This window comes from Ochotona curzoniae, unplaced genomic scaffold (genome assembly GCF_017591425.1).
Source record: "Ochotona curzoniae isolate NIBS_2020 unplaced genomic scaffold, NIBS_Ocur_1.0 scaffold_4701, whole genome shotgun sequence".
NCBI lineage: Eukaryota > Metazoa > Chordata > Mammalia > Lagomorpha > Ochotonidae > Ochotona > Ochotona curzoniae.
In genome coordinates, this window is record NW_024467122.1 from 27,560,360 (window position 1) to 27,704,538 (window position 144,179).

General features: G+C 40.6%; 1 protein-coding gene and 1 non-coding gene across 3 annotated transcripts; one reads left to right on the plus strand and one right to left on the minus strand.

Moving 5' to 3' along the window:
• The first annotated feature begins 2,091 nt into the window (after positions 1–2,091).
• Positions 2,092–58,311, plus strand: SEC23A (SEC23 homolog A, COPII coat complex component). Of its 2 annotated transcripts, none has more exons than XM_040968915.1 (20): positions 2,092–2,198; positions 7,391–7,632; positions 7,814–7,871; positions 8,054–8,140; positions 10,179–10,415; positions 11,252–11,331; positions 12,912–13,056; positions 15,204–15,362; positions 16,932–17,047; positions 26,423–26,546; positions 27,406–27,486; positions 29,280–29,369; positions 30,508–30,614; positions 33,393–33,546; positions 39,045–39,122; positions 44,222–44,383; positions 46,675–46,761; positions 49,514–49,669; positions 52,252–52,317; positions 56,921–58,311. In XM_040968915.1, exons 2-20 carry the CDS (start codon positions 7,412–7,414, stop codon positions 57,008–57,010), a joined length of 2,298 nt encoding a protein of 765 aa, XP_040824849.1. In that variant the 5' UTR covers positions 2,092–2,198; positions 7,391–7,411; the 3' UTR covers positions 57,011–58,311. The 2 variants fall into 2 exon arrangements, with proteins under 2 accessions (XP_040824849.1, XP_040824850.1); XM_040968916.1 differs by lacking the exon at positions 2,092–2,198 and adding an exon at positions 6,103–6,184.
• A 33,122-nt stretch (positions 58,312–91,433) lies between these two features.
• Positions 91,434–91,540, minus strand: LOC121149693. The gene has a single exon (XR_005882827.1). It is a non-coding gene; the product is annotated as a small nucleolar RNA SNORA26 (small nucleolar RNA).
• Between the last annotated feature and the right edge of the window lie 52,639 nt (positions 91,541–144,179).

Genomic DNA, 144,179 nt, shown 5'->3' on the forward strand with positions numbered 1-144,179 from the left:
AGAGGAGAGGCTGGGAGTAGAACAGGTGCCAAAATGGGATGTGGGTGGTGCAAAGGTGGAGGATTAGCCTACTATGCCATTATGCTGGCCCCTTGAATTATGCTTTTTAGGTTTTCACGTTTGTTCATGAATGTTAAAGGAATAGTATTTAAAACAAAAGACAAGACAAAACTTACAGGCCTGGAGTGTTAGCCTAGTGGCTAAAGTCCTCGCCTTGCATGTGTGCTGGTTTTTGTTCCTCCTGCTCCACTTCTCATCCAGCTCCCTGCATGTGACCTGGGAAAGCCGTCAAGGACAGCCCAAAGTCTTAGGATCCTGTACCTGCATGGGAAACCCCAAAGAATCTCCTGGCTTCAGAGTGGCTCAGCTCCACCCATTGTGGCCACTTGGGGGAGTGAATCAGTGGATGGAAGATCTTTCTCTCTTTTTTAGATTTCTTAGAGCTATAAATAAAGGTGCCCTTTTGAGAATCATGAAATGCATGAAATTACTGATGTGTTATAATTTATTCTTGGTGCTCAATGTCCACATGGATTTCGTCATCTGTGTAGCTATGGTCTGAATGTTTGGGTCATCCACATTCACATGTTGAAATCTTGACCCACAAGGTGATGGAGTTAGGCACTAGGGCTTTGGAAAGTGTTAGGTCACCAGAGCGAAGCCCAGGGTTCATGCTGTGGTACAGGTTGTTAAGCCACTGCCTACACTGCTAGCATCCCACGTAAGAGTGCCAGTTTGATCTCTGATCCGGCTCATGCTAATGTGCCAGGAAGGCAGCAGAAGATGGCCCAAGTACTTGGTCTTTTGCTATCCCTGGGAGAGGCCAAGATAGGCTTTCAGGCTGTTGGCTTTGGCCTGGCCCGGCACAAGCTATTGTTGCCATTGGGAGTATAAACCAGCAGGGGGAAACTCTGACTCCTCTCTTACTCTGCTTGTCAAATAGATAAATGAAGCTTTAAAACAAACAAGGGCAGAACTTTCACGCATTGGATTAGTGTCCGCAGAAAGCAGCCTTGCAGCCTGAGACGACAGTGGGAAAACTGCAGTTAGGAATCAGAAGGTATCAGTCACAGGTAGCAAGCTTGGATCTCCCATTTTTGTGGCTGTCTCATTTTTGCTTCACCCTTTGCTTGGAATGAGAAGTTAGCAATCGTGTGGAAATTACTCGGCTCAAGATTGAATTGTGTGTGTGTGGGTGGGGGATTGGGTGAGGGGTATGGAAATGGGATGGCAGACACGGATGTAGGAAAACAGACTGCTGAGACTTTATTAATAGTATGTAAATTCTTCCAGGCAGGGGATTCTGGCCCGTTTTGCTTACATCACATCACCAGCATCTCAACCGTGTCTGGCACATTTGTCCAGCCGAAGCGAAAGAACAAACTTCTCACTTTGTTCTTGCAGAGATGTGGCTTACGGTTCCAGGCAATACTGGGGCCCCCTAGAAGAGGGTGCCCTAGAGGACTCCTCCATTTCTCTCAGCAGCTGAGGAGGAGTCCACGTGACAATGGAAGAAATTCTCCATCCATCCAGAAATCCGCAAGGAGTGGGGTCCACCGTGGCTCTGGAGAGAGCGGAAAAGCCACCGCCCAGCCACCGCCCAGCCACCTCCCAGGTCGCCCCGTTCCCCGGCGCCTTCCACGACACTCTCCGCCTCTGTACTTCCTGTGGTGTCCGCCCGCCCTATTCAGGGCCCTCCTTCGGGCCGCCCCGCCCCTCCTTCCTCCACGCCTTCTGCCTCAGTGCCACGCCCCTCCTGCCTTCACACCCGCCCATCCTTCCCTCCACAGCCCTCCCCTTCCGCCACCACGCCCCGCCTTCCTGCCTTCACGCCCCGCCCTCTGCCCTCCACGCCCCGCCCCTTCTCCCAATTCACGTCCCGTCCTTCCTCCCTCCACGTCCCGCCCTCTTTCCCACACGCCCCGCCCATCTGCGCCCCGCCCCCTCTGCCTCCCCTCCCGCCCCTCCTTCCTCCTCCACGCCCCGCCCCCTCCCCTCGCGCCCCGCCCCGCTCCCTCCCCTTGACGTGGCAGAGGCGGCACCAGCCATGTTGGCCAGGCCGAGGTCCTCGCTGAGGCCGGGGGCGGGGCGGTGTCTACCTTGACTGCGCTGCTAAGGCTGCTCCAGCTCGGCGGAGAGGGCTGATTTTGTGTGGCTGAGGCTGCGCCCGGCGTGGAACTCGGAGGAAGGGTAGCGTGGTAAGCACCGACCTCGGGGTTACCTCCTCTCTGGGGGCTCGCAGGGTTCGGCAGGCATCCGGTGGGCCGCCGTCGGCGGCAGGCTAGGGGCTTGGGGGTCCCCAGTCGGGCTCTCGGTACCGGCAGCGCACGAAGCGCCCCGGAGGCTGCGGTCCGGCGCGGTGGGTGCCCTCGAGCCCCGATCCTGTCACCCACCACCTGAGTAGCTGTTCCTGGGCTTGGGGGCACGGCCCCCACCCAGCTCCCATGGATTAGGTGGGAAAGGTGGGAGTGGGGGGAAAATGGCAGTTCGAGCATCCCGCCCCACACCCATCCGCCGCGTTCCGGTCCACCCGCCTTCCTCGCTTCAACCCATCCTAACTCCTGGGCATGGAGGCTTCTTTCATTCCTCCCTGATCTGAGGTGTCCTAGACTTTGAACCGAGGGAACTTCGTCACCCATCATGCGGCCCTGGTAGTTACAGGCGTGAAGGAGGAGAGTGCCAGGTGCAGGGAATGCCTTGGGCCTTGGTTACAAATAGAGTACGGTTTTCAGACAGGACCAGCCTTAGCCCGTTGGGCTTTTATTTTACCCGTAATGTTTTCCCTAAGGAAAAGGCAGAGCAAATCTACAAGGAATCACCGGATTGGGGGGTATTGGATTAACTCTTCGGTACAGTTTTTCAGCCTCTGAGCCTCCAAAAGCCACGGATCATTTGCCAAAAGTTAATTTGCTTTCACAAAAAGTATTAGATTTCAATGTAAAAGCGTTGAATCTTCCTCTCTCCAGTAGGGTAATTAACAGTGTTTCCAGGTGTCCACCCATTTTTAATTGACTCAGAATTTTAGAGTCGGGTGGTCTACCCCAAAACTCCCATTTTCTTGATGAGTAGAGTGAAAATCAGAGTGGTTCAGCGGGCCAAGATCAAGCAGCTGGTGTTCAGAAGTCATTGAGGACTTCACAGCTGAGAAGTGGAAGAAATACGATTGACTAGAAGTTATATTTGATGGGAAGGGATCAACATTTTACTTGAAAATTTATATTTCCCACTTTATGTATAAAAGGGCTGAAGTTGTGCTATTGAAAAGCTCAAATGGAGAAAGAGAAAATAATAATGTGTATGTTTGATATACTATGTTGAAATGACAGTATTTTCAGTTCTACCCCCCAAAATTACTAAAAACTTTCCTACTGTCTAGGAAAAAATGGGAAAAAAAGATGACTGCTTTGTGTTTTCTGTTACTTTTTCCTTTTACACACACACACACACACACACACACAAATTGTAGTATGTTAAGTCTGCATTCTAATTTGGCGTGTGAGTAATGTTTGGTTTTAATATTTTTATGGGGACATGTTATTAAGAGTGAGTGCTTGTCAAATAATGTCATTTTATAAAATGCTACTTTGTAAAAGAACTTTTGCCAATTAGTGACTTTAAGACTGTGCAATTTCTACCTTTTAAGATTGTAGAATTCCTACCTTGAAAAGGTGGGGGAAGTCAGGGAAGTGTTTTTCATGGCCTCCTGCTTGGATCTGTTAAGACGAAACAAGTAGGAGTTTCAGCAAGAATTTGGGAATGTAAGAAATCTGTATGTGACTTGGTAAATATCATCTTAGAGTAGAGAGAGAAGAATGTGAAAGGAAGAGAAGTGTGTTTAAATATCACTCAGGGGATGTTTAGAGTATCTTAATAAAAAAGTAACTCTCTGTTAACCTGTTGCAGAAGTTCAGCTTGGCCCTTGCCTGTGTGTTGGTGTCTTTCTGCCAGGACTCTCAGGGCTTTTCCCTAAGGCAGTGGTTCTAAGGACCCGGTTTGCTCTTAAACACTGTTGAGAACCCCAGGAAAAATGCTAACCCGATTGAAGCTAGGCCACGTTTCATAGGTACTTCTGCAGTATGTTCTTTTACGTTGTTTAGATTGAATTGTGTGAAGGAAACCTGACCTCATATAGATCAGTAGCTTTTTTTTTTTTCCTGATAATTGTGCATATTCTTTTTTGGTACTGCACTGAAACTCAGTAATTTTAAATAGGAACTTAAAGGTTAATTGCAGTGTGGAATCTGAAACCTCACAAGTAACATTCTGTACTTTGTTACATGAAGAGCGTCTACTTTGATAGGCTCATCTGCTCCTGCCTGTTGCTGTATCGTGAATTATCTGTTTGAGAGATGTTGCTTCATTGAATGATATGTAATTTTCAAATGGGGACATGTTTTATAATGCAGTATGTATTTTAACTGCAATTAATAAATAACCACTAATATCAGGGAAAATTTAATATTAGGAAAGCTGTCAAGCTTTTGGTGGTAAATACAAATTTTCAGAAATTTTTAATATTTGCTTAGAAGCTCAAATTTGTTAATGGTGAAAGGTGTAGGCTTTCCGTGAAGTAAAATGACATACTCATTTTGTCCATTTTTGAGAAAATTGTCTGCCAAACACCTAAGTACTAGTAATGTACTGCCCTTGGAGAATGGAGAAAATAGTCAAAGTTGTGAGTTGTGTTGTGTTTCAGTTAAGCAGTTATGATTGGTGTGAGATGTTTTAGTGGTTATCTTAATGCTTTTTGGAGCTGCATTTTAGATGCTTTGTAAGTTATAGGGACAATCAGTAGTAAATGGAACATTTTGTTTCACATGTTCTATAGAAGTGATAGAAGGATCTCATAGTCCTAGAATTTTTATTGTATCTGTAACAAAGAAATTGTATCTAAAAACAGGATTTTTCTTGCTAAGGAGCTTGTTTTTTCTATTTTAACTCCCTTCTCACTGTTGTAGGCTTTTTTTTTTTTTTGTTAAAATTCGTTATCATTCAACAAGCATTTTTTTTAAATATTTATTTTATTTTATTGGAAAGGCAGATATACAGAGAGGAGGAGAGACAGGAAGATCTTTTGTCCGATGAATCACTGCCCAAGTGACTGCAATGGCCATTGTACTGATCTGAAGCCAGGAGCCAGGATCTTCCTCCAGGTCTCCCACATGGGTGCAGGGTCCCAAGGCTTTGGGCTGTCCTTGACTGCTTTGCTGCGCCACAAGCAGGGAGCTGGATGGGAAGTGGAGTTGTTGGGACTAGAACCAGCGCCCCTATGGGATCCTGGCACATTTCAAGGTGAGGACCTTAGTCGCCAGGGCACCGTGCTGGGCCCAACAAGCATTTTTTTCAATTGAAAAATCATACCATAATTTTCAAAGCCATCTCTCATATATATATACATACATATATAATATATACACACATATATATATTTTAAAGATTTTATTTATTTATTGGAAAGTCAGATATACAGAGAGGAGGAGAGACAGAGAGGAAGATCTTCCGTCCTGTGATTCACTCCCCAAGTGAGTGCCACAGCCGATGATATGCCGATCCAAAACCAGGATACAGGAGCCTCTTCCGGGTCTCCCACGCGGGTGCAGGGTCCCAAAGCTTTGGGCCATCCTCAACTGCTTTCCCAGGCCACAAGCAGGGAGCTGGATGGGCAGTGGAGCTGCTGGGATTAGAACTGGTGCCCATATGGGATCTCGGTGGGTTCAAGGTGAGGACTTTAGCTGCTGGGCCACGCTGCCGGGCCACGCCGCTGGGCCCCTCTCCTATGTATTTTTAAAGACATACTTTTTTCTAAGCAAGTTTTGGCTTATGATCTTCAGCTTTTAATACCTTTGGAAAAGTTCACAATCTCTTTTAATTAGTATAAAATTAATTGTCCTCAAGATTTGGGCATTATAGAGGGAAATGGTGTTTTTTTTGACCTTTGTTTTTTTATTTGTTTTAAAGACGAGAAAATTCTTTACTGTTTAAAATACTAAAATTGTTAAACTTCACTTTTGGTAATTTGATTTAGCAAAATTCATTTGAAAATTTTCCTAAAATTAGAATAGTTTTATCAAGTGTGTATTTTTCAACTACCTCTGTTTCTCTTGCATTTCAGAATTAATTTCTTGCTGCACCGTTGTTGTTCTTAGCAACTTGAACACCTATGCTGGTTCTCTGGAGATCTGAGGTTCATAATTCTGTTCTTTGAGTTTGATATCCTTCATTTCTGCTACAAAACACTTGAACCAGTTTTCCACAACTTTAAGTTCTCCAGCTTCCTTCAGTGACTAAGCACTGTGGTAGTAGTTTGCGAGCATGAGCTAGAACTGTTGCCTAGAGAGGAAGCTGGCATCCTAGGTTGGCAATTAGAGAGTGACCGGATAGAGACGTCTCTTGATGTCAGTCCCTCCCCAGAGCACAGCTCTTTGCCATTGTAGTAAATTTAAATTACTATGTTAAATGTTCCTGCAAGTTATAATGTTAAAAATATTCTAAAAAGCTGCCATTATGGTACAGCTGGTTAAGCTGCCACTTGTGATGCCAGCATCCCATATCAGAATGTGATTGAAGTTCCAGCTGCTCTACTTGTAATCCGCTCTGTGTGAATGTGCTGGGAAAAGTAGTAGAATATGGCCCAAGTAGCTGGGCTCATGACACTGGTGTGGGAAACCAGTGTGGAATTTCTGGCTCCTGGCTTCAGCCTGATCCGGCCTTAGCCACTGTGCTATTTTGGGAGTGAGCCAGTAATGGGGGCTCTCTTTCTGTCTATCCCTGTATCTTTCAAATGAATAAAATATTAAAAAAATTCTGAATTAATTTTCTGAAAAAATTGAATGAAATATGGATCATTGGAAAATGACTTACCAAAGATTTTATTTATTATGCCACAAAAATTTAGTGTTGGTACAGTAAAAAATTACCTGCCTGCTATGATTTAATATAATTTGGCCCCCAAACTGATGGCAGGTTTTGAACTCCGAAGTTATAAGTTTGAGAGAGTAGAAACAATTGTATCCTCTCCTTTCCTTCCCTTTCCTTTCCTCCCCTCCCCAAATGGCTACAATAATTAGTTCTGGGCCAGGCTGAAGCCAGAGCCAGGAGCCAGGAGCTCCATTTGGATCTCCCAGTTGGGTGCAGGAGTCCAGGGAATTGGGCACTCTGTTGCTTTCCCAGGCACTTTAGGGAGTTGGATCAAAATGGAATAGCTCGGACTTGAACCTGTACCCAAAGAGGATACTGACATTGCAGGTGGTAGCTTTACCTGCTGCACCACAACACAGACTTGAGATGACTCCTGATGTATTCATTTAACTGAATATGAGGAAAATATAGTTGATTTTGAATCACCTTACGAGGTTCCCAGATTTAAAAATATGTTTCAATTTTGTTACAGAAATAAGAATCAAGTTCCACAATGACAACCTACTTAGAATTCATCCAGCAAAATGAAGAACGAGATGGAGTCCGATTTAGTTGGAATGTTTGGCCATCAAGTCGATTGGAAGCTACAAGAATGGTGGTTCCGGTTGCAGCCCTGTTTACACCACTGAAAGAGAGACCTGATTTACCACCTATTCAATATGAACCTGTTCTTTGTAGTAGGACCACTTGCCGTGCAGTTTTGAATCCTTTATGGTAATTAAATATGTGGGAAAAACCAAGGAGGCATTATGATTCAAAAATTTATGTTCTTTCTTGTTTATATAAAAGTCCCTTTGTTTTGTAGTTATTTTGTAGATCCAAAGAGCTGTAAATTTTAATATCATTCTATTTATACCGAATTGAAATGTGTATGTCTTTTCTTTTCTTAAAATAGCCAAGTGGATTATCGAGCAAAACTATGGGCTTGCAACTTTTGTTATCAAAGAAATCAGGTATGACTAGTCCTATTGCACATGTCAATGCTACAAAATAGTTTTCAAAAGGAACAAAATACTTTTCATATAATCAGAATACCCATTTTTTAGTAACTGAATTAGAAACACGTTTTCAGTTTAAAAAATTTTATTTTAGATGAATAATTTGTTAATTTTTGTCTTTTTTTTTTTCTTTGTAGTTTCCACCTACTTATGCTGGTATATCTGAAATGAATCAGCCTGCTGAACTTTTACCTCAGTTTTCTAGCATTGAATATGTAGTTCTGGTAAGCAAATAAGAGCAAACATTTAGAAAATTTTAAATATCTGGTGGTTTATTTTGTACCAAAATAATTGTTGAGTTGATTAAAATACATGATCACACATCGAATTGATGGAACATTTCAAACATTTAAACTGTTGGGGTCAATTTGAACCATGTGGCTTCTCTGTTATAGTTATTTGGTGGATAACTAGACACTGGTTAATGTGGTGCTGTTTTCTAGCCTGAGTGGATTAGTTAACGATTAAGTATCAGTCTTGGTCTGTAGTTGGAAGATCATTTGACAAATACTTAATCACTGATGCTGAAGTCTATTGATGTGTCTAAGTAATCAAAATATTTTTGTATTATTTCTTATTGGGAAAATAACCTTCATTTTTTACCACCTTCACATACTTGTGTATATATTTGAGTATGCAAGTAATATAACTTTTTTGAATGTTGTAAGGAAAGCAGAATTGCTATTCCTTGGAGTAAGTCAGTAATTTTAACAGACCTGGCTAGTTTCTGGGTCTCTGAAAGTTCAGGTCCAGTTTAAAAAATTTTACGGGGCCTGGCGGCGCGGCCTAGCAGCTAAGTCCTCACCTTGAATGCTCCGGGATCCCATATGGGTGCCGATTCTAATCCCAGCAGCTCCACTTCCCATCCAGCTCCTTGCTTGTGGCCTGGGAAGGCAGTCAAGGATAGCCCAAAGCTTTGGGACCCTGCACCCGCTTGGGATACCCGGAAGAGTTTCCTGGATCCCGGCTTCGGATCGGCATAGTATCGGCTGTTGCGGTCACTTGGGGAGTGAATCTTCGGACGGAAGATCTTTCTCTCTGTATATCTGACTTTCCAATAAATAAGTAAATCTTTAAAAAATATATATTTTTTTACGAAAATTACCTCAGTTTGTGATTAAACTTTATAAATGTTTTATTTAAAAGTAACAAGTGTTTGCTGTAAGAAATAAAACCTTATGTAATGAAATGAAATGGAGAATCAAAATCCCCTCTATAACTGTACTTACACATAATTTTTTAGAAAGATTTATTTATTTGAAAGTCAGACTTAAAGAGATCTTCTATCCATAGGCTTACTTCCCAGATGGCTGCAACAGCCAGCGCTGGTCTGGTGGCTAAAGCCAGGAGCCAGAACTTTCTTTGGGGTTGTCCACGTGAATGGTAGAGGCCCACGCACTTGGACTGTCTTCTAGGACTTTTCCCATGCCATCAGCAGGGAATTGAATTAAAAGTATAGCAACCAGGCCTGGCACAATAGTGTAGTGGCAGCTCAATCCTTGCCTTGAGTGTGCTGGGATTCCGTCCAGTTTCTTACTTGTGGCCTGGGACCCTGCAGCCATGTGGGAGATTTGGAGGAAGCTCCTAGGCTCTAGCTTTGGATCAGCTCAGCTCTGGCTGTTGTGACCACTTGGGGAATGAACCAGTGGACTGAAGATCTTTCTCTCTGGGTCTTCTTTTCTCTGTAAATCTACCTTTCCAATAAAAATAAAGAAGTCTCAAAAAAGAAAAAGAAAGTGTAGCAACCAGAACATGAAATGATTCCCATGTTGTTGTCATTGGTGGTGACTTCCCGTGCTATGCCATAACATTGGCCCCATGTTATTTTTTTAAAAAATATATTTTAAAAATATTTATTATTTATTTGAAATGCAGATTTACAGAGAAAGGGAGGGAAATACAGGGAGGTCTTCTGTTTGTTGATTCACCCCCCAAGTGGCTGCTGCAGCTGTAGGTTGGGCTGGTCTAGTGCCAGGAGTCAGAAGCTTCTTCTGGGTCTTTCATGCAGGTGCAGGGTCCCAAGGCTCTGGGCTGTCCTCTGCTGTTTTCCCACTACCCCCAGTGATTTTCAACTTGATTTTCCACTCAGTCTTGGATATCGCTGCATAACAGCTTACGTAACCTATGTTACATGTGAAATGACTCTATTAGGATTCTGTTGTATGCATTATTTAATTCATCTTCTATTGACTGTCTTATATATTGTGCTGGTATGCTACTACCTTTTGAATCACTTATTTTTCTTATTTAATTTTTTTAAAGCGTGGTCCTCAGATGCCTTTGATATTCCTCTATGTGGTTGACACTTGCATGGAAGATGAAGATTTACAAGCTCTAAAAGAGTCCATGCAGATGTCGTTAAGTCTTTTACCACCTACAGCTTTGGTTGGACTAATTACTTTTGGGAGAATGGTTCAGGTTCATGAACTGGGTTGTGAAGGCATTTCAAAAAGCTATGTCTTCAGAGGAACAAAAGATCTATCTGCCAAACAACTGCAGGTGAGCAACAAGAATGTGCTTTTCAGCTTGTGAGAATCACTGTATGTATGTTTATAGATGCTTTCTGGATAAATATTAGTACAACTTTTTTTTTATATGAGTGACTAACTGTATAACAGCAAAAACTAAATTGAGCGTTTCAGTCATTTTCTTTCATGTGCTTAATGTCACTATCCTATAGCTTGAAGAACATTTATTTTTAACTATCTTTAAAATTGGAAGTGAAACTGAAGATAAGATTTGAAGAACTTACGGAATAGTCATGTTGAATACTAAGAGGGAGAAGGCACAGAATATTAATTTTTGTTTCTTGACATTCCATTAAGGAACTAAAAACTTACTTTTATCTTGAGAGGAGGGAGCGAACCTGAGAGCTGTAGTTTCCATATCCTCAGGTTCAGTGCTTAAATGGCAACAACAGTTGGGGGCTGGGTCAAGCTGAAGCCAGGAGCTAGGAACCCTATCTAAGTCCCCTGTGTGAGTAGCCGGAACTCAGTGACTTGAGCTGTCAGTGCTGCCTCCAGGGGTAGGTATTAACCGGAGCTGGAGCTGGCTGTCGACCCATGTCCCTGATATGGAGTGTGAGTGTCTCACTTGCATCTTAAGCACCCTTAGTAATAAATATTTCTGAGCTCGTGTCTTTGTCCATGCAACCGTTATGCTTTGGTTTCTTTTGATGACTATGTCGCTTTAATGTCCCTGCTGTCCTGATTGTCTTCCCAGATGGACTGTTTGCTCTCTGAGGAGAGAGACTTTATATTCTTTATTTTTGTTAGTGTCTGGCACAGTACTTTGCACATGTTTGACAGAAGATAACACAACTATTGCCTTCGCAGGAAATGTTGGGGCTCTCTAAAGTGCCAGTCACTCAAGCAACACGTGGTGCTCAGGTGCAGCAGCCGCCTCCTTCTAATAGGTAATAATTTAGTTTGGCAAACAATTATAATTTGGATTTTATAATTCATGTAGGTATTTTAAGCATCTCATACCCCTAACTTAGCCATGGTCAATAATATTATAATATTGATCAATATTTTTAGGAATATAATTGTATCAATATACTTTTTGAAGAATTGCGGTAGATTGATGTTACTGAAATGGTGTGCTTTTCATTATTATATAAGGAGTTACTGAAGTTCTTTAGTTTTTTTTTTTTTAAAGATTTATTTGTTTTTTACTGGAAAGGCAGATATACAGGGAGGAAAAGAGACAGAGAGGAAGATCTTCCATCCGATGATTCACTCCCCAAGTGAGCGCAACGGCCAATGCTATGCCGATCCGAAGCTGGGATCCAGGAACCTCTTCCGGGTATCCCACGCGGGTGCAGGGTCCCAAGGCTTTGGGCCATCCTTGGCTGCTTTCCCAGGCCACAAGCAGGGAGCTGGATGGGAAGTGGAGCTGCCGGGATTAGAACTGGCGCCCATATGGGATCTCGGTGGGTTCAAGGCAAGGACTTTAGCCACTAGGCCATGCTGCCGGGCCCAAGTGTTTTAGTTTTGACATACTCTTGCTTTTCTATTTACAAGTTAAGAACAGAAACTTAATTTTTGTGATTTGAGGAAAGCTAAGCAAGAAAAAGGTTTCATTTTGTCTTCTTAACCTTAGTGGTAGTGTTTCTTCCTAAGGTTATTTATAATTATTATTTTCAATATGAGAGGGAAAGAAAGACCTCTCATGTGCAAGTTCACTCTCCAAATCCCCTGTAACTGGCCTGAGCTAAGGCAGGAGCCAGGAGCCAGGAGTTAAGAGCCATGAGCCAGGAGCCAGGAGCCAGAGCCGGGAGCCAGGAGCCAGAGCCAGGAGCCAGGAGCCGGGAGCCAGGAGCCAGGAGCCAGAAGCCAGAGCCGGGAGCCAGGAGCCAGAGCCGGGAGCCAGGAGCCAGAGCCAGGAGCCAGAGCCAGGAGCAGGGAGTGCAATCCATCTCCCACGTAGGAGCCCAGCTGCTGGAGCTCTCACCTCCAGGATCTGCACTGGCAGTAACTGGAGTCTGGAGTCTGGACCTGGGAATTGAACCCAGGCACTGAATTGTGGGATGTGGGTCTCTTAATCACTAGGGTAAATGCTCACTCCCTTTCTTTAAGGTTTCTAATCAGAGGTGGTGTTAGTAAAATTGTGTTCCTGTATCTTCTCATATTTATTTCAATAACCTCAAAACCTATTAGCTTAGTAAATGAACTATGAAACCCTGAAGTAATATTTGATTTGTTTCTTTTATAGCAGTTGTATTCAAAGTGTGGTTCTTGAATGAGTGGCACCACCTGGTAGCTTGTTTAGAATTCAAATTCCCAGACTTACTTAACAAAACAAACTCTAGGCCTGGGACCCAGCAATCATTGCTAAACCCTTCAGTTGATTCCAAACCCCTGAAAGTTTGAGAACTGATTTGTAGTACGTTCAATTTTTTTTTCTATTTTTTTAGGAAAGTGAGCCATTTGTTTTTTGTACTCACACCCACAAACAATTATAAATGACCTTTGATTTAATTTTAATTTTCAGATTCCTACAGCCAGTACAGAAAATAGACATGAATCTCACAGATCTTCTGGGAGAACTTCAGCGGGATCCTTGGCCTGTGCCACAGGGAAAGAGACCCTTGCGTTCTTCTGGAGTGGCCCTTTCCATAGCTGTGGGACTGCTAGAGGTAGTGATGGCTTTTTATGGAATCTGAAGGTATCTGTGTGTGTGGTTGGAAGTCTAAAGTTACAGAGATAAAACCCCCCAAAATACCTTGTCATACTGTTTCCTTTTCTTCAACAGTCAACATGAAGATATTTTGTTTATCTCGGGGGTGTGGACACTTTTTTCTCCTAAGCTAATCAAGCAGCTTTTACCTGGATATCCTGCAGTTCAATACATGTTAAGGGCTCAGTTCAATAAGATTGTCTGCCAGTTCATATGCCAGTTGCAAATAGCATGTTGCCACCTACCTGCTTGTTGACTGGCTAAAAAATGGGTGATTCCATAACCCCTTCTCAAGGTCTGTTGAATTGCTAGGGTGTTTCACAGACCTTGGGGAACACACCTGGTTATTGTAAAACGTTACAAAGGATACATGCACAGCCAGATTGGGAAGAGGAATAGAGTGAGGCATGAGAAGAATGTAGAGCTTTCATTTCTTTTTTTGAGTGTATCATGCTCCAAGACCTCCGTGTTATCTTCTAGCTATCTGGAAGTTCTTAGAACCCAGACCCTTTGAATTTCTCTGGAATCTTTATTACTTAGACCTGATTGATAATATTGTTGACCATTGGTGATCAACGAATAATTTTTCTTTTCCCCTTTTTTTAGAAAATATTTATTTGAAAAGCAGAATAACAGAAAGGGAGAAACAGAGCACTTACCTGCCAGTTCACTCCTTAAATGGCCTCATTGGTCAGGACTGGGCCGGGGCAAGTCAGAAGCTTGAAACTCCATTCAGGACAATGGTGTGAGCGGCCCAAATAATTGGGCCATCTTCTGCTGCTTCCCGGTGTATTCTCCAGTAGCAAAGCAACTAGGACTGAACTAGTGTTCTCATATGAGATATGCTTTTTAAAAATTCTTTTGTCTCTCCAGTACATTCATGTTTCTGGCCTTTTAAAGAAATAAACTTAAAATTTACTTTAAATTTTACTTACTTTTGAAATTATCCTCTTTCATTTTGCTTACACATTTGGAGAAAGGGAAAGCAGGTTGGAGTGCTCAATTTTTGTAGTTTCAGCTAGGAAACAATTCATGCTTATGTTGTAAGCATAGAAAGGAAAAGTAAACAACAATAAAAAATAGAAGATGTTCTCTCTTGCTATTCTTTCTCTACTTCTCTGTGAAAGTCTTTAAGCTGGAGAAGTATGCTTGCTTATAGGGATTAGATTTATGTAGTATTTTAAAGATTTATTTATTTTTTATTACAAAGTCAAATATGCAGACAGGAGGAGAGACAGAGAGGAAGATCTTCTGTGCGATGATTCACTCCTAAGTGAGCCCCAACAGCCGGTACTGCGCCAATCCGAAGCCAGGAAACAGGAACTTATTCTGGGTCTCCCACACAGGTGCAGGATCCCAAGGCTTTGGGCCGTCCTCGACTGCTTTCCCAGGCTACAAGCAGGGAGCTGGACAGGAAGTGGATCTGCTGGGATTAGAACCAGTGCCCATTAGCATGGGATCCTGGCGCGTTCAGGGCAAGGACGTTAGCTGCTAGGCCACGCTGCCAGGCCCAATATGTAGTATTTTAAAATTACAAATGCACTGCTGCATAGAGTTGAATGTTTTTTTTTTAAAGATTTATTTTATTTTTATTGGAAAGCCAGATATACAGAGAGGAGGAGAGACAGAGAGGAAGATTTTCCTTCCAATGACTCACTTCCCAAGTGGCTGCAATGGCCGGAGCTGAGCAGATCCGAAGCCAGGATCCAGGAACTTCTTCCGGGTCTCCCACACGGGTGCAGGGTCCCAAGGCTTTGGGCCATCCTTAACTGCTCTCCCAGGCCACAAGCGGGAAGCTGGATGGGAAGTGGAGCTGCTGGGATTAGAACCAGCGCCCATATGGGATCCTGGTGTGTTCAAGGCGAGAATTTTAGCTGCTAGGTTACCATGCCAGGCCATAGAGTTGAATTTTAAAAGGAAGTTATCCAAGTCACACAACTTGTTTTTTCAATTGTCATTTTAAGCGTTTGATTATTTTATTTTGTAGAGATTATTTGCTTTTCTTTTTTCTAGAGAAAATATACCCGTTGTCATTTTAAGAGGTAGGTACCATTGTGTTTTCCATTTTACTTTAACCTTCTTTGATGAAGTACTTTGTTTCCATAGTGTACTTTTCCCAACACCGGCGCTCGCATCATGATGTTCATTGGCGGTCCTGCTACTCAGGGGCCTGGAATGGTGGTTGGAGATGAATTGAAGACACCTATAAGATCATGGCATGACATTGAAAAAGACAATGCTAAATATGTTAAAAAAGGAACTAAGGTAATTTTGATTTGTCTGCACACCTTGTTAGAAAACAGATATTCATTTAATAGGAGAGAAAAAATAACAGACACTTTTTGATAATATCAAAAAAGTCTAATAGTAATAGTCATTATTCTTAAGAGAAATATTTCTTTTTCTTTGTCAAGTTTTCTGATTTGAAATATAATTTGATATATAATTTCAAATAGTTATTTAAAGATAACCCTTGAGAGAAATTCCCATGTACCTTTTTTAATATACATGTTAGGAAATATTGTTCTGCTTTGTAGAAGTTATAGGTTTTCAGGTTTTTCATTTTCAAGAGGGAAGTCTCTAATGTTTACTTGTATACACATACGTGTAGAGTATGGATATGTTTGTAGTTTGAATAGCCCATCATGTTTTTGTGAGTTGCTTTTTATTCACCTGACTTTACTTTTTTGGGGATTTGTAAAATATATTTCACTAATGTTGATTCTTGACTCTATCAACTGTTAGATCTCTAAATCTCTCTCTGCAACTGTACTTTTCAAATAAGGGAGCACTTACAAATAGGTTATAAAGTTATAAAACTTACATATGTATTCATTTATTTGAGAGAGAGAGATTTGAAACAGAAAGCTGCTGTCTGCCAATTCTTGTTCCAAATGCTTGCAGTGGCTTGAGACTAAAGATAGGAACTTCATTCAGGTCTCCCGTGTGAATGGCAGGATCTTGATTATTGGAGCACTCACCTGCTGCCTCCCAGGGTGCGCTTTAGCAGGTAACTGAAATTGGGAGTAGAGCTAGGACACAAACCCGTGTACTGAAGTATAAAAGGGTACTTATATATCAATCAGCATCTTTTTTTTTAGATTAAATGGAAGGCTCTGTTTATTATATATATATCATATATAATAATACATGATTATATATGATATATATTTCTGTTTATTATATTTTTAATGTTAGGTTTTTTTGGAAAGGCATATTTATGGAGAGGAGAGACAGAGAAAAATATATTCCATCCACTTGTTTGCTTCCTAAATGGCCACAGTGGCCAGAGCTGATCTGAACTGAGCTGAACTGAAGCCACCTGCTTTCATTAGCAGCGATCTGTATTGGAAATTGAGCAGCTGAAACATGAACCAGTGCCCATATGGAATGCTGGCGCCTGTAGGTGGAGGATTAGTGAGTTCAGCCACTGCACTGACCCCCATAGTTGACAACTGCTAGGCTAAGTGCCCACCTTTGTTTATTTTTGGATGCTTTTGTTTCTTGAGTGTGGGTCTAGATGGGAACAAGAATTGCATTTTGCTTCCAAGTTTATATATGAGGAACCACATATTCACTATGTTTTTTCTTCAAATTTAGTTTTATATAGGGGGTTTATCTAAAATTAGTGGTATTTAATGAAAAGAATGTGAAGGTGTAGCACTTATAGAAAGTATTCTCATTTTATGAGATAAAAGCAAAAATAATTCTGAATTTTTATTGATTATTCTTCTAGTATACTTTAGGTTATTTTGACCCATTACTTGGGAGAGGATTTATAGGATTATCCTGTTTACACGTCACTTTGATGGAGTTTTAACACTTCTTTTGTAGCACTTTGAAGCACTGGCTAACCGAGCTGCTACAACTGGCCATGTTATTGACATCTACGCATGTGCGTTAGATCAGACAGGGCTCCTGGAGATGAAATGCTGTCCCAACCTTACTGGGTATGTATTTCTATTTTTCCAGCATTTGAAAGTATAGGATCAGTAATGACAGACAAACACCATTAAAGGCCGTTTAGGGAAAAAAGTCTCTGTCCTGCATCGTGACAACATCTGTTGCAGTTGGAACATTCTTTTGATAAAGCTCAGCTTTTTTTCCACAATGGCACATATTTTTGTAAAGATCATTTTGATATCCTGGTGTGATATTCTGTTCTTTTAGCAGCTTTTTTTTTTTTTTTTTTGAGATAAATGTCACATATCAGGAAACCTGTCCACTTCAAGTGTTTAGTTTGATGGCCTTTAGAATATTTAATTGGTTGCACCACTATCACTGTGTTCAGTGTGCAGCATTGGCATTACCCTGGGCATTTACACTCCCCGTCTCTCACTCCTTCATGTCTTCCCTGTCCTTGGTCACCCACAGGCAAGTACTAATTACAGTTTGTTTTGAATATTTTGTGCAAACTACTTATTTGCTGTGATTTTTTTCATGGCTTTTAGCATTGTCTTTATTTATTTATTTTTAATGAAAATATTGTGTTTTTAAGCATTGCCCATATTGTAGGGTATATTAGTGTTTCATTTTAGTTTCATTTCATTAGTGTTTGAAAAAGGATCTGATGTTATGTAATCATGTATCATTACATGGATCTATCCTGCAGTTTTTGAATCCTCAGTTGAGGACTGTTTGAATGTTTGTATTGAATGTTTCTGTGTCACTCTTTGGCCGGTATGAACAACGCTGCTCTGAACAGGATGTGTGAGTTTTTGTGTGGACATCATGTTTTTGTTTCTCTTAGAAGTTAATTTATACCTAGGAATGACTTGATGAGTCCCATTGCAAATGGCGTTTAGTGTTTTAAAGATGTGTATTTATTTATTTATTACTGGAAACTCAGATATACAGAGAGGAGTAAAGACAGAGAGGAAGATCTTCCATCTGCTGATTCGCTCCCCAAGTGGCCACAACGGCTGGAGCTGAGCTGATCCGAAGCCAGGAGCCTGGAGTTTCTTCCAGTCTCCCACACAGGTGCAGTGTCCCAAGGCTTTGGGCCATCCTCAACTGCTTTCCCAGGCCACAAGCAGGGAGCTGGATGGGAAATGAAGCTCCTGGGATACAAACTGGCGCCGAGATGGGATCCTGGCATGTACAAGGCGAAGACTTTAGCTACAAGGCTATTGCGCCAGGCCTCAATTTTTAATTTTTTTTTGAAGTAACTAGGCTTGTTTATATTTTGACTGCAATAGCAGTAGAGGATTCTCATTTCTCCACATCTTTGTTAGTACTTCTTATTGTCTTTCTTTTTGATAATAGCTATCCTAGCATGTGTGAGGTGATAAGTTACTGTACTTTTGCTTGCATTTCCCCAAAGACTAACAATATTGGACATCTTTTTTTGAGCTTATTGGTTTTTTGCATTTCTTTTTAGTAGAAATACCTATTCAAATGCTTTGTCCATTTTTAAAATTGGATTAATTATTGCTATATTGTTGTTAAACAGATTCTAGATATGTCACTTATACATGTGATTTATTAATCCTTTTATTTTCACTTTCATTGCTTGTACTGAGTTCCTGCTTTCTCTTTTGTTGTCTGAGTGTTTGGCATCTCATTTAACAAACCGTTGTCTCGACAAACAGCACAGCTGTGCTTTGCCGTTTTCTCCTAAGTGTTTCCAGTTGTGCTTGTTTGGCCGGTAGAGGGAGACAGTGATCATGCATGAGCTGGTATTCATTCCCCAATGCCCACAGTGTCCCGGCCAGGCTGGAACGAAGAGTCTGGACCTTGATCTGGATTTCCCTTGTTGGTGGCAGGAATAGGAGTACTTGAGCCATTTCCTGCTGGCTCCCAGGTGTGCATTAGCAGGAAGCTGGCAACAGAAAGTGCGGGTCAAACTTGAATCCAGGCACTGCAGAATGTGATCTGGGCATCGCCATAGCTTTTCTCGTGTGCCAGACTCTCGATAGAGTGTTTTTTACTTTTTTTACGTTTGGCTTTTATATTTTATCTACAGTTCATCTTGCCTTAATTTTTGTATATAAAATGAGAAATGCAGTCCAATTTTATTCTCTTGAATTTCTTTTTTTTTTTAAAGATTTATTTTTTACTGGAAAGGCAGATATACAGAGAGGAGGAGAGACAGAGAGGAAAATCTTCCATCCGATGATTCACTCCCCAAGTGAGCGCAATGGTCGATACTATGCCGATCTGAAGCCAGAAGCCAGGAACTTCTTCCAGGTCTCCCACACGGGTGCAGGGTCGCAAAGCTCCGGGCTGTCCTTGACTGCTTTCCCAGGCCACAAGCAGGGAGCTGGATGGGAAGTGGAGCTGCTGGGATTAGAACTGGTGCCCATTAGAATTTGATCCCGGCGTGTTCAAGGCGAGGACTTTAGCTGCTAGGCCACGCCGCCAGGCCCTCTTTTGAATTTCTATATCTAGGTGTCTCAGAATCATTATTCTAGGACTGGCATTGTGGTGTACCGGGTTAAGCCGCAGCATGCAATGCTGGCACCCTATATTAGTTTGCTATTTTGAGTTCTGGATGGAAGCAAGAGGAAATGATGTAAGCACTTTGTCTGAGATGGCCTTAGTTCTTGGGCCTCTGCCATCCATGCAGGTGGAGTCCTTGGATCCTGGCTTCAGCCTGGACCAGCCCTTGCTATTGATGGTATTTAGGAGTTGAACCAGTAGATAGAAATGTCAGCTGTCTTTTTCCATGTTTCTTTGTCTTTCCCTCTGTGCAACACTCTGCCTTTCATGGAAATAAATAAATCTTTAACCAGATGGTTTTATTTTTTGTATTGAATTGGCATGCTTATTGAAAATCAAATACAAATTTATTTTCTGAACTTAAAATTCTTTTTCATTGATCTGCGTGTCTATACATACATGGGTACTCCAGTTTGTTGATCTCTGTTCCTCTGTAGTAAGTTTTGATAAAAAAAAATTACTTCTTTAATATTGTGAATTCTTTTTCAAGATTTTTTGCTGTTCTTGATAATTTATGTTATGATATGAATAGTAGAATCAGCTTGTTCATTTTTCTGTAAAAGGCAGCTAGAATTTTATTAGGGATTTTGTTGAATCTAAAGATTTTAGGTTGGGTTACTGTTACTTGTTTTTAAAAATTGGATTCATTGTTTATTTACATTGTTATATCTAAAAAGTTTGATAAAAATAGATTTATGCATTTATTTAAAATCCATTTCTGTCAATGAACATTTATTGAATGTCCATTATGTTTAAAGTACTGACTTTTTTTAAAAGGTTATTTATTTATTTGTGTGAAAGATCTAGAAGTAAACAGAGAGAGACCTCTTTCATTGCTGGTTCATTCCCCTACTGGCTGCATTGGCCAGCGCTGCGCAGGCAGGGATCTGGGCCTCCATCTAGGTCTCCTAAGTGGATGGCGGGGCCCCAAGCAGTTGAGATATCTTTTACAGCTTTCCCAGATGCATTAGGAGGGAGCTGGATCTCAGGTGGAGCAGCTGGACCTCACATCAGCACTCCAGTGTGGGATACCAGTACTACCAGTGGCTTAACTCACTGTGCCCAATGCTGGCCCTTAAAGTACTAACTGAAATTAATAACTGGTTAACATGAATATTAACAAAACTTAAGACTCTTATCCAAAGAGTCTTCCTTTCTGTGCATCTTAGACACATGAAATAAATACTTTCAAATTAAGTATTTAAATTTCTGCAATACTTCCTATAAAGCAGAAGGAAATACATTGCAGTAATACTATTTTAAATGTATATAGAGGCCCAAGCACCTGGGCTGCTTTCCCAGGTGCATTGTCTGGGAGCTGGATTGGAGTGGAACATCTGGGTCTTGAACAGGTGTCCATAGGGATGCTGTAGTCACAGAGAGTGGCTCAATTTACTAAAGCTGCAATGCTGGTCCTTCTTGATTTTCTAAGCAATACTTGTCTGAGGGCACCAATGTTCTCATCTTGTTCAGCCAGAAAATAGTCTGTTGAAGTGGTTGAATTTTTCTTTTTCCAGAAAAGTTTGGATATTCAGGAGAGTTGCCTTCCTATTTAAGAACTTTATCCACAAGTTTTTTAATCCTCTGATAAATGTCTGTTGGCACTGTCCCCTTGCTAATCCCCTTCTGAATGACATGTAACCCTTAGCATTTTGAAGCCATTTTTGCAGTCTCAAAGTATGCTGTTAGGTTTGTGACCTGACCTGATTGTTGAGTTCCTCCAGGTCTAGTCTGCAGTCCATATGTACTCATAAGTATTTTCTTGATCACAATCTAGTCACATTGCAGAATTACCTGATATTGTTTTCACTGATAAATGCAGAGTCATCTGTCAGTCCAGAATCAATATAATATGTTTAAACAATGCAAAAATAGTAAAAATTTTAGGGTAATACTGTCTACCCTGTACTCCATAATGACTTTCTACTTCTGCTTTTCCAGCCATTATTTGAATGACTTTTGAACCTAAATGGATCTTTGTGTTTCACATCTCCTTAGTCATAAAACACGTGGTTCTCTTTTTCTTGCATGTCACCAATGAGACTTTTGACATTCACTTCATTAGTGTTCTTCATTTCTATTTTCCTTGTTTTTCAACAGCAGTTGCATTCTCCACTTTAACCAGAGACTGGAATTTTGCCTAAGTCTGTAAATGTAAAATGTGTTGCTCAGTTGCATTAATGCACATTGCAGGCTGGAATGCTAAGAGAGTGGGTCATAATCCTCTCCGAAATTAAGCTGTCCAACAGTGTGTACAGGGCCTGATGGATTTGACTGTGTACCTTTTGGAGGAGGTTGGGGCTGCAGTTTTCTTCAGGCCCTTGTCCCTCATGTTTAGTCAGTTATGCTCATGGCAGCAGCCTTCTCATCTGGGTGTATTTATTTATATATGTTTTCTTGCCTAGTTGCCATGGCTGGAATGTCAGGACATGGTTGAGTGAAAATCGTTGCCAGTTTACATCCAGGTGTTTTCATCTAAGGCGGAAGTCAATCTTTCAACATTAAATATGTTGTTAGTCGTGGGATTTACCTAGATTTGCTGATATACTTGTTGAGAAAACTAAGTCTACTAAAGGATTTGGGGTACCTGTCCTTTATTGAAATGGTTTGGACTGAAGAGAAAGGGGATTTAGGAAGATTAATAGTTCAGTTCTGAATGCATTTGGTTTGAGATATCAGCTATGTGTGAGATTTCAAGTGGGCATTTGGATTTTATAAATATACATCACATTTTCTTTATCCATTGATGTGATGATGGGACACCTTGGTTGAGTTATATTTTTGCTATTGTGAAACAGTGTTACTATAAACACGCTGTTGCAGATGTCTCTGATACAGTGTATACATGCTGTTGGGGATATACCCATAGGTGGGATTGCTTGGATCATTTGGCACATCTATTTCTAACTTTCTAAGAAATCTCTGAACTATTTTTCACAATGACTGCAGTAATTTGCATTCCTACCAACAGTCTGTGATTGTTCCTCTTTCCTTGCTAGTGTTTGTTTTCAGCTGTAAAGGTCCTTGGTAACCTTATCAACATCAGTGAAAACTGTCAGAGTAAATTGGAGAAGACGTAGGAGGAAATTGGAAGTAGCGGATATAGACCACAGTGTCTTAGGCTTTAAGATGTAGAAATAAGATGGATATATTGCTGAAATACAGATTCTGATTTAGTATGCACTGGATGAGGCTTGAAATTCTTTTTATACCAAATCCCCGGTGATGTTAGTGTTGTTGGACCAGTGACCACATGCTAAGTAGTAAGAGTATAATTAACTCTTTCATAGAGGTTTATGAATGGAGCAGAGAAATGGGGTGGTGTAAATTATCATTAATCTAAGATATAGTATTAGTTTTTTGATAGCACAGATTATTGTAGATGACATTTTTGCAAAAGTAGAGTCTGAAAGGGTCTGTGGAAAAACTATTATAATTAATGTGTAAAGTTAACAAGAGTTTTGATCAGGTTAGTACTACAGAATTCAACCATATTTTTACGTTCTAATACAAATAGAAAATGAAACAGATTTAATTGCAGCAGCATCTGAAGTAGCAAATCAAAACTTTTCAACAATATTAAAGTAAAATTACTCTTAAGTGATTGTACTTCATTAATTTTGACACTTTTGCCCATTTTAACTTGATTATATCTATTGAAAACATCTTAAAATATTTTTTAAATATAAATTTTTTTAATTTCTGAATTTGTGAGTATAATTAAAAAAAAAAATCAACTTATATGAAAGAGGGAGAAATATGGAGATCTTCCATTCGTTGGTTCTCTGCTCAACTGGCTCTAATAGCTGGGGTTGGGCCAGGCCAAAGTCAGGAGCCTAGGTGTCTGTTCAGGTCTCCCACGCAGATGGAAGCAGTTTGATCACTTGGGCTGTCTTTTTGCAGCTTTTCCAGGCATGTTAGCAGCGAGCTAAATTGCAAGTGATACAGCCAGGACTCAAGCCAGTGCTCGCTTGGGATGTTGGTGTTGTAAGTGGTGGCTTAACTGGCTGTGCTATAATGCTGGCTTTGTGTCCTTTTTATTTAAACAGAGTACAAACCCTTCCTCATGTTATGTTTTTCATGTATGTTCTGGAACTAGGGCGGTTGAAGAGCCTTACTCTATTGTGTAGGTAACAAAGTTTTGTTCATCTGGGTTCTAGTAGAGAGTTGCTTGCATTGCTTCCTTCCTGTCTTCTCTTGCTATCAAGAGTGTTTCACTGCTTGAGCGAATATCTGAGCATGTCCCACATGCGCGACTTGGGGTGGGTGGGAAACCGGGTGGGGCTTCTCCCCTCAATATCCCCCTTTACCTCAGATACATGAAGGAAACAATATGGAAATAATAGTCTTACCCCCCAAAGGAAAAAAAAAAAAACAGGGACTAAAGCAAAAAAAAAAAAAAAAAAAAGAGTGTTTCCGTGAGTAACTATACAATTATTTTTCTTTTTTTTTTTTTTAAAGATTTATTTATTTATTGGAAAGTCAGATATACAGAGAGGAGGAGAGACAGAGAGGAAGATCTTCAGTGCGATGATTCACTCCCCACGTGAGCGCAACGGCCGATGCTATGCCGATCTGAAGCCAGGATCCAGGAACTTTTTCCGGGTATCCCACACGGGTGCAGGGTCCCAAAGCTTCGGGCTGTCCTCGACTCCTTTCCCAGGCCACAAGCAGGGAGCTGGATGGGAAGTGGAGCTTCCGGGATTAGAACTGGTGCCTATATGGGATCCCGGCGCGTTCAAGGCGAGGACTTTAGCTGCTAGACCACGCTGCCGGGCTCCAATTATTTTTTTTTTACAAAAAAGTTTTACTTGTTTGAAAGAGTGACAGAAAGAGACCGGGGGAGAGAAGGAGGGAGGGATGGAAGGAGAGAGACAGATATGGATTAGTCTTACACCTGCTGGTTTGTATCAGCCAGGATTGGGCAGGCTGAATCCTGGAACCTGGAACTCCATCAGGATCTAGCACATGGGTGACAGGGACCAAATACTCAGGCCACAATCTGCTTCCTCGCAGGCTCATTATCAGGAAGCTGGATCAGAAGTGAAGCTCGGATTCCATCCCAGACTTAACGTGCTGTGCCTGAATCTTGTTTTTTGTATCACTGGAATGGGATACATTTTTTTTTTTTTTTTGGTTAATATCACAAATAGTTAAGAAACATTTCTGGGGGGTGGATTAAAGAGAAAACATGTATATAGTTTTGTTAGATATTGTTAGTGTTCCCTGTGCTGAGGTCATGTCATTAACCCCCCCCCCCACCCCGGCAACACTTGAGAAAGTGTTTTTCTGCAGCTTTGCTAACTGAATATGTTGCCAAACTGTGATTTTTTGTTAATATATTGTAGAGGAAATGATCTTTCAGAATAGTTTCAACTTATAAAATATTTTCAAAAACTTCTGTCATTTAAGATTTATGGATTTATTTGAAAGGCAGAGTTATAGAGATAGAGACATACACAAAGAGAGGTTTTTCACCTACTGGATCACTCCCCAAATGTCTGCAAGCCAGAGTGAGGACCATCTGGGTCTCTTTGTGGGTGGCAGGGGTCCAAGGACTTTGGCCAACTTCTGCTGCTGTCTCAGGGGCTTTAGCAAGGAGCTGGATTGGAAGTAGAGTATCTGGGACTCAATTTGGTGCTCACACATGGGATGTTGGCGTCATAAGTGGTATCTTTTTTTTTTTTAGATTTAAATTTTTTTTTTTTGTAATTGGAAAATCAGTTATACAGACAGAAGGAGACCCAGAAGGGAAGATTTTCCATCCAGTGATTCACTCCCCAAGCAGCTGCAACAGCAGGAGCTGAGTTGATTTGTAGCCAGGAGCCCAGAGCCTCCTGCAGGTCTCCCACACAGGTGCAGGGTCCCAGGGCTTTGGGCTGTCCTCGACTGCTTTCCCAGGTCAGAAGTAGGGAGCTGGATGAAGCAGCGCTGCCAGGATTAGAACTGGTGTCCATATGGGGTCCCAGCACGTGCATGGCCAAGATTTTAGCCACTGAGCTACCGTGCTGGGCTCCATAAGTGATAGCTTAAACTACTGTTCCACAGTGTTGGCTCCCCAAAATTTAGAGAAGATTGGTATATACTTACTGAGAAAAACTCAGCAGTACAAAAGTACATACCATGGAAATGTTTTCTTAATGTTTCTATTCTCATTCATGGGATATAACACTTGTAAGTTTAATAAGACAAGCGCACAAAGCCAATAATATGTACACATTGTTTTTAAGAATGAAGCAGGGGTCACTGTTGTGTGGTGGGTTAAGAAGCTGCCTGTGATGCTGGAATCTCATGTCACCTGTTTGAGTCCAGGCTGCTCCACATTCTATCCAGCTTGCTGACAGTGTCTCGGGAGGTATTGGGATCTCTGCACCCAAGTAGGAGACCCAAAAGGAGCTCCTGGCCCCTGGCTTTGGCATGGCTCAGCCCTGGCCTTTGCAGCCAGAAAACGAACCAATAATGAAAGAATCTATCAGTGTTTCTTCCTGTTTCTCTGTGACTCTGCCTTTGAAATAAATAAATCTTTAAGAGAATATATGCTGTGAGCTGTCAAGTGTCTTCACCAATATGGAGAACTGGACAAGGATGGGAGAAACACAGTTGTTACTTTTGTGCGTTTTTAAATTCTAGGTACTAGGTAAATATATTATCTTTTTTTAAATTAAAATCATTACTGAAGACAAATGCAAGTGTTTTAAAGATTCTCATACTCTGAGTTGAGATGGCGGGGTGAAGATTTTCTCAAAAGTATTTGAGTTTTACAAATTAATGCTAATCATATTTTGGAACCTATATTGATTGTCTTTAGAGTTAATTTGCTGCTATGCTTTTAACATGTGAACCCAGGAACTGTGCTGTACACACTGTGTGTTCTTTCCATGCAGCGGTTACATGGTAATGGGTGACTCTTTCAACACTTCCTTATTCAAACAAACTTTTCAGAGAGTCTTTACCAAGGATATGCATGGACAGTTTAAAATGGGCTTTGGTGGCACATTAGAAATAAAGGTAAGAATCAAAATTTGATATTTCTGTTAATGTTGATCAAAAGAGAAACTTTCAGACTTGACTGTAATTCTCAAATATCATTAACGAAATTCAGTATTATGCTTTAATAATAATTGTATTGATTTTGTCATCATTAAATGTACAGTAATGAGAACTCATTTGAGCATTTCTGAACAACTGTTACAAAAGTAGAATTACATAGGTAATGGCTCATTTTGCTCTTATTTCTTTCTTAGTGTTGTATATTTATTGATTTATTTTATGATACAGTTCCAAAGGCTCTGGAATATCCGTTTTTCCCTCCCCAAAATCTTACCACACTGGTTTCCCCTATATTATACAATAGTATGTGGTCTTTCATAAACAGTCATAAGTCCATCATTCTATTACTAAGTGTATTCTGATATTGTAAGTAAGGACAATGGCAGAGAGTCCAGTATCCCATTGTCGAGATATATTTAACAGTTTTATTGGAAGTTCATCTTTGATTTGGGAGTAGAGATGCATACTGCATTTTATCTTCACATCTTGATATGATTGTCTCTATTATACTGTTCCTCTGGATGACTATATGTACCTCTCTATGTGTTGATGTTGAATTATGTATAAAGGTTGCCTTAAATCAGAGAGCATGTACGATATTTGTCCTTTGAGGATTGGCTTATTTCACTGAGCATAATCATTTCTAGTTGGGAAATGAAAGATTTTATCTTACTATGGATTTTGTACTTTAGCTTATAGTATAATACATTTTAAATGTTTTAAGATGAAAAAGAATATCACATTTTCATAGAATTGTCAAGTGGACACTTGAGCTTGTCTTTAATGAAACCGAATCTACCATATTCTTACTTTACAGACGTCAAGGGAAATAAAGATTTCAGGAGCTATTGGACCCTGTGTTTCACTTAATTCTAAAGGACCATGTGTATCTGAAAATGTAAGTCTCCTACTTCTGCAAAGAATGTAGTTTGCTTCAGGTTAGAATTACAGACACCTGGCGAGCTAGCAGCCTGTGGAATTTAAACATTTAAAAAAATTACTTATTTTGAAAGTCAGAGTTACAGAGAAGGAGAGGAAAAACAAAGTGAGAGAATTTTCTATTCTTTGTTTTACTACCAAGATGGGTGCAATGGCATCTAAAGCCAGCGGCTTCATCTGGCTCTCTTGTGTGAGTGGCACAAGTCCAAACACTTCGGTCGTACTGATGCCCGGTGGGATGCTGACCTCACAGGGGGTGGTGTTACACACTACACTACAGTGTTGCCTCCACTTTCAGAATTCTTCTGTGGGCTGTTTTATTCGATTCAGTGTCCATTGCCGTATCTGTGTGTGCTTGCTGTTTTTGGTATATGCTTTCCCATCCACCTATAAATGAAACGTTTTGGACTATCATTGGTTTTCTATGTTTTATGCGCAAGTTATTTCTTGTCCCAGCGTACTTAAACAAAACCCTTCATGATTTTGAAATTTAAAGACTTATAAAAGTCATCATTTTGAATGGATTTTTGTTACCAGAATTTTCAGAATATACCTGCATTCTCTAGTTTTAAGTTTCCATTCCTTTCTCTTTATCTCATATAGTGGTTGTAGGGAGGAGCAAATAACACCAAGAGGGTCATCAGCTTTGCAGATGAAAAACAAGTATTTCATAATCACTTTGCAAAGGGAAAATTTATACCTTAAGACATTTTCTTAGAAATCACACTGCTTACAGTTCTGATTCAGAACCTGTATTGAGCCCACTTGGTGATGACTAGTGACTAAATCCTTGCTTTGTGTGCGCCAGCTGCTCTGCTTCCCGCCCAGCTCCTTGCCTGTGGTCTGGGAAAGCAGTTGAGAGTGGCCTAAAACCTTGGGACCCTGCACCCAAGTGGGAGACCTGGAAGAAGATCCTGGTATCTGGTTTCAGATTGGTTCAGCTCCGGCCATTGTGGCCACCTGGGGAGTGAACCAGCAAATGGAGGATCTTTCTCTCTGTCTCTCCTTGTTTCTGTAAATCTGTCTTTTCAATGAAAATAAATAAGTAAAAAACATATTTATATATAAAATATATGACATATTTTATATATATAAAATTTCATGTTTAAAAGAATATATTTAAAGAAAACCTGTTTTGGGGCCCGATGTGGTAGCCTAGTGATGAAAGTTTTAAAGTCCAGTCGAGGACGGCCCAAGGCCTTGGGACCTTGCACCTGTGTGGAAGACTCAGATGAGGCTCACAGATCAGTGCGACTGCTGGGGAGTGAATCATCAGGTGGAAGATCATCTTCTCTGTCTCTCCTTCTCTCTGTGTATCTGACTTTCCAATAAAAATAATCAGAAATAAATCTTTAAAAAACAAAGTTAATAAGTACATGTTTTGCTTGTTAAATCAGTATCTTTCTACAAAGATTAAATGATTGATTAAAGGATAATGTTAGTTGTAATGGTTCTATAAAGCAGCATGTGCTCCTCAAGGCAACAACTATAAAAAATTAGCATCAAGATTCTTATAAATTACTTAGAAAAAAATTGATATTTTATGATAATTATATTGTGTAACAGTTGCTTTATCTTATTTCATGTTACGTTTATGGCATTTATGAGTTTTAATATTCATTGAATTAGTTTGGCACCTGAAAAGACATTTGTTATTACTGGATTTTGTCTCTCCAACTTTCCTCTTTAACATATGGAATACTGATCAGTTGTGTCCTGTGACTTTTAACATACGACGTTGTATTTTTATAGGAAATAGGAACAGGCGGCACTTGCCAGTGGAAGGTATGCGGACTCAGCCCCACTACAACATTGGCCATATATTTTGAAGTTGTCAATCAGGTATGTTTGAGTATTAAAAAGTAAGTAGGTACTTAATTTAAGCCATGACTATTTCATATTTTTTATTGTAAGCATGCAGAGTTTATCATTTAATTTGCGTTTCTTATTTGTTATTTTCTGTTTTTCAAGAATAAACTTTTTGGTGGAAGACAAATGCCAAAGCATAGGCTGCCCAACTTTCAGTTTTAGTTTTCTTTGTTTTGTATGTATTGTAGCATAAATAAATTATTTTAAATTCTCTTCTAGCTTTGCGATCTTTTGGTTAAAAATCTGTGTCCTGGTTGTCACAGTTGTTTTGGTATATTGTGTAAATTCTTCGAGAGTCAATAGATCGCTATCAGTAAAAAAGTGAAGAAGGTACTATATTTGGAAAGATTTTCTTTTTGCTACAGGAGGAAATAATCATATTAATAACTGTAAAGTACTGACTTATTTCCCAGTAGTTACTTGATATAAAATTAGGTACAAAATATTAATAGCTACCATAAGATAAGTACAGGAGTTTTTTTTATTAATTAATTGCATTAGGAGTTTTTTTTTAACCAATTAAAATATTGAAAGTTAGTGGCTCTTTTTGACTAATAAAAATACAAATCCACAAAACTTCACACAATCAAAAATAAAACAAGAATGTCTGCAAATGTCCCAAGCAAGTTTCCCCATTGACCATTCGTCACTTCTTTGTGATAGTCTCATCATTTTATTGGTTTCTTCGTTATGTGTTTTCCACTGCTCAGCTCTTGATCATGTGCTCATCCTACTGAGTTCTTTGCTCATTTTTTCTTTTCTTTTTGATCATTTTTCCTTTATCCAATTTCAGTTGAGCTTCATTATCCTCATGTAGGCCTTTGTGAATTTTTACAAGTTCTTCCTGTTGTTTTGTTTTCCGTGGCCCTCTCAGTTATATATTAGTTGTAAATTGATTCCCCAAAAGGACTCACTCAAGTCTTCTCATCCTTTGTAATTTTTCATTGCTCTCAAATTAGTTTCTTCTGTTTTATGTGGCAAATCATGACTGCTTTGTAAGTAGTAAAGACAAGCACCTAATCGATATAGAAGCCAATGTGTTAGTGTTAGGCTATGTAGTCTTGATCTTATGTACAGCAGATCGATTAGTTTCTGCTCTGTTTTCTCACAGCATAATGCTCCAATTCCTCAAGGGGGGCGTGGTGCCATCCAATTTGTGACACAGTATCAGCATTCAAGTGGGCAGAGACGCATCCGAGTAACCACCATTGCTAGAAAGTAAGCTGTGTTTATTAGAGATTTAGTTTACTAAAACTACTAGTAACTTTTTTCATTTTCAGAATGATTTTTAATTTTTAAGGTTAAACTAATACACATGGGTAATTGGTATTAAGAATTTCACAAATAAAGAGTTTAAAAATATGGAGTGGGGTTGTTCACTGTGGTCAGAGTGAACAACCTTTAGTAGAAGTGGATGTCTTATTTTAAAACTACTAGTAACTTGTAAGAGTTTTAAATGAAACTATTCTCTAAGTGTTCTTTAGGCAGGTAATGACTAAAGTGAGTGTGCATTCATGCAAAAAACCATGTGAGGAGGAAAACTGCTCACACAACCCTCTAAAGATAATTGGAGAAATTTAAATGTGGTCTCTATTGGATGAAAATGTCATTGTTAAATATCACATTTGCTAGATAAAGTTATGTGAAACATCTTTTAAAAATTCATGGAGAATCCATTTTACAGAAAAACTGCATGAATTTCATTTCTTTTTTACATAAAAAAACTTATTATTTTTAATTTTTTTCAAATACTTTATTTTTATTGCAAAGTCAAATATACAGAGAGGAGGAGAGACAGGAAGATCTTCCATCTGATGATTTATTTCCCAAACGGCTGCAATGGCCGGTGCTGTGCTGATCCAAAATAGGAGCCTGGAGCCTCTTCCATGGCTCCCACATGGGTGCAGGATCCCAAGGCTTTGGGCCATCCTCACCTGCTTTCCCAGGACACAAGCAGGGAGCTGGATGTGAAGTGGGACCACTGGGGTTAGAACAAGTACTCTTATGGGATCCCTGCACATGCAAGGTGAGAACTTTAGTCACTGAGCTACAGTGCTGGGCCCTAAACTTAGTATTTTTAAATTGTTTTCCCGGGTCTGGCAGCGTGGCCTAATGGCTAAAGTCCTTGCCTTGAAAGCATGGGGATCCCATATGGACACCAGTTCTAGTCCCGGCAGCTCCACTTCCCATCCAGCTCCCTGCGTGTGCCCTGGGAAAGCAGTCAAGGATGGCCCAAAGCTTTGGGACCCTGCACCCGTGTGGGAAACCCGGAAGAGGTTCTTGGTTCCCAGCTTTGGATTGGCTCAGCACTTGGTCATTGCAGTCACTTGGGGAGTGAATCATCAGACGGAAGATCTTCCTCTCTGTCTTTCCTCCTCTCTGTATATCTGACTTTGTAATAAAAATAAACAATATCTTAAAAAAATTATTTTCCCATCAGCTTTTTTGAAGGTTCTTGTATAAAAGGTTATCCATTTTTTTTTTTTAAATTTGTTTGTTTTATGAGAAAGTCAGATTTACAGAGAGAAGGAGGAACAGAGAGAGATTTTCTATCCGCTGTTTCACTCCCCAAGTGGTCACAGCGGATGGAGCCCATTTGATCTGAAGCCTGGAGCTAGGAGTTTCTAGGTCTCCCATACAGGTGCAGGGTCCCAACTCTTTGGTCCATGCTCGACTACTTTCCCAGGCCACACGTAGGAATCTGGATGGGATGTGAAGCAGCTGTGATACAAACTGGCACCTATATTGGATCCTGGTGCATGTAAGGTGAGGATTTTAGTCACTAGGTTACTGTGCTTGGCCAAAAGGCTATTCTCCCATCCAAATACTAACCAGGCCCGGCCCTGCTTAGCTCCTGAGATCAGATGAGATCGGGTGCGTTCAGGGTGGTATGGCCATAGACCAAAAGGCTATTTTTAGGAGATATACACTAATATGTACATGTGACATGTATATTGACTAATGTAATGTCAGTAGCTGCAGTTTAATCTTGAAAAGCTGTGCAATGGGGCCCAGTGGCGTGACCTAGTGGCTAAAGTCCTCCCCTTGAACGTGCCAGGATCCCATATGGGCGCTGGTTCTAATCCCGGCAGCTCCACTTCCCATCCAGCTCCCTGCTTGTGGCTTGCGAGAGCAGTCGAGGACGGCCCAAAGCTGTGTGGGAGATCTGGAGGAAGTTCCTGGTTCCTGGCTCTGGATCGACATAGCACCGGCCGTTGCGCTCACTAGAGGAGTGAATCATCAGATGGAAGATCTTCTCTATCTCTCCTCCTCTCTGTATATCTGACTCTGTATATCTGATACAGGATACTTTTAGTTATGGTTTTTTTTTTTTTTTTTTGCCTTTGGTGATTAAAGACCACAAGGAGAATTTCCCTGACGTTTCATTCATTTTCCAATTTATTAAATCAGAAAAGCTTTATTTTTGTATTTTTGTTGTTATGCTTTTACACACTTGAAGAACTCAACATTTTTTAAACTTTACTGAATATTTGGGTTAAAAAATTGTTTTAATGTATTTATTTAAAAGGTAAGGAGGTTGGGAAGGAGAGAAAGAGAAAAAGAAGAAAAAGAGAGATTGAGATCTCCCATGTGCTGTTTCATTCTGCAGACACCTGCGGCAGCCTGGACTGGGCCTGTTTGAACCTGGGCTCTGGGAACTCAGGTGTAGGCCATTGAGAGAACAACCCAGCAGACTTAGGAGTGTAGCTGCTGGGACTTGAACCCAGGCACTCTGGCTTGAGATTTGAGTGTCCCAAATAATGTCCTAACTGTTGTGCCAAGTGCTTCCTCCCAATAAAATTTTGAAGTCAGATCCAGTGATTTATGTATCTAAGTGTGTTAGTCTTGAACACATGTATACTGTTAGGTAATATTGAAGTTTTAAAATATTGATGCAGCTTTTGGATTTTTTTTAATTTAAATCTGTGGTAGCCTTACTGTGATGTTGTGAGTACAGTAACTGAGCTGCTTTTCTGTACTTCGTGTTGTGTCTAGCTGGGCTGATGCTCAAACTCAGATCCAGAACATCGCTGTGTCTTTTGACCAGGAGGCAGCTGCCATTCTTATGGCCCGGCTTGCAATCTACAGAGCAGAAACGGAGGAAGGGCCAGATGTGCTCCGATGGCTGGACAGACAGCTCATTCGACTGGTAAGAAGAAAATGCTCTCTGAGTTTGTGTGCTTTCTCTTATAATAGCTTTTCAGCTGATTTTAACCATAGTTAACGGTCTATTTGAAATACCGTATGAAGGATTCCCAGTCAAGTAGCACAGTAACAAACAGAAGAATTTAGTTATCTTCCTACAAATTAGAATGGGCTTTTTCCTTAAAAGTAGAGAATGGCCATTATATAACCTGTCATTTATTTAATTTTAATTTTAAAGGAAGAGTTACAAAGAGAGAGGACAGAGACAGCTCTTCTTTCTAGTGGTTTCCTTTCCAAATGGCCACACTGACAAGGGCAAGCCGGGAGAAGCTGGGAGCCAGAAGCTTCTTCCAGGACTCCTGTGGGTACAGGGGCCCAAGTATTGTGCCATCTTCTGCTGCTTTCCCAGTGCATTAGCAAGGGAGCTGGATCAGAAGTGAACAGCTGGAACCTGAACTGGTGCCTGTGTGGGATGCTGGTACTGCAAGGTAGCTTTACCTGCTATCATATAATGCCAGTCCCCTATTATTTTTCTGTTTTGTGGGGTCTAGTGTGAATTTAATTCCATATTTAATTCTAAGTTTTTATAATTGTTTTTACTACTCTTTAATGTGTTTCTTCATTGCTGTGGTTTCAGTTTTCTATTTTCATTTTAATAGAACTATGTATGCATGTCTTTAAGAAATTTATGCATAAAAATCTTACCTGTTAAGGTAGAAAAATTTAGACAAATCTTGATCATATGGATCTAGATTACCAAAGTTTGTGCTAGCAATGCTGACTTTTTTCTAAGATTTATTTACTTTTATTGGAAAGTCAGACATACAGAGAGAGGAGGAGAGACAGACAGGAAGATATTCTGTCTGCTTGTGTACTCTGTGAGTGGCCACAACAGCCAGAGCTGAGCCAATCTGAAGCCAGGAGCCTGGAGGTTCTTCCGGGTCTCCCATGTGGGTGCAGGCTCCCAAGGCTTTGGGCCATCCTCAACTGTCTTCCCAGGTCACAAGCAGGGAGCTGGATGGGATGCGGGGCCACTGGGACATGAACCAATGCCCATGTGGAATTCTGACATGTGCAGGGCAAGGATTTGAGCCACTAGGCTACCATTGCTAGGAACGACTTACTATTATTTTTTTAATATATTGCGAACTTATTACTTATGGAAATTAGTGGATTTCACTAGGCTTAAGTTCTTGATGCTACATTTAAAAAAAATCTATTTCTTAAATGTTTGTATTTATTTCCGTCTACTTAAAGGATGGAACAACACAGAGAGAGGCAGAGGCAGTGATTGGTTGTTTGCTCTTCTATCTACTGATTGATTTCTCAATGCTCACAGTAGCCAGGGCTGGGCCAGACTGAGACCAGGAGTCCAGAATCCCTCCCACGTGAGTGACAGGTGCCCAAACACTTGAACCATCATCTGTTGCTTCCCAAGATGGATTAGCAGGAAGCTCAGTGGGAAGCCGGAGTTCAGACTGGCACTGCAGTGGCAGTTGTGGACATCCTGACAGCTTAACATGTTGTGAAGAAATACCTGTCCTGATGCTCTATTTTTTTTTAAAGATTTATTTATTTATTTGTTTTAAAAGCAGAACTATAGAGAGAAAAGGAGAGTGCCAGGGAGATAGATCTTCCATCTGCTGGTTCACTTCCTAAATGACCACAAAGACCAGGACTATGCTAGGCTGAGCCAGGACCCAGACCCAGCTTCTGGGTCTCTGTGGGTCTTTCATCTGGGTCTCCCTCTTGGGAACAGAGGTCCAGGGACCTGGGCCACCTTCTGTCGCTTTCCCAAGCACATTATCAGGAGTGTAGGTCATAAGTGGAGCAGCATACTGGTACCCATTTGGGATGCTGGTGCTTCAGGCAATGACTGTACTCTCTGTACTACAGCACTAGACCCAATGCTCCATTTTTAAGAGAAATTTTATTGAAAGTATTTACTGGAGAGGCAAAGAGACAGTGTGTGTTGCCATCTGCTGGTTCATTCTTATATTATCAGGTAGCTGTAGGAGCTAGAGTACATGTTGAATGCAGGTACTTCAATATGGGACTTCAGCATCTTAACTGTAAGGCCAAACATCTGCTGCTCAGTGTTCCAGATTTATTCGGAGAATGCTGGCTTGTTATTTCCTTTAAAGTGCTTCCTCCTTAGCTCTTCAGTTCAAACATCTTATTGAGAACACTCTACAAAGCTATCAGATTTCTCTGTATGGTTTTTAGTGTTGTTTTTTGTAAGTTCCTAAAATAGTCATTTTTTAAAGACTTTTAAATTTTTTATTGGAAAGACTGTTACAGAGACAAGGATAGAGAGAGGGAAAATTCTTCCATCTCCTAGTTTACTTTCTGGTTTAATTCTCAAATGGCCACAATAGCAAGAGCTGAGCTAAACTGAAGCTGGAAGCTAGGAGCTTCCTCTGGGTCTCCCATTTGGGTAAAAGGGATCAAGGAATTGCACCATCTTCTGCTGCTTTCCCAGGCTGTAGGCAAGAAGCTGAATGGGAGTGGAGCACCTGAGACACAAACTGTGCCCATATGGGATACCAGTGCTGCAATCAGAGTCTTAGCCTATTGCATGACACCAGCCCAAAGTCTTAAGTGAGCTAGTTTTCAACAATACATGCCATTGTATAAATGGCATGTATTTATTTATGCAAAGTGAGTATGCGTATTTCACAGTACAGATTTTTAAAAAAAGATTTATTTATTTATTTATTTTTATTGGAAAGTCAAATATACAGAGAGGTGGAGAGACAGACAGAAAGATCTTCTGTCTGTTGATTCACTCCACAGGCAGCTGTAACAGCTGGAGTTGAGCCAGTCCAAAGCCAGGAGTCTGGAATGTCTTCCATGTTTCCCACATGGGTGTAGGGTCCCAAGGTTTTGGGCCGTCCTCTACTGTTTTCCCAGGCCATAAGCAGGTAGCTGGATGGGAAACAGGATGGCCGGGATTAGAACTGTGGCCCATATGGGATCCTGGCATGTGCAAGGCGAGGACTTTGGTTGTTGGGCTACCATGCCAGGCCCCATAGTACAGATTCAGGAACAGATTTATGCTTTTTTTCTCACCCATTCTCCTTTTTTTTTTTTACAACCACATTTTTTTCCTTTTTTTTTAAGATATATTTATTTTTTGAAAGATTTACAGAAGGGGAAGAGACAGAGAGAAAGATCTTCCATCCACTTATTCCTCAAGTGGCCACAATGGCTAAGCTGAAATGGTGTGAAGCCAGGAACCCAGAACTTGTAGTCTCCTACTTGGGTGCAGGGTCCTTAGGCCTTGAGCTGTTCTTGACTGCTTTCCCAGGCCACAAACAGGGAGCTGGATGGGAAGTAGGGCAGCTGGGATATGAACTGGTGCCCATATAGCATCCAGGTGCATGCAGTGTGAGAACTTTAACCCGCTAGACTATTGTGCTGGGTCCCAATGGCATATTTCACTTTGCAATCTTGGGTTTAGCACTACTTTGGGTGAAAAATTCAGCAGATACAAAGTGGTAAAAAGCATACTGTTTTCTAGGATATAGACAAAGTCTGTAAACAATAAGCAAATCTCAAAATGTCCATCTCACTCATATAGATTACATTTTTAAAATTCTGTATAGAATTGCAGATCAGAGAAAGCATTTTTGTCCTTCTGGGACTGGCTTATTTCACTAAATGTAATGATTTCCAGTTGCATCCATTTGTTGTACAAGACAGGATTTTATTATTTTTTGTGGTTGAGTAGTATTCCATTGTGCGGAATACTACACTTTTTAATATAATTTTCCTCATCCAGTCGTGGATGGACATCTGGTTTATTCAGTCTTGACTGTTGTGAAGTGAGCTGCAATCATGAGTGTACAAATAACTCTCTTGTATGCAGAGAGCCACTTTTATAATAGCATCTGGAACTTTTTTTCATCTGTGAGATTTGTTTTATATCAGCACTTCTTTCTATAGAAAGTAGCATTGTGATAATGATAGCATATTTTTAACTAGAGATTAAACTTCTCAGACTCAACCATATGTACAAATGCCAACACAGTTCCTTCAATACAGGCCTTTTATTTCGAGATTGTAAGATAAAACATGAAGTATATTTTTTGTCCTTTGCTTGTTTAGGGCAGCAGAAAAGTTTGTTATTGCAGCAAAAAGTTTTCTTGAAGCTCACTATCAACTAGAGACCTCAGATGACACTGGTGAAACCTGCTAACTCATCACTCTGAACAGAGAAGCTGTTATTTTTCAGGTTATTACACAAAGCTCTTCAGTATCCTGTGATGGGTCATCAGTACTTTCAGCTATGGGACTGTTTTGAACTGGAACCTATTTAGTTTCTCAGATTACTGAGCAGCTGGAACTTGACAGTGCTCTAGTATGAGATGCTCGTGTGGCAGGTAGTGGCTTAGCCTGTTGAGCCACAGTGTTGGCCTCTACATGGAAATTGGTAGCAGGACACTTGGTTGCTGTCCATCGCTATGGGTGGACATGAAATATGCTGAGTTCAATTTAAGAAAAAAAATAATAAAACCTCTTAAAACGATTTGTTGCTAAAAGTCCCTGTTATATGTAAATGAAATCGGTGAAACTGTTGTTCATATTTTTCCTTTAATTGGTCAAATTAAACTGGTGTACACTTGCTGTGAAGCCTCACATGATGACAAAAAATTGTCAAAAAATAGATTAATATGTATCTAAACCTATGGATGTAGAAATGAAACCAAGGGCAGGAGCCATTAAAGAAAAATGATAAAAGTCAAATTGATAAAAATACTATAGTATTTAATGTTAACTTTTGTCATTCTAAAAATTCTTTGTTTTTTGTTAATCTGATTTATTTGTTTCTTTTTGTGTGTGTTTAGATTTACTTATGTAAGAGGAAGAATATGAAGGAGATAGCTTATGTTCAATGGTTCACTCCCTAAATGCCTACAACAGCTAAGGCTGGCCCAGGCTAAAGTCAGAAACCAGGAATTCCATCCTATTAATCCCAAGTAGGAGGCAGGAACTCAAATACTTGACCGTTCTCTCCTGTCTTTTCAAGGGTGGTTGTTAGTAGGCAGCAGGATCTGGATCTCCCAGACAGGTTGCAGGGACCAGACACTTGAGCTATCTTCTGCTTTTCTGATGACATTAGCAGGGAGCTGAGTTGCAAGTGGAATAGCTCGGAGACAAATGAGCTGATTTTCAGCTCAGACATATGGGATGCTGGTTTTGCAGGCAGCAGATTTATCAACTATGCCACAATGTGTTTTTCTTTCAGAGTCTTACAGGGCTCATTATTGAGCTTTTTTGGTCATTATCTAACAGTTTTTTATTTGCTGCAAGAGACACTTTGTTAAAAAAATTCAAACATTTTGGATTGAGTTATTGCTGCCTGTATGCAAAGTGTTGCTTCTGAAGTATAGATTTTTTGTTGCTGTTGTCATCAGTGTCTTAGTGAGTCTGGGTAGTATTCTAATTTAAGATGCTTCAGAAGGTACACATATTGATAACAATTTTTCTTATATTTAGTGTCAGAAATTTGGAGAATATCACAAAGATGATCCGGGTTCCTTCAGATTTTCAGAAACATTTTCCCTTTATCCACAGGTAAGTAGATAAAAGGTCTGTGTTCTTGTGTTGCCAGTAGTATTGGATCTTAGCTCCTCTGTGATTATTTTTGTCTTAATATTTATGCACTTCATTTGGAAAGTCAGTTTTAGAAGGAGAGGGAGAGACAGTAACAGAGAAATCTTGTCTGCTGTTCACTCCCTGAATGGCTGTAACAACCAGAGCTGGGCCAGTCCAAAGCTAGGAACCAGGAGCTTCTTCCATGTCTGCCATGTGGGTGCAGAATCCCCAGGACTCTGGCCATCCTTCACTGCTTCCCAGGCCATTAATAGGGAGGTGAATGTGAAGTGGAGTAGCTTGAACATGAACCAGTGCCCGTATAGGATGCTGGGACTATAAGCAGAGGAATAGCCTGTTAGGCCTCCATACCAGCTCATGATTTTTTTTTTTTTTAATTGGAAAGGCAAGTATACAGAGAGAAGGACATTCAGAGAGAAAGATCTTCCATCTGCTGGTTCACTCTTCAAGTGGCTGCAGCAGCTGATCCAAAGCTAGGAGCTGGGAACCTCTTCCAGGTCTCCCACATGGGTGTAGTGTCTCAAGGCTTTGGGTCATCCCAAGCCACAAGCAGGGAGCTGAATGGGAAGTGGAGCAGCCAGGATACAAACTAGTGCCATTATGGGATCCTGGTGGATATAAGGCAAGGATTTAGCCACTAGGCCATTGTGCTGGGCCCATGATGTTCATTTTTTAATACTCATTATTATTATTATTAATAGATGTTGGTTTCTCTTCTCTTGTTTTTATTTTAATTGGAAAGTCAGATTTACAGTGTAGAGGGGAGATAGAGAGGATGATCTTCTGTCCATTGATTCACTCCCCAAGTGGCCTCATGGGCCAGAGCTGTGCCGATCTGAAGCCAGGAGACTCTTCCAGGTCTCCCACGTGGGTGCAGGGTCCTAAGGCTTTGGGCTGTCCTCAACTGCCTTTCAGGTCACAAGCGGGAAGCTAAATGGGAAGCAGGGTGGTCAGGGTATGAGCTGGCACCCATATGTAATCCTAGCATGTGTTAAGGTGAGGACTTTAGCCACTAAGCTACCGTGCTGGGTTCTCATCTGATTTTTTAATATTCATTTTGTTAGGGGAATTTTAATAGCATATGCACTATCATTTAAATATTACTTATTTATTATTTCAAAGGTAGAGTGTCAGAGAGATGGAAAAACAAAAAGAATCTTTGATCTTTTGATTCAGTTCCTAAATGGCCAGAATAGCTTCCCTGGACCAGACTACAGCTGGGAGTCTGGTCCCACGTAGATTACAGGGGTACAAGTACTTGGGCCATCATCTGCTCCTTTCCCAGGAGTGTTAGCAGGGAACTGATTTAGAAGTGGAGTAGCCAGGACTTGAACTAGCATTCTGCTCGGGATGTTGGCATGGCAAGTGGCGGCTAAACCCACTGACCCCAATGCCAACCCCAGTATATGGTATTTTTATATTGAATTTGCAAACAGTTATTTATTTGTGGTAAAGAGACACTTTCAGTGGCACCCTACTGTGAGTATAGTTGGATAGAAGTCTGGGTTTCCAATTGATGTAAGTGGATCTATTATGGTGGTACAAAGAAGACTTTATCTGAAGTAATTTTAAAAAATTTTAAAAAAATTACAAAATCTCCCAGCATTCTATCATCATCTAAGCACAGTTTAATTGGGCTATCCCAGGTAAATAAAAAGAAACATTTAAATTATTTTTTGGAGCCATGGGGGCTCTCTCCATGTATCTATCCTTCAGTTTGATGATTTTTAAAGACTAGGTTTATACAGTAAGCAAGTCACAGAGGTAACATTTACTCAGCTGCAGCCAACAGAACACCTTGTACAAAGAACTTTGGGAGTGTAGAGATGTTGTGGGTCCCATTTAGAAGGAACTTCCGGTCTCCAGCATGAGATCAGAAATACAAATAACACAGGAAAGAAGCTGGAAAATGGTATGCAAGATACACAGAATTTAAAGACAGCTTAAAAGAATCCTCCCAAACAGGTGATATAATCTGTTTTTGTCAAGGAGTTGGCATTTTGCCTCAGTCTAGAAGGGTGTTACTCTTGAAATGTAGAAATTCAGCTGCTTGTTCATGGAAGCTTTATTTAAACCTTCAGCTTTCTTCTTCCTTGTGTTTTCAAAACTTTGGAACCTTTTGAAAGGCCACAAGAGTAAAGGAAATCTCCATTCTGAAAGCATTCAGCTAACATTTACCGATTAGTAGTTCTGTGAATAAATAGGAATGAAGTAGTAAGAGCTGAGTGAGTTTTTTTTTTTTTTGGTTGTTGACCTGATGCGAGCAAAGGAGAGGAGTGTCAGAGTGGCCAGTGACAGGAGAGAACTGTTGATGAATTCCAGGAAGAAGTCACATGCAGGCTCTTGGACTTGAAGATTTAAGACAAGTGACTGAGAACAGAGTGCAGTTCTTTAGTTTCAGCTGAGCCTGTGGGTTGTAGCAAAGGCTCATTGTAGCTGTTGTTTTAGTCAGCCTTCCCTCTCTTCCCCTGCCGGACCTCTGCTTTTTTGTCAGGATTTATTTACTTGAAAGGCAGTTTTACACACACACACACACACACACACACACACACACACACACACACACACAAATACATGCTGTGGTTAGAGAGATGAATTAAAGCAAATACTGATAACATTTTGGCATCAACTTCTAAATAACTTAGGTTCACACACTGTTTTTGTCACTGATTTTTCCTTCTGAGTCACCTCTGTTACTTTACTTTTTTTTTAATTGATGTAGAATTATATTTTTAGGCAGTTGAAAAATACCATTAAGATTCCTTTTTAATGCTAGGGCAGGAGGTAGACTGAGTAAGGCTGGTTCATGAACCCACTGGTAAGCATGAAACCTGGTATTGGGAGAGGTTCTGATAGAGGAGCCTGGGCAACTCCTCTGGCAGGACACAGACCTGGCAGGTAAGCGCAAGAAACATGATAGGAAACAGCCTAGAACAGGCCATGGAAAGTTACCCAATGGCATACAATTGGCAGGGGTTGGGGGAAGACCAGGCTGAATCTGTCCATGTCATCCACTGGCAAATCCAAGCACCAGAACAGTGTGGGTTGAGCCAGGTTCGGTCACAACAAAGGCTAGTGCACAATACAGAATGCCAAGGTGAGGTTGCCTGTACGGGAAGGGACCACAGTGCCCAACCAGCAAGCCTGAGAACAAGGAAGGGAAGGGGCAGAGCCGGCAGGGGAATAAGGGAGGGTTCCCTTGCTGGACAGCTACTCCCGCAGGAGAGCGTGGGCTGGGGTGGGGGTAGACCAGACTAGGCAGGGCTACAACACCCGTGAGCCTCATGTGGACTAGATCAGGGAAAAGCCAGGCTGGGCTGATTATTCCTACTGATGCAAACAAAATTAGAGTGGGTGAGGGTTGTTAGAGCTTAGCTGCAGCATCAGCTGGCAGAAGCTGGCACTGGGAAATAGTTCTGTCAAGTAAACCACAGAACTATCTGGAGGGTGCATAATCTTGGAGTGGGAGAGGCCTGGGAGGGAAATAGTGGGCTCCTCCCTCTTGGGTTACCACTCTCATGGGAGGGCATGAAAACTAGGACAGGGACTGGGGTGGAATGGGGTGTGGGTCAGACTGGACTACTGCTACACATACTGGCAAACCAGGGTAGGGGGTGGGCCTGGTGGGGGTTATTGTGGGTTGCTCCAACTAGGCTGCAGCTCCCACTGGTTTATGCGAGGACTGAGTATATGCTGGGCAGTACCAGGCTGGACTGCAACACCCATTGGTTCCAGTGGAAGTCGGAAGTGAAAGCAGAACCAACCCAGCAATTGCAACCACCAGCTGTTCGGTGTGATGGACTGTGCCAGGCCCTGTACTTGATAGTACATACAAGAATCTGGTCTGAGAACACCTCAGACAAAGTTTCTTTGGAGATCTCCCCAATCAAAATGCTGGACTCAGAACCCGAACCAAGAAAAGAGAGAAGACAGAACAGGTCAACCAACCATCTCAGCTATATCTTGGCAATGAAATATGGGGCAAACAGACTCTATGATGGACTATGTCAATCAGTGGATTCTTCAAGGACCTCATAGTGCTTGGAGTAGCAAGATTGGCAGCGATTCATAACTGTTGAAATATCGAATCCACTTGAGCAAGAACCTCAGAGCATGCCCTACATCTGGGACCTGGGGAGGGTGGGAAATTGGGTTGGCCTTCTCCCTTAATGCCCCCCTTTAAATATGAAGGAAACTATGGAAAAAGTACTAGTCTTACCCACTTTCCTGTAGCCCTTGAACCTTTTTACCCTAATTAACTATATAAAGATTGTCAAAATATTAAAAAAAAATAGAAAAAAAAGATTCCTTTTTAAAAAAGATTTTTTAAAATTTTTATTAGAAAGACAGATTTACACAGAGGAGAGGTAGAAAGACATTCCGTCCATTAGTTCACTACCCAAATGGCCACAGTAGCTAGAGCTGAGCTGAGCTGATCTGAAACCAGGAGCCTCTTGCAGGCCCCCCACACGGGTGCAGGCCCAAAGCCATTTTCCACTGCTTTCTTAGAGTACAAGCAGGGAGCTGGAATGGAAGTGGAGCAGTTGGGACACGAACCAGCACCCACATGGGATTCTGGTGCTTGCAAAGTGAGGACTTAGCCATTGTGCTGGGATCTATCTAAGATTCCTCTGTGGGGAATGCTGTTTACTGTGTTCTTATAATTTTTTAAAAAAATAGTTGTTTAAGAGAGAGATAACACTGCATTCATCCCCATATGACTGCAGTGGGTGGGGCTGAGCCAGGCAGAGGCAGGGGTCTGGAGTTTTTTTTGGGTCTGCTATGTAGGTACAGGGGCCCAAGCACTTTGGTCATCAACTGCTGCTTTTCCAGGCACATTAGGAGGCATCTGAATCAGAAGTGGTTCAGCTGGGTCTCAAATTGGTATTCACATGGGATGCTGGCTCTGCAGGCATTGGCTTCATTTGCTGAGCCACAGCACTGGCCTCATGACCTGTTTTTATTTTGTAAATAGTTGTAATATTCAGATACTTTTGTAAATAGTATACTATTGCAACATTAGAATCTGTAAAAGTGATGTCACTTGTTGTATCTTACAGTTTATGTTTCACTTAAGAAGATCTCCTTTCTTGCAAGTTTTTAACAATAGTCCTGATGAAAGTTCCTATTATCGTCACCATTTTATGCGTCAAGATCTGACACAGTCTCTGATCATGATTCAGCCTATTTTGTATGCATATTCCTTCAGTGGACCACCAGAGGTAAGAGTGCAGAGCAACAAGAACCTGATCTTGTTATTGTGATGTGCAGCTATAGGCATTTAATTAAAAGAATACCTATCTCAAGCTATTTGTGTTTTAACTGAAAATTATTTGTGCTGTATATCTTGCTAGTCTGATTCTAAACTATCCTAAAATTATATTAAGATGGAATAGAAGAGATGTTTAGATCATTTTGTCTAAATATTTGCTCAAATCTTTTACAACTTTTTATATGTAACAATTTGTAGATCCGACTATGAGTCTATAGTCTGTCACTTATTCTAGAAGTTAGTGTCTAACAGGATAAAGAGCTTTCTATATTATGTAATGTTATTTTCCTTTGGTCTTTTGAAAAAAATGAGCTACTTTTGTTTATAAAGATACATACTGAAAAGTTATTAAGGTCACTCAGTTAACATTTATGGCCTACTTATTTTGTTTTTTAAATGTTATTTATCAAGAGAAGGAAACTGACAAGACAGAGAGCATCCTCAAATGCTCATTAACATCATGGGGTAGAGGGCTGCAACTTGGAATTGGATCTCAGTCCAGGTCTCCATGGGTGGCAGGGACCTAATTAAAACTTAAGACACCTTGGATGAGCATTAGCAGGAAGCTGGGGTCTGGAGTGGGGCTGGAATTTTAACCCAGGCACTTTGATAGTACTACAGGCAGCTTAACTGTTACAGCAAATTGAGAAATGACCGTTTCTCCATTCAGTAATTATAATGGTCTGTTTTACCACTACAATGTATGTAGTGGCTATATTTGAAATGTTAAGTGTAAAGGAAAAAAAAATTATTGATCATGATCCTTTATGATGCCTCCCTCACTATTGTGTGAACTAGTGAGTAATATGTTTTATTTTGTTATTACAAGCTGTATTTATTTGAAAAGTAGAATTAGAGAAAGAGAGAGAGCGAGCTCTTTTATCCCCTTGTCCCCTCCCTAAGTGACTAGAGTGGATGAGGCTGTGCCAGGCTGAAGCCCGGAGTCCAGAGCTCAGAGCTGCTTCTGGGTTTCCCTAAGTCCATGGACCTAATTGCATTGCTTTGCTAGGTACATTAGTAGGAATCTGGGTTGAAAGTGGAGCAGCCAGGTCTTGAACCGTCCCCTTAATGGGATGCTGGCATGCTGCAATTTTTTTTGGTCAATTAGTTAAAAAAAAAATTAAATGTATTAGTCTACCAGTATATTTTTGTCTCTTAGTTGTTTAAATCTGTTTGAGTTATTTCCCCATTTTTTAGTGTAATTCATGGAAATTGTGACATCTGAAAAATGTAGAATGATGTTTAGAAGAAAATTAGAGCTGCATCATCTCTAAGGCCGGTTCCCATCAAATTCCAACTTTATTTTGTCCATGAATCCCACAAATTTTGTTTTGTTAAGGCTGTTTGGAGTTGCCTTCTTTCTCTCCTTGCTTGTGCCATCACTTCCTGTCTATTTGTATCATTCTCATCGACATAGAAACTTTTAGTAGCACTCATGCCAGTATTAAAAAAGAAAACTGACCAAAAGAAATCCTACTTTGACCCCACATTTTTTAAAATTGTCATTCTATTTCTTTGTTCCTAGTCACAGTTAAAAAGTTGCTTTGCTGTCTATCTTTTCTTACCTCGCATTCTCTTCTCAACTCTTTTATTAGACCTGTAGTGGTCCCTGTGCTAGTCAACCTGTGTTCGCCCTAACAGTATTCGGAAACAGCTCTTGTTGGGACTAGAAACATCCCACAGCTGCCTCATGAGCTCGCAGCAGCATTTCTGTAGTGGCTCTTTGCTTGAGGCCTCGGTGATGCTGCCTGCTGATTGTATTGTCACTCACTCACTGTGTCTGTCTTCCCAGTCTCCGGGTGCTAGCTTCTGTCTTTCAGACCTTGTTGGCATGCTTCAGGGCTTAATCTTTTGGTCTTCCTTATCTTTCATCTAACTCGTACTATCAAATCTCATACCTTTCTGTGAGCAATCCCCAAGTACATGTCCTCAGCTGACATCACCCTGGTTTCATGTCTTCCTGTTTGGTTCAGGCTTTCCTTATCCTAAGTCCCTCCCACGTCACTTAGTTGTGCCCCATCAGGCTTAGGAGTTATCCTTTTTTTTTTTTTCTTTGCTTATAATTGTTAGATCTTGTTAAAGAGATTACTTAGGAAATTAAATATGCTGAGATAATTAATAATAAATTATGTAGTGAATTATAAATGTACAATTTGGAAAGTTTCTTGGAAAAATCCATTATGTATCTTTAAATAGGAAATTTCTTTTTTCTTTTTTCTGTTCGGATTGTTTTTCTACTAGCCGGTTCTGCTTGATAGCAGCAGCATTCTTGCAGATCGCATTCTTCTCATGGACACATTCTTCCAGATCTTGATTTATCATGGGGAGGTAAGGTTCTAAGCTAAGCATAGTTTTGTGTGTCTCAGTCATCAAGAGCTGTTAGATGTTTGAGGAGATAGATACGTTTACCCTACTTGAACTGTGTAAACATGTGTTGAAACATCACATGATATCCCATAAATGTGTACAGTTTATGTGTTAGCTAAAAAGGAAAAGAAAACTAATAAAACTATGCATGTGTTAAGTCTTTTTACTTAGGGAGACTTCTTTTCTTCCATTGTATGGCTAGTGTTTCAGGTGTAGCAAGCTTTGAATTCCACTTCTGTAAAATATGTGTCAAGTGTAATCCTTAGTACTAAAGATTTTGGGGCTTCAATTGCAGTTGATTCAACTGTGATTATTTTGTTCACCTGTCTACACACAGTTGGACAAATGGAAATATTTATGAAGCACAGTGGGTTGTTTTGTTTATATTTATCAGAAAGGCAGATTTGCAGAGAGAAGGAGAGACAGAGAGTAAGATCTTCTGACCACCGGTTTACTTCCAAAGTTGTCACAATGGCCGGAGCTGAAGTGATTCGAAGCCAGGAGCCAAGAGTTTCTTCTGGGTCTCCCACATGGGTGCAGGGTTCCAAGGCTTCGGGCCACCCACAACTGCTTTCCCAGGTTACAAGCAAGGAGCTGGGTGGGAAGTGGAGCAGCTAGGATATGAACCGGTTCATGTATGGGATCCCAGCATGTGCAAGGCAAGGATTTAGCTGAGCCATCATGCTGGATCCATGAAGCATGGTGTTGTGAAAGTAAGAACAATGACACAGTGACATGACACTTCAGCTTAAGCCTAGAGACACTGAGAGGCTGAAAGTTGGCCTTGCTCAGCAGCAGGCTTTCCTTTTCATTCTTGTAGTCATTGTAAGTCAGTTTTAGTGGTGTGCCAAATGATCATAAAAACTTTAATAAGGCAGAGGTGAGTTAAAATGTACAGCTTCCCTTAATTGGAATGGTTCCTGATTGAAAAGAGCAGAAAATACTAGAGTAGTGTTCAGAACTCTGCTCATTCTGGCATTTATTAGTTCAGCCAGAATTTAAGTGCTTTGCTTTGTATAAAATGAATTGCACTCTTGGAGCTTTGGAAGATAAATGGTTTTTTTCACATACCTGCACTCAAATTTATATTTAGTATTCTAGTAAATTGTATAGATTTAGCTTTCCATTTGCTTTGTGAATGATCTTAGATCTTACTATAAGAGTAAATGAATTGCTCAAAATTCCCCTATAAGTAATATTTTCAGTACTTTTAAGATTTACTGACTATAATTACCTAATTATATTTAATTGATGTCAGTTTCTAATATTTTAGTGACTTTTTAAAAGGATCTATTTATTTTTATTTGAAAGGCTGAATTATAGAGGGAGAAAGAGACAGAGAAAGACAGAGATTTTCCATTTGCTGGTTCATTCCTCAAGTGGCTGCAGCAGCCAGAGCTGAGAACCAGGAGACTCTTGAAGGTCTCCCAGGTGAGTGCAAGGGCTCAAGGACTTATAGCATCCTCCACTGCTTTCCCAGGCCATAAGCAGCGAGCTGGATGAGAAGTGGAACAGCCAGGACTTTAACTGGTGCTTTATGGGATGCTGGCACTGTAGCAGAGGCTTGTCCTACTGTGCTGTGGTGTTGGCCCTTAGATTTTAAGAATAACGGCTATAATAGTGAAATGCTTGACGTTTTACTGTAATTTTATCTTCGAATTGCTTATTGCTAATGTACTTAAAAAGAAATGAGAAGGGGCCCAGCATGGTAGCCTAGTGGCTAAAGTCCTCATCTTGCATGTGCCAGGATCCCATATGGGTGCCAGTTCATGTCCTGGCTGCCTCACTTCCATTCAGGCTGCCTGCCTGTGGCCTGGGAAAGCAGTAGAGGATGGCCTAAAGCCTTGGGACCCTGCACCCTCTATTTTCTGGTTCACTCCCCAAATGGCTGTAATGGGTTGGGGTAGGCCAGGCCAAGGCCAGGAGCTATAGACTTAATCCTGGCCTCTCACATGAGTGGCAGGGCCTGAGCAATTGGGCTATGTTCCACAGATTTCCCAGCTGTGTTAGCAGGAGCTGGATGGAAATTGTAGCAGCTGGGACTTCAACCTGTGCTCTATTATGGGGTGCTGGTGGTATAACCAGTGGCTAACGTACTGAGACGCAATGCTGCCCCCATTCCTTGGTTCAATGGAGATTTACAGCTATACAGAGTGATTCAGTTACCTTAGACTGAAACCAGCTTGAAGTTCTAGGTGATTTAATTAGGTAGCTTTTACAGCCATTTGCCTTGATAAAAGAACCGTTTCAGTTCATCTCCTATATGTAAGTGACCTTTATAATGCTATTGCTGTTATTATTAAGATTTTTGTGTTTATGTGTCTTGTCAGAATGTTACTTCATTGATAAGGATGTTTTATATTGCTAATTTTGAAGCCTGAAAAATCTGTAACAAAAATCTTCTTTATATTGCTTAAAGGTAGATGGATAACTTTTATTTTTGTAAATGTTTATTTTTATTTGAAAGTCAGAGTTGCAGAGATAAGAGAAACCGATTTTCTATGCACTGGTTCACTCTGCAAATGGCCACAATGGCCAGAACTGAGGTGATCTACAACCAGGAGCCAGGAACCTCCTCTGGGTCTCTCCCATGTGAGCATAGGGGCCACATGGAATAATATTTGCTACTAATTGTGTCATTTGCAAAAAAGTCTTAAGATTTTTGGATAGGTAAGAAATGTAAAACTAATTCTTTCATTTGATTTTAAATTAGACGATAGCGCAGTGGCGGAAGTCAGGATACCAGGACATGCCGGAATATGAAAATTTCCGCCACCTTCTGCAGGCGCCAATTGATGATGCACAGGAGATTCTTCATTCTAGGTTTCCAATGCCGAGATACATTGACACTGAGCATGGGGGCAGCCAGGTGAGTAGTGTCCGTTTCTGTTTCTTTGTCAGTAGTTCTGCAGTTCAGATGTTGCTGCTGGCCTTCTCCCTTTCATTTGAGTAGAACCTCACAGTGCCAGCGGAAGGGGAAGGAGCTAGGAGAAGGGGTATGCGGCACTTGTTTTCTCATTAGCTTTGGGAGCAAAGGAATGGGGTGTTTGAATAGTTGCCTAAAGTTTTTATCACAGTCTGGATGACATTAGTTAAGCAGGAAGATGTGAAGAACCTGGGAAAAATGTAACGTACTTTTCTTAAAGCTGTTTGTTGGGTGGAAAAGAATATGGGGCTTGGAGTAATTTTTTTTTCATTTTTACTTATTTGATCATTCCAGTTTCTACAATGCAAACAGTCAGGATTGAGTTAGAAACAATATATATGCACTGTGCTCTTGAGACTTAGAATTTTAGGTTGAGTCCCTTTAACGTACGCTCTTATATGCCTCTGACCTCTCCCTGGTAATGCTTAGCAGATTTGTAGTAACTCAGTAGTTATAAGGTGTTACATGTTTGTTCCACTTGTTCCTTGAAGACAGGGACCGTGTTTTGTTTATTGCTGTATCCCTACCTCTTTGTGCAGTATTACAGCATCAGGGACTGTTATTTAGCAATGGTCACAATTGTTATTAGCGTTTTTACCATAATTACTGTATTTCTCATGAGTATACTGTACTGCTCTCATGAGTTGAAAATTTGCACAGTGCATGCCTTTTCTCATTTGATTCTGTTAAGAATTCTGCAGTAATTTCATTTTAGAGAAAATAAACTGGTTTAGGCTACAGATGGACAAGAAAATACAGTAAATGGAAAAACTGGAATTTGAATTCTGGTGTTCTGATGCCAAGGCTGGTGCTCTTGACTCTTGTGTTAATACGATTACTGAGAGTTAAAGAAGGTTTATTTAACTGCCTGCTTTCTTCTGGTATGACTTGAAAATTTATGGGTCATTCGCTCATTGTTGTCTCTACAACATGTATTAAAAATTTACTTATTTTTATTGGCAAGGCAGACTTAGAGACAGATCTTCTGTCTGTTGGTTCACTCCCCAACTGACCACAATGGCCAGAGCTGATCCAACATGAGCCAGGAGCTTCTTCTGGGTTCCCCACACCAGTGCAGGGCCCTGAAGCTTTGAGTCATTCTCGACTGTTTTCCCAGGTTACAAGCAGGGAGCTGGAAGGGAAGTGGAGCAGCCAGGACATCAACTGGTACCCATATGGGATCCTAGTGCATGCAATGAGAGGGCTTTAGAAACTAGGCTACCACGCTGGGCCCTATTATTTGTTTGTTTGTTTTTTTAAAAGATTTATTTTACCGAGAGAGAATGAGAGACAACAAGCTAAATCTTCATCTGCTGATTATCCCCTAAGTGATTTTTGTGAAAGAGCTGGACTGCTTCAAAGCCAGGAGCCAGGACTTCCTTCTGAGCCCCCACCTTGAATTTCTTCTGTAGCTTTCCCAGGCCATAAGCATAGAAGTTGATTGGAAGTAGAGCAGCTAGGACAAGGATTGGGATGTGACCCGCCAATATGGGATGCTGGTACTATAGACAGAGGATTAGGTTGTTACCCACTCTATTGGCTTCTGTTACTCTTTTGTTCTGATATATAAAGGGCTGGTACCCTGGTATAGCAGGTTAAGTCTGCCCTTACAATGCCAGCATCCTGTATGGATGCAGGTTTGAGTCCCATCTGATTCACTTTTGATCCAGCTGCTTGGTAATGTTCCTCAGGAACATCCTGAGAAGGATATGGTCTAAATCCTTGGGTCTGTGCACTCACATGGGAAATCCAGAAGAAGCTCCAGGCTCCTGTCTTCACACTGGACCAGTTCTGGCTATTGTGGCCATTTGGGAAGAAGCAGATGGCAGATATCTCAGTCTTTCCTCTCTCTGTAAATCTTTCAAATTTAAAAAAAATATTTTTAAGAAGAAAAAGAGGAGAGCAGCCAAGACTTGAACTGGCAGTCCAGTATGGAATGCTGGCATTGTGATTGTGAGTGGTAACTTAGACTACTATACCACCTTATACTTAGATTGACATAATTTTTTAAAAAAGATTCTTTTTTTTTGAAAGGCAAATGGCCACAATGGTTAGAGCTGATCTGATCTGAAGCCAGGAGCCAGGAACTTCTAGGTCTCTCCTACATGAGTACAGAGGCCCAAGGACTTGATCTATCCTTTGCTGATTTCCTAGGTCCCAAGCAGGGAGCTAGTTGGGAAGTGGAGTAGCTGGGACACAAGCTGGCATCCATATGGGATGTCAGCCCTGTAGGCAGAGGTTTATATGCTGTCATCATGCCTCCCCCAACATAACTTTTCTGTGCTGATTTTTGGATTTAATTATTTTTATTTTCTGTTATGTATTAGAAGTGAAGAATACAGTTATTATTTATATATAATAGTGGTCTGCATGTTTCAAAATTTGCCAAATCTTTTTAAAAGATGAAGTTTAAGAAAATTAATTTTACTAGCACTTGTTAGATAATGATGATAGATGTTATTTATTTATTTATATTGTCTGTATCTGTTTCTAATGGGTAATGTTATTTCTTCTTTGCTTTTAAGGCCCGTTTCCTGCTTTCAAAAGTCAATCCTTCACAGACTCATAATAATATGTATGCCTGGGGTCAGGTAAGTATAAATAGCAGGTCTTAAAAATTACCTCTTTGTGTATATATAGTTTGTCATTTAAATGAGAGCTATATTTTTTCCCTGTGTGTTTAGTAATAATTTCTACTGGAAAACTGGTGGAAACAGTAAGAGTAGAAAATAGTATTTGAGAACGCCATATACAAAAAATAATCCTTTGGAATAGACAGAATCTCTCTATTCTAAGTTTAGTATCACACACTAGAGACAAAAACAATAAAGTGACTGTGAGACGGGAAGTAGTGGTTCAGGCTTACTGTTAGTCTGCGAAATGTAAAAGGCCACAAGAAGCCTGGAGCACCCAGAACTGTGCTCAATCAGGAAGAGTCAGGAAGTCTGGACTCATAACATATTAATTTATTTTAATCTGATAGAAGTATTACCTCTTGGCTTAGCATATTGTGCAGGACTCAGTTATCATGCCTGCCTTTAAAGAACTCATAGTCTAGTATCACATGTAAGATACATACTTATGTAAAGTACAAGAGGAAATGGGAAATGTGCCTTTAGAAAGATACCAGGCATTGGTAAGTGTTAGAAGAAGAAAAGAGGTCACCTGGTGGCAGGAGGAGTGTGGTCAGAAACGAGCTCAGAAGAGAGAGGTTTTACATTATAGAGTGGGTATTTCCGTAAGTGTAAATTGCATGAAGAAGGAAGTTCTAGTTAGAGGATAGTGTGGGCTATGATAATAGAGTGAGGGCAGAGATGAATAGTAGAACATAAAACTGGAAAAGTGCTTTGTGACCAGCTTGGGGAGAATCTTGAATACCAGGTTGAAGACTTCAAAACTGAGTCTTGATTTATAAGTAGTGGAGAGTGGTCGGGAGCTTTTGGACAGAGAATGTTTTAGTCCTAGTGTAATTGATTCTTATAATTAATTGGGAACAGACTATAGACAGGAACTGTATGTGTGTAAGTAATCCAAATGAGAGGGGATGTAGACAAGATGGTAAAGAGGAATAGATTTGGAAGACACTTCAAAATTAGAATCTGTAGAACTTGATTAGAAATTATAGGAAAGTGAACTTATTGTAGGGTATAATGGCTGTACACAGAATCCAGTTTCTGATTGAATCCTGGATTACTGGGAGAGAACAGCTGTCGAATGAATGAGGTAATGATGTTTGGTTATAGAGGAGATTCTCTTTGGTCATAGGAGATACATCACAATGTATTAATGAATAATATTTCATTGTGTCTTCTACTTGCAGAAATAACACAAAAACCAGAAAATAAAGGAAAAATTGATAGAAACAGAAAGCAATGTGACAAAATGTTAAAAATGAGGAAATTTTGTTATGCTGAATGTGGGTATCATATTTCTCCTCTGACTTTTTTTTTATAGATTTGAGTTAGAATAGTTAAAAGTGAAAACAAAGTAATTGGGATATTTGAGCTTGGGTGATTAGGAAAATATGTGCAAGTAAATAGAGGTTGCAGAGAAAATGTTTGATTTTAGGCACACAAAGATTGTGATGCCATCTAGAAAATCATGTTGAGCCTCGATAGAATGGCTATATTGATTATGGCCATATTGAGTGGCTTGCTGGAAACTTGACTTTTGTGGTGGTCAGAGCGTAGATGTGAAGGTTAAACGTGACAGTCAGTGCTTGTCCAACAATGGCATGTAAAATGAGAGAAAATAGCAATGAGACAAAAGCTTGAAGAAGTGCAAGTGCTAGGAGTATTTGATAAATAGTGAGAGAGGTACAAGAGACCGAAAAGAATAGCATGTCCTACAAGGTGAGGGAAGACTTCCTAGGAGCAGGTAACAAATCCTACAGTTCTGCAGACAGGTGAAGGAACATACAGATTGGAAAAAGGTCATGAGTTTGATGACGAGGATGTCATTATGGCCTTTGACCAGCAGTTTTATAATGTATTTATTTGTTTTCAAGGAGTTATTCATTTGAATGCAGAGTTACAATAGGATAGAGAAGCAGCAGCAATAAATCAGGTTTAAGGAAATGATGCTAGATGAGAAGGAAAGGGGAAGGTAAGGGAGGGACAGTCATCATACACAGATGGGGCCAGTGAGCAGCAAGATGAGTGCAGTGCTCTGGGAAGGGAGGTTGGCCCTCCATGCCAGGAAGCGGTGTGCCGAGTCAGGGACAGTGGGTAACCAGGGTACACCAATTCTTCTTTCAAGCAGGCACTTGCTATTTTCTGCCATCTACTTATTGCCACTTTCATAGTTAAGTTTAAAAAAATGAGAGCCCACCTCATACAGACCAGATAAAACACACCTGCCTGTGCCTGTATTTCTGTACATTGAAACGGAGTTCAGTTTATGAAGTTAGTCATGGCAGTGGTGCCTGCCTTCTCCTTTTCCTGGGTTTAAATGACAGCGTATAGATGGAGCTGGTACTTACTGAGTTGTTACACGTGTCATTCTTGGCAGATAAGGATGTAAGCTGCAAGTTGATTTCTTTGCCTTTACTGCTATGTCTGTCGAGTATAACAGTAATTTATGCTTGATTTAGACATTAATACTCAGTAAATGTTGGTTATTAGTTTTTACTGATGTTAGTGGATAGAAAAGTATCTTCCTAGTGATATTTAACAAGGAAGCAGACCTATTTAGGCTTCAAAGTTTAACGATCACTCTGTGGAAATAAGGGCAAAGAGGTCAAACCAAGAGCCCTAAGATGTTTCTTGACCATAATTTTTAGAAGTTATGTTAGTATTTTGATAAGCTAAATGTGTATGTACCTAATCATAGGACAAATTAATTTAATCTTTGTTGTTACAGCTAATGTTTATATTTTTATGTGTTTTATTTATCAAAAAGAAAAAAACCTTATGTGAGGTAGATGCTATTAATTCTGTTTTTCAGAAGAGAAAATTGAGGCTTACAAGTGAAGTTACCCAAGATCAACTGGTCGAAGTCAGATTTTAACCTAGCATGTCTGGAGTCAGATCTGGATATTTCAATCTATAAGATAATTTGATATTTTGATTTTAATTTAATTTAACTTAGGATTTAATTTAACTTTAATTTAATTTAAATTAAAACCTTTGGCAGCCAAACATTTTACTAAAAATTAAAGCTTGTTATCCTCAAGTGCCAGTGACAAGTGTTATCAGTGAGTAGCCAGAAGAGGGCACCACTATCACACTGCTTTGCTTAACTGGTTGGTGGAGGCCTCTGTTGCCATAGTGCTTCAAAATTTAAAGTGACAAAGCTCGAACCTTTCTGGGTAATCCTGGATATGTTTTAAAGAGAAAATTTTAAAAATTCAGACAACCAATTACTAACTTTTGAAAAAACAATTGAATTAGGCATTAGTATTTATAATTTTAAGTGAAATGTGCAGCATATAAATTGGAAGCTTTGTATCTGTTTTGGCTTATTTAATAAGGAGCTAGGATTGGGTGATTAAAAGGGGAAAACAAATAAAATGAAAAAAAAATTAGGAGTAGTTTCAACAAGAGCCAACAATTTTCAGTGCTACAGGTCATGTTTTTTAGACTTGCACTTCTCTAATTCTGAGTCAGATGTGGAATAGAGAGAAAGGTTAAAAATAACAGGTTTTCAAAAGAAATAGTAATAAACATGTGTGTGCCTACTGTTTTGGCTGTTACTCTGCTTTATACAGTGTAAGTCATTTAATCTTCATAGTTACTATGAGATGGGTCCTGTTCTCTTTATTTTACATTTGAGGAAGCTAACACAGAAGCTGATTATATAACTCTCCAAGTCGTGGGGAGGTGTGTGTGGGTGGGCGGGGAGAAGGGACCGAGCCAGGAACTCACACAGGCAGGGGTCCCCCAGCCCCCATCTTGCTGCTGTTAATCCAGCTTGGCTGCCTTCCTTCCTTGTCAGGCCTTTCACGTTCTTGTGAATGAGCCGACATGACATCAAATTGATTTTACTTTATTCAGGGAAGGTTATGGCATGTCTGTGGCTGAACTAGAAGCTCTTCTTACTCATGTTTGCCACTGTTTTGCTGATCTCTAAAAATCATTTTTCCTGAATAGCCTTTTTTGTATTGACATTTTTTACATTTTTTTAAAAGTCTTTTTTTTTTTAATTTGAAAGAACTACGGGGGTGGGGGGTGGAGTGCTTTCATTCACAGGTTCGCTCCCCAAATGTCTGCAACGGCCGGGGCTGAGCCAGACTGAAGCCAGGAGCTGGCAGCTTCATTTGGGTCTCCCACAGAAGGGCACAGGGGCCCAAGCACCGTGGATATCCTCTAGTGTTTCCCCAAGTGCTTTAGCAGGGAGCTGGATCAGAAGTGCCTGCCAGCTATTGACTGCTTTTCTCCTAGCACCATAATACTTGCCCAGGTGTAAGGCTACCTAGACAGTTTCCTTCAGCTGGGCAGCACCCTGAGTCTGGTCTCACATGTGATGGGAGTGGTCAGTGAATCATGGAGACACTCCTGCAATTCCGGGAATTCTAAGAATTTAGAGCTTCCCTTAAGAAATAGGACAAAGACCTTGTTCTATAATGGTATAAAGATACTTAACTTAAAATGATTTCCTTGGGTATTTTAAATATTCATTTGTATGTTGTTTTTCCATCCCAAGGTATCATTGTACACTGTAACCATAACAGATATGTTTTTTGTTTTCCCCTAGGAATCTGGAGCACCTATTCTCACTGATGATGTTAGTTTACAAGTGTTCATGGATCATCTGAAGAAACTTGCTGTGTCCAGTGCCGCGTGAAAAGCTAGACATGTCTGGGACACTCTAAATGATGAAATAATATTACAATTAAAATTGTTTTAATTTTATCTGTCAAAAACAACAGATATCTTGTTAGACTTTTTTTTTTTTCCAATTAGCATGATTTGAGACAACATATGGAAAAATGTTCACATTTGTAGATGAAGCTTATATAACAAGAGTAGTAAGAACAAATTTATTTTGCTTACCACAGTATTATATCTGGTTTTGGAAATCTGAGGTCTTTATAATTCACTTATGTTTAAAAGTATACAAGGAGTCTGCCTTGTACAGCATATAGGACTGATTTATATATTGCAGACAAATCTAAAATGACACTGAATGTCATTGTTGACAATTAAAAATTTTTTTTCTTTTAGCCATAAAGAACAAAATGGGTAATAATGATAAATGTGAACATTTTTGATTATCCAGTGGATATTTTCTGTAATTTTCAGCACCTGCATATACACTTTCCTTGTACTTACTCGATTATGGCAGATTTATTTTTATGATTTGTTTAGGAATTATTTGACTTTATAATACAGTTTTCATGAAGATAATTTAATGTTTTTGGTTATTTAGAAAAACAGGTTAGAGATGAAAAGGTTTTTTTGAGTGTAGCAATCTCACAACTGACAATAAATGTGAAATTCCTTCAAAATACACAACTTAGGTGATAAAATGATGTAAGTTAGTCTTTATTTTTAATAGGGAGATTAATAATTAAGTATTTCATCAGAGTGCGTTTTAGCAAGCCTTTGCAGTAAGATGCCTGGTGTCACTACTAAAGCAAATTTTGTTTCACTGCAAGGTTTTGTAGTTTCCCCTTGTTTTACTAAGGTAAATTTTGCATTATATCCTTCAGTATTTTTAACACTGTTTTGGGAGTTTACATATTACTTTCGTTTCTGCTTTTCTTCTGTGAAATATATTCAGTTATGGTTCTCACTGAAACAGTATTACATATTGTTTGCTTACTTATATCATGTAGTGATGCTGTCATGTCTTGATGTATTCATTAGCATTATTCCCTATTACAGGTTACTTGTAGTGAACATGCTTATATCACTAAGGCAGGAAATGATCTGACAATGAAATTCACTTGTTGAGTACTGCAGATAAAGGGGGCACTATGATATATGCTAGAAAGACACTTTGGATGATTGTACTTGCATGAACAATCATGATAAAGTCATAAATAGTTTATATGTTATATTCAGTTAGCTTAAATACATTGCTTTGTTCAGTTTTACTTGAATTGTACTATGCTAGGCCTAAATGCCAACAAAATATACTTTGGTTTTGCTAATTTTGAAATCTAGGAAAATCCTAAGAAGCCCAGTGTAAAATTATAGCATTTAAAATCTGTTTGTGGGGGGTTAGCGTTGCATAGCAGTGGATTATGTCACTGCTTGCAATACCAGCATCCCGTTTGGGTGCAGGTTCGAGTCCTGGTTACTTCAGTTCCTACCCATTCCCTGCTAATGCAGCTGGGGAAGCAGCAGAAGATGGCCCAAGGGCTTGGACACTGCCATGTATGTGGAAGACCCAGATGGAGGTCCTGACTTCTGGCTTCTGTCTGTCCCCGTCTCTGTTGTTGCAAACATTTGCGAGTGAACTAGCAGATGGAAGATATCTCTGTCTCTGTAATTCTGCCTTTCAAATAAATTTTTAAAAAAAATCTGCTAGTGGATTACAGTTTTGTAAATAGCTTTATTAGGAACAAATATATCAGAAAAAAGCTCTTGGAAAATAGCATTGAAAGATGTTTGTTTTGGTGCAAAAAAAAAATTTAAAATTCAAGATATGGGTGTTTTCATGGTTTATCCAAGTGGGCCCAAAGGAATCACCAAGGTCCCTGTAAGAGGAAAGAAGGAGGATCTGATAGGAATTGCACGTGACAGCAGAGGCAGGAGGCTGCAGGGACATGGAATGGACTCAAGGACAGGGGTGTCCTCTAGAAGCCAGGAAAGATCCTGGAACAGATCCAGCTATTCTTGTTATTAATGTTAAAAAGTAGTATGATGTTACTCAAGATGTCTCAAGAAAATATGCAAAAATATTGTGTGGTGATAAAGTCGGGGAAAAGGGTAAGTAGTAGCTGTGCTTGAGAGATTAATTTTTGAAAAAATTTTTAGGTGTGAGATGCTTTTATAATAAAAATTATTCTGAAAATACAGTAACATACATAGCAAGCTTAGAACTCCCAGATACAAGTAAAATCACAGAAGTCAGTGACTGTTCTAACAGCTCAACCCACAGGTCACACTTTATTTACTTTTGATGACATCAATTTCGTTCACTGCAATGATCAGCCTCCCCACGGTGCGGAGCCGGAGCCGTGCGCACAGGCTGCCGAGCACGCGGGGCGGTGTTAGCATCCCGAGACAGGGCAGGCCTCGGGGTGCCTGACGCACGCTCCCGCCAGGGAAGGAAGCTCGGTGCAGGCCCCGGGACACAGAACCCTCGGATGACCCTCAGTGCTGACCGTGCTCTGCAGACAATCCTCCCGGCCTCAGGTCTGGGGGTCACGGCGAGGTCTCCATCGCGGGCTCTGAAGAGGAGCCGCCCACAGGCGCTGCAGCACACGCAGCCTCCCCGAGCCCGGGCGGGGCGAGGCGCCTGCGCAGAGAGGCCCTGGAGGAAGGACGCTCCCACAGGCCGCGGGCGACGCTGGACATGCCGGGCGACCGGACATGGCGTCGGACTTGGAAGGCAATGCCTTCCTGTTCCCAGGGCACCCCCAAGTCCGGTCAGCCGCTGCCGGGGAGATGGGGTCGGAGGGGTGAGGTGTGGCCCCGGCTTCGTCAGGCCACGCGTGGGCTCGGACTCTGGTGGTCGCACCTCAAACTACGGAGAAGAGCACAAGGGTGGCCCCCTGGCCGGGGGGCAGCGGGAAGTAGTAGTTAAGGTGGCTGCGCATTCACCTCATGGCCTGGATGGACACCGGGCGCCAGCAGCTCTGAGCTCACAAAGAAGTCGACGCGGAGAAGACGAGGCCCGAAGTGGCGCTCCGTGTGCATGGCCTCAAGGGCGGCTGTAGTAGGTACACCCGAGACCTGCTCCGCTGGCGAATACCTCACTCACCCCAAGCAGCTGCCACCAGACGGGCAGGTCCGCCTTGTGCCAACCACATTACCGAATGGCTGGTTGATGGTTTTCTGCTTCATTGGGTACAGTCGTTTACCTTCTCCATGGCGAAGGCGTGACGGAGTCCATGTCCACGGAGATGCTCTGCAGGGAGGATGGCAGCAGGCCATGCCTCCGCAGCACCGGGTCCACCCGGCGGTCCTTGGCTGCGTTTGGAGACGCACCATCCAGTAAAGAGTCAGAGCTGAGGACAGAGGGACAGGCTGGACCACTGCGTTACCGGCTGCCACTGTTCCGTGAGACGCCTTACCGAAATCACTCTTTAGCAGATTGTTGAAAGACTCCACTGACTGCTCCGCTGCTCGGGTGCCCTGGCCGCTGTGACAGGTGTAAGCAGGAGGAGGGGACAGATCCTTAACCTGTTAGTGAAGGCACTGCCGCCAGGTTCCTTAAGCTACAGAAACTTTAGGGCTCCCCAGGAAGACCACGCGGGGCACAGCCATGGGGACAGTGGGGCTTGGGGAGTCCAGTGGCAAAGCTCATGTTCTCCTCCCAATGCGCCAGTGGTGCCCAAGTAAATGTGAAAAACCTCCTTGCTGCTTCAGGACCGCAGCCCTTAACCTTGGAGTTACCGACACTGCTCCTGAAAAACCCGGGACCCGCCCGCACTCCAGGCCCACACTGTCCCACTTCCGGAGCCCGGGTCCAGACGGTGCATTTTCAGCAACTTTCCAGGTGGCTGCTACTGATAGGTGAGTTTTGAAGCTGATGCTCCGGGGCTCCATGCCCTCCTGAGGGAAGTGAGCGTGGCCCCGGGCACAAGTGGTTGGGCAGAGAAACATGCAAGGCCCCAGGTGCCCTGAGGTCACGGTATGGGCCAGCCTGAGAAGTCTGAAGTCCCAAAGTCACAACAGCATGAGTTGCTTACCTATGCCAGAAGCCATCAGCGGGATCAAGAGCAGTTCTGACGAGGGTTCCTGGAAGGCTCAGCTCGTCCTCTTCTGAGACATGAAGGGGAACAGGTAGCAATACCCAGATCAGGTGCTCACTTACGTGTCTAGTTGTTTTGTACTTTGCATAAAGGCTGTCTTACATCAGAGATGATGTAGGATGTGCTTATTTCACTGAGCATAATGGGACCATTTTGTTGCAAATGGTAGAATTTCATTCTTTTTAATGACTGTGTAGTATTCCATGGAGTAGAGGTTTCAGATTTTTTTTTTTTTTTTTTACTTTTTCCATTTTTTAAAATTATATCTTGACAATCTTTACGTAGTTGATTAGGGTAAAACGGTTCAAGGACTACAGGAAAGTGGGTAAGACTATTATTTTCATATTGTTTCCTTCATGTATCTGAGGTAAAAGGGGCTATTTAAGGGAGAAGCCCTACCCAGTCTCCCACCCTCCCCAGGTCCCGGATGTAGGACATGCTCTCAAGGTCTTGGCTCAAGTGGTTTTAATAGTTCAACAGCTGTGAATTGCTGCCAGTCTTGCCACTCCAAGCACTATGAGGTCATTGAAGAATCCACTGATTGACATAGTCCATTGTAGTCTCTGTTTGCCCAGTTTTTCACTGCCAACATGTAGCTAAGGTGGTTGATTGACTTGTTCTGTCCTCTGTCTTTTCATGGTTAGGGTTCTGAGTCTGGCAGTTTGGGGAGATCCCCAAAGAAACTTTTTAATGGCTGTGTAGTATTCCACAGAGTAGAGGTTTCAGATTTTTGTCCATTCCTCTTTTGATGGGCATCTGAATTGCTTCCATGTCTTTGATGTTGTGGATTGTGCTACTACTATAAATATGGGGTTGTGTGTCGCTTTCTCATGTAAAGATTTCCCTGTTTTTGGATATATTCCCGGAAGTGGGATAACTGAGTCCTATGGCATATCATTTTTCAGTTGTCTTAACACTCCATTCTTCTGTGGTGGCTGCACTAGCCTGTGCCCCCCCCCAACAGTGGAGTATGGTATCTTTGTCTCCCAACATCTACGCCAGTAGGTGTAATTAGTAGAGTTCTGAATGTAGGCTATTCTCCCTGGAGTTAGGTGGAACCTCAATGTGTGTGTGTGTGTGTGTGTGTGTGTGTGTGTTGGCTTCCCTGATAGCTAAGCAGCCCGAGCATTTTTTTCAAATTATCATCTGAAGTTTTTCTCTTGAAAAATGTCCGCTCTAAGAAGAAATAGAGAATTTGGAAACAACTGTTTCACTCATTTTCCCCTAACTCTCAATCCTTCCCACCCTGGTCAACCATGGATTCAATTATTTTCATAATTGAAAATAAAAATTTAAAAGAAAAAAATTTCTACTCACTTTCTTCACCCATTTCATACCAGGGTTATTAGTTGTGCTATTGTTGAGTTTCTGAAGGTCTTTGTAAATCCTGGATATTAGTCCCCTATCAGTTGTGGAACACGCGAAGATTTTCTCCCTTTCTGCCAGTTGCCTCTTTACTTTGGGCTGTTAGCATATAGCATCACTGACTGCCACACACCAGTCCACAGGTTTTTCCGTGTATAACATTGTGTCAGCAGTTTCTTCCTGCCCTGACCTGGGATGGTGGTGGCTCCCAGCTGGCCACCGTCTTCCCTTTTTTGTTCTACAGAGTCTTTATTGTTTTTTCACTTCTCTGCTAAAAATTTCTGTCCAACTCTTGGAAACATGATCCTTCCTTTGTTCTTTTAGTATCCCCAGAGCAGCCGAAGTCAGCATGGCTATACCCTATTCAGCCATCTTTATTATCCCCGAAACAATTCAGTGTCTTACCAAACTTTATTTTTAACTGTTTGTCAAATAAATTGATAAGAAGTTGTATTCTATGATAATGATTTTGTGACTTTTAAAACTTATGGGTGAAGTTGGACATTTTTATCATTTGATTTTTGTTATAGTCCTTGCCTATTTTCCTACTGGAGTATGCTCTTTTCACTTGTTGAACTCTTTTTTTGGTAGAGAGACATGAAGCTTTTGACCAAAAATAATTTAAAAATCCTCTCTCTAAAAAATTATGTTGAAGAAAAAAGTATCGCTCACCTTCCCTAGTGGAGTTAAAGATTCACAAAACAATCCTGTGTAACTTATTCTAGGCACTGAACAGTTTTGGGAAAATAGGGCAATACATAAAATCAACATTTTTTTTTCCTAGAGCTTAGTACCTTTTGTGAGTGTAACAAGTCGAAAGGTTACTTATGAGTAGAGATGTCACTCTGAAGTAATGAGCATACTCCTGAAAGAACCTCCCACAAGGGAGGATCACACTTCACTTGATTTTACTTGGAACCTTTTTCTGAAAGTCAACTTAAAAATAACTTGAACTACAGAGGTTTAAAAATTAATCCTCATGAAATCTCTCTCAGTTGTTGACAGCTTAAATATTTTGCATGCCTGAATCTTTTGTGAATAAGTAAAATTCAGCGGAGATGAGGGATGCATTAAGCTGTTTCTCAAACTTGAATGTGCACAGGACTCATCTGGGAATAATATAAACATGTATTTTTATCCGGTGTGTCTGCAGTTGTACAGTTCTAGCAAAGGTCCCAGGTGATAACCAGTGCAGCTGCCACAGGACCGCGGTTTAAATGAGAATGCTGGAAACAGCAGAAGTGTTTACGCTTTGGGGTTTCTGTAGGCAGCAGTCTGGCGGTGAGTCGGAACTATTCGTTCTGGAATCAGGAGGCTCAGGTTGGGGGACCGTGAGCACTGAATTGGCAGCTGAAGCTGTGGAGCTAGATGAGATTGCTAGGCTTTAATTATTTATCAGGTACTGAGAAGGTTGGGGGAAAAAGCCAGACAGTTGAACACAGGTTATACCGTCATGTGTGGTGTCTTACATTTTTAACTCTAGAATTCTATTTTTAATGAGAACATTAAGCCCACTGATTTATGAAATATATCTTTTTCAGCAAAGGACTGCTTCTATTAAAAAGGCTAGGAAGTTGCTGAAATATTAATGGTAGTACAATGTTATGTAACAGAAGAGGATGCTTTTATTGAATTAGATTTTATATATTAATACGAATATTGAGAAAATCAGATGGTGAGTAGTAAGTCATGACATGACTTAACTAATTGTCTTTTATTATTATTATTTTAGATTTATTTTTATTTTTATTGCAAAGGCAGATATACAGAGAGAAGGAGAGACAGAGAGGAAGATCTTCCATCCATTGATTCACTCCCCAAGTGGCCACAGTGATGGAGTTGAGACAATCTGAAGCCAGGAACCAGGAGCAGGAAACTCCTCTGGGTCTCCCATGTGGGAGCAGGGTCCCAAGGTTTTGGACCATCCTCAATTGCTTTCCCAGGCCACAGACAGGGATCAGAATTGGTGCCTGTATGGGATCCTGGCGCATGCAAGGTGAGGACTTCAGCTGCTAGGCTACCATGCTGGGCCCAGTCTTTAATTATTTTAAGGAAGAACCCTCCGATTTTTGGTGGGGGGGAGCATGAAATAGATTGCCAAGACACACTATGAAATATTCTGAATTAGGTATGTTTATTAACTAATTAGATGGTCATTATAGATAAACATGGCTCTACCTGGAATTAGAAAAAATAAATTTGACAGTCTCAGGGCAGACTTCTGGCCATAGGTTGCTGTTCGGTGTTTGTTGGGTAGTGACTTTACTCAGCATCACATATGTTGGGCCTTTTCAATTGCAGCTACTTACTGGAAATCATACACACTTCCAGAAACGGTTTACTGTAAATGATTGTAATGATGAGTTACCATTGGGAGTCCAGCACAAAGGTTTTGGGGAACTAGTGTTGTAGTGCAAGCTGTGTTAAGTAGGTTTTTAGGCAAGAAATTCAGTGCAATGGTTCTGTTTCCTCAGCCACAGGTGCTCCTCCATCTGTACCTTTTGCTTTGAAGTTGGTATCATTAGGTCTCTGACACCTAAAAGTAACTCCTGAGTGAGCAACTGACCGAAAACTCACCTTTCTGTGAGATCTTCCACAAAATAATTCTGTGGAGGAATGTAGGGGTTTCTTAGGATTAAACAGGTTATTGAAGCTGTGATTTTTCAAATAGAGATATGTTTAAACATGTCCGGAGCTTACTTTTATTTGTTAAGCAGAACGTGTTTAATAATGTAGCTATGCTATACATTCCATGTAGCTCTGTTCCAATAACAGGTAAAACCTGTTACTAAATGAACCAGAGTTGACCTGCATAAAGTCCTCAAGTCATTAAACATAGCAGAGTTGTCCCTTGATATTCTCAGATGATTGTTGACGGCACTTGTAATTCATCTGCCTTCTGGAAGAGTAGATGAGTGAGCAGTCAGTCTCTGGTACGTCTCTCAGAAACACTTTACAGATTTATTTATTGTGAACGTCGGAGTTATAAAACAAGAAGGAAAGAAAGATATTCTATTCACTGGTTCACTCCCCTAACGTGGCAATGGCCAGTGTTGCATCAGGCTAAAACCAGGAGCCTGGAGCTTCTTTCAGGGCTCCTATGTAGGTCGCAGGGATCCTCTGATTACCTCATGAATGATATCATATTCTTATAAATAGTGCTCTCACTTGCCTTATTCCTAAATTGATCCCAAAGGTAGTTTTGACTTTTTTCCGTTTACTTACTAGATTTTTAGGAGGTTGTTTTATTTTGTAGGATGTGTAATTTTATAATTATATAATATTGATCCTATTCTTTTAAAAAATAATTTATCTTGTTTGGAAGGCGGGATTATTGAGATGAGGAGAGCTAGAGAGATCTTCCATCCACTGAGTCACCACTCAGATGGTTGCGATGGCCAGTGCTAGACTGATCCAGAACCAGAGCTTAGGAGCTTTTTTTCTGGTTTCACACTTCTGTGTAGGGGCACCATTTTCTGCTGCTTTCCCAGGCACAGTATCAGGGAAGTGGGGCAGCTACGACTCTGACTGATGCCCATGTGGGATGCTGGCATTACAAGTAGAGGCTTAATGTGCTATGCCATGCTGCCAGCCCCTAACCTATTAAAGCATTGTCCTTTTTTCCCCCTGCCTATTTGATTTGTCAAAATGAAGATTACATAAAAACTTTCCCATTACTGTTGAGTTACTGAAAATGTATCCTTGTATTTCTGAGGAAATACTTCCTACATGTGTTTCAACACACTGGTAAGCATATAAAGGCACAGCTGTGATTGTGGACCAAGGACTGTGTCACAACATAAAGTGATCCTATTTGTCTGTGTGTGTGTGCTGCTTTTGGCTCTGCATTTTTCTTAATTTGATATTAGCATTTTCATTGCAGCTTCTTTTATGTTTGCCTTTGTCCTTCATATATTTTTCTTTTCCTTCACTCTTGTCCCATTTATGTCAGTTTATATTAGATGAGTCTCTTAAAAACAGCAGTTTTACACTCAGTCTGCAACCCTTTGACTTTAATATGTTTGGTCTTTGTCATTTTGTTTCATGTTCCTTTGCATTGTTTTGAAATATGGATCACATTTTCTTTGCTTTCATCTTTGTTTTGACATAAACACACAGAGACACACGTACATTTAAATTCTGCTAGTAGCACTCAGTTTTCAAAAGCATTTTGTAACTTTTGTTTCTCGAGCTGCTGAAAAGTAAAACGTCACCGTTGACATCATGTTTGGGCAGACTGGCCTTGCTCGGTATCTCTCCCTCAGTTTTACTCATGTAATTGGAGTTTTAAAGTTTAGACTATAATAAAAATTTAAAAATACTTCTATGTCACTACTTCTTCATTGTCATTTCATTTCAGGCTACTTCTCTTGGTCAATTGAATTCTGTCTTCAAACTTAAAAAAAGTTTTGCATGAGTATATATATTTCTTGGAAAAATGAGCTTGCTTCACTGCTTTCACAAGTGTGGAGCATGTTGGCAGCTCTTCTAGTCTTTAACACTTTTGTCTCCTCAAAATCCATATGTTGAAATTCTCACCCAAACGGTGATGGGGTGATTAGGTCTTGGGTCCAAGGTCCTGAGAATGGGATTAATGGCCGTTCTTCTGCCTTGTTGATACAATGAGAGGACTTTCAGGGGGTGGGTTCTCACCAGATGTGAAGTGTGATGCTGCTTTCATCTCGGACTTCCCAGTCCAAAGCTAAGGCAAATAATTTTCTGTTGTTTACAGTCCTTTCAATCTATGATATTCTCTGTGATAACTTCTCAACTGAGCCAAGAAGGCTACATATGGAATTCATGGCTCAAAATAGGTTTTGTTAAAATCTTTTTAAAAACGTGTTTATTTACTTATTTAAAAAGTAGAGTTGTAGAGAAAGAGAGGAAGAGAGAAAGAGAGATTTTTTTTTATCCACTGGTTCACTCCTCAAATGGCTGCAGTGGCTTGTACTGGGCCAGGCTGAGACCAGGCGTACGGAACTCTGAATCTTCCACATAGGTGACAGGAGCCCAGGGACATTGGCCATCTTCCGCTGCTGTCTCAGGCACATTGGCAGTGAGCTGGATTGAAAGTGTAACAGTTGGGACTTGAACCTGCCCGGATAAGGGATGCCAGAATCACAAGCAGCAGCTTAATGTGCTATACCACAGCACCGCCACCTCCCTAGCCTAACCACTACATCTTTTAAAAGGAGTTACTCTCCTTCGGTTTGAAGTGTTATAGTACGTTATATGTTTAACACAAAGCAGGGAAAAGGAAGAGGTAGAGTGACCCATAGTGGTTCAGATGGGCACCTTTTGTCACTCATAGGCAGGGAACAGGGCTTCTACCCACCACTTATCAGCTTACTGCTTGTGCATTATAAAAGCCTTGGTAAATTAGATCTTTATGATATGCAAACTCATAGGGTTATTGTAATTTATGCAATTTATATAACATAAATGATTTACTAATTCATATCATACTTAGTTTAGTACCTACTCTTATTTTTGTTTAATTTTGGCCTTTTTTTCTGGGAACATCAGTTGTCTAAATTTCGGTCTCTCCATTCTCTTTCCTTCATGATTATCATATCATTTCTCTTAGTTTTTCAAATTTATTGTTCCCCTCTATATTCTATATGAATATATAAGTTTTTCAGCATTGTTTTCTTTTAAAATATTCATTTTCTTTGGGCCTAGCATGGTGGTCTAGCCGCTAAAGTCCTCGCCTTGCACGTGCTGGGATCCCATGTGGGCACCAATTCTAATCCCAGCAGCCCTGCTTCCCATCCAGCTCCCTGCTTGTGGCCTGGGAAAGCAGTCGAGGACGGCCCAAAGGCCTTGGGACCCTGCACCTGCGTGGGATATCTGAAAGAGGCTCCAAGCTCCTGGATTTGGTTCAGTGCAGCTCTAGCTGTTAGAGCCACTTGGAGAGTGAACCAATGGATGGAAGATCTTCCTCTCTTTCTCTCCTCCTCTCTGTATATCTGACTTTGCAATAAAAAATTAAATAAATCTTTTAAAGAAAGAAACCCTTAAAAAATACCCATGTTCTTTTTTCTTCGTAAAGAGTTATTTATTTGAAAGGCAGTGATAGAGAAAAAAGGAGGTCTTCCATTTGCTGGATCACTCCCCAGATAGTTGTAGCAGCTAGTGCTAAAACCAGGAGGCAGGAGTTTCTTCCAAGTTTCCCACTTGGGTTCAGGGGTTCAAGCACTTGGAGAATCTTCCAGTGCTTTTATAGGTGATGCGTTAGCAAGGAGCCAGGACTTGAACCATATGGGATGCCATTGTCTCAGGCAGCAGCTTTGCCTCCTACACTGCAATGTTGGCCCCCAACCATGTTTCTTTTCTCACCACAGATTTTATTCTTTTGTTCTGATTTTTATTATTTCATTTTTGATGATTTTACATAGTTGAGAGGGATGGATGCCCACATGGATAGCTGATTAGGATGGGAAGGGTTGAGGAATGAGGGAAGTGGATGAGACCATTGCTTCCGATTTTTAAAAAAATTCCTGCATCAGGAGGAAAGGGGGAGAGCAGGGGAGAGGGCTGCTCCCTGCATCCTGACTACATCAGTACCTGGGGATGTGAGGTGGCCTCTCAATGTCATACTAGGGTCCCCCGTGTGGAGCTGTGTTCTGAGGGCACTGCCCTGTGGTTTTGGTTGTTCTGAGGTGTTGTTGACTTCATTGTTCCAAGCCTGAGAAAATTCTTCTAAGATCCATTGACTGACATAGTCCTTCTTAGAGTCTCCACTTGCCCAGATACTTGCTATCAGTGCTTGGCTGGGAGAATTGTCCAATTTGTTTTGCCCTGCACCCTCTGCCATGATAATAAATGTCCTCTGCAGGTCCCCATGAATTGCTGTATCCTTCACGTGCATCTGGCATGCTATCTACTGCACTGTCATAAGCAACTGAGGAGGCCCAGACATGCATTCCATGGTCAGACCACAGTTTCTGAATCCAGTGGTCCAGCTGGGAGGATGCCCAGCGAAACCTCATGCAAGGTGACCCCATAAGTGACCCTGTGTGCCAGCAAATATGGGGAATGGTTCTGTTTGTCACTCACATCAGCCTACACCACACTGGTGGTGGTCAGTTCTGTCTCCAGCCCTATCTCTTACACAAACCAGATATTGTACTTTCCAGGTGGTTGTTAAGTCTGGCTTGACAGGACTTGTCTCCATTCCCAGCACTTGCCAGTTGATGCTATAGCAAAGCTAGGCCAGCCTGCACTTACTCTGGCTCATGCATGCACCAGTGGATATGGTCACTTAGCCCAGGCTGGCTCTCCCCATAACCCAGCTCACATGCAGGCCAACTGGTGTTGCCACCCTGCCCAGCTTGGTCTGCCCTAAGTCTCAGCTCTCATGCTCACCAGTAGGAGCAGTGGCCCAGCAGGGGAGCCCATGCAGTTCCCCTCCCAGGCTCATCTCCACTGGTGGGGTCTTAACATGTTCTGGTGGGTGTTGTGTCCTAGTCTGGCATGGCTTGCTTCACCTTGGCATTGCTGGCGGGTGCTGCAGCCTGTCTCAGCCCAATCTCCACTCCCCCTCCCATTCCAGCTCATTCCAGCCTGGGCAGCCCCCAGTCCCAGTCCTAATGTTAATTGCTTGGTGTTGTGGTCCAGCCCAACTGCCTGAGACTCCAGATCCAGTTTTTTGGCACATGTTTTTGGTCTGGGACTCCTCTGCTCACCCAGGACTTCAGGCATGTTAACAGGTCCCTAAACCCAGTCCACCAGCATACCACACCAGCATGCCAACCTGGGACCCTAATACTACTTCCCTCCTGCTCCGTGCTCCGCCCGGCCCCCCTGCTTGCCTGGGACTGAAACCCCTGTAGGAGTTCCCAGGCCTGCTCTGCTCCTCTGGTCCACAGTCTGAGTCCCCAGACCCCCAAGGCTAGGTGCTGACAGAAGAAAGGCATCTACCTCATCATGGATTTTAATTGTACTAATGTTTCTAAAACTTCTTTTAAAAAATTGCTTTAGATGATGTTTATATAGTTGCTCAGGGTGGGAAGATCCAGTGTTAATGAGAAGTGGATGTGATCATTGTTTCCAAATTTTCTACTTCCTCTTCCTATTTCTGGGAGGAGGAAGGAGATAAAAGGAGAGGCCATACCCAGCCTTCCAATCAAGCCATCCACCTGGGGATGGGGAATGGCCACCTGACACCAACCCAGGGTCCCGATGTGGCACATGCTCTCAGGGTTCTGCCCAGGTGGTTGTGATAGTTCTGAAATGCTGGTGATCTCGCTGAGCCATGGATGAAGAAACCTTTCCAATGTCTACCTTTGCGTCTCCTTTCACTCATATATAGTCCACTTTAGAGTCTCCATTCACCCAGAAACGTACTGTTATCATTTGCCTTGGGGTAGTTGTCCAATTTGTTCTGTCTTCCTCGGTTATGGTACCATATGTCCTCTGCAGGCCTCAGTGGGCTGCCATATCCTCCATGTGCATAAGGGCCTGCTGTCTACTACTTCGTCTTTTCCACTGAGGAGGACCAATTCTCACATGCCTTGGCTAGCCGACCTGGGCCCCACGGGACCCCTCTCCCCTGGGTTCACAGATTCAGCACCCACTGTGCAGGCAGGCCTAAGGATCTGGGCCAGGTGACCTGGGCCCCAGCAAACCCCCACCCCCAGGGCTAACTGACCCAGCACCCATTGCCCTCCGACTGACATAGCTTACCTCACCTTGGTATTCACCAGAGGGTACTTCTACCTGGCTCAGTGCAGCCTGCCCCCATTTCTAGCTCCTGCTGGTGGGTGCTGCAGTCTAGCTCAGCCCAGGCCAGCCACCATTCTTGGCTCCATTGTGCACTGGCTGGTGTTTTGGCCTGACCTCGCCTCTCCTGCACCCTACCCCATCCTGGTTCTCAGATCTGCCAGTGGGTGTTATGAACTGGCTCAGCCTGGCCTGCCCACAGACATGACCCACATGTATGCCAATGGATAATGTAACCTACCTGGTTTGGTTCTTGTGTTGACCTGTAGGGACTGTGTTCTGACAAAGAAGTTTCCCAATCTCCTCTCTCAGGTTTCTTCCCAGTGACAGATCTCACACACCGTGTTGGGTCCTCAATTCATGTTGTTTTCTATTCTTTGTTTTCTCGGAGCAAGCTGATGTAAATCCAAACTCTGTCATCAAAGTATTCTCCCCTCATTTCTTTCACAAAGATGAGTTGGTGTATTGCTGTGATCCAAAGACATATTGATGTGGTATAGTTTCCAAAGATGTAAAGGGTAGGTCATAGCACTGAATTTTCATATAATGTCTCATTTCTCAATAGGCATTTGTTCATCTGACAGAACATCTATTTCTATTGCTTGATTCTGTAATATACGACTCACCATAATAAACAACCACTACCATCCTCAACATTCATTGTGCCATGGTGGAGGCCACCAGCCACCACCAGTTCTTCCTCACACCTTTTCTCACCTCCATCCACATACATACTGCCACAGTGTTTCTCTGATTTACAGCTTCTGTCTAGATGCAGTGATTTGGAGGAATGGGAAAAGGAACAAGGGTGTTATGTGATGTTGTTTCGGTGCCCGGGAGAACCCGCTGGGCAGCTGCTTTATTCTCTCACTTTTTGAGATAAAAAATTGGTTTTATGTTTTTTTTAAAAGATTTATTTAATTTAATTAATTTTTTTTTTGGCAAGGCGGATATACAGAGGAGGAGAGACAGAGAGGAAGATCTTCCGTCTGATGGTTCACTCCCCAAGTGACCACAACAGCTGGAGCTGAGCCAATCTGAAGCCAGGAGCCAGGATCTCTTCCCAGTCTCCCATGTGGGTGCAGGGTCCCAAAGCTTTGGGCCGTCCTTGACTGCTTTCCCAGGCCACAAGCAGGGAGCTGGATGGGAAGCAGGTTCACCGGGATTAGAACCGGCGCCCATATGGGATCCTGGTGCATGCAAGGTGGGGACTTTAACCACTATGCTATTGTGCTGGGCACAGAAAACTGGTTTTCTATGAGACAGCATTAAATAAGATGGTTAATGACACCTAGTGACTTAAAGATGTCAAGATAGACAAGCCACATAATTAAGAATGCATAATCTTTCACCTACTATCAGTATGACATATGCTCTGAGAGTAAAGAGAAGGGTGTTTTTCTGAATCAGTTGTGCTTTTAAATGGACTAGAGAAGAGTGGCTTCCAAACCCGGCAGTGCAGCAGAATCAACTGGGGTTCTTGTCAAAGTACATATTAATTTTCTGTCCTATCAGGCTTACCGTTGTAGCATATTTTCTAGGCTGTAGGTATACATTTTAAAGAGATGCCATTGAACAGAAATGGATTTCTTCTCCTCTTGCTTTCCTAAGTTTCTGGGCTACTACTAGCATGTGTACATCTGAATGAGAGGGTCACTGAATCTGGTCCCAGGTCTGGTCTTCTGATCTCAAGGGCGTCTTGTGCCAGACTGTCCTAAATGCATAAGCAATTGTGACTTCCCAGAGTTGCTGAGATTCTGGAACCATTCCAGGAGTTGAGATGAACAATATCTAGCATAAGAGACTGAAGCTTGGGTGTGCGGAGTCATGAAGGAAGCTATAAAACATCTCAAGAAAATCAGTGGTGACGCTGGAACTGATGGTTTTTACCCCATTGGCTACTACTGTCTGTGAGGGTAGCGCCATGCGTTATGAGCAGAGAAACTGGTATTTGAATTCAAGTTTGTATGTCTTCTTACTGTTTCAGTTTGATCAACTTCACTTTCTAGAGCATCAGTTTACTCATGAATGAAAACATAGGAAAGTAATATTAGCTTTAGTAGGCTGTTGCTGAGAATTTAGATACAAATGAGAAATGCCTTTAGATAGTTCCTGAGACACAATATTTTCAAGAAATGTTATTTCCTCTTTTTGCATGCCTTTTCTCAGTGCACTCTAAGTTTTTAATGTCATGTTTGTTGCCATGGTAATTTTGTAGCAAGAGCAACAAAAAATCAAGGATTCCATTTATTTATTCAGTCAATGAAAATTTTCCAGATACCTGCTTCAGTTATCCATTGTTGCATAAAAAACCTATAACTTGGTGGCTTAAGGCAATCAAACTCTGTTTTCATATGGTTCTGCCAAGATGGGCTCAGCTGGGTAGTTCTGCTGATTTTACTGAAAATCATTTCCAAGGCTCATTTGCTTGTGTGTTGGTTGGGAGCTGCACTAAATCAGGACACTCAGATTTTAGGGCCTCAATGAGAATTTAGCTCAGAATTCCTAAGAGCTCAAAATCAGACATTCTCAGGCTTGGATTGTAAATTGACTGAGTGTCATGTCCATGGGATCCATGATTAAAACTAGTCAGGAAGAAAGCGCACAAGTGTGTGAATACTGGAATGAGGCTACTGAAGTCATAGACTTCAGAATGACCTGTTTTGTGACAGATATTGAAAAAGAGGTAGGATTAGAAGGAAGTGAAACTGATGTCAAAAGTTTGTATTCACTGGCTGGTGTTATAGCACAGTGGGTCAAAGTTGCTGCTTGCAAATGCTGGCATTGCCACACTAGTTCAGTAGTTCGAGTCCTGGCTGCTATGCTTTCCAGTCCAGCTGCCTGCCATTGGGCTTGGGAAAGCAGCAAATAAAGGACCAATTTCTTGGCCCCCTGCCATCCTTGTTGGACACCTGGATGGAATTCTGGGCTGTTGGTGTTGGCCTGGCCCAGTCTCAACTGCTGCTGGCATGTGGGGAATATATCCTTGGCTGAAAGATTTCTCTGTCTTTCTGTCATTTAGCCTTCAGGTAGATAAATAAGCAAATTTTTAAAAAAAGCTGTATTCCAATTGGAGATGTTGTGAATATACAGGTATCATTAATACTGAGTTAAGGCTATCAGGCTTATTTAATTGTCAACTCTGTGCCTCCTAAGAGAGGACTGCATTGGGATAAAAACAAGGTACATGCTTAATGAATGGAGTTGCTCCTTTTAAAAAATGCTTAAAAATTAATAACTGTACACACTGATGGGCTACAGTGTGACATTTCAGTGCATATATATGATGTACACTGATCAAAACAGGAAAAGCAACATTTTCCCTTCTCTGATGTTACTTTTTGATTGGAGACTTAGAGCTTCTTTCTTGTGTTTGTTGCTATAATAATCTGGTAGTTTCCTGAGAACCATAGTGTCCTTGCTATGCAGTGTAACACTGGGAGCTTAGGCCTTTGATCTCACTCTTTGGTACCCATTATTCCAAATCCTCTCTACTCTTTCTATCCCTCCCAGCCTCTGGTAATTACCATTCTGTGTTCAGATTTTTTTTCTTAAAGCTTCAATATAGAGTGAGAATGTGCTTTATTTGTCTTTTGTTTCTGGTTTATTTCACTCAACATGGTATACTCTAGTTTTATTTAGCTGCAAATGACATAATTTTACCATTTTATTATGACTGGCAAAATTAATCATATGTGTTTTTATCCTTAATGATTAAACTGAAGACTAATGAGGAAAAATCCAGAAGTTTTATATGTTTCTGGTTTAATAAATGAGAAAACTTTTATTTTTATGTATCTATAGTTATGTTTTTTTTTACATGGTTGAAGAACTTTTTTTTTAAAAAAAGATTTATTTATTTTAGAAAGGCAGATTTACAGAGATTTACAAATGACTACAATGGCTGGAGCTGAACCAATCTGAAACCAGGAGCCAAAAGCTTCTTTTGGGTCTCCCACATGGGTCCCAAGGCTTTGGCTCATCTTCCGCTGCTTTCCCAGGCCACAGGCAGGAGGCTGTACTGGTCTGCATATGGGATGCTGACTCTTGCAGGCAGAGGATTATTAGTTAGTTGAGCCATTGTGAAAATCTCAGAAAAATTTTTGCTTTGGCAAACATCTGGGTTTATATTTTTTCACTTATTTATTTTTTTTTGGAAAGGAGGGTGGGAGAGATATTGGTCTGTTTCTCATGTTCTGGTTTACTACCCAAATACCTATAACAGTTGTAACCTCAGTCTGGGTCTTCCAGAGTGTCCACCAGCAGGAAGCTGAAATTAGGAATGTGGTTGGAATTCCTTCATCTTTAATGAATAGCTTCTCTGGGGGTAGTTTTTTTGGTTGGGAGTTTTTTCTTTTAAGACTTTGAATATATCACACATTCATTTTTGGTATATAAAGTTTGTGTTGAGTTAGCTACTCTAAATCTTATGAATTTATATGTATCTTCTTTATATGTAACCTAACATTTTTCTAATACTGTTTTTAGGATTCTCCTTGTCCTCAACTTTGAACAATTTGGCTTAATATGTCTGAAGACCTTTTTTGGCTGAGTATGGTTGGGGTCTTTTGAGCTTCTTCTCTTTGGCTGTCCATGTCTCTTTTAAGACTTGAGAGATTTTCAGCTATTATTTCATTATATAGGTTCCCAGTGCCTGCTTTCCTCCCTTTTCTTTCAAGTATCCCTATACTATGACTGTTTATTCACTCAGTGGCATCCTATATGTCTCATAGACTTTCTTCATTCTTTAAAATTATGTTTTTTTAAGGATTTATTAATTTTTATTTGAAAGGCAGATTTTTTACAGAGAAAGAAGGAAAGAGAGAGAGAGAGAATGTTCTCCATCCGTTGAAGAGGACTTGCTTAGTTCTCTTCTGGGCTTGTGCGTCAACTGCTGGTGGCAGTGAGTTCCAACAAGCAGAGGGAAACTTCTATAGATTTCATGTAGTGCGCAAGTGTAGGTCCAGGGCTGGTGCCCAGTATTTCTGCAGAAGCAGGATGCAGAGGGGCCTACTCTCTGATTTCTGCCTCTGACTCTAGGGGCTTCTGGTGACAGTGGGGTTGCTTGCTGTTCCAATACAGAATGGAGTTAGTATATTGCTATACTGCAGCAGCAGCTTGGGTCTGGGGCTTTGAGAGCTAAAGTGCCCAATGTGGGTTTCTTTCCAGTGTCAAAACAATCACTGAGACTCCAGCCAAATCTCTAGACTGAGTTAAAGCCATTGAGGAATATGGAATTTGGTGGCGGCTAAGCATTCATTAGGGTCTTTTCCTGGCATGATTGAGTCTCCTCGCCCTGGCTAGGGAGACAGGGGATGAGCTGTGCAGTGCTTTGTATTTCTACTGGCCTCCCCGATCCCTGTGCGATACACAGTTCCTATCACGTTCCTGAAGTTTTCCTTAGTCTGATGGAAACAAGGTCCTTCCTTTGTGGCTCTAGTTCTCTGTGGCAGAAGCAAGGGCAGGGCCTCACTATTCAGGCATTTTCTACCTCCTTAGGTTGACTCTTAGGAAGTAAATCAGAATTAATTTCCCCAAGCTCCTACAGTGTCATTAAGCTTTTAATTCACCCCAGGATAGTTGATGGCTTTTGTAGCAGCTGGGACATAGGGGGTTTCTGGACTGCCATGTTCTGGAGTTGTTGGCCAGATGTTGGACCAGGAGGGAAAGAAATGTGGGCATATGTGTGGTAGGTGCAAAGAGGGTTAATCTTGGCCATGTAGGGCAGGGATGAGACCATTTGTTATTTTGGGGTTGGCCTATTTCTTAGGAAGGAATGTATTTGTAGCCTTTGTAGGAACAATGTCTGTATTTCCATTGCTGGGATTTTCCAAAGGAACAGAAAATTGGGACATTTTTTGTTTTTGAATCCTGTTACCTCACAAGATGGAATTTTCTTTCTTTTTTATATAAAAAAGATTTATTTTTAAAATTTTTATTGGAAAGTCAGATATACGTAGAGGAGGTGAGGCAGAGAGGAAAATATTCTGTCCATTGACTCATTCTGTAAGTGGGCCAAATGGCTGGAGCTGCGCTGATCTGAAGCCAGGAGCCCGGAACCTCTTTTGGGTCTTCCACGTGGGTGCAGGGTCCTGAGGCTTTGGGCCATCCTTGACTGTTTTCCCAGGCCACAAGCAGGGAGTTGGATGGGAAGCAGTGCCTTTGGGATATGAACTGGCGCCCATTTGGGATCCCGGGCGTGCAAGATGAGGTCTTTAGGTGCTAGCCTGCTGTGCACGCCCCAAGAAAGAATTTTCAATTTAAATCTCTGTTCTTGTGAGCAGAGTTTTCAATTTAGACCTTCTTTTCTTGCAAATACACTGATAGACTCACTGTTCTGTATTTGTCTTTGTGTGTGGATTTAAAACTTTCATATATGCTATAGAAACTTGATCTTTTTCATAAAGCCCCGACTTCACATATAGCGTTTCTATATTTGAATGTGAACAAGTATCATGAAATTAAAGAACAGTATTTAGAGCCAAAGGACATAGGTTTAAGTTCTGATCCTTATAGTCCCTTGAGTTTTCTGGCCTCTATCTCCTTATAGTATTTGGATTTATAGAATAATATGAATTTCCCAAATGGAAATGACAAAATGATACAATAATTCTCAAAACAATTGGACAATTTTGTTTATAAGAGTTTATTTTTTATTTGTGATGCAGTAGCGGGGCATGGTCTTGTAGAGAAGCAGAGAGATGTCCACCCCATCTGTTGGTTCACTCCTGCTGCAAGAGCTGTTACTGGGCCAAGCAAGGCCATGAGCCAGAAACTCAATCCAGTCTCCCATAGGAGTGGCCAGGACCCAAGTGCTTGAACCATTACCTGAAGCTTTCTGGGGTGTGTATTAACAGGAAACAAGAGTTGGGAAGGGAGTGAGGACCCAAACCCAGTCACTATGGTATGGGATATGTTGTCTTAACTGCCGTGGCAACTTATGGTCCCCCAGTTTAATAATTTTAGAACATATCATGTCAATGTTAGTTACTTCAACTCCTTTGTGGAATAAAAACTGAAATTTGATTATCGTTGTTAACCAATGTTTAGAACATTGGAAGGTCTTAAAAATGTTGTTTGACTCTGTACTTGAATTTAGAAAAAGTACCTTCTCCCAGTTAATGCGTCATGTTGGTCAATTGGGCCTTAATATATAGTGGTATAGTGTTGGTGGGGCTGTTCTTAGTGTTCACTTTTACCTCAGTATCTTGTATGTTAGAAGCACAACTTTCAAATCTGCATAGTATTTTTCCCCAATCTCAAGCCTTCACGGCATCAACTCTAGGAAAACGGCAGTGAGCGTGGTTGATTGTTTCTTGTTGGCCCTCAGACGAAGGTCATCTCACCTGTAGCATCAATGGATCATGCGTGTTGATACTTCAGCTGTGCACCACATCTGAAAAAGTGAAAATGTTCAGTTGCCAGGTTTGTTTTTTGTTGCAATCTTATTCCAGTAAAATCATGGATGGTCTTTCTAGAAAAAACTGAAATACATTAAAAAAGGGATTGGCAAACTATGATTCAATATCCAATTATGGCCCCTGTCCATGTCAGTGTAACCTACCAGTTAAGAATGTATTTCTCAGTTTGGAATGGTTGAAAGAAAAATTGAAGAAGATAATATTTTATGACATGTGAAAAATATGTGAAATTCAAATTTCAGCACCTATAAATAAAGCATTATTGGAATTTAGCCATGGCTATTCGTTTATGCAGTGTCTAGAGCTATTTTTGCACTACAGGAGCTAAACTGAATAGCTGTAACAACAGGGACCATATGTGCCACAAAGCCTAGAATATATCTTATCTGGTCTGTGACAGAAAAAGTTGACTGATTCCTGTGTAGGTGCTTTATGGAGGAAGCAAACCATGTTAAAATGAAGCATAATGAGGGTGCAATATTTGGGATTTCCAGACCGAAAATCAGGAAGAGCTGGGGCCTGTCAGCGTTGAGGATACAGTATATTGGCTTTCACAAAGGGAGCTGCCCTTGCTGTGTTTGTGGAGGTGCTCTGCCTTCAGAGACTAAAGTTTACTTCTCATAGTGTTGACAAGGAAAATTTCATTTTGTCTTTGATTGATTGAAACTCAAAGAGGATGTTGCTTGAGAAATAAGCCATAGAAATATTATGTACTTCCCGGCTTATGAGAGGACTTTAAAAATTTGTGGAAAATTTATATTGTAAAAAATTATGCAGGAGTTTCAAAAGTTTTTGTCCCCCGATAAACGTATCTTTGAATTCCATTTCCATTTCATTTTGTCACATGCACACTTATACATATTTACAATATATGTATAGTTACAAATACATTCAGTGATGATGTATTTCTTTTTGGGCCAGATGCTGGCAGGTAAAGTTTTGGATCTTTAGGACTGACTGTTCATTTTACACACGCGTAAATCTGGGGCAGTAGAGATACTGTGACAGGAAAACAGTTTTTTAAAAAAGATTACTTATTTGAAAGAGTAACAGAGAGGGAGAAAGACAGAGAGAGCGTGCTTCCATCTCCTGGTTCACTCCCCAAAGGCTGGTAGGGAAGAAGCCAGTGGCCCAGAATTCCATCTTACTGTCCCATGCAGTGGCAGGGACCCAGGTACTTGGCTCATCATGAGTTGTGTTCCTAGCACACTGGCAGGAAGTTGCATCTGTGGCAGAGCAATCCAGACCCTAACCTGTACTCTGAGGCGGGTTTTCAGCATCACAGGTGGCAGCTCAACCCACTGCTCCACAATGCGAGCCTCAGGTGCTTAATGTTTAATGTCGTCTCTTTGTATGTTGGTCCAGCATCACTGCTTTTGTTGTCAGAGTTCCTCCTTTCCTCTGGAGGTCCACACCTTCTGTCTTTGCAGGGCATGGAGTTTGGGTGGAGCTGATCGCTACCCCTGTTGTGGGCTTATAATTCAGTTTGGATATCTAACCTCAGCCCGGGCTCTCCTGTCAAAATTTTGGGAAAGAAGTTATTTTTTTGTGTGTCATTTGGTTATTTTCAACTGGTAGGAATATATAAGACACCTTATGAGGAGACCTTGCTTGAAGAAGCCATACACATAGAAAGCAGAGGCAAGAGATGAAAAAGGAGTGAATTTTGATGACGTTGATGAAAATTCTGTGAAACCTTTGCCTTAATTCCTTTTATTTTCTGTCATGTGAATCAATACAATTCATTCATTAAGTTTCTTAACAATGAACAATAAGACAAGGGGGACTTAACTGCCAGGGTATATGACATAAGTAGAAATATACAGAAAATCAGAGGGTGTTGATGCTACAGAGGAAATCACTATTAGAAGGATAGACTGGTTTAGTTCGGTCCTGGTGGATGGAGGTATCACAGCTGAGCAGGGAGGGGGTGGGGATGGGGAAGGGAGGCAGAAGCAGAGTCTACATATAGGAGAAAAATCTTTTCTGTTATTAAAATGCAGTATTAATAAGCTATGAAGAAAAAAGAGTATGTTAAAACAATCTCCAAGCAAAGCTAATCTTGCAAAAGTTGTTAACTAGACCTCTGCTTATCTCAAATCTCTAAGCCCTTAATCAGTTCTGCTACATAGTAAAGGCAGACTAAATTTCTCTTAGTACAGTATTTCAAAAGAAAAAATGGAATGGAAAAGGTGAGAGACAGTAGTTGTTAAGTGATTGTTCAAAACAACACATAGTATGATAACATAAAGAAAAGCTTTGCATTCATTGGAGTGAGTGAACAAGCCCCTTCTTCTAGTTTTAGTCATCACAGATGCAATAACATCAGATCTGGTCTCAAGCATACATGAGGCAAACTTGACCTTTACATTTTAAAGGAAATGAAAAACAAAGAGATTACATAATTAAAAAATCTGTTTCTGTCTCTTAAAAAGCAATTCAATTTAGGTCAGGAGCCAACAGTCTCCTTTTCCCTCTAATTGCTTTACCTTGGCTCCTGGTACCCTGCTCTTGCTTCTCTTGTGAATGGCTCATTAGTGTTGGGCAGATGTTCCCACTGGCTGCATTGTGTTAATGGAAGAACAGTACAGGTAACATTATGATCCAAGAGAAGTTAATATTCAGTTCAAAATAGAGTAAGAATGTGTGCCTTCCACATGACTGTTAGCAACAAAGCTTCAGGTGTCATGGATTTTCTGAGTATTTGCCCTTCTTTGTTAATGACCCCTAAAGTATACCCACTCAGCTGCTCGTGAGCTGAGACTGTTATCCTACTCAGATCATCTTATCTTCACTGTCTGAAAAGAAGCCAAGGAAAATCCAAAATAATGTAAAAATATACATGCAAATATTTGAATATAGTTAATGTTAAGACTAAATTCCTAACCCAATCACATAGCAGCTATCATTGGGAATCATGATTAAAAAAATAAACTTGTGAGAAGTACAAAAGATTAACGTTTTACTCTATACCAGGCAATACATTCACAAATTTCCAGCATGAGAAAATATGAAGGAGTTTTTATCTTCATCCCCTTTGGCTTAGTTTCTGTTCTGCACAGATAACGGCTATTATACATTTTTCTTTTACCACTCCAAACAATTTTTGCATATATAAGCTAATCATAAATATTTTCCTTTTGTTAGCATTCAATTGCATACTGATTTTCTGTGTTTGCATCTTTCTTTTTCGTATAATAATGTACATTGGAGATGCAAAATGTGATAGGTAGAAGAGCACTAGGTATGGGCTCCAGATATTTGTATTTAATTCTTATCACTGCATCTGTGGCATGGTATTGACTTTAAAAGCAACATGGGGACATGCATCTGCTCCAGCAGTTAAGCCTAAGCCACCTGTTAGGATCCTTGTGCTTGCCTGGGATCAGTTACTGATTCCAGTAGTCTTTTTTTTTTTCAAAGAAAAGATTTATTTATTTTTATTTTCATTTGAAAGGCAAATTTACAGAGAGAGAAGGCACAACAAAGAGATCCTCCATCCACCAGTTCACTCCGCAAATGGATGCAACAGAGATGGGCCAATCTGAAGCCAGCAGCTGGGAACTGCTTCTAGCTTTGCTGTGTGACTGTGTCTCACTCAGGCCATCTTCTGCTGCTTTCCCAGTCACATTTCCAGTATGCTGGATTGAAAGTGGAGCAGCCAAGACACAAACTGGCGCCCATAATTGAATGCTGGCACCACAGGCAAAAGTTCAACACACTATCCCAAGGGGCTGGCCCCTTAGTTTCCTTTTAATGCAGATCCTCAGAGGGGACAGTGACGTCTTAGTAGTTGGATTCCTGCTTCCTGTGTGGGAGACTTGGATGCATTCCTGTAGCTGCCTTCAGCTTTGACTTGATCCTGGCCATTTTAGGCATTCAGAGGAATGAATCAGTTGGATGGGAGCACTCTCTCTTCTGTGTCTTAAAGAAAAACAAAAATGAAACAAAACAAAACAAAGAAATTGGTACCAGCACTTGAGAAGCACTATCTAAGTGTGGATCTTAAAAAAAAAAAAAAACTCAGTGAGCAATGACATGGAATAAATAGCAAATGTTGAGTAATCACTTGGATGTAATTGTCAACCACAGTAACTTAGTTTTGTGTTTGGCAGCCTTCTTTACTTTTTTTTTAAATGTATTTTTATTTTGAATTTTGAATTATGTGGTACAATTTCGTATAGGCTGGGATTACTCCCGCAAACTCCCACCTCCGACAGATTTTCCCCATATTGCTACAGTAGTGTAGTCTTGCATAAGGAGTCATACATAATTCTATCAGTCTCTTATTTACATGTACCCTGACATTGTTGGTACAGACAATGTCAGACAGTCCAGCATCCCTTTGTCTGCACATGTCCGACAGTTTCATTGGGAATCCATCTTTCGTCTGAATGCAGGGATGCATGTTCCATTGTACCCCCATGTCTGTATATACTAGACCCCAGTACTCCATCACTATACATTACCATAAGTGGGAAGTCATGAAACAAGGTCAACAACTAGTATGAGTTAGAATAGCCACAACAACAACAACAACAACATCGACAACAAATTGCAGCACCATGAAAAAATGCGCCACTGAGTAACCAACACATGGGTGACAAAAAGGAAACACAAAAGTCATATGTTCTGTCTTATATAAGGAAACCAACATGGAAAGTATAACTTCAATAATCCAATCTCTACTTGTTTTTGTTTGTTTGTTTGCTTTTTTGGCTGTATCCCATGTTTTTTTTCAGTTTGGTTTATTCCAAATAATTTCTTTTCTCTTGTTGAATTCATCATGGGCTCATGGATTATACGATGGCATCATTTTTCCCAAGAGCCTTCTTTACTTTTTATATACCATATTCCTTGCAGAAAAATTAGAAATTACTCATGTCAATTACTCTCTCAAGAATATCCATTTACGTCTGGATCATTATTCTCTTCACTCCCATTGTTTTTTTCTTGACCTCTCTACACGTACACCTATACACAAGTACAGACACACATGCTTTAAAACTGAAGTCACATCGTGAATGTAGTTCTGTCACCTGCTTGGCTCACTTAGGAATTTTCCAGCTCATTGAATATAGGTCTATATCATAACTTTAAATCAGAGCAAAATTTTCCATTGTGTAGTCCACAAATTGTTTAGCCAGTCCACTGTGATTGCTTTAGCAGCTTCAAGTATTTTCAGCCAAAACCAGTTCACACTCTGCAATATTTGTAAATATTTAGTGTTTTATTTATTTTTATTGAGAGAGTAAGAGTGAGAGAGAGTCTTTATCTGCTTCTTCGATGCCCCAAATGCCAACAATTGACTACAACTGGGCTGAGGCAAAGCTGAGAGCCAGGAACTTTGGTTTCCTTATGAGAACAGTACGTATTCAATCACTTGAGCCATCACCCTTACTTCCTAGGTTCTGTATCAGCAAGATTCTGGAATCAGGATAAGAGGTAGAGCTCAAATCCAAGCATTCTGATATATCATAACCAGCATCTTAACCTCTAGGGTTAAATGCCCACCCTTTAATGTCTGTTACCAAATTTTCTTTTTTTCCCTTTATTCTATGACACAGTTTAATAGGCATTGGGGTTTCCTCTCCCCACCCCCCCATTATTCTCTTCTCCAGTCTTTCAGTAGGAGTCTTTCAAGTACCCTCGGAAGTCCATCCCACTGCCATTGAGGTATCTCCCACCAACGTAGGTGGTTATCTCTCATTTTGCTGTGAGTCCATCCTTGTACTGCATGGATGGGGATATACTTCTCTCTGTTTCTGCCTATGGACATTATACATTCCATTATACATCCATTATACATTCCATTATACATCCCCTTAGGTACAGTCCATCACAGGTTGTGAAGAGAAAAAAAATTTAAAATAATATAAAATAGTGAGCCTTCAACTCCATGGTGTTGTTGTAACAGAGGAATCAATGTGGCACTAGGGTGGTGCAAAAGAGTGTCCAAAATCTTCCTGCAGATATTGGACTTCTAGTGTATGACCCATGTGGTTCATGTGGGAGTACAATAAGGACTAATTCATTGTTACCCATCGATAAGAGTAATAACAGTGATAAGAGGGATATTAACCACCTCTGGTGATCACAAGAAATTGGTCTCTCATGAATTATTAATTATAGGTTATATCATAAGATCTTATTATATGTGGTACTGAGAGGTAGGTAGTGTAATAAAATTCATAGGAATAATTTTTAGATTTGACATCGTATTATTTTATATTAAGGCAAACATATGGTATCTGACCTTTTTGGATTGGCTCATTTCCGTTAGCACAATGGTTCCCAGTCGGGCCCATTTGGCCACAAAGAAATGTATTTCATTTTTTTAAATAGCTGAGTAGTATTGCATAGAGTGGATGAATCATAGTTTCCTTATCATGTCCTCTGTTGATGGGCATTTCGGTTGCTTCCATGTTTTTGTGATTATTGATTGTGTTGCTGTGAACATAGGGTGCATGGTTGGTTTGTTTTGTTGTTATGGTTGTTCTGGAGTTCTTTGTGTATTCTGGAGATTAGCCTCTTGTCTCCTGTGTGGTGTGCAAAGATTTTCTTCCATTCTGTGGGTTGCCTTTTTAATTGTTGATTGTTTCCTTTGCTGTGCAGAAGCTTCTTAGCTTAATGTAGTCCCGTTTTTTTTTTTTTTTTGGTCTTGATTTCTTTTACTTTTGATGATTTTTCCAGGAAGTCAGTGTCTACACCTATATTTTGCAGAGTGTTTCCAACTTTTTCTTCCAAAAGTCTGATGGTTTCTGAATGTAGGTTTAGATCTTTTATCCATTTTGATTTGACCTTTATGGGTGGTGAAAGGTGTGGGTCTTGCTTCTTATTTCTGCATGCTATTAACCAGTTGTTCCAACAGCTTTTACTGAAGAGATCTTCCTTTTCCCTGGATTGTCTTTTGTTTTCTTGTCGAAGATTGCATAGCTGCATCTGTGTGGGTTTCCTTCTGATGGATGCCAAATTTTCAAAAGACATTTATTTCCTCCTTGATACTCTCGCTTATTTCCTTCTATTTTCTCCTTCTCTTCTTTCACCTCAGTTTTCACCTCTCTTCCTAAAGTTTGTGGAAAGCAGAATTTTTTTTTAAATTGTTTATATGAAAGACACAGAGAGAGAGACAGACAGACAGAAAGAGAATGAGATCTTTCATCTGTTGTGTCACTCTGGAGTTGACCATAATAGCCAGAGCTGGGAGTCAGGAGCATCTCCAGTTTTCTCACATGGGAGGCAGGGTCCAAGAACTGGGACTACCTTCTGCTGCTTTCCCAGCACATTAGCAGAGAGCTGGGTAGGGAGTAGAGCAGCTGGAACCTGAACCAGTCCCCATGTGGGATGCTGGTGCTGCAGGTGGAGACTTAACCTGATGACACAGCATACCACTGATCTCCACCTCTCTCTCTTTTGTTTTGGAAATGCATCTGTGGGTAAGATACTGTGTTTTGTGCTACTAAGATAACAGATGAATCGTGGTGAGTTGCTGGCAAGGAAGGTGAGAGGAGGCTTTAATGACTGGTTGGTAGACAAAGCAGAAGCTTATGCTCACTTGTGCACTGAGCATAGTCATGTAACTCCCAAGCTAAGAGTTCTTCCCTGATGATACCTGTTTCTCTTTCAGAATTTGTCTTGATTCGGTTTTTTTTTTTTTTTTAAAAAGACTTATTTTGGGTCTCCCATGAGGGTGCAGGGTTCCAAGGCTTTGGGCCATCCTTTACTGCTTTCCCAGGCCACAAGCAGGGGAACTGGATGGGAAGTGGGACAGCCAAGACATAAACCCAGTGTCCATTTGTGTGCTTGTGAGGATTAAGCCGCTGAGCCATCGTGCTGGGCCCTTGATCAGTCTTTTAATGAAAGTTCCTGAGCATGAAAACGCAGCTTGTAGACTAAATATTTAGCTTCTCAAGGTGATTATTTAGAAAGACAAGACTTAATTGGATGTGGAAGTTCTCTTATGTTTGTTTAAAATACGAAGTCTCCTGATTATAGTTAGGTTAGGAATTGACCAAGGTTAGCTCTCTAGACTACATGAGGTGGGAGGCAGAGTAGGATGTTGGAAATAAAGAAAATGAGGCCATTTACCTGAGCTTGTTTGAGGAGAAAGATTCATTTAAGTAGGATGAGAGCAGCTATAATTATATTATGTTTTAATTCATATTGTATGCTCCAAACAGATCATGAAGGGTAATAGGAACAATTAGTATTTCATAATGCAGTAATTCTGTATTCTAGAAGACCAAGTCAGACATAGAAACCAAAATAGTTTCCGGAATGATGGTACTGAACTCACAGGCACTATCTTCAGTTCAGTCGGTGCATGTTGTTTGTGTGATTTTTAAAAAATATTTATTTACTTGAAAGAGAGAGAGAGAGAAAGATCTTCTATCCGTTAGTTCACTTCCCGGTTGGCCAGCAGCCAGTGCTGGCCCAGCTGAAGCCAGGGGCCAGGAGCAAGTAGCAGGATCCTAAACACCTGAGGCAGTGTTTGCTTTTCCCAGGTCATAAGTAGGGAGCTGGATCAGAACAGGTGCAGTGGGTATGTTAACCAGGGTCGGTATGAGATGCTGACATTACAAGGAAAAAGTTAACCCACAGCACCACAACACCAGCACTGAATATATGGTGTGTCCTTATGCATGGGGATGAAGATGGAGCTTGGGTCTCCCTCTGTTGGTGACCAAATGAGTCCCTTTATTAAGCTTTCAAATGATTCAGGATGACTGACCCCTTCCTGTTGGGTGCTGGTTGATCCTTCTCTAAGAAATTCTGAAGTTTTCGGGGAGAGCCCGAGACTCTGTATGCCAACAAGAACCTCAAGGGACTCAGTATCAGGAAGGTATGGTGAGTTAAGCTGACCTGGCCTCTGAGGTTGTCAGTTTCCAACTGAGTAAGTCTAGTATGTTACTTCTTCAAGCTTTCCTTTCCTTTCTTTGGGCAAAGCCTCCCGCAGCAGCCTCATTTTGTGGCTTTTGCTTGTTCTGAGCTGACCTCCCGCCCTCTCCGTCTGGCTCTCACTGGCGGCTGAGCGCTTTCTTCCTCATGCTGTTTGCACACACCTTTCTTGTGCTCCTTTCTCCTTCCTTCCATTTTCTCTTTTCTTTTTCTCCCTTCCTCTCTCTTGCTTGTCTTCCGGATCATGCCTTCCTTTCTTTCTAGTAAGCTTGCTAGCAAATGTAATGTACATTAACCGCCCAACAGACCAGGCAGACTTCATTTCTTTTAAATTGTAAAATTTATTTATTTATTCTTAAGATTTATTTTATTTTTATTGGGAAGTCAGATTTGCAGGGAGAAGGAGAGACAGAGAGGAAGATCTTCTGTCCATTGATTCCCTTCCCAAGCGGCCATAACAGCTGGAGCTGAGCCAATCCAAACCCAGGAGCCCAGAGCCTCTTCTGGGTCTTCCCACGCAGGTGCAGGGTCCCAGGGCTTTGGGCTGTTCTCAACTGCTTTTCCCAGGCCACAAGCAGGGAGCTGGATGGGAAGTGGGGCTGCTGGAATTAGAACTGGCATCTATATGGGATCCCAGTGCGTGCAAGGTGAGGGCTTTACCTGTTAGGCCACTGCGCTGGGCCCCAAATTTATTTTTGATGATGATTATGTGGTAATCAGGGTGGGAAGCATTGAGGATTAGGCAAAAGTGGGTGAAATCATTGTTTGCAAATTTTCTGTTTCTTCTTGGTCTTATTTTTTGTTTTTAAAGATTTATTTGTTTGTATTATAAAGTCAGATATACAAAGAGGAGAGACTGGGAAACAATTCTTCCATCCATTGATTTACTGCCCAAGCAGTCACAGTGGCTGGAGTTGTGCTGATCCGAAGCCAGTAGCCTGTAGCCTCTTCTGGGTCTCCCACGCTGTTGCAGGGTCCCAAGGCTTTGGGCCGTCCTTGACTGCTTTCCCAGGCCACAAGCAGGGAGCTGGATGGGAAGCAGGGCTGCTGGGATTAGAACTGGCACCAGTATGGGATCCTGGTGTATGCATGGTGAGGACTTTTAGCCACTAGGTTACTGTGCCGGGCTCTCAACCCAGGGTCTTGATGTGGTGTGTGCTCTGAGCACTCTGCCCAAGTGGTCTGTATAGTTTCGAAACGCTGTCAATTTAGCCTGTCCAAAAGGGAAGGAGCCTTCCCAGTGTCCGTTGGCTGACATAGTCAACCTTAAATCTCCAGTCACCCGGATTTTTGCTGTCATCATTTGGCTGGAATAATTGTCATTTGTTCACTTCTCCTTCCTCTGCTGTGGTATCCAGTGAGCTGCCATATTCTCTATGTGCATCGTGGTCTGCATCCACCACTCTGCCTCTTTCACTTGTAGGTGGGCCCGAGGACCCAGGCCAGGTGAACAGGGCTGCGCTGCGTCCCATGCCCCCCGGGGCTCATGACGCCAGCACCTCGCACGTGGGTCCCAGGACACTGGCCAGGCGACCTGAACCTCGCTGGATCGCCTGCCCCCAGGGCTCATGAACCTGGCACCCACCTCCCAGGTGGAATAGGCAAACCTCTGAGGAAAGAATTGAGAGCTCAGTCTACAACCAGACTAGGTTAAAAAAAAGTTTGTCTTTGTCTTTCTTCTCTCTGGGATATTGTTGTGTGGAGGGTTTCCCAGGCCTGGAATTCTGGAAATTTCTCCCAAAATCTCACAATGTCCCATTGCTTCCGTGGGGATTAGCTTAGGGTTGGAACCCAGCTAACAAGGTTATTAATCAAAAGCAATACTTCAGATATGTAATTGCTGGTCAAGCTTCTACATTTTTCCTTATTCTATTTATATCTACATTATTCCGTATTTCCATTTTCTTTAAACAAATTCCCAGTTATTAAAGATTTCTTTTTATTGGAAAGGCAGATACACAGAGAGGAAGAGAGGCAGAGGGAGGAAGATCTGTCTGATGAGTCACTTCCCAAGTGACCACAAGGGCCAGAGCTGAACTGATCCAAAGCCAGGAACCAGGAACTTCTTCTCGGTCTCCTATGTGGGTGCAATATTCCAATATTCCCACTGGATGGGAAGTGGAGCTGCCGGGATTAGAATCGGCGCCCATATGGGATCCTGGTGCATTCAAAGTTAGGACTTTAGCCACTAGGCTACCTTGCTGGGCCCCATTTATTTGGGTCACTCATACACCCATAAGCTAATGTGTACTTAATTACCCTAGTCACACTCAGTGAAAGGCTGTATTCATTTTTCTCTTCAGAGGAGGGACCTTATTTATGCTTGCTCTTATGAGCCTTGCTTGGGCCCAGCGTGGTAGCCTAGTGGTTAAAGTCCTTACCTTTCATTTGCCTGGGTCCCATAGGTGCTGATTCATATCCAGACTGCTCCGCTTCCCTTCCAGCTCCCTGTTTGTAGCCTGGGAAAACAGTAGAGGATGGCCCAAAGCCTTGGAACCCTGTACCTGCATGGGAGACCTGGAAGAAGCTCCTGACTTTGGATTGGCTCAGCTCCAGCTGTTGTAGCCATTTGGGGGATGAACCAGTGGATGGAAGATCTTTCTGTGTTTCTCTCTCTGTTATTATGACTTTCCAATAAAAATAAATATATCTTACAAAAGCCTTGCTATTTCCCTGTACCTTGGAATTTCTAATCTGGAATACGTTGTTGGTCTGCAAAGTGCTCAGAGCTGCGTTGAAGTTGCGGGAAGTCGGAATTTGTTGTGTGACCTGTATTCCCCCTGGGGTGTATCATGGATTCCCATATCCCTGGCTGAATTGGGACTAAAGCTACCCTGAGTAAGAGGCTAGTAGGGTAGGTGCTATTATATCTGAAAGAAAACTCACAGTCCCAGTTTCTATGTCCACAATGACCCTCAGCCATATCCACTCAGCAGTGAAGGCTGGCATGGGAGTGAGGAGGAGTGAAGGACTTTTTTGCTTAGGGTCAACAGGTTTTGTGGATCTGACTTGGGAGTCCTTTGACACCTGAGACGGTCTTGCTTCCAGTGGCTAAGTTTTGGCAGCAGCGTGAGCAGGGTTTCTTCAGAATCCAGCTTCTGTCCTGACCACTGTTTGCCAATGGCCTGGCTTTCAATTAATTTTTGGGCCTGAAATCAATTCTCATGTTATTTCTTGTGCCTTGCTCACTCCTCTTCATCCTGCTCTCTGTTAAAGTAGGCCACAGAGGCCATCTTTAGGGTGTTGACTAAGGAGGTGCTGAGTTTCATCCTTAATTTTTGAAGTTTTTCTCTAATGTCAAGGGTGATCTGAGCTGAATTCTGTAGTCATGGGAATGTTTTGACACTATGTATCTTTTCCTGTAAGTTAAGAAGGTTGCACGTATCGTTATTTCTGTCTGCAAATCTCTCTTCCAGTTTCTTCCAACTCATCTATAGGCCTTAACTCAAATGTCATTTTATACAAGGCATATGCTAATCTTTAGAACCTAAATAATGTCTACCTCATCAGAAGTATTGTCTTACATGATTTATTATCCTTTGTCTTCTTTTTTTCACTTCTTTTAAAAAGGTGAACTTTTTGTAGCTTAGAGGGCAGAGGGCCAGCAAGACAAAAGGGCATTTTTTTTTTTTTTTTTTTGTTTAGCACCATTGCCAGGGTCAAGGGGTGATTAGAGGAGAGAGAATTCTATCGCATTTAACTCCTCTTAGCCCTTACCCCTAGCCACCTCAAGAAAGCCTTTCAGTCTGAGTAAAAACAGTGCCCTTTCTGTGTAAATGTGGTTTCAAGAGAAACTTCCTATGTTCCGAGATTTCCCCTCCTACCTTTTAAATCTACTGTTGTTGGTCCTATACACCCTGCATCGAGCACTGTACTTGGGTAATATTAAATGCAGAAAATATTGGTATGCAGCTAACACATTTTTTTCTCCAGCTATGACTTCAGACAGGTGAGAACCTCTTCTCTGGGTTTTGTCAAGACTTACTTTCCCCTTCTGTGTTAAGCTCTGGAACCTCTGTGTTAGTTCTAAAAGGGCACAGAAAAGGGTAACTTAACATTTATAGCTCAAAATCTACCACTTTTTTGAGCTCCAGATGTGAGTTTTCACCTGTTTTCTAATTAGCTAATATCGAGTAGTAGTAATTTCCCTAATTATCATTGTGAGCTTTTGAATTGCTGCCATTAAGCAAATATAACTGAGTCTTATGTCATTTTGAATTGAGGTAAGCCACTCCAATCTTTTTTTTTTAACAAAAAGGTTTATCTGTTTTTATTCAAAAGGTAAATTTTACACAGAGAGAATGAGAGACAGAGAGAAAGAGAGCAATTGCTGCAACTGAGTCAATCTGAAACCAGGAGCCAGCACTTCTTTTTGAGTCTCCATGTGGGTGCAGGGGCCCAGGGACTTGGTTGGGTCATCCTCTGTGGCTTTCCCAGGCCATAAGCAGGGAGCTGGATGGGAAGTAGAGCAGCCACGACACTGACTGATGCCCATGTAGGATGCTGGCACTATCAGGCAGAGGATCAACCAGCTGCTAAGCCTTGATGCTGAATACCAGCTACTTTAATTTTTTTCCCCCAAACGTTTTTCGGTTTGTTTGAAACACAGAGTGACAGAAAGGGAGATAGAGGGTGAGAGTGAGAGGGAATGAATTTTCCATCTTTTGGCTGACTGCTCAAATATCTGCATCAGCCCTGGCTGGATCAGGCGGTACTTAAGCCTTTTTCCACTGTATATCAGGTGCATTAGAAGGAAGTTTGATCAGAAAAGCAGTAGCCCAAACTTGGACCGGGCACTGACATAGGATGGTGCATCTCAAACCATAGCTTAACTAACTTGCTGTGCTACAAAGCTTGCCCTTCCTTCTTTTTTTAAAAGACAGATTACAAATTCCAAAAAACCCCTCCTATTTGGATATCTTTATCATATATTCACTTTTGTCTCCAATTCAATATGTTTAAATCAAAACTCATCTCCCTCCCTCCCTCCAAACCAAGTCCCTTCCTGATTTCCTGGATCCCATTGTCCCCCCAGTGGCATTACTGTCCTTTCAGTCCAGTGAGGATTTGGCAGCATTCTTTAGTTTCCCCTCCTTCCTTACATTCCTTCTTACCTTTAGTTATAACTCTGTTACCATCTTGCTTCTGACCCTCATCCCTTTCTGCCTTTTCCTTAGGTCCTATCTTGGTGGCTTCCCTAATTCCATCTCTGTTCCCTCTGAAGTTCTCCGAAGCTGCCCTCCATCATCAACTCCTTTTGGTGACATTTCGTTTTCTTCAGCATTCCAGCTTCTTGAATTGGCCTCTATCCACTGTCCCAGTCTCTTTTCTACCATTTTATCACAGTCACCTTTCTCTCAGTCACAATTATCTATTCAGCATTCAAAGGTGCCATGTTCGCTTTCAGTGAAAATAGCTCCCCGCATTCTTTGGTATGTTCTTTTTCTTCAAGGGTGTGTGGAAGAGCTCCCTTAGTGGACAACCTTGTCTTAAACCTAATGAAGATTTACAGAATGAAGCTGACGTGTGCTCTGACCTTGAGGAACTGTGGGAAAATCAGCAGAAATGAATAGAGTTGATTTCTTTGCTTTAGCTGTCTTCATGATCAATATGTGTCTCCACTGAATCGATTTTATGGAGCCTAGAACTGGTCGTTAGAAGACTAGATGAGTACTGCATCCATGCTACATGTGTTCATTCTTATTATCCGTGCTGACTATGCCAAAGGCCATGTGGCAGGTATGGGACTGTCACTGTGGTTAAATCTATACAAGCCGCCCTTGAAATGCGTTATTATTCTTCATAAAAGAGTTTATTTTTCAATATGAAGTAAACACTTCATTATGATTTGACAGAAAAAGATCAGGAACTGCAGCCCAGGGAATGAAGTTTGTAACTCTGGGATATGGTTTTGTAAGCTTTCAGATAATTTACTTTTGTCACCCCCTGTTACTCAAAATAGATATGTTCAAATAGACATAAAAGCCTGCATGCGTTTAGCTTTGGGAACCAGCGATGAGTAATTATTGGTCTAAAATAGTGCTTTCCGTAATTTCTTCTCATGACACTGGATGACTTTGTTGTTATTTGTCAACACTGCTATTTGTTGATTCTTTTCGTTCTCATGTAAATTCCATAAAGGCAGAAAACACTCTTGCCTTTTTCCCTAAAAAATTCCCAGCCTGCCTAGGTACTTGGGAAGTTCCATCCATTTCCAGTTGTTTTCAGAAAACTGAAAATTGAAGAGCTTCTCTGCTCAAGTTTTTAAATGTTTACCTAAAATAAGATTGATTTCTTTATTTTTTCACAAGGTACACATAATCTTATTTGGTATTATCTTTATGAGTTAGTGTAAATTTCCTTTAAAATTTATTATGGAATGAATTCAAGGTGGTTTTTTTGCCTTTGGCTTTTTTTTTTAAAGATTTATTTTTATTATTTTTTTATTGGAAAGGCAGATATACAGAGAGGAGAGACAGAGAGGAAGGTCTTCTGTCCGATGATTCACTCCCCAAGTGGTAGCAACGGTCGATACTATGCCGATCTGAAGACAGGAGCCTCTTCCGGGTCTCCCACACGCGGGTGCAGGTTCCCAAAGCTTTGGGCCGTCCTCGACTGCTTTCCCAGGCCACAGGCAGGGAGCTGGATGGGAAGCAGGGCTGCCGGGATAGAACCAGCGTCCATATGGGATCCCGGGAGTGCAAGGCGAGGACCTTAACCACTGTGCCACTGCGCCAGGCCCTGTCTTTGGTTTTTAAACTCTTTTTTAGCTTCAATATTAAATACCCTACTTATAATGTCATTTTGTGGAGTGATATGACTCATTCTGAAAAGTGGGATTCAATTAATTTGGATTGTTTAAAACTTAAGATACCACACTTAACTAATAGTACATTGGTAATAATTGTGTATACAGGCATGTGTTATGTATTGAGATGGACTAGCTGGGGATTATTTCTAACGTAAAACCCCCAGGAATATATCATGCATTTTATAAAGTATAGTTCAGAGCAGGCAGTTGGCATCGCAGTTACTATGGTGTTTAGGATGTCCATGTCCTGGAGTGCTTACGTTCAATGCCTGGCTTTCAATCTAGTCACTCCAGTTTCCTGCTAGTATAAAACTTGGGAGGCAGCAGTGATGGCTCAGGTAGATCAGTTCCTGATATCCAGTTGCTGGCCTGGACTGACTACCTAGCTGTGGGCTTTTGCAGGCCATTAGCAGGGAGCTTGATCGGAAGTCAGGCAGATGGGACTCAAACTGATGTTCATATGGGATAATGGTGCTCTAGGTGGAGACTTAGCCGGTTAGACTGGCGCCAGCCTTGAAAAGTTTTCTTTCTTTCTTTTTTTTTTAAAAAATATTAATTTATTTTTTTTGTGTTTGAAAATACAGAGAGGAGGAGAGACAGGAAGATCTTCCGTATGATGATTCACTCCCCAAGTGGTAGCAACGGCTGGAGCCGAGCCAATCTGAAGCCAGCGACCAGGAACTTCTGGGTCTCCCACGCGATGCAGGGTCTCAAGGCCCTGGGCCATCTTCCACTGCTTTCCCAGGCCACAAGCAGGGAGCTGGATGGGAAGTGAGGCTGCCAGGTCACAAACTGGCACCCAAAGGGGATCCTGGCATGTGTAAGGCGAAGACTTTGGCCACAAAACTACCTTGCTAGGTCCCTGAAAGTTATTCTTGAATGTCACGCTGAAACCAATGTTCTCACCTGTCACCTAAGTTTACCATTGATGCAGGTATGCAAAAATGCATTGTCTATGTGAAAACCTGGTACTTTCACACTGATAATTGCCTACCTGTTCAGTACCATGTGTGATTATTAGGTTTTTCTATATAATTAGCCTAATCAATTAATTTGCAAAAATTAGCTTAGACTGACTTAGAAGTTGTTGCTAAAATTATAAGTGCTTTGGCATGGGCTTTGTAGTGCAGCACATTAAGCCACTGCTTGGAACATCTGTACCCCAAATTAGAGTTCCTGGTTTGAGTTCTAACTATTCTGCTTCCAATCCAGCTTCGTGATGCTCTTCATCCTGGGAGGCAGCAGAAGACACCAGGAATATGGAGCACCATCTCGGGCTCCTACATGAGTGGTAGCACTTGAATGGTTAGAGACAATGGATCAGCCAAAGGCACTCTTGGTTGGAATGGGAAAAGCTGTGCAGGTGTATTCCTCTGTCTGGAACAGCCATCTCTTCCTCCCCACTTTTTAAAAATCTAGTTCTTTCTTGCCTTTCTGTGTTGCTAGACATTTAGGAGACATTCAAATATTTTCTCATTGAGTAATTATTCATTCAATAATTAGAGAAAGAATTTCTAAGTTAGCCTTAAGATTCTAACAACAGCAAGAATAAATCCAGGTCGATGTGAATGTGTCCAATTTATAGTACACACCAGCTATATTCAGATAGTGTGAAGTTGTCCGGAGGTCAAAGAGTTGGCATTGACTGCTTGTCCAGGCTAAGGGAGGATAGTATCTAGTAATTATCAGATATCTAGCACACAGTCGAAGAGATATTACAAAAAGGTAAAAAAAAAAAAGTCTCCTTTACTGCCCTTTCTTCCTCTGCTTTGTTGGTGCTCCGTGTGGAGACTGATAACAGCCCTGGCACGAGACCTTGGCCATGCTGTCAGATGTCCTCTCAGAGCCTAGTGAGTGAGGCTAATTGCTATCAGCTTTGTAAATTTGCTTAATTAGATAGTATTTGCTTCAGAGTATATTTACATAGGCTGTTTAGAAACACTAAATCATTTGTGTTTTGTATAAAAATGATCAGGATTTACCTTTTTATTTATGATATACGTGAATATGGATTAGGCACTCTTAAGATTACAAAGCTTATATTTACTAATCTGGAGACTGGAAGCATATTTATAAGGATTCTAATATTAAACCACAAAACCTAAGGAATAAATAAAGAACATTTGGATGCTAGGAGAGGCCCCAAAGTGCCCAATAAGCTAAATACAGTTTCTGCTTTTTGACTGCACATGTGATAGTTGCTCAGAGGAGGTTGGTTGCTTTTATTATCACTTCTGAGTGCTAAATTTTAATGTAATCATTTGCAGATTTTAGAAGAGCAATTATATTTTTAATTTTAAGGAAAGGAGATAAAAGTAAGCCTCAAAACATATTTATTTTACTCTTTCTTATTTACTCTTTGATTTCATTGGGAACTTGGGAAGTATTTATTAAACTATACTTGAGTTATGTGAGTGGCTCTCATGGGTAGATATCAAGGAAGAAGGATATGATGTATCCTTTCTATTAAGTGGGAAAAAATGCCAGAATTATAGCATCTCTTGATCTTGAGTTGTGAACACTGGTTTACTCTTTCTTTACTTGGCCACTGCTACCATTAGATGCACATAGTATCTTTTGAGTAAAAGAAAAGTGATGGCTATCTCCATGTATATGGATTTGTCCAGAAGATTTTTGTCTTTTGTTATAAATATTGAACAGACAGGATAAGCCCATGAAAATAGGATAAAACCAATGGAAATAGGAACAATATTTAAAATAAAAAATTTTTAAATTTGCTGAAGCCAGTGTGTTATTTTTATTTGAAATAAAAGGACATCTCATGTAGGAATGATGATTTGACTATTGATTAAGCCTGAAGGCAGCATGGGAGAGAGCAATTTAAAACCTACATAATTTTAATATTGTCAATAGTAATTATGCAGACAGACAGGAACACTTAATAGATACTGCTTTCAATGAATTGATTAACTAATCTGAAATAATCTTTATAAAATCCCACAAGCCATCAATACCTGGACAGTATACCAGGCAATCTGTGAGAAGCCACATGGTTTTACCATAATTAGAAAAGAGAGTTGGAGCCCAGTGTATTCCTATACAGTTATAAAAGGTCTCAATTCACTGTGCTGTGATGAAAACGATCAGGGCATAAGGAGAAAGAATGAAAGTTCTATTTTGGAATTCTTCGTGGTTAAGCTTGGTTTGAGTGGCTCCAGTCTGAAACTGTCACGTGCAACAAACGTAAGCAGGCATAGCCTGTGGTTAGGAAGAGTACCGTAGCGCCAACCCTGAGCTGGGGGAAGCATGAATCGTGCACAAATTCTGAGGCAGGAAGAGTGAGCTTCATTATCTCTAAAACATAGCTTTTGGATTTAGGTGATTTGTTGAGTATCCTTGAGGCTTAAAATGTGAGGACATAGCATGAGGAAATAATGATTCTAAAATTTAGGATCTTTCCATTTTTTGGATCCTTATGTTGTCTTTGGAGCACTTTCCCTGCCTGTGAGAGGTCTCTTTGTGTCTTCCACCTCACACGGGGTTTTCATCCAGCTTTGACTGTCCCTTCACTCTAGCTGATAATCTCTTTATCTCTCTTGCTCAAGGCTTTATCACCAGCAACCTACTTTGTACAAATGACGGTTTGACTCTTCTGTAGTTTACTTACATGTTCAGAAGTATATTTTGAAATGTTTAACTCTGCAACTTCCCCTTTCTTTTTTTTTTTAGACATTTTTTTTTAAGATTTATTTTTATTATTTTTTCATTGGAAAGGCAGATATACAGAGAGGAGAGACAGAGAGGAAGATCTTCCGTCCGATGATTCACTCCCCAAGTGAGCACAACGGCCGATACTATGCCGGTCCGAAGCCAGGAGTCTCTTCTGGGTCTCCCACGTGGGTGCAGGGTCCCAAAGCTTTGGGCTGTCCTCGACTGCTTTCCCGGGCCACAGGCAGGAAGCTGGAAGGGAAGCGGGGCTTCCGGGATTAGAACCAGCGCCCATATGGGATCCTGGGCGTTCAAGGTGAGGACCTTTAACCACTTGCGCCACCGCGCTGGGCCCTCCCCTTTCTTGTTTATTGTAAACTTGGCACCATTGAAGCTAATCAATGAGGTTGAATCCTTTTTTAAAATCTCTCTTTTTGCATTTGTTACATGTAGTCATTCTTCTGCGTATGTGCCTTTAATCCACTAGGATTTACCCCTTTCCAACTGCCAACTTTTTAATCTTATTTGCTATTCTGCTTAACAGTTTGATCCTCCCAGTGGCTACTATTTTGGCAACTCTTTTTGGGAACTCTCTTGTCCCCAGTACTTTGTGATAGCTCAATTATATCATGTCAATGATGGGGGCAACTCCTATCTTGTTTTTGGTAGCATTTGCCACTTACTAGCCAAGATCTACTTTTTATCAAGGTGGAACAGAAACTGTGGTTCCTCCTGGTATGTGGTGGCACATACCAGCTTTCCCAAGGAAACCTGAGTGGTGCTTGTCTGATCTGATTCTGCAGTGAGGCACACATGGAGGGCCAGGCACTAATGATGAGAGCACTGGCAAGATGAACAAGGGCTCAGGTTTCAGTGAAGAGGATTCAAAACGCACTACCCCTCTGATTATCATGCAGTTGAGACAGAAAGTTCGCACACGTGTATCAAACACCAATACATGATGTCCTGTTGTCAGTTGGGAGAATGACAGATTTATAAATGCGCATCTCCAACTGTCAACAGTTCATATAATCCCCTTGAAAAATTACATTGTCTTCAGAGGAGAAGGAAGGTTGAACAGAGTGGGAGTATTTTGACTGACGCAATAGCTATCCAATCAGACATTTGTAAATCAGAAGTTAGCTTCAGGAAGCAATGCTAAGGATTTGAAAACATTAAGATGTTGAAATTAAACATAAAAATGCTTAAGCAAAAATTCATGGAACATATATGTAGTTTTATGGTGTAATACATAATCAAGCATAAGAGATAGGACAGTTTTTGTGATTAAAAGTCCTCTTCCCATCCCTCCTCCTGATAACCACTAACTTATTTAAAAATTTAAAAATTTAAAAAATTATTTATTTGAAAGAGAGGGAGAGGCAGAGATGGAGAGATCCCTCATTTATTGGTTCACTCCTTAGATGCTCACAACAACCAGGCCTGGGCTGAGCTGAATCCAGGGGCCGAGGACTCAGTGAGATCTCCCATGTGGTTGGCAAAGACCCAAGTACTGGAGCCATTGCCTGTTGTCTCCTCGGATGTGCATGATCAGATAGCTGGATTTAGAAGTGGAAGCAGGACTGAAACGGAGGCACTCTAATACAGGATGTGGGTGTTCTGAGAGAGGACCTAACCCCTGTGCCACTACCCTTAAGGCACTGGTTTTTAGCATCTAGCATAAACACCATCATGCCATAATCACTCCTGCATAGTCATTATGAACACACACACACACACACACTCACACACAGAGGCACACAATACTATGGGTTAAAAACCTAGTAATGGTAGGCCTGGCACCATGGCTTAGTGGCTAAACCCTCGAGTTGTGTGCGTGCGTTGGATCCCATAGAGGTGCTGGTTTGTGTCTTGGCTGCTCTGCTTCCCATCCAACTCTCTGTAGCCCTGGAGGGCAGTGGACGATGGCCCAAAGCCTTGGGACCCTGCACCCACATGGGAGACTCGGAGAAGGTTCTCTGGCTCCTGGCTTCAGATTAGCTCAACTCCAGCCATCGCAGTCACTCGGGGAGTGAACCAGCAGAAACGGTCTTTTTCTCTGTTATTCTCTAAATCTGCCTTTCAATAGGAATGAAGAATCTTTTAAAAAAAGAAATGAACAAAACCCAAAAAACTTAGCACTGGTATTGCTAGGTCATCAAATATGTACATATTTCCTTGACTAATCATGACTATTTTTGAAATGATCCCGCCTCAATTGTGTATGAGAGTTTCTGTTGTTCTACATCCTTGATAACTTGTGTTGTGTATCAGATGTTAATTTTTTTGTCAGTCATACTTGCAGTGTTTTGCAGTGCTTACTGTCACTGCTGACTTTTTCATTTCTTAGAGGAGGTGTATTATCATTCCCACCATCATTTACACCTGCTGACCTGCCTCTGCACCCTGCTGCACTTTTCTTGTTTTCTTGTTGTGGAAGAATTGTCTCAGGTTGGTCACTCCACGTATGTCTCAGGTTTCCTCTTTTAACACCCGCACAAGGACATTGCTCTTCTAACACCCTCCTCGTCCTTCTGTAGCACCGTTTTCTTTTTCCCAGCTGGATCATTTCCATTAGCATACAAGAGTGCAGTTATATCTTCCAGCTTAAGACATAATAAATGAGAGCTAACAGCACTGCCAGAATGGCTCTATTTTCTGCTTTCCTTTATTACACAAAGCTTTCAAAGAGCTGTCTATTCTTACTTGTCCAATCCCTCAGCTCCAATTCCTTTGTTTAAAGTTTATTCTATTTGAAAGGTAGAGTTACAGAGAGAAAGAGAGAGATTTTTTAATATGCTGGTTCACTTCCCGAATGAGTGGAATGGCTGGAATTGGGCCAATTGAAGCCAGGAGGCAGTAGTTTCTTATGGATCTCCTAGATTGGTGCAGGGGCCAAAGAACCAGAGCCATCTTCCACTGCTTTCCCAGGCTGTAAATGGGGAACTGGATTGAAATTGGAGCAGCCAGGCAACAAACTTGTGCCCACATAAGATGCTATCACTGCAGGCGGCAATTTACCCTACTATGATGCCACAATGTCAGTCTCCTAACTCCTGTTTTTAAGCACAACCCAATTAAATATTGTTCCTTAATTTTTCATGAGAATTGCACTTGTCAAAGTCACCAAGGACTGTCATATTGCTATCCCAGGGTTAGTTTCTCAGTTCATATTTTAATCTATTAGGAAATTTTGGCTTATTCCTTCTTTCCATTTCCAGGATACCTTTTGAGTTTCCTACTACTTTGCTGGTTATTGTTTCTTATTATCTCTTGGTGGTTTCTCTGCATTACTTTTATCTCTTAACATAGGGCATTCGGCCTTTGGATCTTTATTTGTTCCCATTCCATTGATGTGCTCATCCAGGCTCCTGTTTTTCTTTTTGTTATATTTTTATTTTGAATTTTTGAATTTTGTGGTGCAATTTTATATAGAATGGAATTCCCTCCCAAACTTCCCCCCCACAGATTTTCCCCATATTGCTACAACAGTATAGTCCTTCATAAGGAGTCATAATTTCACCAGTCTAAGTGAGCCCCGACATTGCTGGTGCATACAATGTCATACAGTTCAACATCCCATTGTCTACACATGTCTAACAGTTTCATTGGGAGTCCATCTTTTGTTTGGAAGCAGAAATGCGTGTTGCATTGCACCCCCACATCTGGATATGGTAGACCCCAGTACTCCATCACTATACATTTCCATAAATGAGAAGCCATGAAACAAGGTCAACAACTGGTATGAATTAGAACAACAGCCACAAGAACAACAACAAATTACAACACCATGAAAAAACGCACCACTGAGTAACCAACACATGGGTGACAAAAAGGAAACACAAAGGTCTCTTGGGAAAAATGATGCCACCATGTAATCCATGCAGTCTCCTGATTTTCAATACAGTAATAAAGCTGGCAACTAACAAATTATGTTTTCTTTCTGGACCTGCTCAGTAAGCTCCAGATTTGTTTATCCAAGTACTTATTTAGATGTCTAATAAATTCCTTAACATGCCTGAAACCAAATTCTTCATTTTTCTTAGACGTGCTGTAGCATTTGCTTTTATGCAAATTAGAAAAGAGCTTATCTTCCTCTAGGCAGATGCTGCCTGCGAAGGGAGTACAGCTTTGGCTGGACACGTGCACAGAGTCATTTTCAGTTTCCCTTATCTTCCACTTCAACAGCAACTTCTGTGGTTTTCCATCTTGGTTAGTAGCAGCACCATCCATCCTGGTGTTTCACTCAAATATTTGGCAGTCATCCTTGATTTTCTCCCCCGCCCCCACTATGTTCGGTTAATTAATAAGCCTTGATGGATGTATCAGTTTGGATAAGAGAGAAAAAAATTGTAGCTAGTAAAATAGCACAAAGGTAGAAACCTTACTGCACACAACATGTTTGAGGAGCTCTTTAGCTCTTTAGTTTGAGGCTAGCTCTTTAGCGCTGCCAGCTTCTTGCATGCTTTGCCTTTTGCTTGGAAATATCTTCCTTTTCAGTTTTCACAACTGTTTGCCTTTTGCAATTTAGTTCAAATAATAACTATTTTGCTGACATTTTTTAATGCACCTTAGCATCAAACTATTCATTTTAGTAGTTATCAATCTTTATAATAGCTTGATTGTGCCTCAGTTTATTCTACTGTAAATTCAGATACTGATACTGCCCAACTTAATGTTTTTAGGCTATCACATCGGGTAAAAATTTGTAAAGTGCAAAGAAGAGTAAATACTGAAAAATTTTGTCTATTTTGATAATGCTGATAATATCATTATTTTCTAATAAACTGTATTTCTGGGAGATAATGAAGTAATCTGGTTAATTTTAAACATCAAGTATTTAACACAATGGTAAGCATGCAGTACATAGCCAGAAAGGAAAATTTTAGGACCATATAATATATAGAATTTGGAGAATGATTTGTTGTGGGGTTAGTTTAGATTGGTGGTTGTGGTTGTGTTACTTGTGGCGCATCCAAAAAAGTCCTACATGGAGATCTGGGCTGCAGACAGACTTTGGGATTAGTGGAGTACAGGTAGCACTTAATATTGAGACTTTCAGGGTTTGTTTGCCAAAAACAAAAACACCAAAAAAGTCAACCAACCAACCAACCAACCAAACAAACAAACAAACAAAAAGCCGGCGGGGGTTGGAGGGGGCGGTGTAGAGTAAGACAGGAGAGATCAAAGTATAATTGTAGGACAACTTGGATGGAATCTAAACTTGAGTGGAATATTTCTTAGTGGAGAACAGAGTGAGAAATAGTTTCTAAGTTGGCGATAGTGCATTCAAGAATACTGAGTTGAAATGTATCCCTTTATTATAAGTTTATATGTTGAAGTCCTGATCCCAAAATAATTATAGCAAAAGACAGGACTTTTAGGGAGATAATTGATGTTAAATGAGGCCAGAAAAGTAGGCTCTGATCTGATAAAGAATGTTGCTTCTATAAGAGGCAGGGACCCCAGAACTGTCTTTCTTTCCATGTGAAGAAGTTGTGTCAAGACACAGTGAGAAGGTTGTCACCTGCCAGCCAGCAAGACTTTTCTCACTAGGAACCAACTTTCAGCATGCTGGTGTTAGACTTCTTTCCTCCAGTTCTGTGAGAACATGTACGCTAAGACACCTAGCATGATATTTTGTTGTGATGGAAAGGAGACTAACTCAATGAGTAAAGGCACATGATGTGTGTAGGGAAAGAGAAGAATCTCCATGATGCTCAGCAGGGACATGTAAGGGGACATGGAGGGAGTTGGGGGTGGGGTGGGAATCTCCATGATGAAAGAGAGGAGAAAGTACATCTATCGAATAACAGCAGATGACAATGAGGTACAAGGTCACTTCATGTATTACTTCTGGGGTTACAAATACTGATTATGAATTCTTTTGAGCAAAAGGAACAGAAATAGAAAGATACTTCAGTTGCCTAAAGATAGTCAAGGTTGATGATCTAAACAGAACTATTGATCTAAACAGATTTGTGTCACAAAGTCAGCTGGGGTAGTCAACCTGTTATAATGAATACCTAAAAAATTAAGATTCAAGTGAAACATGAGTCATTTTCCAAATTCACTCATAGACAATATATTGCTATATGAACATCTATATGATGTGTTTCATTATGTAATTTTTTGACTCCTTGGTTAGCAGTATTTGAAAATCAGCTTGAGGGAAATGCTCAAAGCACCACCCAGGAGGCTATATTCATTAATCTTGTTACTGTCAGTGGATAGAGTGCTCGCACAGGCAGCTTTGCTGAACCATTGTGAAAATGTTCCTTTCCAATCTTGCTGAACCTGCAGGCTTTGCCGTTGATGTGTTGGCTGATTAATGCTTGTCTGGGCCAAGCCAAAGTTCTGTACAATGCAGCCAGCTCTCCCTTGAATAATCAACCCTAATTTAGAAGGAAATGGAAAGTTGTTTCAAATTAAACACTAAAGGGAAAGTGGTGACAGATGTTTAATTGGTTGCTTTCTTGTCCTTTCGTAATCTGTGAGACATCCTCATGAGAAAGGTTAGAGTAGACAGATTGAATAGAAAAAGCCACGTAACTATTTTCTCTCATATCCACAATACTATTCATCACTCATTTTCTTTTCAATGTATTCATCTATGTTACAATTTTTCAGAGTCTGTTATAGACAAAGAGTTTCTGCCCCAAATATTTGTCATTGGTCAGGAAGATAGTAGTAAGTGAATGAGGTACTTACTCATTATATAGAAAGCATGGAAGGTAAGACTTGGCACCGTCTTCATGAGTTCAGAGAACTTGTCTATTTAGTTCTAGGCCTTCCAAATGCCTTTTGACCTGCTTAGATCAAGAGTTGTCATTAACATAGAAATGTGTAGGCACCCACCACAGAGCTCATTTCCTTAGTGGTCACTTAGATTTTCGTAAGTTTCCTTTCTATTTTAAAAATTTTAAATTGTTATTGGAAAGTCAGATATTCAGAGAGTTGGAGAGACAGAGAGGAAGATCTTCCATCCAGTGACTCACTCCCCAAGTGGCTGCAATGGCCAGAGCTGTGCTGATCTGAAGCCAGGAGCCAGGAACCTCTTCTGGATCTCCCATTTGGGTGCAGCATCCCAAGGTTTTGGGCTGTCCTTGACTGCTTTCCCAGGCCACAAGTAGTGAGCTGGATGGGAAGTGGGGCTGCCAGGACACAAACCGGTGCCCATAATCAGATCCTGGTGCATCTTTGCAAGGCAAGGACTTTAGTCACTAGGCTACTGTACCTGCCTCTCTATTTTTTTTAACCTTTTATTTCTGACCTATTGTATCCTTTGGAAAACCTCCTTCATGGCTATGACTATTGAATATATTTGGTGCTTCTTTTTTGTGCTGAAATGGAAATTTCCAAAGTGTGTTGAATGGAATCCCTTATTGAAACTATTGAATATAGAACCTGAAAGTAAATTTAAACAGTGTTAATTCCTTGCTGTCTCCTCACCCCTAGCATTTTAGACGTCAGAGAAGGTTATAGTGGAAGAAAGATTCAGAATTTTAAGCTATTCTATGGAATCAGAATAAAAAAGGAAATTTTTGGAGTGTGCAATAAGAGTTTTTCTCTCTTCTTTGTGCCATTATTAGGTCTGGTGTCATGCAGAGGTGGGCAGTGCCCGACTGATGGGCCATATAGCATCTGTGAAAGCATTGGTCTGGCCCTGCCAAGGAAGCTGTAGCTGGGGCAGGAAATTTAATAAATTTATAGCATGCTAAATATTTTGTCACCTATTTTCTTTATACACAATGAACAGATTTTGTGTATTTCACAGTACAGATTTAGAAACATAATGATACTTTCCACCATGCTGTTCCTCCTGCCCACATTCTCCACCCATCCTCATCCTTCCTTATTTCTTTTATTTAAAACATTTTACAATGTATATTTTCATTTCGTTTCTGAATCTCAGGCTTAACACTCTGTTAGGTAAGGATTTCAACACATAGCAAGTAGAAAAAAAAATCCCTTTGTCTCTAGAGTATAGACAAAGGGTATGACCAATAATCAGATCTCAAGATGTCAGTCTCACTCATATAGGTTACATTTTTTTTTTTGTATTTTGTACATTAGTTATCATAGATTTTGAAAAACACATAATTGTCCTTTTAGGACTGACTTATTTCACTAAGTTTCCAGTTGCATCCATTTTGTTGCAGCAGAAGACGGGATTTCATCCTCTTTTATGGTTGAGTAGTATTGCCTCGTGTATATGTACTATTTTCTTTATTTGATCATGTACTGATGCACATCTGGGTTGTTTCCATATCTTAGTATTATAAATGAACCGACAATAAACATGGGTATACAAATAACCTTCTTATATGTTGATTTTATTCTGTTTAGGTAAATTTCCAGTAGTAGGATGGCTGGGTTTAAGGTAGATCTATTTTCAAATCTTTGAGGAATTTCCATACTGTCCTCAATAATGATTGTCCTAGTTTACATTTCTACCAACAGTGGATTAGAGTATCTTTCTCATCACATCCTCACCAGAATTTATTTATTTATTGTATGATAGCCATTGCATTTCCTGAATGACTAGTGATCATCATTTTTAAAAGAATTATTTTTTTAGTATTATTATTTTTACTGCCAAGTCAGATATACAGAGAGGTGGAGAGACAGAGAGGAAGATCTTCCATCTGATGACTCACTCCCCAAGTGACTGCAATTGCTGGAGCTGTGTTGATCTGAAGCCAGGAGCCCAGAGCCTCTTCCAGATTTCCCACGTGGGTGCAGAGTCTCAAGGCTTTGGGCCTTCCTTGACTGCTTTCCCAGGCCACAAGCAGGGAGCTGGATGGGACGCAGGGCCGCTGGGAAATGAACCAGCACCCACACAGGATCCCAGTGCATGCAAGGCAAGGACTTTTGCTGCTACGCTACTATTCGGGGCCCCAATGAGGTGTTTTTTTTTTTTTTTAATGTTTATTGGCCATTTATGTTTCACCCTTTGAAGACTGATCAGGCTAATTTTTACTTGGTTAATTTTGTACAGACCAAAAATGATATATTCAAATGATCCTTGACAGAAAATCATTCCTCACCCCTACGTCCATCTTCCTAGATGTGGCTGCTGAGGTTAGAAAATAGGAGTTCCATTTTAGACTCAATGACTATGTGGTCTTGAGAAAAATTACCTAACACTCCCATGCTTCACCTGTGGAGGTAAAGTAGCACCCCTTTTCCAGGGAGATGCCCTCCAAAACTCCAGTGGATGCCCGAAACCAAACCCTTCCTCTCCGTATGTGTACATATATGTGAATTGCTCTTTTAAAAATACACCAATTTTAGTTTATGAGACCGGAAGCCAGATCTGAGACAGGTAAAGCTGCTTGTCTCTTTGGAGTTGTGCACTAACACTTGGTAATCAATATTGAACTGACCCTTAGATTTTATGTCAGTCAGATTTATAGCATGGTGTCTTGACCACTGATGTCTTTCTTTTTTTTTTTTTAAGATTTATTTATTGGAAAGTCAGATATACAGAGAGGAGGAGAGACAGAGAGCAAGATCTTCCATCCGATGATTCACTCCCCAAGTGAGCGCAACGGCTGGTGCTGCGCCGATCCAAAGCTGGGTACCAGGAACTTCTTTCTCCAGGTCTCCCATGTGGGTGCAGAGTCCCAAAGCTTGGGGTCATCCTGCCTTCCAGGGCACAAGCAGGGAGCTAGATGGGAAAAGGAGCTGCCGGGATTAGAACTCGTGCCTATATGGGTTCCTGGCGCATTCAAGGTGAGGACTTTAGCCGCTAGACCACGCTTCCGGGCCTGCCTGTTGGGATCTTACTCTCTTTCCTGTTCCTCGGTTTGATTTATTAAACAAAGCTCTGATTGTTAGCCTCAAGGATGACCTCTCTGTGCAAGCCTCTGCTTCTTCCCTGGTCTCATCAATGGCTTCCTCATTCTAAACTTCTTCTCAGTCATACCAAAAGATGAAATTAATCCTATCTACATGAGAGACAATTTTCCTGAAAAATTGCTATGGTAGATAGGTGCCACATCAAGATAAGTTGTCATTTGTTAGTATGGTGTAGAAGATTCCAAGAAAGAATTCTGTGTTTTTGTCTTTTTAAAGCATTTTTATTTATTTATTTTTTATTATTATCATTTTATGATACAATTCCATAAGCTCCTGGTATTTCCCTTATCCCAGCCCCAATTCCCCCACCCACTTAGTTTCCCTATATCATTACTAATGTATAGTTCTTCATACAGAGTCATATGTCCATCATTGCAGGCATGGACAATGGCAGAGAGTCCAGAATCCTATTGTCAAGATATAATGAACAGTTTCATTGTAATTCCATCTTTGTCTGGAAGTAGAAATGCATACTACATTGTACCCTCACATCTAGGTAGGTTAGTCTCCATTTCACAGCTACTGTACATCCCCTCAAATGAAAAGTCATAATACAAAATCAACAATAGAAGGAAAAATAGAAATTTACAATGCCATGAAGTTGAATAACATGGTACTAGATATGACAGTCTCCATTACACAGCTGCTATACATCCCCTTAAATGAAGAGCCACAAAACAAAATCAACAACAGGAAGAAAAAAGAAATTAACAACACCATGAAGTTAAATAACATGCTACTAAATGACTAACATGTAGCTGAAGAAATGAAAATCAAGAACCTTCTTGAAGGAAATGATGCTACTGTATGATCTATGAGTCATTGAAGAATTTCATCAGAAGAAACTGCTTTGAAGAGATGAAACTAACAGAAAACATCAAAACCCATGCGATATAGCTTCCACTGATTTTTGTTGGTGAAGTGTGTCTCTTCTAGACAACAAACAGATGGGTTTTGTTTTTTAATCCAGTCTACTAATCTGTGATGTTTGAATGAACTTAAGCCATTTACATTCAGAGTTAATTTGTGTGGGTGGTATTTTGGTCCTGTCATTTTAGGAATGAGTTGTTCGTTGATTTAGTCTTCTGTTGTCATTTTACTGGGATATTCTTCCTGTTTGCCTTTGGTTTTATTGGGTACTATTTCTCTTCTCTGTCAAGAGAACATCTTGAAGTATCCTTTGTAGCGCAGGTTTGGAAGAGGCAAATTCTTTTAACTTTCCTTTACTGTGGAAGAATTTTATTTCATTTTCAAAGACAAAAGAAAGCTTTGCTGGATATGTTATCCTAGGCCGACAATTTTTTTGTTTTTAGAATCTGGAATATGTCATTCCATTCTCTTCTGGCCTGTAGAGTTTCCTATGTTCTGTGAGTTTAATTGGCATTCCTTTATATGTCAGTTGATTTTTTCCACGTGCACATTTAAGGATCTTTTCCTTATGTTCGATTGAAAAGAGCTTGATGATCATGTGTCTTGGTGAAGATCACTTTTGATCAGGCCTGTTGGGAGTTCTGTGCCCCTCCTGGATCTTGGTTCCCATTTCTTTCTCTAGGTTAGGAAAATTTTCCTTTATTATTTCATTAAATATATTTGTAAAACCAGTTTCTTTTTCTGCACCTTCTGGGACTCTCATAACTCTTATATTTGGCCTCTTAATAGTGTCTTTTAATTCTTGAATACTTTTTTTGGCCTGATCCAGCTCTGCTTCCAGCTTTTGGTTTGCTTCCCCCTGGTGATAGGAAATATCTTCTACTTCTGAGATTCTTTCTTCTGCTTGCTTCATTCTATTTTGGAGGCTCTCCACTGTACTTTTAATTTGCTCTACTGTGTTCTTAATTTCTGATATATCAGCCTTGATTTGCTTTATTGCTGCTATTGCTTGTGTAACATATTCCTTAAATTCTTTGAACTCTTGAATGTGCTTCCCATTGTTGATCAGAAGCTTTATAATGAGTTTTCTGCATTCTGTGTGCCCCATTTTCTCGATGTCTTCCTCAGTTAACTCTGAAGTTGGCATAGGGTTTTGCTCCTTTGCAGGGGAGTCTTCAGTAATATTTATTATGCCTGTGTGTCTTCTTTTGCTCTTGTTCATTGTGCTTCTGGTAAGCAGAGGTTTCTCTTTGTGGTAGGTTTCTAAGCTGTGTCACACTGAGGTCTACACTTCAATTTTACCCTTTGCAGTTGGTACCCAGCTCTTTGCATGAAGCCAATTGTGCTATTCCCTCCAACAAGTTCCAGGTCTGCATTCTTATGTTAGATTTCCACAAAGAACTCTGTAGCTCCAGCTCTTGGCTTAGCACTCTCCACCTCCTGTGATTCCGTGCTGAAGCTGCACTGTGGTCTGTACAGCCTTTCTCCCACTTCTGATTGAAGCAGGTCAATTAGGGAGACACCAGATGTCCTATATAGCTAGGTTGTTGGTGGTGCTGATCTTGCTGGAACCTGTTGGACGTTAGGTCTGGGTGTTACATGGACCCTTTTTTGACCCATACAATGCCACAGTCGGTATTATTTTCCTGCGTGACCAGTGTGATCCCTGGACCTCAGTGAATTCTTGCGTGCTCAGCATGTACAGTTCACTGTCATTCCTACAGTCCTAAAGCTTTTGCCATAGTATACAAAATGACACCTGTTTTACCACTGCTAGAGTTCTTGATCTGCTCGCCATCAGGTCTGAGGGCTACCCAGACCTGTCTTGGGTGGAACCTGTAGAATGCCACGTTGATGTAGTTCACTGAGTCAGAAATGAGTTTACTCCCAGCTCAGCATATGCTCTGTCCTTTCTCTTGCCTTTGCTTCCTTACGCAAAATGGTGCCCAATTCAGCTCCATGGGGCTGACTGTCTGTGAAATCCACCCTGTTCTTGCACTACCTGTCTAGGATCTGCTGCTCTGTCTCTGCTCCTGGTCAAATCAAACAGACCATCAGGACGGACAGTTCTTTGTCTGGGTTCACCTCCCAAGCTCCCAGTGAAAGTCCCTTCCCACCTGGTTGCTGGTGGAGTTCAGATTGCCATTTGCTGAAAGCTGCTGGAATATCAGTCACTGCAACACCACACCATTGTGTCTGCTGCTTTCCTGTGTCTGTCAGTCTCCAGGCACCCCTCTGCTGTTGTTCTATCCTCTCCTATTTCCTGGAATGTGTCTTCTCTGCTTCATCTTAATTAAATGTTTCTCTGTCCCTTTAAACGTGTCATTACCCTATTCGACCATCTTGATTGTCCCCACTTTTGTCTTTTGTGGTACATATGGGGTGAATATTATGGATATTGTTCTAGTATAAATGAAAAGAGGAATCAAATTTTTGTGCTTGAGAACGTGTCCGTACTCTGTGAAGGTGGGAAAAGGGACAGTTCTTAGTGAACTAGCAAATTCATGTACCAAGTCGAGTGCATTATTTATTTTGTTTTCTTCAGTTGCAAAACTGTGTGGCACTGCATGTTTTTCAACTTCTTGAGAAAGTAGGTTTTGTTTGTCACAAACACAAAGTCCTTGATGACAGTAGACAGGTATTAGAAATGATGGGCTTGCAGAGCTAGCTGACAGGTGACTCAAGCATATAAATGTCTTCTGCAATTATGAATAGCAATCTGTCTGAGATTACTTATGGTAGCATTGTATTAGTGATTGAGTAAACAAGTCTCTTAATGCATTGGGAAGAGATTTTATAGCTTCTGTGGTCAGTTGTGGTATCTCCACTTAGTAAATAAAATTTCATGCTGAGATTTTTAAGTAAAAAAAAATTGAAAATAAATAAGTAAATATACATTTTTCCAAATTGTGGTATAGTGCAAACATCTGATGGAATGAAAGGATGATGTATGATATGGTTGAAAAAGGTCAGGGTTTCACTTACCGATTGTGTGATCTTGCATGAGCCATTTATTTTGAATCTGTTTCCTCATTCTTAATAAGTGCTTAATAATATTTGTTCCAGAATAATGCATGGATGTTGTGAGGAGGAAATTAAATAGTGAGTAAGAAAGAGTAGTATAGCATATCCAAGGAGAAAACCTTTAAATCAGATTCTTTTTGTTGTTGTTTAACCAGCACTCTTTTTGTGCTAGAATATTGATTTAATTATCTCTGATTCATATAAAATAATGATTAGAGGAGGAGGTTTCTTAGCTTGTTCTTTAGTAGGATGACAAAAGGATTTGGTGAGAATAATTAATTTTGTAGTATAAGGAGGCAATATACACTTGATTGTACATTAGCTAAATAATGGCAAACACAATACTGTATAGGCCATCCAGTGATCTGGCTAACTTCTAGTTTCTTTATAATAAGTAGTTGATAAAAGCAATTACTCAGTGTGTTTAAAAGGTGGACACTTTTGCTCAGCTGTCATTTTAGCTGATATTTTCTGTGTTCTATTTACAGTAGGATTCACAAGTGTTTTCACCTAATTTTCTTTGGATTTAAAAAAAATGGTTTTTTTTCACTTGAAAATCAGAGTTAAGAGAAAAAGTGAGTGAAAGAGAGAGAGAAGGAGAGAGCGAGAGAGAGAGAGTGAGAGAGAGAGAGGATGGAGAGATCTTTTCCATGCTGGTCTACTCCCCAAATGCCTGCAATCTCAAGGGCTGTGCCAGGCCAAAGGGAAGAACCAGGAGCTTATTCCCGTCTCCCAAAAGGGTGCAAGGGTCCAGATACTTGGAACATCTTTCACTGCTGCATAAATGCCGGAGACCAGCTCCAGCTGACTGAGAGCTTGCAAAGGATGCGTGGATCGGCGAGATGATAGGAAGAGATAAGACACGGACCACTATGACTTGATGCTCATAATGACATACTCTGAAAAGTTGCCGTCTTTATTTATACATAAATCATCACAAGTTTTTTCACAATATCAATTATTTCATGTTTTACTCATGGTTAAGAGAATACCAAAAAACAATTCCAAAGGAATATAATTTCAAACAAACCATTCTCATTGAACCAGCAGTACTGGCTGAAAGCAGGCATCCAGGTTGGCAGAGCCATGTGGTTACATAGTGACAAGTAGTTTACTTATACCTCAAAATCAATTCTTAATAGGCACAAATCAAACCTAATATTGCTAAAATATTAAGAGTACGAATTAAAAAGATATAAATGAAAGGATTTTGAAAAGCATAGAACATAAGATTCTTTGCTAAATTTTATATCAAATTCATGCATTATTTCAGTCACGTCACTAGTCTGATTCAATTGTTGTTTTTTGTTTTTTGTTAAAAGGGCAGTGAAAGGGATCAGGCAATTCAGCTTATCTACAAACAGAGGGCCTTTACAAGAAACTTTCTTTCATCTATAATAAACTGTTTTCTTTCCCTTAAAATAAAAGTTCCAATTTAAATTGAGATTTTAAAGCCAATTAGTGGGGGTTCACATTTATCTCCTTATAAAAGATGCCCCCATATACTTTTGCTTTCTGTTGGTAAGAAAACAAAATGCGTATATCATGTGTTGTAACAGTTAGAAGGGATGGTAACAAACTCTTTGTACCTCCAAGATTGCCTCTGTTCTAGATATTATTATCAAGCCATTTATTAAGGAAACAATTACGTACATAGGGAACTTTTAGGACAAAGTGGGCACATAGCAGGATGTTGGAAACATAGTGGGTAATTGTATTATTGTATACTTTTTAAACTGTGAGTCATAGGCCTTACGTTATACAGGTGTTTTTTATCATAACATGATAGATCAATTTGATGTTGTAATATCAGTTACAGGAATCACTTCAAATAGCAGAAAAAGAAAAACAACAAACATCACCTCAGAGATTCTATGAAACATCAGAGAGGTGATTGAGTTCATACAATGGGTGTGGCGCAATGAGGTGACAGTGACATTCTCGGGCTTGCCACGCAGCCAGAAAAATCCCGCGCCTTGCTAACTGAGGAGCGGTGCTCATCACACACCCATGCCATCTGACCCAACTGCACGGCTCCCCACACATAAAGGTGCATTAACAGCCAGCTGAACTGGAAATATAGCAGTTGGGACTCAAATCAGTGCCCATTGAGATGGTGACATAGTAGGCAGTGGCTTCATATCCTGTGCCACAACATTGGCCCCCACTTTAAAAAAAAATTATTTATTTTTACTTATAAGACATATGTTACAGAGAGAGGGAGAGAGAGAGAGAGAGAGAGAGAGAGAGAGAGAGAGAGAGATGGAGAGAGAGAGAGATGGAGGGAGAGAGAGAGGAGAAGAGACACAGAGAGAGATCTTGCATTTGCTGGTTCACTCCCCAAATGATTACAATGAATTGGAGCTGAATTGATCCAAAACTAGGAGCCAGGAGCTTCTTCTGGGTCTCCCACATGGTGCAGGAGCCCAAGTTCTTAAACAATCTTCAACTATTTTCCTAGGCGATAAGCAGGGAGCTGAATGTGAAGTGGAACAGCCAGGAATGGCTGCCATATTGGATGCCGGCACTGCAGGCAGAGGATTGCCTTGTTATGCTACCATGACATCCCTATTCCTGAAATAGTTTTCAGTTGTGTATGATATTCATATACGGTATGACTCTGGTGATGGGATTGTTCAAAGATTACTTTTCTGCTAATCGTGTTGATTTAGAGACCCTATTATCATCTGTAAATTCTGCTTTCTCAAGCTATGGAAAACCAAGATACTTGTCAGTTAGGGGTCATGTATAGAAACAGGTCTCCCAACTAGATAGAACAAAGGCTATCTTGGTAGGAAGTTTGACTTACACTATGCTTTCCTTATTCCCCCAGTTCTTGGGTTTCTACGACCAGCATGGAGGGGCTCCTGCCAGGCAGAGGAGCTGTAGGTGTTTTAATACTCTTATTTTAATCCTTCTCCAACCCAGGAAGTCATGAAATTACATCTTATTCTCAAGTACTCCCTCAAAACAATAGATTTGTCACATGGCTGCCCAAAACCGACCTTCCCTCTGAGTCATAAGTGTGGGGTGTCTGATTGAGCCATGGGACTTAGAATTACTCTAGAGTCCTGCCTTGGAACCTTCCAAGCAGTGGTCATGACTCTGACTTTCCAAAATTGCCAATACCAGACATAGATTTGGAAAGCAATTTTTAAAAAGATTTATTTATTTTTATTGGAAAGGCAGATATACAGAGAGAAGGAGATACAAAGAGAAAGATCTCCCATTTGTTGGTTCATTCCCCAAGCGGCTGCAATTGCTGATCCGAAGCCAGGAGCCAGGGCCCTCTCTGGGTCTTCCACGGCTCCTCTGTGTCTCTCACATGGGTGCAGGTTTCCAAGGCCCTGGACCATCAGGGAGCTGGATGGGAAGTGGAGCAGCCAGGATTAGAACCGGTGCCCATATGGGATCCCTGTGTGCAAGGTGAGGACTTTAGCCACTAGGCTACTGTGCCAGTCCCTAGAAAACAAATCTTTACTTGAACTTGCCTGCAGTTGTTTGGCTAACTTGAATTTATTACTTTTCTTGCTCTAGACTCTCTTCTATGAGGCCAGAACTCATGTCTGTTTTCATTCAACATTGTTTCCGTGGAGTTTACTATAATGTAGGATAAATAAACTCATGGATCAATGGATAGCCTCAAGATTGCAAGTTAATATATAAAAATATAGTAATAATGCAATTATCAATTAAACATTCAAAATCATTTCTAAATTAATTACACAGTGTTGTGAGTTAATAGAAAGAGGCTATAAAACCAAATAAGCTGAGTTCAAATCTTAGCTCTAACTTGATAGCTGAGGGACTTTTTTGCCTTTATTTATCTCTTCAAATTATGTGGAACTGGAAATCTAAAATGTGAGGTTAGTTGCTTATTCTGTCTTATTTTTTATTTTTTAGAAAAAAATCAATGAGGCAATAATTTTTAATAAGCAGCATAGTTTACTGTAATAGAAGGCCTATATTGCTAATATTGCCAACAGATTAATTAAATTTCACATAGATATTAACAGCAAAGAGATCTATTAAAGTCAGTTATATTCCCAGAAAAACAGTTCCTGAGAAGTCCATGTATAGTTTGGGAGAAATGTTGCATTGCAAAGACTGAATGAATTTTCCTATAGGCCAAATTTATACACTCCAGGGTTTCCATGTATCCCATAAGATATATCATATGCTTTTAAATTCTATGCTTGAATGTCTTTGCAGACCTCCTGGTGTCACAGCACACACACACAAATCCTCTCTTCTTATTGTCTCCATTTGCATTAAAAAAATATTATGTCAGTGTTGTTTGTAGGCTAACATGGTGTGAATTTGTTACTACTTATGGGTCAAGTGTCATCCTTATCTGCATGCTTAAAACATGCTATTAAAGAAGCTCAACACATAGAAAGAAAGAATAATTTACAAGGAACAGTTCAAAAAATTTTCCTTTCATAATACATTATTATTGCAGGATACACCCTGAGATATTAAATAGAAAACATCCTTCAAGGTGTATTTATTGTTAAATGGCATATGTCTTGATGTAATAAAAAAGTGCAATTCATTTTGTTAGTGTCACTGAAGTAATATTATTTCTGCATTAGAAACATGTTTTTTCCTGAGCAAATGCAATTATTTTATAGGAATCAAATCACTTTATGTGGCTGATACTCTGCTGCTTTCTATCATGTACCTTGTCTTTTAAAATATATCATGTAAAAGTTGTTTAAAAATATGAAAAATATGCTTATTTGTATGTTAATTAGCATATCTATTATTGCTCTAAGCAGCCAAATACGTAGCTATAAAATAATTTAACAAGACAACTATTTGTGTAGATTTTTCTGTTTATATCTCATGATGGGACACATGGTGTTGTGTTCTTCTAATAGGAACTAGAAAGTATTATAATAATGACAAAGAAATGTCCTTAAAAAAAAGAATGCAGCAGATTTGATATTTGTTCATTCAATCATTCCTTTCTTTTTATTCCTTTCAGTTAACTCTTTATGTCATATATATTTTCCGTTAGGTACTCTTCAGGCTTTTGGTAATATAGAGGGGAATAAAGCAAATCTGGTCTGTGTTCTTTTGGAGTTCACAAACCAGAAGTAACTGATTAATTCATGAACATTCAAGTATTTGGCAGCTACTGTGTGCCGCTCTGTGGCAGTGAAAACGATAGAGACACTGAGGTAGAAAGGGTTTGGCATATGACAACTACTGAAAATAGGCTAATATAATCAATGGGTTGCAGGGGGCAAAAATGGTAGCCAAAATGAGACTGTTGTAGGAATTTGGGTAAAAAGTGATGGTAATCAGTTGCAGAGATGTAAAGAAGAGGGCAAATATAAAATTCAGGGCTGGCTCAGTGGCTCAATAGGCTAATTTTTCTACCTACAAGTGCTAGCATCTCATATGGGTGCTGGTTCATGTCCTGGCTGCTCCACTACTCATCCACATCTCTGCTTGTGGCCTGGGAAAGCTGTAAAGGATGACCCAAGTCCTTCAGGACCCTGCGCCTCAAGGAGGCTCCTGGTTCTTGGCTTTGGATCAACTAAGTTCTGGCCATTGTAGCCACTGGGGAAGTGAACCAGTTGATGGAAGATCCATTTCTCTTTCTCTCTGTAGATCTCCTTTTCCAATAGAAAGAAATAAATCCTTAAGTATACACACATGCACACACACACACACTCATGAAGGTGAAGAACTGACAGGACATTTAGAAGGCGTTCTCAAAATATTAAGGTCCTAACTTTATTGCTGTCTCAAAATCTAGTTTCCATGAAATGATTCTTGAACATTACAGCTAATAAAGACTCCTATCTATCTTTATTACGCATCACATAAGTGCTCAGTTTTATGTAAATGGTGAAAGTATATGCTAGCTTTTACTGGTTTGTGACATTTGTCTTGATGTTATTCTTATCCAACTGCTTGTTAGCTTTTTAAAACTCTGTTAATATCATTTGGAAGTTCTTATGCCTAATAAATGTATTTCAGAAAACAACAAATGAAATAATGAACAAAAAATATTTTTTTAAAGATTTATTTATTTTTATTACAAAGTCAGATATACAGAGAGGAGGAGAGACAGAGAGCAAGATCTTCCGTCTGATGATTCACTCTCCAAGTGAGCACAAAGGCTGGTACTGTGCCAATCTGAAGCTAGGTACCAGGAACTTCCTTGGGGTTTCCCACATGGGTGCAGGGTCCCAAGGCTTTGGGCCATCCTCGACTGCTTTCCCGGGCCACAAGCAGGGAGCTGGATGGGAAGTGGAGCTGCTGGGATTAGAACTGGTGCCTATATGGGATCACAGCGCCTTCAAGGCGAGGACTTTAGTCACTAGACCATGCCACCGGGCCTGTGAATGGTTTTTCTTATTGGAGCTCTTTATCTGGGAGGGGTTTTTTTTTGTTGTTGTTGTTGTTAATGTGAAAGACGTATTTTACAGAGGGAGAGACAGAGACAGAGGTCTTCCATCCTCTGATTCACTTCCAAAATGACTGCAGCAGCCAGAGCTAAGCTGATCTGAAGCTGGGAGCCAGGGGCTTCTTTTCGGTCTCCCATGTGGATACGGGATCCAAATGACTTGAGTTGTCTTGTGCTGCTTTCCCATGTCCTAAGCAGAGAGCTGGACTGAAAGTGGAGTAGCCAAGACACAAACTGGTGTGTATGTGGAATGCCAGTGCCACAGAGTGGAGGATTAGCCTGCTGCATTGTTGTGCCAGCCCCATACTTGGGAGATTTTTAATAGGAGATCAGTTCCAAAAAGCACCACCTTTAAAGAGATCTTTTTCTTGGACTGAAACCATACACGGCAAAGAGAACTAGGGCTTCTAAGAGCAAGTCATTATATTTGCTCTACGGCTTTTATCCTGCACATCCTTTGTGATGAGCTTGGATAAGCCATCCGATATTCCTCATGTAGCACCAAGCAGGCTTGAGGAAGAGTCTGTACTCCTATCATTGCTTGCTTTCTTGCTTCATTTTTAGACATTTATCATAATTACTTTGTCCTTGACATCTCCTTTGGGCATACTTTATTTTATAAAAAATAACTAAAAGCTGTTCCTGAGAATAATCTCATGAGCCTTCAGAAAGACAGTATTAAAGTGGGTATCACTGGATTCTTTTTCAGCGACAACATTTTATCTCCAGTTCAGTCTTCATCTCTGTGATTTGCAGTGGTCATCATTAAATAATATAATAGATATAAGGACATACAAGAGGTGAGGCCAAAAAAAGGATGAATCTTGACAGATTGGAACCAACTTCAAGAAAGAGGATAAAATTGATTTTGGATTGTGTCAAGTGTGCTTGGAAATAGGAGGTATAGTTTCTATCTCACAAGTGTATTAGTCTTTATATATCCCAACGACCTTGAGAAAAATGGCAACTACCACAGAAATGCTTGTCACATCAGATTTATCCGACATGTTGTTCACTGTAGCGTTTTATTTTTCTTAGTTAGTGGGGCATATGAGTTTATCGTGTGTGTGTGTGTGTGTGTGTGTGTGTGTGTGTGCGCACATGCGTGCCTTTAAGGTCTCAAAAAAAAAATACCTACCAGAGATCAAAGCATCCTTACAGCAACCCATGGGGTAAGGTGTGTGTTGTTCAAGGTTGATTGCTACTGGAATGTACACATAGAATATCCTATCGTGAAAATAATTTAAAAATGCATACACCATTGCCACATTGCTTAGCAATTTATTGTTTCTCTAATGGGAAGTAGCAGGATTCAAACAGTAGCATAGAATATCTAAAAAGATCCAGGGGAAATGATGAAAGAGTAGGACTTAAAAATAGCATCATATGGCCTGGTGCAATAACCTAGCGGCTAAATCCTAGTCTCGCATCCACTGGGATCCTGTGTGGGGGCTGGTTTGTGTCCTGGCAGCCCTACTTCCCATCCAGCATCCTGCTTGTGGCCTGGGAAAGCAATAGCAGATGAGCCAAAGCCTTGGGACTCTGTATCTGCATAGGAGACCAGAAGGAGGCTTCTGGCTCCTGACTTCAGATTGGCTCAGCTCTGGTTGTGGTGGCCACTTGGGGAGTGAATCAATGAATGGAGGGTCTTTCTCTTACCTATCTTCCTTTCCAATAAAAGTAAATAAATCTTAAAAAAGTAGAGCCATAAAGGTTAGAGCTGCAAAAAAATTAGATACCATATAACCCCACCCCTTTTCTACTTTACTTGCTATCTCCAATCTGAGTAAAATTTCATTTAAAGCAGAATCCTATTGCAGAATCACCTATCTCAGGACTTTGGCAGGTTAGTTTAGGGCTGAGCTGTAGCTCCTGGCTTCCCTTCTCCTCTTCTTTGTGTCACACTCATCCATGTTGAAGCTTGAACTATTATTTATGGAAACTCACAGTGAGGTGCCTTCTTATATGACTTGGCTGCTGTAACTGTGTCGCCTCGGCTTTCTATCAGTGAACTCCTCAGAGAATCAAGACTATCGTCGCCTGTTATTTCTCACTTTTTTCATAATGACGTGCTTGCCTGAGAAACCCATGTCCTTTCTGCTGTCAGCTTCCATTCTACTACAGCTGATGGTCTGGTCTGCTCTGCTCTGCAGTCACTTCCCACATCTGCCACAGAACTTTTCTTGATTACTAAATTCTAATAGGTTTGATGTTTTCTAAACTTCGAAATCACTTACAATTTATAATAGTGGCTCCTAAGCCCAAGTAGCCCTCAAACTAAACTAAAAAAATTTAGATTATTGAGTGCCACCTCAAAGCCTGTCTTTTGGCATAAGTCTGAAGAGAGCTCAAACATCTCCATTAAAACAAATAAACACACATACAATAACACCTCCCAGGTGATTTTGCTGAGTAGATAGATTTGGGAGGCAATGATCTAAAATATGTAAGAATTTAACATTTATTTAGTGAGAAAAATATTTTAATGTGTTCATTTTATATTCCAGCAAGTCTCTTGAAACACAACTACCATATGCAGTAAGACAAAATCCATTGAAAATAAAAAATGGAGATACTTGTTATATAAATATCTCTTGATATTAACAACCAATGTTTCAAATCAACACATCTGTTTAAATGAGAATGCTTCCATCTGAGTCTAGGTTATTATTTCTTAAGACCATGGTAATTATTTTTTCAATGTAGCATCTTCTCTTTCTCTTTGCTGAATTGATTCTTTTAGGTCTCAAATGTTAGTATATATCATCATCTTTTGGGGCACTGGATGAAACAGCTTTCAAATTCTGTAGTTCTTGGATGGGACTTGAGAATTTGCCTTTCTAAAAAGTTCCCAGTTGATATTGATGCTGTTCATGCACTGCTGTGTACTTGCTTCTTCACTTTTAGGACGTTGCATTCTTCTGCCTCACTTGCCAATCCTTTGTGTTCTCTGCTAGACACTCCTCTTCTTCCTTCTGCTGAAGGATGGTGTGATCCTGACAGTGCTCAGTTCTTAGAGTTTTCTGTTTTTACCCCCTAAAATGTCTTTCCATTGTCACGTTATTATGCACCATCTCTATATGTATCAGCTGAAATATATACCTACAACTTTTCTTTTCTCTGCATATCCAGAATAGTGAACTATGCCATATTTTCACTTAGGCATCAAGTGGACATCTTAAAATTTGACAAAGAAAGTTAATTCTTTTTAAAAAATTTATTTATTTGAAAGGCAAAGGTATAGACAGGGAGAGATGGAGAGAGAGGGAGCTTTATCCTCTGGTTCACTCTGCAAATGGTCACCATGGTTGGAACTGGACCTGTTTGAAGCCAAAAGCTTCTTCTAGGTTTCCCACATGAGTGTGGGGGATCAAGTGCTTGGTCCTTCTTCCATTGCTTTCTGAGGCACATTAGCAGAAACTGGATCAGAAGTGGAGTGGTTGAAACAAGTGCACATATGGGATGCTAACATCTCTGATGATGGCTTTGCCTGCTATGCCACAAAGCCAGCCCCTAAAAATTGATTCTTGGTTTTGCCTTCTTACCTTTTCTTCTCCCAGCTTTTCTCATCATAGACAATTGTTTTGCCAACTGCTTAGCCTCAAATCCCTGGAGTTGTCACACTTTCTGTGATTGTTAGTTTTGTGTCAACTTCACTGGGGACAGGGTTCTAGGTATTTTCTTAAGCTTTATTTCTGGATCTGTCTGTAAGGTCACTTCCAGCCTCAAGTTAGCAGTTGAGTAGGTAGAAAGAGTAGGTTTCTATGGTTAGCATGGGTGTCCACAATCCAAACTCTTTAGGGTGAGCATATATATATATTTTAAAAGTAGAGGAAAAGAGAATTCTCCCTTGTACTTTTCTCTATCATTGCTTGATTACTTGAGCTGGGACTGTACTGTCATTGCACTGGGGCTTCCACCGCTGGCTCTCCTAATTTCTAGGACCACACCGCTTGATTTGATAGATCCTGAGCTTGTTGACTGCATGTTATAGAGCTTCTCAAACTCTACAATTGTGTAGCCAATTTATGATAAATAAATATCTCCTGTTGGTTACTCAGGAGACCATTTATTAATATACTTTCTAAATACACATAATCATATTTTGTAAACTAATGATTTCTCACTTCCTATAACCCCTACATACCCTGCTACTACTAAGGAATCTAATATTCTGAACTCTTGCCTGGGTCATTGGAGTAGTTGTCTAGCTGGTTGCCCTCATTTTAAATGTGGCAACCAGATTAAAGTTTGCCCTCCTTAAAGTTTCCAATAGGTTTTATTGTAGTTAGAGAAAAGTCCAAGAGTTTATTGTAGCCTACAAAGTATTCAGTGGCCCAAAGGTATTTAATAAGAATAAAATATCAACATTGGGCTGGGTAAACAAATAAATAAAAAAGCTATATGTGAACTGTTTCCTGACCTAGTTTCTTATTCCCAGGCCTTTGATCTAGTTCTTATGCCTCTCCTCTGGGCACTGTGCCCCTTGTTGTTGCTGTGCAGTCACATCAAGTGGCATTCTGTCTTACAACTTTACGCTTATTCATCTCCAGGAACTCATGTGATTTCTGCTCTTTATTCACACCTCCACTCAGAATGTCATTTCTTCAAAGAGACCTTCCTGATACCTCCTTCAACACACTGTCCTGCCTCTACCCAAATCTACATTTGTTTGTATTTTTCTCCTTTATTGGAATATTTCCCCCTGGAGGGCAGAATACCTGTTTTTTCTGTTATCAGCTGCACCTAGACCGTACTAGTTAGAGATGCCATAAATATTTACTGAATCAATACAGCTGGCAGTGTGCACACTGGGTTAAAAGACTGAAGGAATGACAGAAGAAAACCTAAAAAGGAGTGACTTTAAAGATAAAGGGCAATGAAGTTTTAGATTGGAACTAGGTATGTAATTTGTGAGATCTGGGTGATACATAGAAGGGCCTTCAGCATTCGCAGCCAATCTGAAAGAGAAAAGTTACTGCTGTAAGACCTTAGACAGTGGTAATGATTGTAGCAGAATGAACCTGGCTTAAAGATACTCAAATTCCTTAAAAACAACAAAAGCAAAAGCAAAATTAAAAATGTTATCCTGGCCAAACAAGCAAACAAAAAAATTTGCTTCTAACTGTAAAGTTCTGCTCCAGCTGTCAGTTTGCAGTTGCATATGTGTATGTGAAGTCTATGAAAATGCATTTGTGATCCTTCTAATTACTTGTTACAAATGTAAAAATGTCTGGTATAAATCTCATAAAATGCTTTGAAAAGGGAATAAAATTGGCTTTTGGGATTCTGGAAGATTCTCTTCCATTGTGACTTTGGGCCAAGTAATTAGCTGTTGTGGGCTCAAGTCATTCAACCTTGGTTGCGGATAAAAATTCCACTCCCTAGGGTGCAGACAGATAAATGTTTTTAATTTTCTAAACTAAGGATGCCCTGTAAAGTTGAAAATAATTTATAGAATATGATAAAACTTTTAAACTCCCCAGAAAAATATATCTTTATGCATGTATTTTATTTCTCCTATATTCTGCCTAAGGAAAAACAGACACACCTTCAACCCAATCTGCCATTTTAATCCATGCTTTATCCATACAAAATGCATAATGAATGTATTGATGAATTATTATGCAGACTGAGAAGTTGCATGCTGGCTTGCTTGAGGAGTCAATTAAAGTTGAACAGCATTATTTTGAATAATCAAAGGCTGTTTGGAATAAGTAATTCAATTAAACAATGCAATTAGCAAACAGTGTCAGTGATGAAGCTGAATGGAGGATTTATATATGTATATTAGAATTCTTTCGTGTATCATAAATGTAATTTTAGAAATAAATAATAGTTTATTGCAATGGAAATATTGACAAAGGCATGAATTGGCTTTGAATGGTTTGCTTATTTTCAATATCTGGATGACACAATTCTTATGCTATTTGTTTGAATTTTTATAAACTTTCTTTTATAACTTATGTTGTGCCATAAGTTACTTCTGGGATGACCTTTAGTTAAATTTGAAGAGGTTGTGTTCAAGAGAGCAGAGCTTACAGAACAAGTAGAACTTCATCCATATATATGAGAAATAAGGAATAAGAGAGAAGAGAATGAAAAAGAAGAGAAGGGAGAGGATGATGAGAGAGGAAGGAGAGTGAGAGAGGGACCACAGTGGGGAATTTCTCAGTGAACAGGTGTTTGGGGTGGCTGGACACCCTGAACCTTGTGCATGAGGGCCTTTTCTTTCATAACTGATGATGTCAAACTGCTCAGAAGGATGATAAAGAATAAAACAATACTATCAGGTTGTTGAAATGTTTTTTGAGGATTGTTTTGTCAATCTCTTCACTCTACCCTTTTTCCTTAAAAACATTTTAATTTAAAAGCTGCATTTACTAACCAGGAGAAAAAAATAATACTACATAATCTGGCCCATACCCCATCCATCACACCCCTCCTTTTTTGCTAATGTTAACTCCCACACCAATTCCAAGCTATTCACTAGAGGTTAAATGTTGTTCAGTTTGGTAGATAGCCTTGAGATGTTTTCTGTAAGTATTTAGCTGTATTTGGCCCTAAGATATCTGTGGCATGTGCATGTGAAAATCAGGAGCTTTGAGAGAAATTTTGGATGTGTAGCGTCTCAGGGTACAGCGTGATCAAGGCTGTTACTTAGCTGCTCTGGGATCTTTTAAGATTGGCTCATTTTCAGATGGCTTCCCTTGCAGTGGCTATATGGATTTCAGTAGCAGCTGTGTCACATGCTGCCTTGTTCACATCCAGTTACAGAGAGGAAAAAAACTCTCCATCAGGGACTAGCCTAATCCAATCCAACTTAAATCTTGTGTTTCCTTTGAAACAATAGTAAAGGGGAGCACTGCCTCATACTGTTTGGGTTGTGCCTTGGTTTCTGAATCTGTTATTGGTGAGGGGCATTGTCTTGCCATACTAATTAAAGACTAGTCAGAGCCCAGCCCTAGAAACAGAATAGATTTGAATAGAAACAGAATTGATTTGAATAGAAACAGAGTTGATTTGCAGCAAGTCACATTACCTAGGAGCAGATATGTGAAGAAAGACTGTTACATATACAGCAAGTGTCATATAAATGTCTACCTGTGAGCACATGACGTATTAGTCTCTGCTCCTGTCATGAGACCACAATATACAGATAATTTGATTTTTCAGTAGGAAATTACTTAAAAAAATTTAAGATAAAAGTTGAGAATTGTATTTTCAAAGTTATAAAGCAATATGATCATTAGAATATTTAGTAAAGGCAAAAACAGAACCTGATTTTAAACAATGGGCATGCAGGATGACATATTAGGCTATTGATAGTCAAGTATACTCTGAAGTGCATAGAGTCCCTGGGTTTTGGGAATGATGCTACATCATGGTTTGAGCCTAATTGTATATTATGCCAAAGTTGCCAATGACATTGAAAAGAAAGCATCTAGATTTTCCAAGAATTGCTAGCTATTAGAAACTTGAATTTCTGTGATTTATATTAATGATATATATTTGAGTATAGATACTTTACTATTGTACAACTTAGACGCTAAGACATTGGCACATGTACCCAAAGTTGGTGGCACACTAAGTCACAAGTGGTTTTCAGTGGCATTCAGGATGATAACTGAAAGTAAGCCACAGGCAAATGGCAAAGTTAACTTTGATTCTCAAAAAAAAACCAAACCAAAACAAAACAAAAACAAAACCAACCAACCAACCAACCAGCCAAACAAACAAAAACAACAACACCAAAAAAACCCCAAACCAAAACCCAAAGCTTTGATTCTCACCCCTTTTTTCGGCATCATTCTTCCAATAGAGTGCATGTAGTGATCCTATATCAAAATCTTTCCTTTGGTGGATGTGACTTACTAGTAGGTATATAGATGCCTATCACAGAAAGTAAGGGTAGTTCTCCACATGTCATGAGGCTCATTAGAGAAATAATGAATGCATAAAAGTGGAAGAGTAATGGTCCAAAAGATGCCTCATAGATTTAGGAGTTTCTGGAATCAGTATTTTATAAACACTGTGAGAGTGAAAGAGAGAGAGAATATCTCTAAATGCTTGCAGCCTTGACAAAGCTGAGAGCTGGGAAGTCAGTCTAGGTTTGCAATCAGATGGCAGTCACTTGATTGATTAAACCATCACTAAAACTTCCACATTACCAGAAATCTGGATTCTAGAGCCAGAGCTGGGAATTGAATCAATCCAGTTATTCCAATGTAGGAAGTGGGCTTCTTAACTAGAGTCTTAATTTCTGGGTCAAGCATGTGGTCCACCTGCACTATTCTTAACTCTAAAGGATTTGGAATATTGGACAACATTTTCCCAGTGGGTAGCTAGAGATGTGGATTACTGAATGGGGGGCTAGCAGGAGGCAGGTTTCAGGGAGGCTATTCTATGTGATTGTTCCCCAGGGAAGGAAGCCTTGGCTGCAATAAAGGAAGATGATGTTTAAGGCAAGAGCTGGTGGCTAATGCTCCTAAGTCGATTGGTTTGTTATCTCTATGTAGAAAGTAAAAATGCTTAACCTTCAGGACTGTTGTGATATCAGCTGCAGGTGTCTTTGTTTTAAAATTGTTGTTTTTGACCTTGCAACATAATCTAAAAGTTTATTCCTTAAATTAAGCTGATCTCATCCGTGGGGAAAATGAAGAGTCTTGGCTCCTGCCTCTCCTCTTCGTTGCCCCTCTCCAATACTCTGACTGCTTAAGAAAAGGTCAGAGACTTGGTCACCCCATTGCTGAACTGTTGCCAACATGTGGTGGCTGCACAGCATTACTGAGAACTCGAAATGCTTCATTTGGTTATTTAAAACCTTAGAAATCACTTAATGAAGCTTATCAACAACTAATATTAATGGATAATGATGAAAACCACAGAGGCCTTCCCAGAAATGAGAGCATAAAATTGATCTAGTCTAGGCCATTTTCTTGCTAGAGAATGTTTTAAAAATTATAGAAGTAAAGTAGCATATTTTCTAACTTTTATCTTGTAATATACTTTTCTGTGTTTTGAAATGTGAAGTTATCATATTTGCTTTTTTATAATAAATAATATCTAATGTACTGGTTGGATTCTATTTGAGGAAAACATTAGAAAAATTTAAAAAACTTTAATAAATTTACAAACATAAAACATAGTTTATAAAGGTTTTATAAGGTTGTTGTAGTGTTACAATGGATTTATTTTTGGATTGGATGTCATTCAACTGTTACTGAAAAAGCTCAGTTGTGGGGAGTGGGGACTGAAGCTGCCCCTGGGATTGAGAGGGGCCGTTGCAAGATGGCAGCTGGCCAAGGGCCAGGAAGTGGGATTGGTCTTGCCAGCAGGTAAACAGGAAGTCACAAGAATAGACTAATGCCCCCATTGTGATTATGTCATTGCTACTGGCCTATCAGATAGTGCCAAGTGGACCTACGGGGAGAAGTGATTGGTGGAGAATGATATAAAAGTAGCCCATAAAATCTAGGCAGACGGAATGGACAGACGACAGGACAACAGGACGACTGGACGACTGTGACAGACAACGGGCAGACAGACAGATAGACAGACAGATGAAGACAGACGAGAAAGACTTGGGGGGGGGGCGGGAAGAAGGGTGGTGGAAAGGAGATGGGGAAAGTACAGGAAGAAGAACGGGAGGAATGGTGGCGGAAAGAGGGCTGCCAAAGAAGTGGGGAGGAAAGCTTAGACCAATGGGGACAGGAGCAGCAGAGAGAAGGATTTAAACGTGGCCACTTTTGGTAATAAGGGGTCTGGCTGTGGTTCCAGTTTTTCCCAGACCCTCAAGAGCGTGCCTTGTCATTTTTATTGTCACTGCTGCTGGGCAGCACTCAGTTGGTTCTTTCTGTAGTGCAGTATAGAAACAAAAATCTGGGAAACAAGTGCAAGCATAACAGAATCTTTATTCAAAGCAGAGTGATAGGAAAGTGTTGTCCCACAAGGAAATAGGGAATCATGTCCAACTGGACGCTAGCCTTGGGGAAATGGCTAGGGCATTTTAGGCTATTTTTCATAACATTTATGAACATAGAGGGGGCTTTGGGGAACTCAAGTGTCTGGGCTGATCAAGAGGTTAAGCATTCCAGTGACTATCTTGTGCTATTCTGGAGCATGGCTTGCATCCTCCAGCTCCCAAGGTCCGGGCAGCAGAGTGGAAGGGAAACTCCCTTCCCCTTGATTGTCTTGGCAAGTCCAAGGTCTTGCTTTGCACAGGCAGCCCATGTAGTAGTGCATGCAGACAGTATCTACTGTGAGGTGAGGTACACGAAGCAGGTCCTCTTGCTCTCCTCCTCAGAGGCCTTGTACGCTGCTTCACAAACCATCGTCTTTGATTGTGAACTTCAACTTTGTAATGTCATCCTAGCATATGATGGACTCTAGGAAACCACACTGGTGCCGTAACATTGAGTGCTGTGATTAAGATGCTCTGTGGGACACCTGCATCACACCAGAGTTCTTGGATTCAGGTCCAAGCTCCGCCTCTGACTCTGACTTCTTACTGATGCACCCGTAGGAAGCAACAGATGATTCCTCAGGCACTTGGGTTCCCGATAGCCATATGGAAGATCTGGATTGAGTTCCTGGCTCCTGGCTTTGACTTGGACCAGCCTGGATGTGGGGGAATATTTGGGGAGTGAACCAGCAGTTGTGAAATACATGTTGTTCTTCATTTTGAAAAGGAAAGAAAAACAAACCAAAAAGCTACCACATTGGGGGGAGCTAAGAAAAGGGATTATATTATATATTCACTGTGAAAATGGAAAAAATACTTCTGGCAAGTCTGATTTTGATTTTGTTCTTTTTGTTGGAGTTAAGAAAAATTTGACTATGGGCCTGGTGCGATAGCATAGCAGTTAAGGTCCTCACCTTGAATGCCGCCAGTTCTAATCCCGGCAGCCCTGCTTCCAATCCAGCTCTCTGTGTGTGGCCTGGGAAAGTAGTCAAGGACGGCGCAGGGACCCTGTACCCACGCGGAAGATCCGGAGGGGCTCCTGGCTCCTGGCTTAGGATTGGCTCATCTCTGGCCATTGTGGTCGCTTGGGGCGTAACTCATCGAACAGAGGATCTTCCTCTCTGTCTCTGCTCCTCTCTGTATGTCTGCCTTTCCAATGAAAATAATAAATAATCTTTAAAAAAGGGAAAAATTTGACAACAGTTTTTGATAAAAATCAAACTATGTTTAAATATGTAGTGAATCCTGTGTTCTTAGAAGTTTGTTGAGTACTTACTATATACAATACTCTGCATTATTGTCTGCAATCACAAATAAGCTACAGATCTAACCTATAAGGAGCTTGGCATCTCATGGTATAAAATTGCTGATACCACGATGAAAGTTTTCTGATCGGACTCAGAAAAAATTAGAGGTGGGAATTAGTGAAGGAGAAATAATGCCTGCCTGTCTAAGATACTTTTTGTCTCAAAGATTGCCTAAAAACCCCAGAAGAAATTTCTTTGTGTTCTACATTAATTCTATGTTTGCAAGACTGGCACACATTTTTGCAATGAAGCTTATCTTAAATATTTGTTAAAATCTTAGCAATTCAAATAAGATTCTGTGGGCAGAATATTTGTATGATAATGACACCTCCCTCAGTGAGTTGTTGCCTATTTCTGATTCTGGTCTCCAAGTCCAGTGGAATTTTACATTCAAGTGAAATTTCTTAATGTTTGCTAACAAAACTCCCCCTTGCACCAGCCTCCTTGAATATATATGTAGTTTGCTCCTATCCAGCTGGACTCCTGTATATCCTGTCTCCCTCCACTCTTCTCAGTGTATGGTAACGACTGTTTTACTTCATGTTTCTGTTGGTCAGCATTTTAAGCTACCACATGAAAGTGTAGAGTTTAGATATTTTTGACACACCATATAAAATAAAATCCTTCTATTTTTGACTGTGCCATACCCTAGATATGAAGATTATGAAGAGGCCTCTCTCTTATTTATGAAAAAAATTCTTGAAAGATTTATATTTATTTATTTGAAAGGCAGAGTGACAGGAAGAGCGAGACAGAGGAAGATCTTCCATTTGCTGGCTCACTCTCCATATGGCTCCAATGGCTAAGCCAGGTTGGAGCCAGGAGCATGGGAACTCTATGTGTTTATATTGCTGAACAATACTCTAAACTGGTTGGAGGAATTGTTTTAGAACCCCCAGTTTGGGTTGGCACAGAAAGCTAATCATTGCCATCAGGATAGGGGAAGAAATTTGGTCTTTATTGCAATGTGCAGAACAAGGAGCCTGGCAGCTATTGCTTAGTTCCTGAGCTCCTCAAGGAGTCAGGATGAAGGTTCTTACATACAGAAAACTGGGACTAAGAGGTACATACACGCAGGGTTCCTGATTGGTCAGTGATACTGTGATCTTAGGTAATTTATGATTGTCTGGTGAGCTCCAACCCATGGGTGGGGGTTACTTGAGAGTTGTTGCAGGATTTCCTTCCAGGCAATAACTGGCCATTAAGGTTTTTATCTATTATAGAAGCAAATGACTCCTGGGGAATGGCTCCCTTAAATCAGTGAATTCCCTTTGCTAAAATGCAGACAAGGACACACTGTGCTTAAGGAGGCAGACAGTGAGCTAAGAGGATAGGGCATGGATCTGGGCTATGCTTTTGCATTATAGGGGTTCAGTTTCAGTGTCCTATGTGAGAGACAGGGGCTTAAGTATTTGGGTTGTCATCTGCTGTGAGACCATTTAAACCTACTAAAATCTTGGCTACACTTTCAAGTGGATGGCTCAGGAATTGGCCAGACATTTCCCAACTGGTTGAGAGAGCACTGATAGGGAATGTCTTCCCTACAGAAGTCATGGAATTGTTTTTTAAAAATTTAAAAATTTAAATTTAATTTTGTGGTCCAATTGCTTAGTGTCTAAGATTTTCCTATCCCTTCCCCAAATTCCCATTCCCCAATGGATTTCCCCCATATTATTACAATAGTATAGTTCTTCATAAGCAGTCATATGTCCATCAGTCTGTTATTTAAGTGTGTCCTAACATTGCTGCTACAGAATGTCACAAACTACATTAGGATAGGAGCAAACTACATTCTGGATAGGAGCAAACAGCATTCTATTGTTAAGATATATCCAATAGTTTCATTTGGACTCCATCATTGGTTTGGAAGTAGAGATGCATACTGCATTGTATCTTCACATCTGGATATGAAGTCTCTATTACACCATCACTATACTTTCCCTCAGATGAGAAGCCATGAAACAAATCCAATAATAGGAATAAAGTTAAAAGAAAAAATTTACAGCATCATGGAGTTAAACAATGTCCTGATCAATAACCGGTGTATCAATGAAGAAATGAAAAAGAAAACACAGCAGCTTCTTGGGTAAAATGATGCTACTGTGTGATCTACGAGTCAGTGAAGAATTTGATATGAGAGAAGAAACTATTTGGAAGAAGTGAAATAAAAGCAAAAGCATTAAAACACATGAATTGCAACAAAAACAGTATAGAAAGGGTTATTGATCTTACAATTTTGTATGAAGGCTGCCTTATATCAGAGAGACCATATGGTATTTGTCCTTTTGGGATTGACTTATTTCGTTGAACATAATGGTCTCTAGTTGGGACCATCGAGTCATAGAATTCTTAAAAAGCCAAGAACCTTCTGAAAGCCTCAATGCCTCTTTCTGTCTCCTTTCAAAAGGCACCCGTTCCCCAGATCCCTCCTGGGAGGCACTTCCCCTTTCTTCTTTTCATATTTGCCTCTTCATTTCGCAACTAAATCTCCTCAACAACAATCTCTATTTCTATGGTAAACTGAAGGAAGAACTTGGCTGGTAGCACGCTACTTTGCTAGGTAGAGACATGGATTAGAAGTAGGACAACTGAGTCCAACCAGTGCTCTGCTACCAAGCTCATTAAAAATGAAAGAAAAGTTTCCATATAGATGATTTCAGTGAGAGAAAAAAGATTTATTAAAGATAGAAACCTTTTGCCTCAGCATTGAGGGGGTAATTCAAGAAAATGGTGTGATTTAAGCAAAGTCTTTTGAAAAAAACCAAACAAATACAGCAGGTTTTTTTTTTTTTTTTTTTTTTTTTTTTTTTGTGGGATGTGAGATCATTCCATACAAGTCTAAAATATATCAAGGAGTCCTTATTAACAAAGCTTGGTGATGGCAGTGCTCGCTAGAAAGTAGCAAATGGCAAGTTCATGTAGCAGTTCACTCTGAATTAAAATCTTGAGAGGAGCAAATGATCATTACCATGAAATCTGTCCATTAAACTGAAGATCTGAGCCTGGTGCGATAGTCTAGTGACTAAATCCTTGCCTTGCATGTGGGTGCTGGCTTGTGTCCTGACTGCTCCACTTCCCATCCAGTTCCTTGCTTGTAGCCTGGGAAAGCAATGAAGGATGACCCAGGGCCTCGGGATTCTAAAACCATGTGGGAGACCCTAAAGAGGCTCTTGTATACGTCATGAAGCCTTGTCACTGAGAGGTGAAATGCCTTATCTGAAGTCGCATAGCTTCTAGTTCTGGGTTTTCACCCTTGGCTACCTGGCTCCAGAGTCTACTCCTAAATTGTAGGGCACTCTGAAACCCCGTTGCTCTGAGTGAAGACTCAGACAGACGTACTGTTCAGTCGTTGAACTACCCATCGCATAATTAATAGCCTAACTCACAGGGAACTCAAAACAGAAATCCCTTTGATGTATTATAATTACCTAGACACATGTCTTAGCACCCCCAATAAAATAGTTGGAGTTTAGATGCATTCAGGCTAATTCAATTTATTATATAGATTTTTGATTATTTTTTTTTCCCATAAGCTTTTTGAGACCCTTTGTGTGTGTGAGAGAGTGTGCGTGTGTGTACAGAACAGTGTCAGAAGCAGAGTAAGCATTACTCATGTATTTGTGATTGTTTTCTGATATCCTTCCAAGTATCCCCAGATTGTGTTGCCAGCTGGTGTAGCGTGAGCGCCTGCTGAATGATGTGATGTCTTTCAGGTCTGTTCTCTTTCGCTACTTCCATATGGATTTATAACTGACATGACAGTATAATCTGTAGGTAGGAAGAATGCAAGAAAGCAAGATTTTACAATGTAACCACGTAGTACGTGGCAGCCTTTATTTGTGAGTTTTCTGTAACATTATACCATTGCTAACAACTTATCTCACAGTTATTTTGGGGGTGGTTGTGTTTTGACATTTGTAATGCTAAGTGGTTCCAGGAATATCATTAAGAAGCACATGGTGTCCTTGTCAGAATCTGCTCAACAGTGTTAGGGACAATAAACACAGAAGTTGAGTGACAGAGTCTTCTTTGTGTGTTCATGACCCTGGTGACCCTCCCACCTTCCATTATTGCAGAAGAGCAGTTATTTACATCCAGAGGATATGGCACTCTGTGTATCTTACAGAACCAAAAAATACCTAAAGAAAACAGGATGAAGTATTCCATTGGAAATGCTGAGTCGAAATTGTGCTCTTTCCCAAAGTCGGTGACCTGACTCATGTTATTTAGTGATCATAGATGAAGACTTAACAGTATTTAAGGCTTCCAAGTTAATTTATGAAACCATACATTTCACAAATTCTTTAGTGTTTATTGATTTATTTTCCATCTACTTGAAAGGTTGAGAAGAGGAGTGAGGAATATTGATTGAGTTTCCATCTACTGGTTCACTCTCCAAATACCCAAAAGCAGGAGTTGATAACGCCATCAAATCCCTGGAAGACACACAGTCCCTGGGTCAGGGACTCCACCTTCCAGGGTGTTGAGTTAGCTGGAAACAGATCTGGGACTTGGTTCCATTCACCCTGATCAGGAATCTGAGTGTCTTCATTGCTGTGCCAAATGCCTGCCTGGATGCACTGTTTACATTAAATTGATTGTGGTGGTGGTGGTGATTTGTATTTGCTCTTACTTAACCTATGGAAGGTATACTAGCTCCTATAAAAGCTTTTAATAACTAACATTAAGGAAAGAAAAAGTCATCTAAAGCCTTGTAGATGAGGGTCCCTATACCTAGAAAGTCATGCTGTATGGCCCAATGGTGTTTGTGACCCAGAGGACTATGTTAAATTTACATCGTCTCTCTTATATTTTAGGTTGATTGCAAGTATTCTCAGTGTTGGGGAGAGTTACTAAGACCCAGTCTTTTGCCACAGTCCATCTGAAAAAGGGAGTGTAAATATTTGAGTCTCAAACTCCAGCTAGACTCATACAGTCAGAGGTTAAATTCAGCTTTGTCATCTGACCATGTGTCTTGGCACATTGCTATTACCAGCATAAAGAGAAAAATACGAAGACATACTCGAAAATTAACATAGGCTGTAATCATGTGCAGAGGTGTCTCTGGAAAGAATGGGTGAGGGGTCTTTGAAAAGGCAGAGCTCCGTAGTTACCCAGCTCTTTTGTGTGGTTGTTATTCAGTTTTTACAAAGCATGGAGAGCTTACTCTAGTCATTTTGTGATCTTGAGGAAAAAACAGGCAGGAAGAATAGGGCACTCATATGGAAGGACTTGGGTCCTAAGGGATGCAACAACTCAGTAGAGATTCCTGCAAACCTTGAGGTAGGAAATTAAAAAGAGTTCTTCTCAAGTGCCGCAAACATCTGTCACTTGAAGGTGAATGCAATCTGAACAGAGAAAATTGTTCAGGTGTCTCCTTGTTGCATTGCGCGGGGGCATCTAAGAGGATCATAGTGTAATAGCGCAGATCACTCTAATGCTGGGTGTTTAGCAGAGACAGGTTGATGCGGCATTAGCCTTCATTCTTAGTCTTCCTTCTCCTGCGGGATGCTAAAGCATAGTTAGCTTCTTTCTTTTTTTTTTTTTTTTATTAAAACTAATGAGTTGATTGAAATTATTTATATTATTTTTTATTTTTTTTAAAGATTTATTTTTATTATTTTTTCATTGGAAAGGTGGATATACAGAGAGGAGAGACAGAGAGGAAGATCTTCCGTCCGATGATTCACTCCCCAAGTGAGCGCAACGGGCCGATACTATGCCGATCCGAAGCCAGGAGCCTCTTCCGGGTCTCCCACGCGGGTGCAGGGTCCCAAAGCTTTGGGCCGTCCTCGACTGCTTTCCCAGGCCACAGGCAGGGAGCTGGAAGGGAAGCGGGGCTGCCGGGATTAGAACCGGCGCCCATATGGGATCCCGGGCGTGCGAGGCGAGGACCTTTAACCACTTGCGCCACCGCGCCGGGCCCGAAATTATTTATATTATGATACAGTTCCATAGGCTTAGGGCTTTCTGCTCCTTCCTCTCCAATCCTCCCCCCGCACCGGGTTCCTCTATATTATCACAATAGTGTAGTCCTTCAAAACCAATCATAAGTCCATCATTCTGCTATATAAGTGTATCCTGACATTGTACATACAGACAATGGTAGGTGGTCCAGTATCCTATTGTCAAGATATTTTTAACAATCTCATTGGGAGTCCATTTTTTTTCTAGAGTAGAGATGCATAGAACAATGCATTTTTGCTTCTCGACATGATAGTTTCTATTATACACTTCCTCTGGATGACTATATTGCATGCATGTTTACCTCTATAAGATCTATTGATCTTATATTTTGAGTGAAGTTTGTCTTACATCAGTTTTTTTTTAAGATTTATTTTTATTTATTTATTTTTAATTGGAAAGGCAGATATACAGAGAGGAGAGACAGAGAGGAAGATCTTCCGTCCGATGATTCACTCCCCAAGTGAGCGCAACGGCCGATGCTATGCCGATCTGAAGCCAGGAGCCTCTTCTGGGTCTCCCACGCGGGTGCAGGGTCCCGAAGCTTTGGGCTGTCCTTGACTGCTTTCCTGGGCCACAGGCAGGGAGCTGGATGGGAAGCGGGGCTTCCGGGATAGAACCGGCACCCATATGGGATCCTGGGCGTGCAAGGTGAGGACCTTAACCACTTGCGCCACGGCGCCGGGCCCCATCAGTTTCTTAATAGCATGCACTTCTATGCTGAAGCTAGCTAATGAAACAGGCAGTCCGTTGATAATTTATGCAAAAAGAAACAATATACTTTTCCTCTCAATGAGAGCTTTATGGTTTTTTACACAATTATTTTTATTGAGCTATTTGGACTTCTCAGGAGAAAGTACATTCTTTTGTGGCTAATGACATTAAAATTAAGTGTTGCCACTGACTGCATTTGTTTTGTATTGGGAGATCTGTCACATCAGCTCTCTTTTTGTGTTGCCTGGTATCAGATCATCATTTGGAGACACAGGCACCCTTGTCCTCTGGGTGACTTGTACCCTGCCACAGCTCTGCTTCCGCTGGAGAGGAAAGCAAAAGCTTCTGCCTTGAGTGCACACCTCACAAAGGCTTTCTAAATTATTTTTCTTTGCCTGTATGGCAACAAACTCTGTTGATTCCCCTTGCTCATTATTTTGGAGATGGTCTGTTTTCTGATAAGCAGGTACATTAATCTTAGGCAAGTGAAGCTTTTAGCATCTGGCTATATTTAGCCTTTTTCCACTTAATGAAATGGTTGGGAAGAGTATTGATTACACCTTCCAGGAGTCATCAGGGATTTTTTAGTGGCATTTTCTGTAAGAATTGTCTTTTTTACCCCTAAATTTTCAATGCGTTCATTGTTATTTCATCTCTCTCTCTGTAAAGGTAGACAGATTTACTGTATATTTTACTAGAATAAAAGAAGACTTGAACACTTCTGAATTTTTAATTAGTATTGTTAAATATTTTGATTATCATGCATGATTATCTCTTTAAAAAGCAATTCTCCTAAAGTAACCCAAATCCTTGTTTTGATTTTTGCTAAAATTAGTGTTCCTTTTTGTTATTTAACCTTAAACACCATGTAGCCTTTATTACACTTAACAGCCATTTTTTCCTTTTTAAAAGCTTTGTTCAGCTTGGATTTAAGTTTTTTCTTGTGCCTGCTTTCTGTTCTTCTATCTAGCAGGAAGTTATTGGAAAGAAAGAATGTCACTAGCTATCCTGGGATTCAGATAAAGTGAGCTTTAACATGCTATGCCCCCGTTCTGGAAAGATTTTGCATGTGAGATATGGAATTGTTATTACATAAATGTATAATATTACAATTCTCACATATTTGAGCAGTTATTGCATTTTTTATAATATAAATCTCAAACGTGACATATTTAATAAATGCAAAGGCTGTTATTGGGTGAATTTTTCTCAAGACAAGAAAGCTATCATAAATAGTATCGTGTTTCCTAATTGCGATTTTAAAAATTTGCAGAAACAAATCGTTGGCTTTCTTGTAAATGCTGTTTTGAGGATGTTCCACTGTGCCTCCTGGGATCCTTGGATTTCCAAAGAGTGTTGTGTGATAGATACAGTTTTACTCTTCTTCCCTAGATAGCACCATGAGTAGAGGTTTGAAAGGCTTGGAGAGAATTCACAATTTTCATTTGTGAAGTTGTTTTGGATGCTACTGTATATATTTTAATTGTCAGACTATTTTTTCATGTAACAGATTTAGAAATATCAGTAATTATAGACTTTAATGTAAGATTTAATTATAAATGCAACATATAATAAGAATATATTTAAGCAAAGAAAATTCATTCTTAAGTTACTCAGATAATGCTGAATTTATTGTGTATTATTATAATATAATATGCTTGTAAATGTATAAAACAATATAGGGCCTGGTGTCATGGCTCAGTGGCTAAATCCTCACGTTGCACATTTTTGTGTCCTGGCTGCTCCACTTCCCACTCAGCTCCCTGCTTGTGGCCTGGGAAAGCAGCAGTAGAGGATGGCCCAAAGCCTTGGGACTCTGCACCTCTGTAGGAGACCCAGAAGAAGCTCCTGGTTCCTGGCTTTGGATTGGCTCATTATTGCCTTTGGGGAAATGAAGCAGCAGATGGAAGATCTTTCTTTCTGTCTCTCCTTCTCCCTGTAACTCTGCCTTTCCAATTAAAAAAAATCTTTAGAATAAAGTTAATATACACTATACAGATTTTTTAAAAAAATTGGAATCAAATAATCATGAGAGTGTTTTCAGATTCTTTAGTACAGTATGCATCTTATTGCTTTTTAATCTATCATTAAAAATAAGATGGACATTTATTATTTCTTTAATAAAAATAATGCATATTTGGGGAGGACGTTGAGTGTTGTGGAGCAGATGTTGGTGCTGTTTGGGACACCTACATTACATATTGGAGTGTCTGGGTTCAAATTTTGGCTCTATTTTCAATCTAACTTCCCTACTAATGTGTATCCTGGGAGTTAGCAGATGATGACTTAAGTGGTTCTACCTCCTTATCTCCTAGTGTAGCCTCTTGTTTCAGAGATTTAACCAATAAATAAGAGTTCTTTGTCTCTGCCTCACAAGCAAATAAATATAATACCTGTTTAATGTGAAAAAGTTAAAAACTGTGATTGTGGAAATATGTGAGTATATGTATATTTTTTATAAATAATATTATTTTAGATTCTATTGTATACATGCCTTTTCATCAATTGTCTCTACATTTTATGTCCTTATACATGTAAATCATGTGAATTGTAACTTTTAATGACTACAAAATAGTTTCATTTTATAATTACCATCATTTACTTGCCAGATTTTATGTTGAACCATAGGGAACATAACGTGTTGAAGTAGCTGAACATACACTTCAACACTTGTTCAATTTCTGCAGAGTAAATTGTGATGTTTTTGATACCTCGTGCCAAATTTCCCTTAGAAAGGTGTGCCAGCTGACACACCTGCCAGTACTGCCTGAGAACGGCTTCACACACTGCGTGTCTTCACTCTTGCTGGAATTTTTCATCTGTAACCTTTTACTACAACTAGTGGGAACTGAGAGTTGGTTTAGTTTCAATATAAGAGGCTTGATTTCAATTTGTTTTAAGATTTATTTATTTTTATGGGAAAGGCAGATTTGCAGGGAGAAGAAGAGAGAGAAAGATCTTCCATCTGCTGGTTCATTTCCCCATGTTGCCACAATGGCCAGAGCTGAGCTGATCTGAAGCCAGGAGCTTCCTCTGGGTCTCTCACATATGTTCAGTGTCCCAAGGCTTTAGGCCATCCTCTACTACTTTCTCATGCTACAAGTAGAAGCTGGATGGGAAGTGGAGCACCTGGGACATGAACTGGTGCCCAAATGGAAACCCAGAGCATACAAGGCAACGATTTAACATTAGGTTATTGTGCTGAACTCTTAATTTCAAATTTTGAGTCTGTCAGGCAGTATCTCTGATGCAGGACACATCTGAAGCTATCTGGACTTCCATTTCCTCATCCATTGCAATACTCATTTTTTGGGATTATTTTGAAGATTAACTGAAATAATATAATTTATTTTAGAATTATCTCTGTCACATAAAGTGTTGTAAACAGGCATTCACTGTTTTAATATTTATTTAATTAAATTATGAGATGCATTTAGCTGATGTTATCTTGTTGGTTTGTATATTGTCACTTAATTCTGAAGATTTTTCTCTTTGGTTCTTATCATTAAAAAAAAGAAGTCACACTAAATCTATTTTATCTTCTAAATCCTGCAACAGCCCTAAACAGTAAATTTCTGGTTGAAGTTATGAAATGTCATAGCACAATGGGGATTAATATTGCATAGATAAACTCCTGAGATTAAACATCTTTAGAAAAGCAAATTAATTCAGAAGAAGCAAGGCAGCTGAAAAGCACTCCCCTTCTGAAAGTTTTTTTTTTTTTTTAAAAGATTTATTTTTATTATTTTTTCATTGGAAAGGCGGATATACAGAGAGGAGAGACAGAGAGGAAGATCTTCCGTCCGATGATTCACTCCCCAAGTGAGCGCAACGGGCCGATACTATGCCGATCCGAAGCCAGGAGCCTCTTCCGGGTCTCCCACGTGGGTGCAGGGTCCCAAAGCTTTGGGCCGTCCTCGACTGCTTTCCTGGGCCACAGGCAGGGAGCTAGAAGGGAAGTGGGGCTGCCGGGATTAGAACCGGTGCCCATATGGGATCCCGGGCGTGCAAGGCGAGGACCTTTAACCACTTGCGCCACCGCGCCGGGCCCCCCTTCTGAAAGTTTTGACAGCCATAATAATACTTTATTTCCAGAGCATAGCTACAAACTCCAGGACTGAACTCTTGTGCTCCAAATACCCTGCAGCACATGTTTGAATAACATGACATAGAGAAAAACTGCTGAGAAACAGTAACGGAAGACTAATCAGCCATAGAAATTGGTGCAGGTGGGTGATTGTTCTCATAGCATATGCAAAACTGGGTCTCCAGCTACAATTCCGAAAAGGAAACAAAAAAGAATGTAAAAGACAGTATCTAATATTGTTCTAAAAAGGCAATATATTTAGGGGTTCCAACGAATTTAGAGGTCTGGTAAATTGTTGGCCTTCTTATATATAAATTGTGAACTAATCAGTTTTCTCATTTCCATGGACACATTATCTCCTTTTCCTGCCCTCCCTCCTTCTTTCCTTCTTCCCTTCCCTTCCCTTCCCTTTTCTTCCCATTCATCTTCCTTCATCTTTGAGGGCATAGGGAATGCACACATCAATAAGGAAGCTATGACTTCTAAAATGAATGTAGCTGAAAGAAAGATTTCTTGATGTAACAGAATCCACTAAGTCAGTAGTGGAATGAGATGGTCTGTATACTTCGTGAGTACATGAATCTATCTATCTATCTATCTATCTATCTATCTATCTATCTATCTACCTACCTATCTATCTATCTAGCAACATTCCTGAGGTGATTTGTTTTAGGTGCCAACCTGAGTTAAGGAACATTGAGATAGCTCGTGAGGCATTAGTTATCCTCAGTTCTTGAGTGAATTCTGAGCCCGATTCTTGTTAGCTATAAGGAAACCCAGGTGTTTGCATGGAATTTGCTATTATAGAGTCTGGTGTGGTAGTCTAGTGGCTAAAGTCCTCACTTTACCTGCGCTGGGATCCCATATGAGTGCCAGTTCATGTCCCGAGCTGCTCCACTTCCCATCCAGCTCCCTGCTTGTCACCTGGGAAAGCAGTAGAGGACGGCCCAAAGCCTTGAGACCCTGCATGTGAGAGACCAGGTAGAACCTCCTGGCTTCAGATTAGCTCAGCTCCAGCCATTGTGGCCACTTAAGGAGTAAATCAGTGGATGGAAGATAGTTTTCTTGACATGTTCTCTCTGTAAATCTGACTTTCCAATAAAAATAAATGGATATTAAAAAAATTGAAGTGGCTGTTATGTTTGAGTTGCCACAGCTGTGTCTATGAGGATGTTTCTTTCTAAAGGTTATTGGTATTTGAATTGGTGACTGGAGTAGGGAGATCCATCCTTGCTGTGAGTGGGCACCAAACTGTCAGATGGAAAAAATGGCAGATAATGTGGGTGTTCATGCTCACTGCCTTAGAACTGGGGCGCCTTTTCTGCCCCTGCGTGTCAGATCTTGGGGCACTCTGGCCTTTGGATGCTGAGACTTGAGCTTTCCCTTTGTGATCTTGGGCCTCCAGCCTCAGGCTGAGATTTCTGCTGTTGACTTTCTCCATCCTAAAGCCTTGAAACTTGGACCAAGCCACACAATCCGCTCTGTGTTTCTCCAGCTTTGAGATGCCCCTCCTGGGACTTAGGCTCTACAACCACAAGTGCGTTATTTCCCCCCAATGCACCATTTTTTCAACTTCCTCTGCTTATCCTACGATCTCTCTGGAGAAACCTGGTGAAACCACCACCATGTCCTTGGAGCTAAAGGAAGGGTTCTGCTGCAGACTACCCATGAGTTCAGGCAAAGCTATCACCTAGCATGATATCCCACGGATAGTAGGTAGTGCAGTATTTAATAGGGAGAGGAAAGAGAATGGTGATGATGACAGTGAATACAATGAGTGGAGCTGGTGGTATACAGGTGATTATTTGACTATCTTGATACCAACATGTCTTAGAAGTATTTTGGAAATGTAGAGTCTTTACATATTATGGCAGAATGGAGAAGTGCTTCCTCTCAGCATGTATTCTGGAACAGATTTTTAGTTTCCTTTCTAGCACTGAGTCATTCTGATACAGCGAATTCCCTAGTTGTATCTGTTAGAAGTTGGTTTCATCTTCCTTTTCATAAGTTCTGGACTCTCCTCAAAAGCGTTAAGTGAAATTAGGTAGGACTCAAAAGTGCTGTCTGCAATACCTTTGATTTTCAAGGTTCAAAGTTGAGGGACTGAGGAAGGGAATGAAAGCTGAATTTTGACAAATGAAATGTCTTAGGAGGGCAATACGAACAAACACAGAAAACACGTGGGCATTACCGGTTTCAGTATCTGAGGAGTTATTTTGTCTCCTCACTCTATTGGGAACAGGTCTGTTGTTATGTTCTTGATGTCTTGTACCTCGTCCGGAATGAAAGCCCGTCGTGGGTCCTCTGTGTGTTCCTCAGGTTTCCGTTTCCTTCTTTCTGGTTTATCCTCCCAGGGCTGCCTTCTCTCCTCCCACACATTCAGCTGTGCTCAGGGCACTTAATGCTAACAGATAAATGTGATTTAGAATTTGGAAAAAGATTATCTTGAGGTGAAATTGAAGAATTATCACTTTTATGCTCCCTTTAAAATTTAAAATCCTGACTGTGGTAGTATTTGACACTCAAGTAGAGTGCTGCTTTAACAAAAGCATCTAAGATATTGATATTGGCAGTGAGAAAACAAACTGGAGGCTGGAAAGTGAAGATCCAATCATTACGTGGGCAAGGTATTTGGTAAAATTGGTGCCTAATGTGACTTGGAAGGCAGGCAGGTGCATTCTAAACTTATTACTCTAGAGGGAGAGACTGGAAAAGAAGATGTTAATAGGATGGTAACTAGTGAGCACATTTGTTGAGCTGTTATGTGAACGAAATGGGCTCATGTGGACAAGCAAAAATGTAAGGGAAGAAAGATGAGTGTGCCAAGCACAGTCATAAATTTCTATAATTCTCACAGAAGTCCTATGAAATTATAGCATGTACATTTGACAGATGAGAAATAGGACGCTAAAGAAGTAAATATTTTTTGTGCAAGATGACTAATAAATAGGAATACATGGATCTGAAGTCTTGATATTTGAATCCCCAAATTTACATTAATGTATTCTGGTCAATTTCCAGAATTTATTAGGCACTCTGGCATCTTGATGACCATATTCCTCTATACCAAAAACTCCTCTCAAACTGGTATTTTAAATATTTATGTGGACAATCTCTCCAACTCTGTAACAGTTTTCCTGCCATTCTTTAGACAACGAATGCCTCTCCATACCAACTCAGCCTCTTATCCAAAAAATATGCTTGGACATTTATTAATTGTTCTATACTGCTAAAGATTAGCAGCCACAATTCCACTTTGCCAATATAATCATGAAGTTATCCTTTCTATAAATGTCTCATCTCATCCCTAATGTTTCTGCTCTCATCTTTTACTTCAGCCACCCACTGCTGCCTACCTAACATTCCCTCTCAACTCACCACTCCACCTCTAACACATGCACATTCTGGAATATCTCTATTAAAAAATATCAAAACTTTCATGTCTAATGGATGTCTTATTTCTATCAATTGTATTTTATCACAGGGAGAGAGAAAGAGAGAGGTTTCTCATTTGCTCTTGTCTTTCGAACTATCCTTAACAACCAAGGATTGGCCAGACTGAAGCTAGGAGCTGGGAACTCAACCTGAGTCTCCCATGAGGGTGACAAGGATTCAAGTGCTTGAGCCATCACCTGCTGCCACCCAGCGTGAGCATTAGCAGGAAGTTGGAATTGGGAATGGAGCCGGGATTTGAACCAGGCTCTTTGATTTGGAATACAGGTATCTAAGTAGTATCTTAACATTTTTCCCGAACTCCTGATCCAGAATGCTTAGATTTTGTACCTTAAAAAACAATTGTATTTTAATTTATGTGTTTGGTTTCTTATGAAACTGTTAGCTATATCTTGATAATAGAATGTTGGACTCTTTGCCATTGTCCAGGCCCACAGTGATGAACATATGACTGTTTATGAAGAACTATTTTATACTAATAAGATAGGGGAACTCAATAGTGGAGGGGAGGGAATTTGGGGAGAGA

What these genes read in the sequence shown, in the direction of transcription:
- SEC23A (XM_040968915.1), top strand. Translation starts at nt 7,412, where the DNA reads ATGACAACCTACTTAGAATTCATCCAGCAAAATGAAGAACGAGATGGA. An exon ending in TATCTGCCAAACAACTGCAG is followed by an intron (nt 10,416 to 11,251) that starts GTGAGCAACAAG and finishes TTGCCTTCGCAG; the next exon opens with GAAATGTTGGGGCTCTCTAA. An exon ending in GTGGCACATTAGAAATAAAG is followed by an intron (nt 26,547 to 27,405) that starts GTAAGAATCAAA and finishes CTTACTTTACAG; the next exon opens with ACGTCAAGGGAAATAAAGAT.